Source organism: Lipophrys pholis, assembly GCF_963383615.2.
Source record: "Lipophrys pholis genome assembly, chromosome: 21".
Taxonomy (NCBI): domain Eukaryota; kingdom Metazoa; phylum Chordata; class Actinopteri; order Blenniiformes; family Blenniidae; genus Lipophrys; species Lipophrys pholis.
Genome location: NC_137649.1, coordinates 11,260,481 through 11,392,930, shown reverse-complemented (window position 1 = coordinate 11,392,930; position 132,450 = coordinate 11,260,481). Strand labels below are relative to the sequence as shown.

General features: G+C 41.0%; 10 protein-coding genes across 19 annotated transcripts in view; 6 read left to right on the top strand and 4 right to left on the bottom strand.

Annotated features, from left to right (window-relative positions):
* Positions 1-10,837: 10,837 nt before the first annotated feature.
* Positions 10,838-28,193, bottom strand: scara3 (scavenger receptor class A, member 3). The gene is made up of 12 exons (XM_080491009.1): positions 27,581-28,193; positions 19,434-19,469; positions 18,013-18,057; positions 17,378-17,497; positions 15,569-15,649; positions 14,583-14,701; positions 14,257-14,501; positions 13,318-13,537; positions 12,696-12,784; positions 12,383-12,575; positions 12,072-12,249; positions 10,838-11,971 (listed from the first exon to the last, which is right to left on the bottom strand). Exons 1-12 carry the CDS (start codon positions 27,585-27,587, stop codon positions 11,478-11,480), a joined length of 1,827 nt encoding a protein of 608 aa, XP_080347135.1. The 5' UTR covers positions 27,588-28,193; the 3' UTR covers positions 10,838-11,477.
* Positions 28,194-35,878: 7,685 nt separating this feature from the next.
* Positions 35,879-45,139, top strand: clu (clusterin). Of its 4 annotated transcripts, none has more exons than XM_080490344.1 (10): positions 35,879-36,029; positions 39,907-40,065; positions 40,761-40,909; positions 41,175-41,345; positions 41,457-41,627; positions 41,711-41,909; positions 42,186-42,326; positions 42,464-42,684; positions 43,337-43,509; positions 43,693-45,139. In XM_080490344.1, the coding sequence occupies exons 2-10, from the start codon at positions 39,951-39,953 to the stop codon at positions 43,703-43,705; spliced, it is 1,353 nt and encodes a 450-aa protein (XP_080346470.1). In that variant the 5' UTR covers positions 35,879-36,029; positions 39,907-39,950; the 3' UTR covers positions 43,706-45,139. The 4 variants fall into 4 exon arrangements, with proteins under 4 accessions (XP_080346470.1, XP_080346471.1, XP_080346472.1 ...); XM_080490345.1 differs by having other exon boundaries at positions 36,002-36,145; XM_080490346.1 differs by lacking the exon at positions 35,879-36,029 and adding an exon at positions 39,262-39,492.
* A 1,263-nt stretch (positions 45,140-46,402) lies between these two features.
* Positions 46,403-64,980, bottom strand: reps1 (RALBP1 associated Eps domain containing 1). Of its 2 annotated transcripts, XM_080490342.1 has the most exons (19): positions 64,267-64,980; positions 61,748-61,871; positions 58,912-59,141; positions 58,072-58,234; positions 56,886-57,016; positions 54,757-54,919; positions 54,610-54,673; positions 54,036-54,190; positions 52,808-52,929; positions 52,314-52,394; positions 50,931-51,018; positions 50,602-50,703; positions 49,750-49,810; positions 49,394-49,592; positions 49,123-49,311; positions 48,939-49,028; positions 48,306-48,463; positions 48,122-48,227; positions 46,403-47,936 (listed from the first exon to the last, which is right to left on the bottom strand). In XM_080490342.1, exons 1-19 carry the CDS (start codon positions 64,417-64,419, stop codon positions 47,868-47,870), a joined length of 2,448 nt encoding a protein of 815 aa, XP_080346468.1. In that variant the 5' UTR covers positions 64,420-64,980; the 3' UTR covers positions 46,403-47,867. The 2 variants fall into 2 exon arrangements, with proteins under 2 accessions (XP_080346468.1, XP_080346469.1); XM_080490343.1 differs by lacking the exon at positions 52,314-52,394.
* Positions 64,981-67,096: 2,116 nt separating this feature from the next.
* On the top strand, positions 67,097-71,944 carry abracl (ABRA C-terminal like). The gene is made up of 3 exons (XM_080490341.1): positions 67,097-67,191; positions 68,096-68,161; positions 69,058-71,944. Exons 2-3 carry the CDS (start codon positions 68,101-68,103, stop codon positions 69,240-69,242), a joined length of 246 nt encoding a protein of 81 aa, XP_080346467.1. The 5' UTR covers positions 67,097-67,191; positions 68,096-68,100; the 3' UTR covers positions 69,243-71,944.
* Positions 71,945-73,276: 1,332 nt separating this feature from the next.
* heca (hdc homolog, cell cycle regulator) lies at positions 73,277-80,929 on the top strand. Of its 5 annotated transcripts, none has more exons than XM_080491372.1 (5): positions 73,277-73,370; positions 76,231-77,311; positions 77,847-78,013; positions 79,471-79,625; positions 80,428-80,928. In XM_080491372.1, exons 2-5 carry the CDS (start codon positions 76,344-76,346, stop codon positions 80,590-80,592), a joined length of 1,455 nt encoding a protein of 484 aa, XP_080347498.1. In that variant the 5' UTR covers positions 73,277-73,370; positions 76,231-76,343; the 3' UTR covers positions 80,593-80,928. The 5 variants fall into 5 exon arrangements, 4 of the variants coding, with proteins under 4 accessions (XP_080347498.1, XP_080347499.1, XP_080347497.1 ...); XM_080491373.1 differs by having other exon boundaries at positions 79,513-79,625; positions 80,428-80,926; XR_013936459.1 differs by having other exon boundaries at positions 73,299-73,733; positions 79,471-79,809.
* mtif3 (mitochondrial translational initiation factor 3) lies at positions 80,918-84,763 on the bottom strand. Its single transcript, XM_080491375.1, has 4 exons — positions 84,695-84,763; positions 83,645-84,101; positions 82,951-83,102; positions 80,918-82,110 (listed from the first exon to the last, which is right to left on the bottom strand). Exons 2-4 carry the CDS (start codon positions 84,096-84,098, stop codon positions 81,874-81,876), a joined length of 843 nt encoding a protein of 280 aa, XP_080347501.1. The 5' UTR covers positions 84,099-84,101; positions 84,695-84,763; the 3' UTR covers positions 80,918-81,873.
* Positions 84,764-85,729: 966 nt separating this feature from the next.
* On the bottom strand, positions 85,730-87,892 carry knstrn (kinetochore localized astrin (SPAG5) binding protein). Of its 2 annotated transcripts, XM_080491477.1 has the most exons (9): positions 87,806-87,892; positions 87,446-87,493; positions 87,239-87,362; positions 86,969-86,998; positions 86,780-86,876; positions 86,543-86,657; positions 86,347-86,408; positions 86,060-86,134; positions 85,730-85,965 (listed from the first exon to the last, which is right to left on the bottom strand). In XM_080491477.1, exons 2-9 carry the CDS (start codon positions 87,465-87,467, stop codon positions 85,837-85,839), a joined length of 654 nt encoding a protein of 217 aa, XP_080347603.1. In that variant the 5' UTR covers positions 87,468-87,493; positions 87,806-87,892; the 3' UTR covers positions 85,730-85,836. The 2 variants fall into 2 exon arrangements, with proteins under 2 accessions (XP_080347603.1, XP_080347604.1); XM_080491478.1 differs by having other exon boundaries at positions 87,446-87,868.
* Positions 87,893-88,131: 239 nt separating this feature from the next.
* Positions 88,132-89,928, top strand: LOC308126583 (uncharacterized protein; the record flags this gene model as incomplete). Its single annotated transcript, XM_080491084.1, has 8 exons — positions 88,132-88,252; positions 88,878-88,909; positions 89,088-89,124; positions 89,209-89,268; positions 89,382-89,464; positions 89,565-89,620; positions 89,706-89,727; positions 89,856-89,928. Exons 2-8 carry the CDS (start codon positions 88,884-88,886, stop codon positions 89,926-89,928), a joined length of 357 nt encoding a protein of 118 aa, XP_080347210.1. The 5' UTR covers positions 88,132-88,252; positions 88,878-88,883.
* A 56-nt stretch (positions 89,929-89,984) lies between these two features.
* knl1 (kinetochore scaffold 1) lies at positions 89,985-101,256 on the top strand (the record flags this gene model as incomplete). Its single annotated transcript, XM_080491083.1, has 22 exons — positions 89,985-90,035; positions 90,300-90,993; positions 91,447-91,481; positions 91,632-92,232; positions 93,154-93,206; positions 93,366-95,894; positions 96,012-96,138; positions 96,214-96,272; positions 96,366-96,464; positions 96,554-96,669; positions 97,122-97,212; positions 97,348-97,464; positions 97,547-97,634; positions 97,762-97,824; positions 97,903-97,942; positions 98,089-98,193; positions 98,292-98,392; positions 99,104-99,169; positions 99,380-99,489; positions 99,583-99,704; positions 99,828-99,953; positions 100,711-101,256. The coding sequence occupies 22 exons, from the start codon at positions 89,985-89,987 to the stop codon at positions 100,805-100,807; spliced, it is 5,490 nt and encodes a 1,829-aa protein (XP_080347209.1). The 3' UTR covers positions 100,808-101,256.
* A 13,138-nt stretch (positions 101,257-114,394) lies between these two features.
* nudt14 (nudix (nucleoside diphosphate linked moiety X)-type motif 14) overlaps positions 114,395-132,450 on the top strand; it is a 20,226-nt gene continuing 2,170 nt past the window's right edge. Inside the window, exons 1-4 of the mRNA XM_080491202.1 lie at positions 114,395-114,552; positions 125,241-125,284; positions 130,688-130,752; positions 131,323-131,620. Coding sequence (XP_080347328.1) covers positions 114,472-114,552; positions 125,241-125,284; positions 130,688-130,752; positions 131,323-131,620 — 488 coding nt within the window. The 5' untranslated portion in view covers positions 114,395-114,471. The remainder of the gene's footprint in view (positions 114,553-125,240; positions 125,285-130,687; positions 130,753-131,322; positions 131,621-132,450) is intronic.

Sequence of the window (132,450 nt, the reverse complement as noted above, 5' to 3'; positions counted from 1 at the left end):
ACGTGATGTTATGCTGGGAACTTGAGGTCATTTGTTTTTTGAGCATGTTGATTCCTGTTGTTCAAGATTGTTGTATGTTTTTACGTGCTTATTTACTGTATGAGTGGCTGAGATCATCAAACCCCCCACCTACTTCACTTGTTGTCAAGTTAGAGCATCATTAAAGGAGAGCACAGGGAGTTTCTGTCATGGTAGTACACACTTTCACGATACGTCCTGTCCTTTTACAAATTATATGCATGCCTGAGTTCAAATGTGTTGCAAGGCAAATGCCTGAAAAAGGACAAACAAGCCTTAATGGTCAATTAAAGCCTTCCTCTGTCGGGTGGGCGCCAAAAACTATGGCCAGCCTTCACTTAGGCCATTGTGGTGCATCAGTTACAATAGAGGAACTGTCAGGAGTTTAAATTCTGGCTTCTCTGGTTTAAGCAGATCCTCTGGATCAATTACAGGAACTTAATATCCAAAAGGTTTCCAGAAAGTAATGGGGACCAGCTAAGTCGGCTGAGACACTGGTCTGACGGAGAATAAATTCTTGCGAAGCCTGACTGTTAATGTTGGGACAATGAGAAGAGAAGAAGGAAGAAGTGGCGTGAGACGCTGCTGAGATAAAATATCATATGAAGAAGAAGGCATGTTATTTCTCCATTAAATTGGGGAGCAGATTCTCGGTGGAAATTCATCTAGAATAGAGGGGGGGGAAATGGCGTTTAGAGGCTTTATGCACTTAAGAATGTGGGCGACAAACACAACTACCCTGAACATCGTTTACAAAATATCAGCTATCATTCTTTCTGAGGGAAATCTCACATGTTTATTTCTGTGTTTACATGAGTGCTTGCTTGAGAATTGTTGTGTAGGCTGTCAGCTACATGTGTGTTCATGTTTGTGTGCTTCAGGCGAGGACATTATAAACATCCCCCAATTATCTCTGATTGCCAGAGGGACCCCCAGACTCTCACAAACCCACACCAGCTCAGCAGCGTGGCTGGTTTAACCATGATCTGCTCCCTGTGGAAATGATTATCTGTATTTGTTTGTCTGAATGAGATTGTTTGCGTCAAATTTCATCCAAAGTCTAAGGAAATTAAACACACAACATGTACACCGTGCAGTACACAGTTAGTAGACATGGCATACTGTACACCCACAAGTTGATATATTTCTCACAAAATGCAGCGTGCTGTTTTAGAAAGATCACACAATAACTTTAAAACTGCATACTGGATTTGTAGTATATTTTTAAGTCCTCATCAAGTGATTTTTTTGGTAACTTCCACATTTCATTTAAAATACCAATATTGTGGAAATGATATCTTAAGCTCATACGTTCTAAATTTACTCAAGATATATTTACAAAGTTCTATTTTTATTACTTTCGTATGTTTTTAACCCCAGGTGGTGTCAATTCAGCGCATTGTGAGGCGATGACAGTTATAAAACACTGGCCTGGAAGTTTCCAGCTCCAAGAATATAATTTTAAATATCGGGAGTGTATGAGACCACAACAGATTGAATTCAGATTTGATTCATTGAGCATTTGGCCGCCTGATAAACTACCTGGTCAGGACACGGTGCCAAAATGTGTATCGTCTAATAAATGCTGGTGGAACTCTTTACATCTTTTGCATTTGTCTTTATTGTTATATCTTTTCACAAACCTGTGCAGATTGATATTTATAAAGCGGTTGGCGCCCGGCTCTTATGTTTGACACCCCAGTCTAAACCACGGCAGCCCATGGCTCGCCCTTTGACATGTTAAGGTAAAATGACACTCCTTCCAATCTGAGAAGTAAAGCGAACAACCATGGGAAGGTAATAAATCAAAAACCAAAGTAGATCCAGAGCGTAACTAATGGAACTGGACACAGACGGCTGTTGATGATTACTGAAATCATTTGTTGCTTTTCAAATCCTAACTTTGAATATAATATGTAGGTACAAAAGGTGGCAGTATATTATCTTTACAAGGTTAAAACAAACTCTGAGGTTCTTAAAAACAACCGGTTACATTAATATAAGCGGAAATATTTCAGTCACATGAATCCAGTTTCCCTGTCTTCCCCAACATGAGGACAGAAAACAGCAGGCACGTGACTGTTTACTGTGTTTGCAATAGTGCGGCGAGATGTACGATAACACAGGTACCACAGAAGGGAGATTATCTAAATTTGTACGGGCCGACCTCCCTCCTTTCATTGAGCTGTCAGGCTAAATCAGCGAGGTCGAGTCTGACCTGAAATTAAACAGAGAGGAAAGAACAGAGAGCAGACTGCAGAGTGAAGTATTTGAAAACAGCAGTTTCCATTCGGAGCAGCTGGATTTCTGTTATTCTAAACACAGGGAGGGAAATGAAGAGAGGACTTTATATTGCAGCTCCTCCCAAAAAACACTGCATGAAGGTTAACCGTGGGTCTGACTGCTTGCCGGCACAGGGTCATGAGCTGGGCTTCGCTTTTAAAGAAACACGGCATGTTTTAGGTAGGAAGCACCCTTCATGAATCCCCTGCCAGGGTGCAGGAGCCTTTTTTCTTTTTCTTCATTACAGAGATAATACACAGATAAATCTTGAGATGTAGAAATAATACCCATATAGATCATCCTATAGACAATGATACTCAAATACATCCTCTCGTAAAGCACGAAAACATCCCTCACCAGCCCCTGTGATCTGAAATATGGAGCAGATGTGAGAGACTGGCTGTTGATTTGAGCTCCGAACAAAGAGATGTTTTTGTTGTGTGTCCTGAAACGCTGCATGAGCAAGTCACGCACTATTGTGGTGCCTATAATATCACCCTGATCTTATACCAGAAATGATTCCGATATTTAATATGTTTAAGGTTTTTAAAAGCTGCTCTGTCTCTTTATGCATTTATGACAGCATTAATGTGGCGGGTTTGGAAAAAAAGTTTCCCTTAGAATACGGGAATAGTGAATATTAGTTGTTGTTTCTTTTGTTTGTACTTACTTGAAAGGTTTATCCAAGTGAAAAGGTCAGACATTTCTTGATTTTCAAAGAAAATTCTTGTGATGAACTATTTTGACCACAAACAAGACAAATATATTTAGGGGAATTTGAGATTTTGCTGTGGAAACATCCTTTAAAAGATTCCTTTTATAAGAGCCAGCTGCTTGACTTTTAGCTAAAACAAGAAATAAAAAACCCAAAAATGTAATCTCCTTTTAGGATTCTTACAATGGCGGTGACCCGTTATTTGTTTCACATATACCTGGACATGGAACGTTTGTTTCTGTTGATATTTGCCTTCTGATTGATTTATAGGCACAGTGGCTGGAGGCCACAAGACAAAAACAACATGGGATGTGAGGGGGTTACAACCAGGGTTACACCAGCTGCGTAGACATTATTTGAACTACTAAGAAGATGTCATGTTCACCTGTCGAGTTGTATTAAGGGGACGCTACTTCCGTTCTTCCGTCACTCTTCTTCCCACGATTATATCCAGTGACATTACTTGAAAACAAAAACCTTTAAGACACATAAAGTGAAGTGGTATGATGACATGAAGTGGGACTGTCTCTACTCAAATATACACAAAAGGAAATCCCAGAAGAGTAAATCTGTGCCAAACTCTTTTGGGCTGTTCACAGATTGGAAACCATTAAAAGTTATTTGTGGTCTAAACAAGATACGTCTGTTGATTGCAAAGTTGAAAACTTTCACTATAGTGACCAATTTGGTGGTTTTTAGAGGTTGGGAATCCGTCGCAGCTCATCCAGCAGCTGTCAGCCATTTGGTACAGCCATTTGAAGTCAATTCAGCAAGCAAGAGTGAGTGAAAGAGGAGAAACAAATCCACCAACCCACAACAAGACCACCATGTTCCTGGTCCGCTGCAGTGATGGAATCCAGGAGCTTCAGCCCGGGCCCTCAGACTGGCAGCCAGACAAAACTCAAGAGCAAAAAAAAAAAGGTAAAAAAAAAAGAAATCACATTAGGTTCCAAAGTAATTAATTGTCCTGCCTCATAGTGAAAACATCCCCAGTTCAGGTTTGCGGGGCCTTTTTGTGCAGTTTGCATGTTCTCCCTGTACATGGCTTCTTACAACAAAAAAAAAACATGCATTTGATTTGAATTACCTCAATCTAAAATTTCAGTCTTTAAAAAAATCTGTGCTAGTGATGGAGACCATGTGTTAACTGAAAGCAGCCACATCCAAGGAAAGGAAAGTACCATAATCTATCTTTATTCTCATTTATAGAGTTGTTAATCCACAACTGGATGTGAGTTCTTTAAAAAAACAAACATTTTATGTTGTTGGTTTAGAAGAAATAAATGCAAAGTCAAAACAGCCATTGTTCGGTCTTGATGTGCAGCTATTTTCTTTCTTCCTTTTTTTGTTCTTAAGGTATTTTTGGTATTCAATTATCAGTCAAAACAGTTGGATAAAGTTCTGCTTTACAGCTCTGTTGAATTATTCAGTTTGATTTGTCAGCATGTGAGAAAAAGCTATTTTATTGGAGTTAACGTAATTAAAAATAAACATTCGCATCAGTTTCTACGACAGGTTGATGTGCCAGAGAAGGACGAGCTGGATCGTTGAGCCAAAAATAAATTCAAAGGAAAACAAATCAAATGTTCCTTCGGACTCAAATGCAGACTAATCTTCCTCATTTGGGTCCAGCTTCTCTCCGATCTCCAAACACATGGTTGTAATAACACAAAACCTCATCGTTCCTCCACTGCCTTACAGAGTAAACAAACATGTAATACTTTAGTTTAGTTTCTGGGTGACTTATCGAAATCACACGACTCCGGAGCGTCTGCAGGAAGCTGGTTTCTGCAGGAGAGTTGCAGCGGTTTAGAAGCTGAGCAAGTGCACCAGATGAAGTCGAGTGAGTTTGTATTTTCAGTTTCTAGTGAGTTTCTAGTGGTGGTGGTTTTGCTTTTCCATCTCTCCATCATGTCATCTTTCATTCAGCCTGTGTGTTAAGGCAAGAGTAGATTTAACTGAGCCAGACCAATTTCAAACATGCTCTTCGATCCCAATATTTAGAAGAAAATCTCTTCGGGTCAGGCGGTGACTTCAGCCTGGCTGTAGCTGTGAATGAGCTGCATGTGATGTATCCTGCCTTTTGCCCAATGTGTGTTCAGACTTGGATTGTTATAGAAAATGGGAGAATTATTCAAACATTTTGAAAATGCATTAATAAAAAGTACAATAAAGGATCAAGACAAAACAGTGGGCCACACTGAGAAGATTTCCACATTGTCCAGGCTTGTCCGTCAGTTTTCTGGTAATCCGGAGTGGAGGAAACGTCTCTATTGGATAGAAGAAGCCCGATCTACTGCTGCATTCTTTTTTCTTTTTCTTTTTTCCATTCCTTATTTCATCATAAGTCAAATGAAATGGGTTCATTCACTTGCAGGCCCGTGGTGCACACTGAAGCAGGTGTGATCGTCGTCCTCTCACTCTAACCCAGAACTTGAGTTACCTGAGCCAGAGCAAAAGGCCAAGTGTGTTTTCACAGCTGCTCACCAAATGAACAGTTCAGGGGCCCGTCAAGTCTGCCGTTAGCTCACGTCTCAAACTCTGTGTGTGTGTGTGTGTGTGTGTGTGTGTGTGTGTGTGTGTGTGTGTGTGTGTGTGTGTGTGTGTGTGTGTGTGTGTGTGTGTGTGTGTGTGTGTGTGTGTGTGTGTGTGTGTGTGTGTGTGTGTGTGTGTGTGTGTGTGTGTGTGTGTGTGTGTGTGTGTGTGTTACGTAATGTCTCTCTCTGTACCAACCACCCACTCCTGGCAGACTGAACGTCAAAAAGACTGAAATTACCCAATCCGATGAGAAACTGTGACAGAAGTCTCAAACTGAGTCTGTGCAGCTTTTTCTCATATATATTGTCTCGTATTACAACTTCAAAGCGTGAGATGGTGGTGTGATCGACTTTAATGATGTATTATTTCATATCTCTACACAACGATTAATAAATGAAATGTGTGGATCATGAACAATAAAAAAAACGGTATTTTAAGGAGAAACAAAGCTGGAATAAATCTGTTTATGCTACAAATGTAAATTTTCAAGTACCAGCTTGAGCCTTCATCGTTCTTGAGAAGGTAGCATGACCGACATCTGTAAGGCTGATTGTCAAATAAATGTAAATCAGTCGGTGCAACTTTTAGATTTTAGTTCAACAAGCTTCTGAGTTGCTTTGGTATGAATGTAAATGGTTAATGCCCTCTTTATCTGTGTTAACATTACGTGGTTCTGGAGCCTATCTTTGTCAACACAGTGAGGAACAGAGAGAACATGCAAACCTGCAACATGCAAAGGCTCTATTGGCTCGCAGATTTAGACCAAGAATGCAATATTCATTAATTCCTTAAACGTTGTCAAGCTAACTGCATTACAACATAGGGAATAATTAAATGCGTGCATTCTGATCAGATAAAGTTAATTCAGAGCTATCCAATTAGCGCTTTATGCTAAATTAATACCTCCAGTTTTTGATATCTGTTAAATACTCAAGTACAATTTGTCCATCTGGTTAAAGAGGATTATTTTTACAGCTCTAACTTAAAGTTTCCCATCACTGCTCTACATGGCTGTTCCATCAGAAATCTCTTCTTTGAACTCATCTCCATCTGCACTCGGGCATTGTTCAGACATGTGTTTGGACCGAAAAGAGACATTTTGACTTAATTTCGGTTGGAAAGTCTTGCCCCACCCTGTTTTTTACGGCATTGTTAACTGAAGTGAGCATGGAGAGTTTTCAAAGTGTATTTCTTAATATCTTCCTTCATCAAGATTCATATAATATGTTGGCCACCGTGTCTAAAGGCAATGTCCAACTTGTCCAACTGGCTACACCCAAAAGCGATGGATGATGAAAAGTTACAGAAATAATCATCTAAAGAGGAGAGTGAGTGAAGCTTGGATGTGTCCTGTTTTATGTCTCCACAGCCGGCTGGCTGCATTAAGAGGCTGTAAAGGTTTGGATTCCTGGTTTTCTGACAAACATTTATGTGCACATGAGGAAAAAGTCAGGAAATCACTAAAGTCAGTATGATCATCTACTGGAAACCACAAATGTCAAGATTCGATGCCAATCCACTGAGTGAAAGCTGAGATGTTTCACAAAGTAAGTGAATAATTCCAGTCAGCGGTTCGACTGAATCACTCTGGACTGTCAACTATCTGAATGGACATCCACCTGCAAATCAAATCTAAGTAATAGTCTAATATGCTGCACGTTTATTTCTGAGTTACAGGAAGTCAGCGCTCTAGTGACATCACTCACTTATGTCACAAAGAGGCATTACTTCACATCCTGAGTCAGCAGAAAGCCTTCATCCTGTGGGCGCCTCAGGCAGCAAAGCATTACTCCATCGCAGCGGTTCAACCTCCAATCACAGCCAATCAGAGCCTCAACGTTCATGTGAAGAGAAACGGAGAGGTGCCACATCCCCACATTGATGACTTCATCACAAGCGTGTAAATCATAATAAATATTGGACGCGTCAGCCAAATGTGAGACAACCATGCATATAGGAGTGAAATTCATTTGACTGTAAATTCAGACTTTGCAGATTTTCTTTTTTTTTTTAAAAACCACATCTGGCCATAAGATTTGTGATGGCTTGAGTGGAGCACAGAGTAAAACCTCAAGGATTTCCATGTTTAAACTTCGCTGTGGCAGCTTCGGGTTGTTAAAGGTTTTTCAAACCACCCGGTGTAGATTCAAGGATGAGCTGCTTGCCTCCACCAGCCGCAGAGCTTTTCCTGTGACGGAATCGACTTGTGATCTTCCAAATGAGACGCTTGTCATAAGAATAAGTATAAAAATAATAATTATGCACCTACAAACCCGTTTCCACTGATCTCTGACACCTTTAGAGTTCCAGAATATATTTTGCATACGGTGCATTGAGCAAACCAGAATTAACAAACAGCAGTTGAAACAGACCCACTTCTCCCATTTTACTCAAGTAAACCACAGTGTGATTGTGACTGCAGCTGAAATATGAAGCGCTGCCTGTTTCTGTAACTAATGACAAGGTGTGGATGGTGCTGAGAGAGGAAAGACTGCACTGTAAAATGAGAACAGATGTTTTGTGAATGAATGTAACCGTATACGGTCAAGGTAAAGTATTTAAAGCAGCACCAATTAATGTGAAACACTCAAAAAACAAAAGTTGCCACACTCGGCTCCAGCATCATACAAGCCTGGATTAATAATGTCATATCAAAGAACTCCAGCAATGACCTCCTCACTTCCTAGACATTCACAGACAGTTGGACTTATCCCAGGTCGCAGCAAATGAAAGTACTTGCATAATGTTGAAAGTTCTCTCAATTGTCTTTGATATTTTATTAAAAGATCTGAAAGCATTTGGAGTTGTTAGTTATATAAACGTTATTATCCACCCATCTCATTGGTCTGGCCCATTGGAGATCAAACTGAGCTGTATGCCCTCCTGACCTGAAATGAATTTGACACCGCTGCCCGACACCGATCCCTCAGCTCAGCAACCTTACTGGTGATTTATGCCTCCACATGTGGCAATGGTTTGGAGGTGTCTGCTGGAGGTCTCCTTCACCACAGGACTGTTTTTTAAGAATGCAGAAAAATGGTTTGAGTTAGTTTGCGAGACTGGTTCCACAGGAATGACTCTGGATCTAGATTTATTTTATTTTATTTATTATTTTTTTTTTTTTAATGCTTCATAGATCAGATGAGACAGCAGGTTTCTTTTTTCGCTTTTGGTTTCAGAGATGAAAACAGCAAGTGATTCAGAGCAACTGTACCAGCGCTCACAACTAACGGGAATGAGGGATCTTAGTGGATTCTTGACGGAAGTTTTTGTTGGAGATCAGGTTCCTTTAACATCCCGCATGGCCTGTCGTGTTCCAACACCGAGAGGGTGTTGCCAAAAAAAAAAAGGGCAATGCTGTGAAAATAGCTTTCAGCAGGGGATCGTGGCAGTCTTCTGTCCGCACCCTGTTTCCAATACCCAAGTTCAAAATTGTTGGTGAATCACAGTTGCATTAAAGTCTTTGTTCTGAAAAGAGGATGAGGAATTATGTTGATGAGCCATCGTGTAAAAAGTCATACTCTCAATTTTACAATCACCTCCTGAACCTGAATTATGGACCAAAATTCTAGTTAGTTATGTACACAAGTGAGAATGTAGATCATAACATAGTATACTTGTATATTAAATCAACCCAATTTGATGGGACGTGCGGACATGTGTTTCATATTTAATGACTCAACCGTTCCCTTACCATGACCTTTCTTTCTAAGTGAAACGACAGCGCTGAGCTTTGAAGGTACAGCAGGGTACCGACAAGACAGAGACTTTTCAAAAAAAAAAGTATTTATTGAAGTTCGATGCAAGCCAGTCGCATGTCATCACAACAACCACATGTACAAAAAGTGTATGTTTTTGCTGTAAAACCTCTCCGCTCAGATATAAAATGATTATTTGTGTATCGTATCATTGAACCCCCCCCCCCCCCCCCCCCCCCACCCCCTCTCTCACTCACTCTCTCGTTTTCACTGTCATCACAGTTGTCCATTGTCAAAACAAACATAAACTCAAACTTTGGGATCCTTTTCATTGTCTTACATGACTGTCTCACAATATTGTTGTTGTCCAACTTTTAGTCTTTCATCTCCCAATGAATTTGTTCCTAACTGAAAGACGTGGTTAATTTGTTTCCTTCCACACGACATATGAGAAGACTTTCAATAGTTGATTTATTCAGCATGTGTACAGTTGTGCAGGATATTGTTAGCTTCGCTTAAGCATGAGGACTGGAGATTAGAGACACAAGCGGGCCTGAATGTCTCAAAAATGAATTTAGAACAATCGGATTTCTTTTACATCTTTAATAGTCTTAATTTTTTAAGCGTTTCAGCATCCAGAATGAACTGATGTGTATTTAAATTTGTAGTTTTTTATGTTTTTCAAGACGTTTTTCAAGTGTTGTTTCCCAGGTAAGACAGCACATAACAACAATTTAAAATTATAAACAGCTGAATTGACCTTTTATTCCACATATGAACCTCAGATATGTATCGATAATTGAAAGGCGCACAATTCCAGTCTTGCTAGGCTTTGCCAACCGATACAACTCGCTCCAACATTCAGTCAGTGGGTGAAGGCCCCTGTGGTTTCATATTTTCCCCAAAACAGTTGATCATTTTCATCCGTTCCTTCTAAGATCAGCAAGATAACAAAAGATGCAAATGTTTCACACAAACACTGCGAATCAAAATTCAACTCGACAACAAATCCTTCAGATTTACATCTTCAAACAAAGACCACTGACCCGGCAAGTCTTCAGAGTACCTGCTCTGAAATGCTCCAAAATACTGAACTGGGTTCAATTGTCACACTTTAAGAACCACTAAAGTGCCACCCATTGGGAAAAAAATATGTGATACCTAAAGTAATCAAATAGATATTTTCTGTGTCATAAAGTAACACAAGGGAATATAACTTTTGAGAAATGTGGAGGGGAAACGCCCCCCCCCCCCCCCCCCCCCCCCCCCATTTCAGTCCAAATCTGTGGTTTACAGCCACCTTATTAATTATACCCTAAGTTGTTTTGCTGGTTTGACAAAAAACCTCAAACACATTCTTTGCTTCCATTACATTCAATGAGCCAACTTCTCTGTTTTCGTTTCATATTTTAAAGGAAAAACTAGAGATCAAGAGAATGAATGAAAATCACCACAAAGATAAAATCCAAAAGCCGACAAAAAAAAACCCCTCAAATTACAGCCAATGCTCTGTTGCTCTAGATGAACTCTAATACATAACTGTACCGAAAGGTATTCATACAACTTTGTACCATCTTGTTTGTAGTTTATTTTGTCATCCCTACTGTCAAAAGTATAGTTTTTTTTGTTTTTTTTTTGGTGTTGTTGTATTTAAAATCCTGGTACAATATTGTACAATTAACCTTCATAAAGTTACAAAGTTTGCATGAACTAAAGCTTTAGCAAATCGGTCAAAGTGCAGAATTCACAGACCAAGTATACGACTATCATAAGAAATATTCTAGTAGCCTATTTATTTTCAGTAAGTCTTAAAGTTTCCCCAACCTTGACATTATACACAGTACTATGTAAACCTGTAAACCATTTGTCCTTTTCTGGTAGTTTCAAAGTACGTGAGACAATTGTGCTTGTACCTTATTCTTCAGACAAATATAATATTGTGTATATATGTGACTGTCCCATTCCTCTGTGTATACTTCGATTGTTTTTTACAGTCTGTTCCTGGGGTGCAGTTTGTCAGGCCTTTGGTTTGCTGCTGAAGATTTTCTTCCTTACGTCCCAGTCTTGAACTTGATTTTCTGTTTTTGTTTGTAAAAATCTTTTCATTACTTTCCACAGACCTATCGTATGCTAAACGTGGATGATTACTCCAGATGAAACGTCTCAGTTCATAGGTGACTTTTCTGTTTCTTTGAGGAGTCAACTCAGACTCAGTTTGTTTCGGCCTACTGTCTCTTTGATCCAGCTGCAGGCGTCACAGTTCGCTGCTGGGACGTGTTGCTGTGGTCGTGGACGTACGGCAAGCCTGGCGGTCCTGGGGTTCCGGGTGGACCTGGTGGACCTGCTGGCCCAGGTTTTCCTTTTGGACCTGGCTGACCGATGATGCCTGGTAGTCCTGCCTGCCCTTGGATCCCCACTGGCCCATTGGGTCCTGGAGCGCCATCACTGCCAGGGAACCCCCTGTCACCTTTGGGGCCCCTGTCACCCTTGTTGCCTGGTGGACCAATGGCTCCTTTGGCTCCTTTGATTCCTGCTGCTCCCTTACCACCACCAAGGCCTATTTCACCTTGGACTCCTTTTGGGCCCACAGAACCCTTTTCTCCCAAAGCTCCCCGGGTTCCTGTGGGGCCTCGGTCACCTTTGCTGCCAGTCAGCCCCATGGGTCCCTTAGAGCCAGTGTCACCACGATTCCCTTTTGGCCCCGGTAATCCAGGAGCACCTGTGGATATTTTCAGATGAAGTCACAAATACAGGAGGAAAATGTCGTTTTTTATGTTGTTGCTTTTGCTCAAACACATGAAATCATCTTCCAACCGCACCTTTTACGATAGTGAAGTTTTTTATGAGCCGCGTATGATGAATATCCACTAGCTTCAACTCCTCCGTCACCATTGACAAGTTCCTGACGTCAACATCCAGCCGGACATTCATCAACATGTTCTGCTGCCTCAGTGTGTCGGCCAAGTGGATGAGTAACAAAACTGTGCTGTTTATGTTCTGCAAACAAGACGGGAGAACATGGAGGATAGAAAATTAATGTAATGGCACTACCATCCAACCGATGTTCTAATATCAAAGATGTGAATACTGTATGCGTGTGTGTAAATCATGTCGTGTGCGTTTCACATACTTGTAGATCTTCGGTGTGTTTCCCCAGGCGACTCTGACAGGATGAGCTCTCGATGTTTATGTACTTGTACATGCTCTGCACATGGCTGACAGTGGCATCGATGCTGGAGGAGACTGTTTCAATTTCCTGCTCGATAGAGTTCAAACGTCCCTCTAAAGCAGAGAAGCGCTCGCCGGTCCGGTTCTCGTAGTACCTGAGGACAAGCGTGGTCGTGTTTCAGGATCGGTGTGTACTATATACACAGTGCCCTTGTTCTCACAAGCTTACCAGGATAATCAATGTGTGTGTTCGTGCATGCGTGCGTGCGCGTTACCTGGAGTGGTAGTGGAGGTCGTGCATGTTTTCTTCGTGTTCGTCCATGAAACCCGTCACATTGTCAAGCTGCATCTGCAGATTCATTACCTGCACAAAAGTTCACAAATAATACTTCCCTCAGATTATCAGGCTGTAGTAGTACACTACAGAAACCTCAGTGGTGATCTATTTAATTAGAGCTGCGCCAGACAATTATTTACATAATTAAGTATTCAGTTTTACAACTCGTCAAGTTCCTTCTTTTTTTTTTTTTTAAGTAAAAAATGTGTGACTTTAAAAGTGTCAGAAATTATTTTTAAGCCATCCTTCCAGTTAAATGAATGTGTTGAATTGAGCAGTTTAATCCCAAACTATTTAAGTCATTGTTAGTAAATATCATAAAGTGAAAATATTTAAAAGTTATCATTTAAAAAGTGTCCGAATCATTGTTGATTCATTTTATTACAACGTATTGTTACAGCAGAATAACACAGGCACATGCTCTTTTATTGAGACAAAGATGGTGCTGTTGTGTAAAATACACTGATTGCCCGACCTGAGTCTCTTTTTAGTGATTTGAACATTCACAGCTCTTCTCTTTCTAATTATGCTTTTTTTTTTTTTTAAACTCACACACCAACCTGCTGAGTCAGGTCATAGTACACCTCATTGGACATGGCGATTCTCTGGTGATCTGCGGCAACGTTGTTTTGAAGTTGACGCAGTATTTGCATGGCGTTGCTGGTGTTGGTCTTCATAGAGGTCAGCACTCGACTGTAGTTCTGCCAGTCGCTGGTCAGCTTCTGGAGCACCAGAGTTTCCTCGTCTGCTTTTCTCTGCAGGGCGTCAATCCACATGGTACTGTGGAAGTCGAGCAAGCAGAGAAGACATGTGACAAGCAGTGGGAAACTATGGAAGTCAGCCCAGTACGCTCTGTGTAGCAAATGTGCTTTTGTATTACACTGACTGACTTTAAGAATCAGCACAAGTTGAAATATCCTGCGACCCAGAAAATATATCCAATAACATTGCAGGAAAACTACTGTACTCTGTCTGCTACTTTAACGCCACCATAAGGTCCATATATTTGGTAAGTGGCATATTAGCAATGTTAATATGAGCTTGTTCATACAGTAACATGAGTAGAGCGTGTTAGTGTGAATGAACATAGTTTTAAAAGTGTTGCTCTTCGTAGTCAATGCGGATTTCTTTCCTTTGTAATCAGTAGTAATCGCTCCAGGAAAATGACAGTGTGGAAAAAAAACAACAAGTGAAAAACTCATCATCATCATCAGTATTGTGAAAGAGCATCAACTCTGGGTTTTAGTCAAAAAATAAAAATGCTTGGATGATAATACAGTAGTTTGTCCCTGTCAAGAATGTAGCTGTGATGAAGACTCTGGTTTTGTTCGCTGCCAAGAGTTCATTCAGCTCCAGTCAGGAACAGATACTGTGGAGTGCCAAAGAAATTCTAATCATATAGTTCATATGAAGATGGCTCATCTTGTTATGAAGCAAAACGTGTTTGTTTTTTTTCTTGTCACAGTTATCTGGGTTTATATTCTACGTTATCAGTTTACCTGAGTCCCACTGTTGTGTTGACTTGTTGTGCCGTAGCTTTAACATCGTACTGATCCTCCGTTAGCGTTTTCATCTTCTCCTCCGTTTCCTCAATCACTTCCTTCCAGCCCTCCACCCGATCCAGGTATCTCTCCAAGGACTGGTTGAGAAGTTTAATGGACATAAGCTGGTTTTGAATATCACGTGTTAGTCGACTGCCGGTGCTCCTCAGAGTGGTCTGTGTCTGAGTGGCCTGATCCAGGATCTGAAAGAGGACCAAGGATTCAAAGAGTTACTTTCCCCAATTTTGTATTACATGTTGGTCGTTTCCTGAAGTCTGCTGTACCTGCTCCTGTCCCAGGATCATTCTCTGTATATCCTCAAACTCTTTCTTCAGCTTGTTGATCTCCTGACTGTAAAAAATCACATCCAGGCAGCCGGAACAATTCGATGTGGACCTGAGATCTGAAACATGGACACAGAAAGGGAGATGACTGGAGAGGAAGACCGTGATATTTTAGGCTCCTTTTGTGAATTAAAGAAACTATTTTGAGACTTGTCAATTTGACCAGGCCATTGGGCTATTACTATGTTTTTCTATTTAGCCTATATAGAATACTTGAACATTTACATTTTTATGCGAGTCAACATTTCCCCCTTTCAATTGTTTCTATGGTCATTTTCAGTCTTATCTCTAACAGTGCTTATCTGTTACTCAAAGATGAACCATAACTTTTATCAAGTTTTCACCAACAATGGCTTCTGAATGCGACTCTATGTGAGCTCTGAGGTGATATGCTGGCCCGCTCATTCATGAATATAGAACAGATGCTGTGCGTGGGACCTCGCATCGCACTGGGACTCATTTTATGGATAAATGTGCATCAGAGAGCATTTTGCACATCACATGATGTTGCTTGCTCGCGAGGCATGCACATGAGAGTTAACAAGGCGAGAAAGGATGTCCATCATCTACTGCAGACGTTGTTGAAGGACTGTTGACCAAAGGGGGCCTCATAACTTTAGTCCCTGCTGATATGAGACAGTAAATCTAAAGGTTGGACAGAGAAACAGTGAGCAGACACACATTGTTAAACTTTCTAAGGCAGATGTAGTCATTGATTTCTGTAAGAACAACTAACTCCTTTTACATCACCACATATCGTGCAGACTGTAGGTACTATCAGGATATTCGATATCCTCCAAAACAGTAAGAATACTATTAATATTCATGATGGGGAAAGTTAATATTCACAACACATGGTTCTGAAATGTCTTGAAATATATATGAAAGTTTTGATTGATAAGTTTCGCCATAGATCATTCGTTCACCTTCCATTGTTTGCTGGGCCTTGGTGATCTTCTTCTGGTAGATGGATTCTTCCTCTGACAGGTTGTCCACCTTCCTGAACACTGAAGACACAAAGTCAAGAAATCGTTTTCAAGAGTCGAACAACTGATTGCTATTATTCTTTAATTTACATGTCAGTGAAAGTCCAGGCCCATTGTACCCAGCTGCAACCTGTCACCAGTTCATTACGGGGGGGAAATGGAGAATTAAACCATTAAATTTATAATCCTCAGAGAGTTTGAAAAAAAAAAAAGAGAATGAAACATAAGACCGCTGAGTGGATAAAGAAACGATTAACATCAGCAGTGCCTTGGTGTTAACAGGAAATGGAAACATTTACAGGAGTAAAAAAAAGGAAGTTGTAATTTAAGTCCCAACAACAAACATGTAAAGTTTTCATTACCTAACAAACATTACTAAAACACTGAGGAGTGATGGTTTAGCCAGCTGGAAAGGTCCTGCTCCTGCTTCCTTAACATATTTCCCAAGAGAGCCACAACTATTTAGAGTGTGTGAGGCTTTGTGTGTACAAGTTTACATTTGTAGGAGTGCAGCCCTGTGCGATGTGTATTTTCAGACTTTTTCAGCGTCCAACAGTCTGACTTGTGGGATTAATGGAGGCTCGCTCCGTTTGGTATTTACATGTATGAATGTTTCCACATGTGCTCCGCACATACCACCTGCTCTACTGTATTAGCTGTTCGGACGGTGATGCTGAAAGTGACCCATGGCTTCCAAAGCAATGAAAGAAAATGCAGAACGTGTGCACACAAAAACACTTTGGATCCCCAAACAATCATTCTCTCTCCAATAATGCAAATGCTTCAGTGCACATTTGTTGCTTAAAAGACTTTTGCTGATTATTGCATTTGTTATAAAACAGATGTTTGGCAGTGAGTGGAAAATTGAGGGAATGTTTTTATTTCTTCTGCACACGAACAGTTGAGAGTTGCAGCCAAGTTCAATATTTTTCTGTTGATACCCCAAGGCTTTTAGTGCCTTGCTGTTGTACAGCTGTGCTGGGAGCTGACACAATCATTTAAGCGCTGTCTCTGGTGGTGAAGCATTATAAAAGAGCAGCTTATGCCTAAATCCTAATCCAAGATGATTGAGAAAATTTGAAATTGCAGGTTTCCTCCAGGAAAACAGACAAATAAAATGAATTAAAAAAAATATATTGACCCTTAGAAACAAACAAATACAGCATTTGATGATGCCAGAGGACAAACCAGGTATCGGAAGCACATGCGAAGATATTTAAATGAATTACCATGCAAAGTTTTGCTGCACGCACAAAACAAAACTGGACTGTATTACTTTATGTACCTGGACACAGGATTGTGTGTGTTGTGGGATTTGACATCACTCTACCAGGCCTCCCTCCCTCCTCTGAGATCCCTGAACAGTAGTTAAAGATGAGGATTTATGGCTTCCAGCCATAATAAAAAGTGATGTTGATGTAAAAGGCATCTGTCGGTGGCGTGCAGCTGTCAGGTGAAACATGACATGCAGGCGACCGCATTCATTTGATCTGTGGCAGTTGAATGAGCTGTGCTTTATTAGTGCAAATTAAAGGTAGGTAGAAAAGTGTGGCCTGCTCTCGGGACATTCCTGCATCCTGCTTTTTCTAATGTACATGTCAGCAGTAATTACTGCAACTAATACCACGACTGAATACATCCGACCTTGTTGCGAGGCATCGCCGAGTGAGCCGATATAATCTACAGCGGTTTTGTTATGTTTTCCCTCCAGGCAGATGAGTAGAAACCAAAATTCAAATCTGAGCTCACCAAGAGACGCCAGCACTGCCACGGTAATGATGAGTAACACAACAAATGCGTAGAGGACTTTGACAGCGAGCTGGAGAGATTGGCTCTGCTGGCACCTCACACAGCCACCTCGAGTCCGGCCTGGAGTCGAAACAGGATGAAAACACACAGGAGAATAAATGAGAAGCCAAGAAGGAGAAAGAAATGGAAAAAATCTGATTCATTTTGGATATGAAAGCAGCCAGCAGTCGGAGTTGGTGAAAGTATTCACATTTTAAGTAGACAAATCCAAAAAGGTTTTTATAAAAGTAAAATTAATTAACCAAAGTGGAAGTTCTGAAATATTGTCAGGGACAGAAGTAAAAATGCATTTTAACTTATATGTAATTAGCAATGATAAAGATCATGATGATTCACATTGTACTAGTTTTGAATCAAAGCTGACTTGGACGTTATATAAAACACTGTCAATTCCATTCAGAATTATTGTTTTAACAGAACAAGAAAGTCTACGTAGTCAGCTGTAATTGTTGTAACTTGACCACTCGGCAAACCTGCAATATACATATAAAGGTCAGCCAATGAAATGTCTTCACCTACATATACTGCATAAAAAGCAAAGAGTACAACACATAATGAAGATGTTACACTCTCACCTCTAAACGAAGGCATTTCTTCCTCCTCTCCAGTGAAGTCCTCTTCTAAAAAACAAAGAAGGTAGAAACACATTTTACAATCTTAATCAGTTCATTTAGTGCTTTTCTGCATTAACCGAATTTGAAGAACAAGACATTTTAAAGTGATTCAAACCAATAAAAGCAAATAAACAAATTCAGAATAAGAACTCCTGGAATAAATTTGAAAAAGTGATTGAAAACAAAATTATTGTACTTTTTGTGATTGTTGACAGAATTTGAAGTGTATTTGTGATTGTATGTGCATAAATAACTTATTGTTATTACATACTTTTTCCCTATTGATATTAGAGTTTACCAGGGAGACTTAATAAGAAATGAAAGCAGCTAATCTGCATTTTTTTAACAAGAAGAATAATCAATCTATGACTCATAATTGAACATCCTCAAAAGCGTGCATGATGCTACATTTATGTCGTATAGCAGGGTTGCGTTGCAGTGTTGAATCATGCTCCAGCAGGGTCACGTTTCTTTATAGTTTAAACATCTTGTAATGAATTTCCTGTGGTTCTTTACACTCAGTGATTGTTTTGGTTGTCACTCTGTTCAGTTGAGCTGCATGTAGGTCAAATCATGTCAATCAATACAGTTATTTTTCACAAGTTTCTTATCAATAGAGGTGATGTGAATATTTTCAGTGAAAATATCAAAGTACAGAAATAAAACTGTTTGCTTTATGGTCTCAGTGGCATTTTGATGTGTTGTGACAGAAGGAAAATCTGTGTACTTTCTTAATACAGCCACCTAGAAAATATGGTGTATGTGTGATGGAGTGATGATGGCCTTTGACTAGATTTATTTGGAATTAAGTTAAATTAAATAAACAATGAAACAAGGTGTGTGTGTTATCTATTGCACTGCACCTGTGCAAGGGTGATGTGCTTTGAAAAACATGACATATGTATATTTTTACAACCACATATGTATATAGCCTGGGTATGATTTTTAAAAAATCTACATCTGCTTTGTGCTGTGTAGACTGTTATTAAAAACAATCTGATTTGGGCAGAAACATCAAATTTGTGCCTCTTTTACCTGCAGTACAATCGTAGCTTTTGTGTGCATTTGTGTGAACTAGAATTTTTCTCTACATCTCATGGGGAAATCCTGACTTGGACTTTGGTGTGAACATGTTTAACAAGTCAAAAATGCATCCGAAATAGTGATGCCAATGCAGTTTTAATGCAACATAAAGCTCGTTGGTTGTTCCTCTAAGACTTGCTACGGTGACTTCTCATGAGAAAAATCAAGCTGGAGACTGGTCACGATCAAAACCTTCCCAGTCAGTTCTTGTGGGGCGAATGGGCCTGACAGTCATGGATAATGAACTGGTTGACGTGCATGGCTCTGAGCCCGGCTCAGCAGAACAACATGATCATTACCTTTGAAGAGCTGGTTCTCGTATCCACCATAGTTTTCTGCCAAGGAGAAAGAAAGAGACACAAAGCAGACTTTAAAAAAAAAAAAAAATGGAAATTCAATTCTCTTGGAGGCAGTAACAAGTTTTATTACTCATATCATTAATCACACAAACCAGCCGCCAGTGTGTTGAAGTATAAAGCTGTAATCTCACTCTGTTTTCCTCTGCACACTGAAGAGAAATCAGCCCCACAACGGTGCAAAAAAGTGTGTTTTTTTGCACCGATCCTGGTGGGAGGGGAGTGTGTGTGTGTGTGTTTGTGTGTGTGCGTACGTGTGTGTAAGAGTCTGAGGAGGTTTTCATCACACAATGGAAAAGGCAGAATATTACCAGAGGGTTTAATAAACCAAACAAATCCAGTTGATTTTACAGTCCCACAATACGTTCAACACTGTTTTCATAGCTGCACGTAATCCGACTTTATGCAACACGTCATTTACTGTACGACATTCAACTCCACACCTGAGGCATGGAGGGCGTGGGACTGGGTGTTTAGGAAACACTCAGACGAACCACAGGAGAGACTGTTTATGGAGGAAAAGAGCTGGAAAACAGATCCCAATCGGAAAAAATAGGCTTTGACGTGTTGCTGAGTTGTGCAGGGGAGAAGCTCGGACTGCTTGCCGTGGCCTGAGCCGCTCTTTAAGTAAACAGCGTCAGACCGGGACTCCTGCAGAGCTTTAATAATCTATGCAGCCGTGCTGAAAACATTTTTTTTTTTTTCCACTCTGCACCTGAAAGCGTTTGACTTTACTGTGATGCCTCTGAGGCAGACTATACTCAGTTGCTGTGTAAGCTTAGTTGGTTTGTAAAGATTTAATTGCTTTCTTGTTATTTTTAGCAAGCACATTGAGGCTTGTATGCTGATGAACACATTGAATGAAGAGGATTTCATACATCAATTAAGAAAGTGGTATTACACTGTTAACCTGTGTGCCTTTTTATTCATTACCTGTTTTGTTTTTTTACTAATAATAAATATACAGTCAAACATGTAGTTATATGTTCACATGAATAACTTACTGGTGAACTTCACACAAGACAGTACAGGTATAAGTAAAACAATGCAGAAAATAAGCAATAAAAAGGTACTTTTCATTGAAGAACTTAAATCCTTTGTCTTTTCAAGGTCTTTCTAACAGCTTGTGGTAAGGTAGAAAAACCCTGGATACAGGGATTTTAAAAAAGCCCCACCACTGTGGTTTTTGTCTGTCTTATGAAACAATAGTACGTTCAAAACAAATAATTCCCCCGTGACACTTTAAAACACTTTAGGGCAGAAACAATGGTAAAATGCTGTGTTTATTTAGCCAGCAAACTAGATTACACTGAAGTATGGCTGATATTGTGTGCTGTGTTTTTTCATTCTTGTTGTTTATCTCCCTTTCTGTTAAACTCTGCGAGTGAATTCTGACATTTTTCCAACAGCGAAGATGTTTTGAAAAAGATGTTTATTTCCAAAAGTCTATCAAACTACCAGCAAATCTACAATCGCTCAAGTTCCCATGAGGTCGTCTCTCATGAAAAAACAGTTGTGAAGATGTAGCGCTGCCGACTAACTGATAAACCTTCAGCTGAAATAATCCCAGGGGGAAATTCTGTTTCTCCACTCTGCTGCTCACATACACAGACTGCATGTGTTTATGGAGAGGATTTATTTTTTTTTCCTTAAGAGCAGCAAAGTATGAACTTTCCACAGACACCTCTGTGGCTGACACATAATGAGTGTTTGTGGCTAAAAACGGGTTTTTAAGGGAGTGTTTCTTTCAGTAATATAGCTGGAGAGGAATCTGAAAATGCAGAACTTACTGGACGAGCGGCTAAAAGTTAATGAGCAGGTGTACAAAAGGTGCTTTCTTATGAAATTCCCTCTGAACAGGCTCTTTTTTTTTTTTACCTTTAAAGTTCAATCCTCATCTCTCTCTTGGTTTGTTTCATTTCATTTTTCAAGTCAACACAAAGCTATTGGAGTGTGTCTGCCATTAAAATGTTTGCATTCTTCGTGGTGAGACACATCATCGCTTCAAGTTGAAGGAAAAGTCCTTTGAAAACCACAAAAAAAAATGGCTGCCAGGGGAATCAAACCAACAGCTGTTTCTCACAATGACCACAGAAGGTTTAGAAATCAGGATCTTCGTACATTTCCCTTTTTTTTTTGGTAGCCAAAACAGACTTTCAAAATGACAATCTTTTACACGTAGCTCCTGCGCATGTGGCATCAAATGAATAGTTCACCTCAAATAGCTGGATTACAGATGCAATCAGCGAACATGAATGCTGGTTCAGGTAAAACCAAATATAGGAATGAAATCATTGGATATATTTAAGAAACAATGTCAGCGAGGTGACGTTTTGATAGCACTCTTGCAAACGCCGCAGTGAGGTAAATGTTTACGTGAGTCGGCAGGTCTGAGCAGACGGAAGACACTGGGGCTGACCTACAGATGGAGGGAGGAGGGGGAAGGCAGAAGAAGGGGGTTTAGGAGAACGTAGGAGAGATAAAGTGGCATGAAAGCACTGAATACTTTGCTAAAGAAAATTCGGAGAAAAAAAAAAGGTTATTGTTTCTGTCTGTCTTGACTCAGTGAAGGACTGGCGATCGGTCATGGGGTCCCCTGGCTTTTCTCTTTACAGTTTAATACCGGAAGTAGTTATTTAATATTTAGCTGTCAATGTTATGCTGAGTTCTGCATAAGAAGAGATCTCAGAAACAAGAGGAACAAACAGGATATCATAAACTGTGATTTCTTTTTTTAATCATACCAGGAGATAACAGAACAACTACAGGTGCAATACATTGTTGTCAACAAGATGTTCAATGATTTTTAAATGCCAAATCCAATTGTAATCGATGGACACAAACATCAGTGGCTTTGTGTCTTCTGTGAAGTACCGGTATGTTTGTTTACCTCTGCATGTGTATTATCTTTTTAGAGCAGCGGATGTAGTCGTAACTTGTTCTGCTGATCCTGAATTGCCAAAACTGTAAATCTTTAAAATATTTATGTTTCTGATGTTTAATCTTAAATGATAAGCAGTGACAATAGTAAGATGTGTGCATGCCAACATCGGTTAAGGGAGAGTTTCGAGCTGAAGGTCAAAATCTTGTGTCGTTCCCATCGTGGTTTCTTGGGATTTCTTGGGAAGACTATGACTTCTTGTTATTTTCTGGCCTCTTGTAGTATAGAAATGGTCAAACTGAAATATTTCAACTGCACATTAGTTATTATTGAATGTTAAAATTCAAAAATCAGAATCCACCCTCAAATATCTACCAACTTCTCACTTATGTTTCACTCTGCTGTGCTTCCCTCCTTCGTTTCTCTCTTCCCATGTTTTCACCCTCAGTGGAAAATGCCCTCATGTCTCATTTGTGGGGAAGTGGACCTTTCCAACACACACAGGGCAGACTTGAGCCCATCAGACGGTAGCACAACACGACCTTGCCAGGTTACACCTTTGCAGCCTGGCAAAACACTGAAACTCCTATAAAATAAATCTGGTAAAACCGAGCGGATTCAAAATGTGCTGAGAATCACAACGAACGTAATTGGAGTGAAATTCTGGTGAAGCGAGGAAGTCCCCTTCGATTTGAATTAAACCCAAAACATCTGCATCGACCATTTAGATAACAAACTTTGCTTTCCTGTAACTGGGCGGAATCTGATTATTCACAACCACCCCTGAAGCTCATGATCCAACTGGTTTGGATTTTCGACGGACTGTTTGTGCCTCTAAACAAACTGCAGCAAGGGACAGAAACATCTTCAGGGTTTCAAACAAGCGAAGTGAGATACAGCTGGGAATAAAAAGGCTGGAAAAACACACAAAGTATAGTTGTTGACTGTTTCAGAGTTTCTTATTTTACCGCTCTTAGTCTCTCTCCATTTATTCTGTATATAATTTGGCCCCAAGGGGATCTGGAGCGGAGAAAAGTAACAAAAGGTGCTTTGGACAGGTCAACAGACTGCCACAGTTAAAATTCAGAGGGACAGCCAATGGGTCAATGATGAATTAGTTATCCATGAATCCAAACAAATGTGGACTGAGAGACAAAATTTGCGGAAAATCCACACATAAAACTCGTAACAGCAGCTCAGAGGAGTAGTGGTTAGTGTGTGTGAGTGTCTGTCTCTTTGTTGTTGACCCCCTGAGGAGCTGATAACCGCTGGTTCCATCGTGAAGCTGGATCTGGATCAGCAAACTGAACTGTTATCGAAGAACAAAATGGGATTCTCCCTTTTATCGCACATGCAGTGGCTTGCAAAAGTTTTCATAGCCCTTGAACTTCCCCACATTTTGTCACGTTACAACCACAAATGCAAATGTGTCTTATTGGGATTTCATGTGATAGAACAACGCAATGTACACAGATAAGAATTCCCTCTGAATACCGACAATATAAGAATCTTTAGCAAGCATGACTGAGCACTCATTATTCTGTATATTACTTTATGTGTAATCCAGATGGTGGGCAAAGGCCGACCACAGCACCTATGAAAATATGAATGCGAGCAGCAGGTTAAAACAGCACACACAGGACATGAGGCGGTCACGTTACAGGCCGTGACAGAGCACCTCGCCCAACATTTAGGATTAATTTCTAGACCAGGACGTTTTGTGCAATAACAAGGGGGGGAATTATCATTATCGTAGAAGCCAAACTCAAATATCTGCAGAAAAATTCAAATATCAGGGCATTCCTCCTCCCCCGCCTCGTTCCCCCCCCCCCCCCCCCCCCCCCCCCCCCCCCCCTTCATGTGTGGACATTTGCAAACGCAGCTCCAGGCTTGTACTTGTGTCAGCACCGCTTTGTGTTTGTGGTTCTTCTGCTGCTGCTCCTCTCAAAAAGGGTTCTGGACTTTCCAACAACCCCCTCCCCACCCTCTCCCTCCTGTGGACGTTACTTTTGCCTGGGAATTGTGCAAAACGCCATTTGTGGTGGGGAAACCAGCCCTGAACGTCCTCTGACCTCACCACATCAGTCGCTCCGCGATGTGACCCACCGTGCAAATCGCCACCCCGCTCCCCATAAAAAACATATAGATTCAGCATGTCATGCCCATTTGATGTTCTGTTCCCTTTGTTGCTTCCTTTATGTTTCTTCAACCAGAAAATTCCCCTCGAGAGCTTCGGCAGATGCCAGCATTAAATGAGACCAAAAAGAAGGAGGCTGGCTCGGCCCCAGATCAGAGTGGGGGTCTTGACCACAACTTGTAAAGCCAGATGAGTCCCTTTCCAAAGCTGCGCTGACATCTCAGCCTCTTAGGTGCCCTGTGACTGGAATGTGTGGTCTCACAAAACTATAAACGCCTGATATATGTTGCTGTAGCCTGTGAAGCAGGCCTTATAGACCAGCCATTACTCTTTTATTGTGGCCCAGCAGTGAAACAGGAGATTCCGAGGCACAATCCCAATAAAAAAGATCATGTTTTCTCAAAACAAAGCTGTTGTGGACAGCAAGGCACAGGGACAAGCTGCTCGCCTGAAATGTCTGTAGGCTACAGATAAAGACATCTTCAAAACCAAGTAAAAACAAGTTCCACTTTATTCGGGATGCCAGAATATTCCTAAAAAATGGTTGCAGCACCACATGCGAATGCAATGTGAAATGTATCCGACTGTGCTAAATTATAATTTACTTGACCGAAACACATAAAATTGTCATGTGTAGTGGTGGTTGACTTTCACTAAGAATGTTGTCCACCATGATAGCAACACGGCCAACTGAACTAAACTGTTCAAACTAGTATTGTCTTACATGTTGATCAACAAAATAAGTCTTTATATCGTGTCAGGTAGTAGAAAAACAGGAATGAATGTAGGTAGGCTGAAGCTAATCTGGTATGAAGTTATAAACCTTACCTGACCAAAACAGCTCATTCGCAAAACGGATGCTATACACACATATCAACAATTAAACAATTAAATCAGCATTTCCCTTTGAGATGGTAGACTCGGATAAAGTAAAATAAAGCCACACAGAAACTGAACCCAATCTATAGCAACATCCAAATACTTTGAGCCATAAAACCCAATTTCTTTGTTGAAACATTGATAGATTTTTTTAAAAATTGGGTTTTTGGTTGACAACATCTGCTGGAAAGTGGAAGCATGAATGATTTCCTTGGTGGTTCTGACTGGTTTACACTGTGTCAAAGATATTCTGGTGCTGGTGAAGCTGATGAACCAGGAACCTTAGGAATTGGCATCGGCAGGACATGGCACCAAAACACAGACAAATGCTGATGTACCCAGTTGTTTATGTGCTTTGTTTGTTTGTTTGCTCATACTGTGCCATCTCTTTGAAGACAGAGCATTCTGCTGTTACAGCTATTGAAATCAGATTACAAGTATTGACAGCTTGCTGGTGAAGATGTTTGATTCAGTTGAGTTTTATTTCATAAAGAAAACACTAAGTGAGGACATGCATAAGCCTGAGGGGAACTTGTTTATCTTGTCTTTAGCCTAAGAATAGCATTTCTGACACTTGTATATAGACTTCAGACTCATAAAAACATTAAACTGGCTTTTCTTTCGGAATATTATTTATTTAACTCTCATTATCAAGAATCCAGTTGAAACGTTTTAGTTTAGGGAACAATAAGGGGGGAAAAAATCACTGCATTTGTGTTGCAGTGTTCCAAATTAATGTTGAAAAACTGATTAAAAACTAAGAGATGTTTCATTTTTAACTCATAACAGTATCAACTTATTAATTGAAGATCAAATTGCTGCATATTTAATGTTACTCGTGTTATTGCAGAAAGAAGAAACACGCCGGCAAAGACACTGATGCTCGGAATGAGGTAATTACCAAGCGGACTGGTGTAAATCCTGAAGCTTCCACAGCCGCGGGGCATAGGAAACAAGTAAGTCTGCCCCTCTCTGTCCTCCTCTCAGTCTTTCCTTTCTCTCTGCCAGCCTTACACCTGTCTCCGCTCTCCCTCCCATCGACCTCACCCCCCCTGTCTCTCCCCTCCTCTCCGGCCTTGTTAGGAATGTATGAGGCAGCATGTTTTGTTCTGGTTGGGTGCGGCTGGAAACCACATGAACAGCCCTCCTGTACCTTTTGGCTGCGAGGAGTACTGTATATGTTCTCAGAGTTAATTCGCTGTGTCGTCTCGTGGCTCATGTGCAACTCCTTCTGCTCGAGGATCGGCGCACTGCTGGAGAGCCTGGGTTTTAGGGCAAGCTCTGCTCAGGAGCAAACCTCAATTTCTCTTCATTTGTTATGGAGGGTTAGTCAAATGTCCACTTTTTGATTATACACTTAATAATGTATTCTAAAAAAAAAAAAATACATAAAAACTATGGATGTTTCTGCTTGCTCTGAAATAAATCGGCTTCTGCAAAGCTCATTAAATTCATAAGGCACCAAGTGATTTTAAAAGGGATGGAAGGATTTTTTTTTTTCAATCTTATAATAAAGTGCTCTAAATCCACCCTGCTTCAGATACCTGCTCACACTTACAGTCAGCCATTTCTGATGTCTTTGCAAGCGTTCAACCCGCCGGAGAGTTCATCCAACAACCTCTCATTCCGGCTCTGTTATCCCACTTTTTCCACCATATCCTCCCATCTCTGCCAGCTTTTCACTTCTCATCCTGGAAGTCTGGGAACCGTGTAAGAGCCCCTACCCTCTACAAAGCCGCTGGCATATCTCCTTTCATGCCATGTTGTGAAAACGCTCAGATTCAACCCTCATGTTTTCATTCGCCCTCTGTTATGAGGGACATTACAGTCAATCTGTGGCCGAGTGGCGCGGAGGTTCAAGAACATTTCATGTTTTGCGGAATAGGGCACGGGCTAATAGGAGATTTAAAGCTGACTGATCAAAGTTTCATGTCCAACAACAACAAACCCGCTCTCACTCTCCGGACCCACACTGCCAAGCTGCAGAGCTGATGAGAAGCATATGTGATCAGTGGTGCCATGTGCAGGTGCCTACTGCAACCATGACCAAAAAAAACTGCTCATTTCTCTATATTTTCAACAATTTCAGCCTGGAAATTACATTCAAATGTTTCTTAGGGTTTTTTTGTTACATTTTTTTTTTTTTTTTGTATGATAAGAGATGACTATAATAGATGTGCAATGTTTTCTTACCTTTCATGATTTCTGATTCCTGAAACCTTTATGTGGAAACAATCCTGTGTCCAGTTTGCTGATGCTCCGTCCAGTGACGGTGGCGACGTTGCAGCTGTTTTCCCCCCCACAAAGTAACAGGAGATGCAATCAGCAGTTCACTTTTGCAAGTGCTGGCTGGCTCATTCATGCAACATGTTCCAATGTCCAAAGCAAGTTCAAAAGTGGTCCCTTATTTCCACAAAGAGGGAAAATGAAATCTCTACAGCCAATGGCTAAAACAAACCGTCTGACTTGTTATCATATCCAAAGGAAATTGGTCACATCTCCTTAAAAGTGTGTGTCTCCCTGCAGCTCCCATGCATCATCCCTCTTCCATCTACAGCCTGAGACAGCTGAACCTTCTCAGACAGAAACCATGTGCAAATTTGAGAGAGGGAGGGAAAGAGGGAGGGAGGGAGAAAGAGAAAAAAACCAGAGGGAGAAAGAGCGAGAGAGGGAAAGATATAGGAGGGGGAACAAAGAAAGTGGAAAACGAAGGCGGGAGGGACTGGAAAAGGGACAGGGTGAAAAAGGGAAGGGGGAGATAGAGAGGCAGGGAGGGTCCATGTGTTTTGTTGAAACTCAGTTTTGTGGCCGGGGCTAATTGCTAACAAATGTTTGAACACTGTGGCGGGAGCACCTTGAATATCTGTGGACAGGAAAACACACACACACACACACACACACACACACACACACACACACACACACACACACACACACACACACACACACACACACACACACACACACACACACACACACCAAAGCTATAATCCCTACCTGGCACCAGTTTGCTTGGCCCCCACTGTCCTCTACTACCAGTGTCTTAGACAAACAGCAGGTGTTATTCTCGCACTGACACACACACACACACACACACACACACACACACACACACACACACACACACACACACACACACACACACACACACACACACACACACACACACACACACACACACACACACATCCGGCCATCCAGCTGACGAGGCAGCTCCACGGTGTCTGGCACCTTTGAATTTCAGCTCCTTTATTCCCTCCACTGCATTCCTCTGCAACACTTAACTACAAGTATACGCTAAACATTGATTTATTACATACCAGTTACTGTGGTTCAAAAGAGCAGTGGTGAAAAGGCTGATATTTAAACTAAAAAACAAACTTAAAAAAAAAAAATACTCGAACATAAGTAACACTTTCATATGCACTCATATGCATGTCGTATAAGAAACATTTAGTTCATTCGGTGTGTGTTCTGAATTTTATTGGGCCGAATCAAACAAGTTATCTGTAGTTTGAGATTGTTATCTTTTTGTTTTTTCCTGGATCATTTAGGGAGTTTTTGCTTGCCACTTTCATTCATGAGTGAAGTTAAATTCAAGCTTCACTAAATATCCGTTACAGCAACAAGAGTAGCTTCAAAGTCAACAAATCAACACAAACTGTTTTCCCACGTTTTCAGCCGGTAACACAAGAGGGACATTCTTTGCGGTCATTACTACCCTTATCAGAATGTTACCAGATTGCTTTGGACTGCTTTATCTCAACTGTAATCAAAGTATAGGAGGATTTTACCAGATTTTATTTTTCTACTTTGCTCCACTGAAATGGTGGGAGACAGTCATTTGGTTTGAAGAAATTATGGGTCTGTGAGGCAAGTTAATGGCCAAAGTCTTTCAATCGGTCTTTAATCACTAAGCCATCAGCTTCCCATTACAACAAGAAGTTCATTTATCACATTCCGGCACACTCTTACTCACACACCTACACAGAGACACAATTTCCTCTAAATTGATGCCAGAATCATGTGACTGTTTGAAGTTCTCCCGCGGTCGTTCAGCACCGGCATCGGTGATTGGACGACAAACAGACAACAACATATTTAGCTGAGTCACTCCGCATCTGGCTGGTAGACCGATGTCTACGGCGTCAACGCCGAGCAACACAAACAAAACTTATCTCCGGCCCAAAGCGTTCCGGCTGCACACGTCCCACTTGTTTGTCTGCCTCCATGGAGTATTTTGTACATCCGCATTGCCACAGTCACACTGGAACACATGGGACGGCACTGCCAGTGGTTTATCTCACGTCAGGTGTAATCTTTAGTCCAGACTATATAGGTATTATAGGTATTAGAGGTTAATGAAATCTAGAAATCAGGGAATTTTAGATACTTTCAGTTGAGCAAACATGCAGGAACACCTTGGCAACAACAACGTTTCCACCAATAGCAAATAATCGAGGACCGAGCCAAGTTGCATTCATCCATCCATAAACACTTCACCGAGAACCGTGGATCTCATCCCAACTGATGTGTTTTTAACCTGTGTGCAATCTGCTAACAGGCTTGGTTTACACCATCAGCTATTCAAGACTTCAGGGTTTTGTTGTTTGTACTAATGAGCCCTAACTTTGTCCCTTTACTATGAGATGAGACTTTACAAATGATTTACATACAAAAGGCTTAAAGGGTTATTTTTGATCGTACCAAGAAAACTGGAAAATAAATAAAAACACTAAAGTTGACAACATGAAACAGATGCGCCGCTAATTTTTTTATTTTATGTTCTTAATTCCATCCACTCAACACTAAAAATGATCAAATCTTCAAAGAAATGTCTTTGTACAGCACCTGTTTAAGTTTAGAAGTCAGTGTGACTTCAGTCTGTGACACAAAGTATGTAAATCCAGCTGTAGATGCAGATCACATTCATTCCAAATCCCGAGAGCCTTCTTTCACTTGTCACATCGCCTCCAATCATCCACCTCCATCAATGTCCGAAACTGTGGAAAGTTACTGCTTCGCCGCCGTTTTGTCATGTGCAGCAGGTTTCCTGCACGTAGCGCGTCCAGCGAAAGTCAAAATGTTTGCGCCGTGAGAAATCATCACATTTTTTAGACCAGCTGTTTGACATCAACAACTTGGAGCAAATAACAAATAAAAGTGGAAGAACTCTTGGTAGGACAAACCTCATCTGTTCATTTGGATTTAGCATCCAGTTCAAAACAATAAAAAGCAAACATACTTTTTTTTTTTTTTTCAGATTCAATGACTAATGCTGCATACATACAATGATGAATACAACTTAAACATATATAAACAATATATAATTACTTGGTCAGATTTGGATTTTTTAGCAGATTCAACTCCCCTGCTCATCCTACAAATGCACAGTCTATTTCCAACAGTATACAAGGTTAATAGTTAAGAAGCATTATCACAGTCTACCAGTTACACATTTACTTACTTTCTGAGCGTTTATATGATGAATCAATGTATTTAACTGCATAAGAGTCTGTGTTCCACGTTTCTTAAGACTCGCCCTGACGTTTCTTCTCAGTTTGTTATCCAGATGAGGATATTGCGCAATCTGCCTCAATTTGTTTGCCATGTTTAAAATAGCACACATGTGTTCACCAGAAGTGTTTATTTCTTTGGCTTTTTCTTTTTTCTTTTTTTTGGGGGGCAGCGAGGTTTGACTCAAAGAAAAAGGAGTTAAAACTATGAAGAAAACCAAAAAACAGAAACCTATAGGTATATCTACATCACATATTAATTTAGAACATTTATTCTCGGATAAATCACTCAAAACCCAAGCGTGAACATGAACATTGATTTAACCTACACAATAAAAGACAGGGCTAAACAAGCGTTGCTTTCTACTAAAGATACACTAAACAAACATGAATATCTACCGAGTGCAAGAAAATCACCGTTTCCTGTCGACTTTCTATTCAGATCTATTCGCCCTGGGCGAGTCATCATAGTGAAACCGCAGAGAGACCGACAGTAACGCACGCTCACATTTACACTGGACGGTGGGAGGAAACCACAGTTCCTGGATAAAGATTGCCTGGGGAGAAGATGGGAATTTCACACTGGAAGACCTTTACTCTAGTTGGATTTGATGGCATTTATTCCCCTTGGCCTGAAGGTTGGAGTAAACAACCAGCAGGGGGAAACAACAGGAAGTGAATCCTTTGCATCAACTCAAACGCTGATCACTTAATGAATTTTTGCGTGAGGAGCTTTAGTCCCGGCAAGTAGATCTTCTCCTTCCTCATCACCTGCTTGTTCTCAGGTGTTGCTGTCAGGATCTTTGTTACTCTGAATCAATCTGTGTCTGTTTTGTTTTTTTAAATAACATACATGTGGTGTGCAAAAGTGTTTGTCTGAAGGTTTCTGTTGCGGCAAAATGACAGAGAGCAGAAAGTGAGTGTTGCTCCTCATCACACAGTCGTGATTTCGATAACGTCGCACTTCCCTGTGAATGAATAGAAAGACTGTTTAATCAGCTCAATGGGCCATGAAACCAAAAGCTAAGCCGCTGCCACATGGCTGGAGTCTGACACACGAAGGCAGAATATTGAGGATATTTTCTATAAGGTCTCCGATATCATTCCAACACAGATGTTCTGGCCATTATTCTTGATTTCATTCGATCCATTTAAGACGCCGTATCTGGACTGAATCTAAGGCCATGTGGTGGATGATCGTCTCTTCAGCTGCTCCTTCTTTACAAGGGTCACCACAGCAAGTCACCGCAACTTGCACAGCCACTGCGATCATTTACAAGAGTACGAATCTCAGTCAACCTTATTCATGGTCAAGATTTAACCCAGCAGACCATAAGTTACTCCAATAAAAGAATATATGTGTATGAATATAAAGGTATAGTCACATCTTCTGAAATGTCTCGGATTGGCATTGAATTAGTTTCCAATAGAAAATGCAAGTAAAATGTCACATATGATCACTTTAAAACATCACAATGAGATAATGTTTCCTAAACCTGGTTGTGTATGTTTGAGATGTATTCCTGAACACATCGGATGTCGCATGATGAGGCTTCTGCAGAGCTCAGTGAGGATTCGTTGAATTAAACCAGGATTGCTGGAGCACAGAAACCTAAAACGTGCAAAAGGAAGGCTGGACAGAAACTGAAATTTTAAGCTTGGAGTTTCTGCCACCTAGTGCCTGATCTGGCTTTTACACCGACAGACGAGTTAGTCACCAAACAAGAATGCCCACCCATAGTGGACATCCAGACTGAGATCTGTATACTTGTTGTATCCAGCTTGACTCCGGGGAGGGGGGCTGGAGTATTCACACGGGCACAGAGGGGAGAATATGTAAACTTCTCAAGCAACTCCAACTTCTTTCTTTGAGGCTTCAGGGCTCTCAAATCATATTTGAAGAACACAACATTTTAGTATCTGTTGCTTGAATACTGGGATTTGTATTGGGCTTGCTTTAACTAACCATACAGGACTGTGTAATAAACAATAACATAGTAAAATTGAAGGATTACATTTTGTGTTCTTGTACTTTTTGAAACGGTCACGACGCAGTTTGTTCTGGATTCCCCGGGCAGACAGCTGTCAGGTAGCTCATCATGCAAACATGCAAAATATCACAAAGTGCACTAGCCCCTGGTAGGGGTCATCCCACAAATGCACGCCCCTTACAGTTGTGCCACCATTCAAAATAGAAATAGACAAGCTTTTCAATAGTGTAAGAGTTACTCTGCAGAATCTCAGGTCATCTAAGTCCCATGTCCTGTCCCCCCCCCCCCCCCCCCCCCCCCCTGGTGGGCTCATGAGGATGAGCACCACGCTGCTCCACCACTCTAATAACCAAAACATTTATCTTCATTTTGCGTCACTCAAATAAGCATTTCTATTCCTTTCTTGTAAATGATCATGTTATAAATGAGTAGATGTGTTTGTATTCCATTCAAGTCTATTCTATTTACATAGTGCCAATAACAATAAAGCCATCTCAAGGCAGCTTTAACAGAGGGAAACCAAAATACTCCACAAAAAAGTCCCTTTTTAAGTATATAATAGCTGATGGCTGAAAGCTCTGCCTCCCATTCTGCTTTTATAAAATCTAGGAATCCACAGTAAACCAGCACTCTGAGATTGAAGTGTTCTTATGGGGAGATCTGGGACGAACAGCTTTTTTAGATACGATGAAGCCTGGTTGTTAAAAGCTTTCCAGAGTAAAAGAAGCATTTGAAATTCAGTTCTAGATTTAACAGGAAGCCAAAGAAGAGATGCTAAAATTGGAGCGATGCGATCTCTACTGTTAGATTCTGCCTGTACAGTCGCTGCAGCGTTCCGAATCAACTGGAAATGATTTAAACTGTTATTTGGACACCGTGAGAAGAGGGAATTGCAACGATCCAGTCTAGAAGTAGAATATATATACAGATATATAGTATTTATGTGCAAGAAACCACTTTGTAAGGCTCGACAGCAGGAACGTCAGGTTTTGATCAGATATAATAAAATACTCAGGTGATACTTTAAGTCCTGCAGATCTCGCCTCTGCGGGGACACGACTGCAGCTGACACACAACAAAACAATCTGCTCGTGTGCTTGTGAATAACTGGTGACACAGTCCCCACACACTGTTTATACGGATTATAAGAACGATCATATTTAAGAATACTAAACAGTAAAACGCTTCATTATTAAGAGTTTGTTATTAATGGGGTGTGAATTTGTGTGAAATGTCTCATGTTTGAAGCCTCATTTCTTTTCTTTTTTTTTTTGCTTCTCTTTCTCGTGGTTCAAATTCCTGAAAGCTTTCTCACACTTACGGTAAACTGGCGCACGCTGGCTCTCTGTCAAAACAGAGCAATGCTCAGTGACCTCTGGGCCGCGGGGACACGACTCAGCATTGTGTCGCTCAGAAAGCATCGGCTCGATTTGTCTTAGAACAACAGCACCTTTTTATTTCCTTCAGCTGTTGCGCCTCGGTTCTGCAGAAACCTTTTATTTAGCTCACGAGGCACGACAACTGAGGGAAGTCGCTGCTCAGTGAATTGAGAACTGAGCGTTGATTTTTTTTTTTTTTTTTTTTTTTTTATCACACTAAAGTTTTCATCTTATCAGGAATTCCCGCACTCTGGTGTTTCTGGAAAAAAAAGAACAATGTTTCTTTATCCCAGCGGACGGTTTCATCAGCGATGTCGGGAAACAAACAGGCTATTAGAGCGTTTAGTTGTCCCTGGTGTTTAGTTTGGAGGCTTGTTGACGCTGGCCTGGACTTTTCTTTAACATTATTGTTAACATGTGGGATTTTATTTGCAGAACAAGTTAGATATAAAAAAAGATATGTGCAGTGAAATTAACCTCTGTTTCTGAAAAAACAGACTATCGCAGATAAGTGCAAACTAAAATGAACAAAATTAAAGCACCCGAACCACAACTGGATTTATGAATAATGATTTAATACTTATTTAAACTTTGATATGAGTGCCAAACGTTGCATGAATGAAAAATACCTTTTGATGACACCTCAGGGCAATTTTGGGGTCAACATTTAATCTCACGTGCAAAAAAATGAAGTAAATGTAACAAATGTTAAACTATTTAATCTTCCTAGAATCCTGTTAAATCACAAATAAATCAGATATGGAACGGATCCGTATAAACTAGAAAGCATGTCCGGCCTAATATTAATGTTGACGATAGAAAAGTCATCTGCATCTTACGAGTAAGAAGAAATTATATAGCCAATTGCAGAAAGAAAAACACTTGACTAACTAAAACATGTGTTTCCACTGCATGAAAGTGTTATTTTGGAAAGATGCGGTTGAGTGAAACACAGGTTAGAAAAGGGACTGGGATGATGAGTCACGGTGAGGATGAATCAAGTGTTTGTCTCTTCGCTCCTCTGCTCAGCAGCGACGCCAGAACGTTACTTCACTTCTGGAAAAGTCCTCAGGCCTCCACGTGGTCAAGCCAGGAGGAGTTAAACATGACCTAAACCGGGAAATGAGTCTTTGTTTCAAAATAAAAGCGAAGCGCAATAACAGAAACGGCAAAAAAAAATTCAATAATAATAATTTTGAATCATGGCTTTTCATTTAGTGAATAAAATAGAATAGAATAAAATAGAATAGCTTTGTTGTCACTATATGTCTATATTGTCACATGCATATCAGAAAAAAACACGCTTCCTCTGTGTAATGACATTCTTTCTCTGCTGCCCACAGAGAATGCCAGCAATACAATAACAGAAAGAAAACAGTGCAACTGGTAAAAACTATGTACATATTTAAGAAAAGATAGATCAAAAAATTTGAAAAGAAATGTCTATAGTTATAAATAACACGATAAGACACAGCATGGAAGTGTGCAATCAATTGTGTGTCAATTCATTCATACTTCTTTCGAATTCTTTCAGATTGAATCTCCCCAGTTGTCAAGGTTTTTTAATTTTTATTATTATTTTGAAGTCTATTACAGGATGCTACTGCTCATTCTCCTGCAGCTTTGTGGCTGTGTTTGCAGCAGCAGCCGCAGCCTGTCCAGTGAATCACATGTCTGCCCTGGCCCCGTTATCCAGAGGATAAAAAGCAGGGGCAGAGAGGCAGCAGCCGCTTCAGACGCTCTGCAGCTTCACAAGGTGAGTCTTCACCTGGGTGATGGGATGCTTAGTGATGCTCAATATCTCCATGTTCACGAGGTGACTTGTTTAGTTTTAGTTGCAAGGAGCATCACTCAGGACTTCTTTGATTACAGGTCTGTTCGTTTTTTTTTCTCCATGTTGTTTTCCATGATGCTAAATTGCTGACTTGATGGAGGACTAGAGGTGACTCCTGTTTGTGTGGCTCGCCAATGGCTGTGACTTCAGTTCCTGCATCAAAACAACAGGATTAATGTGAATTTTCATGGTTTGATGCACTTTCTTTTTCCTCCCTTTTAATACAGATTGAACTCACAGGCGTGCGCATAGATGATTTGATATTTCTAATGCTCAGAATTGTGCATGTAGGTTGGTGTCTATATATTAGAAGTACTTCATTTTCAGTTCAGACTGCCCTGATTTCTCTGTGACCGTTCCAGTAATACTGTACTTCCTCTGGGTGCAGGCATCCCCCAAACACTTAAAATACATCTTGAAATGAGGCCACATGCCACTGCTGTCCCACCTGCAGCAAATGAAGTCAAGATCATCCAAATGAATTCATCTCTTTCCTTCTTTTGTTTTTTTTGTCAGCTACAAATGTGTTATTATAAAAACTAAATTAAAAAATCAACCTTTTGCTGGGCAATCTATTTAAATTTGGCTGCAGGTAATTGACAAACTACACCAGAAACAGGAAAGATTAAAACAATTTTTTTAAAAATCTTCAATGGTACGACAAGAAATAGGAGAATTTACCTTCATGGGTTTTCATACAAAGTACGATTTGAAAATATGTGCAGTATTTGATATGGGAGCTAAACAGAGCAACACAATGAAGTGATGTCACAGTTTTCCATCTAGTATCTTCTATAGATAAAATCAAAGTTGCAGGTAATAATCATATTCATGATTTTCATTAATTCACCCCTGAAAATGAAGACGGCAGAATAATATTGTGGTATTTCACTGAACTGGACTCGGGTGCAGCAGAGTTTAATAATAAAAATAAAAAAAACAACAACACACAAACAACGATCAAACTATTGTAATTTATCTCAAACAAAATATTCTTTAAAAATAAATAAAAATAATCCTTTGTGATTGTATGCGGGAGCTCGCGGTCGCACAGTGAGCTGATGGCGTCGTCATGAACCCCGATTGGTGTTTCACAGCTGAACCTTCTGGAAGGCCCTGGCAAGGCAACATCTGGAATCGGAGGATTGTTGCTGTTTGACTTGCGTAACCGGGTTCCCTGCAGCTGCGACTCGGCAAATAACACAGTTTGCTCTCCGGCCTTGTAAAGTTCTCCGTATTTGTCTGGTTTGCCCTCTCTGCTTTCCTGTCCTGGGTCTTTCTTTGTGGTTCCTCCCCGTATTCACTCTTGCTCAGCCTCTCCTCTTTGCTGGTTTGTATTTGGTGGAGGTAATGGAGTCCTGTTTAGAAACCTCCTAAGTCCTGGCACGCCGTAATTAAAAGTGAGAGCTTAATTATGTGAATAATGACCTTGTGGGTTTTTTTTTTTTTGTGGCTTATGGGTTAAACATTGAACATATTATTACTGTGACGTTCTGCTGATGGTTACCTTATCACCACTTGACCAGATACAATCTGCTTCCTTTGACAAATCTGTAGATTTGGACAAATACTCCTTAAATAAGATGGTTTAGTGCAAAATGAAAATGTTTGTAGGCTTTTTGTCATCGCTTCGTTTCCTTGTTTATTAAAACTGTGAGCGTAGATCTGAGGGTTGTTTGTATTAAACAGCCCGTTGGAAATGTTTCCTCCTGGAATATATTCTCAGGTTTAAGATGAACGACTGAAGCAAAAATAATGTTTATCTACAATATAATAAAGCATTGAGAAATCAAATATTCCCCAAAACCACAAACAGTGTAAACCTTTTGAACAGCTTTATTGCTGTTACTCCCACAACATGCCACGTACGCTGTACTTTGCCCGTTTCCATAGAAACTGGAGGTGACGGTGGGCGAGTGGAACAAAGAAAATACTTCTCCTCAGTTAAAATAGTTTTACGTGCAAACTTTCGACAGCTTTGTGTGAAAAGCTCTGCGCCGCTTGCACTGCAGCCTCGTCCACATACGTTTCATCTTACATGGTTTTGTGGTCAACCCAATGCCACGTGACCCAGTTATTCTGTTATTTTGTTTTAGTGAATTTGAAGTAGGTACAAACTTCATCCTCGCTAACTTTCAGTAAAAAAAGTCATATTATTATGAATGCATGCTAAACATTGACCAGATCATTACATCAGGTTCACAGAAAGACGATTTGTTTCCCCAAATAACTGTTGAAATAACAGATAACAAGAAAACCTATCTTCACTTCACTACACCACTGAGCCCTGCTGTCCAACAATATATATATTACTGTGACTAAAACTTACAAGACACATAAATCATATGACAACGTGGGGGATTGTTTCATTAATCCTGTTTGGGGAATTATGTGCGTTTAATCCATCTTATTCATTGTTGATTAGCTACGACAGTGGCAGTGCCTGAGGAGAGTCTTAATCATGAGTCTACTTCAAATTCTAAAATTATTTAAGTTTTAATCTGAAAAAATTCCTATTTCCAGATTGAAAAAAAATGTTTGAACCTCAGTTTACTGTTAAATAATCAAATACACTTCCTGCTATGGTTTGATATCGCGTTAAACTCGTCTTCTATTTCACACACAAAAGCATCACGTTGATTCCAGTTGTGACATGACTTCACTGGACTTGAATGTGTGGCTGCAGTTGCATAATTCAATGTTAACCGAACTCGTGGGATGACAAAAGACGGGATTTGACAGGCTGGGATTAGATGAGACTTGAGGAATGAGTACAAGCTAGGATGAGATCAAACCAGACGAGAACTTGGTTTTCAAACTGCACAAAATAGCCCAAAAAAAAAGGGTTGGGATGTGATGGGACGAAATAAAACACGGGACGACAACAGATGGGACAAGATGAGACGAGAATGGGAACAAGGGCTGGAATAGAACGGAACAACACAACAAATATGAGAGATTAACCGGCAACAGACCAGATTAAAGACAACACACAAAGCTTTCCAGCATCATGCTAAAATATGACCTGAGACAAGGAGGACAGAGCGAGAGGACGCCCGAAAGGAGAGTCAGTGACCATGAACAAACACCAGCCACAACCCTGAACACGAACATGGTGAGAACCTAAGATCCAGAACTGTGAAATAGTGCTGCCAGTGAACTGCTGCTTTCAGCCGCATACTTTGAGGAGAAGGAACGGATTAAAGCCAACTGCAGAACGAATCAGCAGAGATTAGACCCGCTCAAACCGAGGGAGTTATTTCGTCTGGGAGAAGCTGCACCAAGGGAGGAGGCGGTCGGTCCATCTGTCCAACGCATTTCTCTGCTCAACCATGATCTGTGGGGGAGAGAGAGAGAGAGAGAGAGAGAGAGAGAGAGAGAGAAGGTATGAGGCGACAGTCCCCTTCTGTCATTGTTAAATAAACGGGCAGCTGACCAAGCGCATCAGGAGGACAGAAAAAAGAGGGTCAACAGAGAAAGAGCCTGCTGTCTGGTTTCTATCATGTTTCTCAAAGGCACAGAGACGCAGAGGTCAAGCCGGGCACAACGTCCTCGCTGTCATGATCGAAACCAGAGACAAAGAGGAAGCGCTCCTCATCAGGAATGACTTTGAATTATTAATACATATCGATTGGTGGGCCTATTTTCATATTTTTGCTGTGGCAGACTGAAACCTACTGAACCATTTTTCTGCTGCGTAGCGCTGTTGAGTGGTTTCTCCGCGGCGCCTGTCGCCCTCTGGTGGACGCAGAGAGTCAGTACAACAACATTACAGTTCACGTGTTCGTGTCTGTTCCAGGTCCTTCTCATCATAGCCTGCTGGCCCCGTGAGAGGCAGAGAGGATGTTAATGATGATGATGATGATGAAGAAGAAGGGGTCCAAGTCTCTGGCCGTGGTGGCTCTTCTTCTGGCTTCAGCCAGCTGCATCCTGCCGCCTTCAAAAGAAGATCTTAACGGTGAGTTCAGGTAGTCAAACAGGATAGAAGAGTGAGTTCAAAGCTCTCAGTATTAATAATCAGGTAAAACATAATTGACTGCCCTACCGTGGGGGCAGATATTGTTGCAAATCTAATGTGGATTTTAGCAAGTTTTCTTCTCATTTATTTTAGGAAAACTTGAAATGTCCATGTATTTTGGTTGAGCTGACCCGTTGTATCAGCCTGCATTGTGATGACTCACTGAGAAAGTAATGATCAAATCAAAAATAATACATGACTACTTTTAATTTGCTTGTGGCAGCATCATGTTTATATTGTAGATAGTTCATGCTCGTGTTCATAGTTTGACCAATCGCCTCTGTGTTGAAAAATTGGAGTTCTTAACATTGTAATCATCATTATCTTATAAAAAGCCCAGTTAATGACTTTATCTCTAGTAAAGCTTACCCTAACAATATCAACACAGTGGAGAGGTTTTCTTTAATAATTGCTCGGGGGCCAATTAAAAAGGCATCACAGGCCACATCTGGCCCTCTTGATTTTGAGAATTATCTAAAAACAATCTTGAATATTAAGAAATGATATCAAGGATCCAACTTTGCCCGAGTCTGTAACCACTTTTATATATTTATATGCTAAAGTCAGTGTGCCACTGGTAACAGCAAAACAATTCTAAGATAAGGTTTTTTTGTTGTTGTTGTTGTTTTTTCCAGAGATTTCTATCCAGGGGGAGAAGTATCTGGACAAGCAGATTGAAAACGCCATCAACGGTGTGAAGGAGATGAAAACTGTGATGGAGAAATCCTCGGAGGACCACCAGCAGTTTTTGGATGCTCTGCAGAAAACCAAGCTGCAGAAAGAGGTACACATGCTCTTGGTTTGTTCTTCAGGATTTTTAAAGGCAACAGTTTTTTTTTGTTTGTTTGTTTATTAACTTGAAAAACATTTAATTAGCTTGAGAGTAACTTAACTCAGGTGTTTCCTTTCTCAGTGGTTTTTGAAATCTTAAAATAGAAACCGACAGGGCAAATCTAACGGCCCTAAAGTATATTCCCGGTCGTTTTTCTTCTTTTTTTTTTGCACCACGTAATTCAAACCAAAGCAAAGTTGTCCTCCTCTGGATGCAGGAGGCCATGCGCACCGCTCAGGAGATGGAGGCCAAGCTGGAGCAGGAGGAGGAGGTGTGCAACGAGACCACCAGGGCTCTGTGGGAGGAGTGCAAGCCCTGTCTGAAGAAGACCTGCGTCAAGTACTACTCCCGAACCTGCAGCAGCGGCTCCGGCCTGGTGGGACGACAGGTCAGCCGCTGAGGTCTCAGTAGTGGACGGTTGCAGATCTGCTGACCGCGTCCATCCACGTCCATCCAGATTCCTTTCTTTGGTAATACAATGCGTGCCTCTCGTCTGCAGCTAGAGGAGGTGTTGAACCGAACGTCTCCGTTCTCCATTTTCATCAACGGGCAGAAAATTGACACTCTGATGCAGGAAGAGCAGCGTCAGAATAAAGAGTTCAAGGACCTGGAGGAAAGATACACGGAGATGGAGGGCGGCGTGGACAGCATCTTCTCAGACAGCATGAAGGTAGAGTCCACCGGCCTCCACCCGTTCATTCATCCGATTTGAGTGTGAAGGTGCGTCAAACTCTGTGTCTGTTTGTTTCTCAGGTGGCCGATCATGTTCACTACAACCCTCCCATGTTTTACATCCCAAACTTCCTCTCGCCGTACATTCGTCGGGCCAGAAGCATCCGCTCTCTTTTCCGCGAGCCTTTCCATAACTTCCACAACCTGTTCTCCCCGATGATGAGCAGGAACTTCTTCAGCTCCATGATGGAGCTCGACCACGACTCTCCTCCTAATGAAGGTGAGAGCTCCCGTCTCCTCGCCCAAAACCCCCCCCAGTTCAGACTCGTGAGGTGCTGGATCCAATCCCAGCTGACCACAGGCGAAGGAAGAGAGCAGGTCGCTGGACATCACAGCTCATTTCATTCTATTTGCTCGTTTTTAGTCCGTTTCTGGAGGATTTGACGGAAATGAGGCCGCGAGAAAAAACAAACAAACAAAACAAGCATGATTTGATTTGGAGCATGCACGTAGGCTCAGGGTGAAGATGGAACATTGGTTGTGTTTGTGCACACAGATGGCAGCATGAACGAGGACGTGGTCATCACCCGGCCTTTCGGGGACGGGAGCATGACCTGCAGGGAGATCCGCCGGAACTCCGCCGGCTGCCTCAAGTTCCGCGACGAGTGTCAGAAGTGCAAAGAAATTGAGCATGTTGGTGAGATGAATCACCTCGCAAAATGTTTGTTCTTCTGCTGAAGAGCGTCGGCGCCTCCATCCTATCCTGCACATCAACCACCTAAAAAAAGCTTCCACAAACTGATTGAGTCTGACGGACTTGTTTCTTCCTCACAGACTGCTCCGGGAAGAAACCTCTGGAAGGCCCCGAGAAGGAGCAGCTGGAAGAGGCTCTGGCCATGGCCGAGCGCTTCACGCAGCAGTACAGCTCTCTGCTGAGGAGGTTCGAGGAGCAGATGTTCAACACCTCCTCCGTCCTCGACCTCTTCAACAGGCAGTTCGGTTGGGTGTCGTCCCTGGCGAACAACACCAAGGACGGCATCTTCCGCGTTGAGACGGTACGCGTGTGCGAGGATGTCACAGCGCCCGTTGGTTTCTACTGCACGCCCTTATTAAAGACTGCTTGGATTGGAGGAAACAAAAAGTCCAATGACTCGAAGCATCAGCTGCTTTTTCACTCGATTTAACTGTAATGCAAAGAGAAGGTTAAAATACAAGTTAGAAAAATAACACTATGGCAATTTGTCTGTAAACGAATGGAAATAAAAAGCAGGAAAAGTTATTACATTTATTAGTGCAGATCAGAATAATTGAATATTAATACAAATTGTGGATGGACTTATGCCCATAATTCATTCTCTTCCGTACAATTATCCACTTAAAGAAAATATGCAGAATAATCCTCAAAAAACACTAATACTAATTATTTTAATCTGTGATTTGTTACTTCTAGTCGAGTCCTTTATTCATCACACAACAATTATACATCATATAATGTGCAGTGAAATGTTTTAGGTTTTATGTTCCGCACCGAAACAACAGTTTTTATGGAATGGAAGAATGAAAACAAAAATCCATAGTAGAATTTTAATTCACGACAGGAGTTATGAAACCTAAACGTCAAAGACTTCATCAGAAATGATTCAGTTGCTTCAGCCGAAACCTCCAGACGGACCAGGCGACCTTAAATCGCTCCTCCACGTTCTGCAGGTGGTCTGCAAGGACTCCGAGGAGAAGAAGCCCACAGACACCAACGTGTTGGTGCAGCTCTTCGACACTCCGCCCATGAACGTCACGGTGCCGGGCGACATCCCCTGGACCGACCCCAAGTTCTCCGAGGTGGTGGCTCAGGAGGCTCTGGACCGATACAAGGAGACCAGTGTGTGAGTTACACAGGGGACCGGGTAAACGTGACACAGGAAGTTGATGCCGAAATGTGAATACGTTTGGCGACACGGTGTCAGAGTGTGCGACGCACTTCGTGAAACAGAAAAGCCAAGTCAAATAATTGTATTTTCCTTATTTCTCATCTTTTGATATCCTTCTCTGTCTGTTATTTTCCTCAGCGTGGTGAAATAAAGTGGCAGACCTGCAGCGGGGAAGTTCTGGATTCATCAAAAACACACACCCCCCCCCCCCACGTGAAACAAACTCATTGTTCCTCTTTTAGGTCCTGCTTAACGCAAAATGACAGTTTAACCTCAGAGATTTGTATTGTTACCTTAGTCCTGCTGTAAGATGTCCAGTAGATGTCTGTAGAGCCTCCAACATAAGGCCAAAATATCTAGAAGTGGCCCGAGCAAGAAGCCGCCATAATTCATGCTTATGTTTTACATTTTGTAGTTTGGGAACTTGGCATGTTGTTCTCTGCTTTTGGCTGCACTAACACATCAGACCCAGTAACTTCTGCAAAGGTTTTTTTAAAAGTCCAATTTCCTGCAAAGATGTCGAAGAAACTTTAGGATGCATTTGGAGTAATGCCGTGACTTTAAACGACCCCACACTCCCTTCTACAAATCTCAGATCACGAGCATCCGAGTTGGTTTGAAGTGTTTCGAGTTTGCTGGAGTTAAAAATCACTGATCAACAGCGAAGAAATGCGTTGAATGTCCATGACAGCTTGTAGCAGCAGCCGAGCAGTGAAACAATGTGTATAGAGTCAATAAAAATATGCTCAAAATCTCACCGCCATCTGTTATTCTGAAGGAGGGGCCGACACAAGAGATGAATGGCTCCAATAATCTACGATGAACTCCGCTCGTGCACGAGACGACTGATTATGTACCTCACAGAATAAAGAGTAAAATTTATACTATTGCATTTTAAAGTTTCTTCCAGTTTTACTGATCTGTCTTCTCCAAGACACCAAGGATTTAATCAAATTTAGCCAAATACCAATCATCACATCTTTTTACCGTATATAAAATCTCAGGAGTAATATTTACATTTATGAGAACAATAACCGAGTTAAACGACCAAATGTGAGGTGGAATATAGGACAGTCCATGTCGCTTTGTTGTATAATATAATTATTGAAATACTGCAATTGTAAAGTAGTTGCTTCCGTAGCGTAATACTTTAGGAGTGTTAACATAAACATCTCCAATAAAGCGAGACTATCCCTGGTTTGCATGCGTGTGTGAGTGTTCACCCCGTGAGTCGGTCCATGACCCCCCAACAGAATATAGAAGATGGACGGACGCATTGTCACATAAATGAAGGAGAACAGTGTTTAAAATATTGTGCCGTTTTTTATTTTTGTGTAAAAATCACACAGCTGCTAGTTGACTCTGCAGAGATACAGTACATCCATGCAGTTAAACATCTAGGATCCCACAGCCAAGAGAGAAGGAATTAAATAGAATATTCTTTCGCTGTTAGTCAGCAATTAATGCAAATTTACATATGAGTCCAAAAAGTGTGTATCATATACAATATACAACACAGATCTGGGAGCGAATAGCATTCAAAATCCCATCAACAGGCTTCATTATTAAAGACTGATTGCTCTTGCCTGCCTGGATTGCCTTTTGGGTCAGGGGACGAGGAGAGGGGGCGCTGTTGTGCTCGCAAACGTAAATCAATCCCACTTGAAGGTGTTTAATAGGGTTTTAAATGGTATTAGTTCCAAGTCTGGAAACAGTAAAACACGCACGCACGCACGCACACAGACAAACATACACACAGAGTACATCGTCGTCCTCAACAGCAGAAAAGAAAGAAGGCAGGCCTTGATACGACAAGGACGAGAGGTCAGTCAGCCGCAGTGGAAACCTGAACGCCGGCGAAGGGGAGTAAGGCTTAAGAAGAAGACTGACGCTTCACCGACACAAAAAGGGGACACAACTTTACAAAATAATAAAAAAAAACAAAAAACATGAATGGATCACAAACATTACAGCTTCGGGGTAAGACGAAGAAAATAAAAACTTGAGTGGTTCAGTTGTTTTTCTACTTAAAGCGTCTGTGTTGAATCCAAGTGAAAACACAGGAGGAACATGCATGTTTAAAGTGAGAAAACAGACAAAAGTTTAAAACAAAAAACAAAAGGTAATGGAGGGAGAAGGTGGAGTTAAAAGTGCAGTTGGGTCATTCAGGTCTCCTGTATTTGTCGACTGCTCTCATGTAAGCTTCATCTACACCCAAAGCTGCAGAGTTCAGGTGAAAATACCCCGAATTTAAAACCAAAAACAAAAGAAAAAAACACTGATCCGGAGTCCACGTCCCTCTGGAGCGTGGGGCGGGGGGGGGGGGGGGATACGGGGACCGCACACACTGCTCATCAGTACCAACAAAAGGCATCACAAACGTACAGTAGTGGGTGTTTTTGGAAGATCTACGATACAAAGACCAGGGTGTACTGTTCACACAGTTGCTACTATCATAGTACAGCTAAGTATAGTTGGTCTGTGAGGATGTATCGCCCGTACTTGCATAGTGCCGACTGTCCGATTTGACAAAAGAAAATCAACACAAACTCCACCCGTCACTTTGGACCTGTGCACACTGTCTGCTGCAGAGAAGCCGCGGGGGGGGGGGGACTAAAATCTTCTCAAAATCAGCAATTCTTCATGAGCACCGCCGCCTCCTGCAGTCAAGCAGCTGGAACGCTTTTCCAACCCTTCAAAGTTGAGTGTCGTAACACTTCTCCGTACAGTAAAGATCGGACAAAGAACCACAGAGCTCCAAGGTTAGAAAAGACAAGCTGAGCCACAGAAAAAAAAAACCTGCAGGAAGGGAGAGGGGGTTGCTTCTTCTTCTTCTTTTTTTTTTTTTCCCTTCTTCAAACGGCCCGAGTCGAGGTGAGGGAGCAGAGTGATGAGTTCAGTCATTTGGCATAAAGTTCAACCAGTCAGTCACATGATCAACCCTCCAACACTGTAACATGAAGAGGAAACACACTAACGTCATTCAAACACAAGCGGAGGTTTGTAGGGGCAGTAATGAGGCGGCGGCACGCTGGATTCATGAGACCAGTCCAGTCAAATAAAACCTTCACCGTGACCATTTAGCCATAAATGGCTTTTTCTCACACACACACACCCACACACACACTATGCTCAACAAACTACACCAAACTCCATTCACAAGAAAAGCCACTTTCATAGACGAGGTCAACTAATTATTATTTGCTCTGCATATCTTCAAGAACACCATTTTAACACATCCTGTTTATTCATTTTAAGTACTTGTTATAAGGATGGCAAGAGATTGTGGGAGTAACTTTATTTCTTAATATGGCTCCTAAAAACAGAAAGTTCTGGTTTAGTGTGGACAGATCACTAAAGTAAGGCTTAACACATTACCAAGTACAATTTAGAAGTATTAGAAAAGTGTATTTTCTCCCTCTTGTATTAGCCATGCTTGCTGTTATGTCACTTTTGCACGTTAGGTGGCAGTAGTGAGTCGCAGTAGTAATGCTCACCATCGTGTTTGTTAATCAACCTGACAGTTTTTTATTGGACTGAGGACAGACTGGATAGATGGAATTAAACTGGCCCGGCTGGAGCGAGAGTTTTATTTCTAAGCTCATTTTCTGAGTTTTTAATTTGAAAAAATATCCTACTGTTCCTCGAAGCGAGGCCAATTCTCTAGACATGCTTGAAATGAACACAGACCTAATTTCACCCTTAGAAAGACGTGAAAAAACCAATGAAGAACTTCCTTCTTAAATCTACCTTTTTTTTTTTCAAGGCGAGTTTGGTGCAGCCAAGCCAAACCAAACACATGAATACAAGCCTGCAGGGCACACAGTCTCACGCACACACGCAGTCTCACACACACACACACACAGTCTCACACACACACCTTCAGCCATTCTGAGAGTAAAGTAATTAGACACTAGCAGTTTGTCTTCAGATCAAACCCAGAGTTGGAGCGTCTGGTTTGTCGCTCCGAACCGTCTGTTTGCGGTTGCTCTCATCTTAGACTCTCTTTATAAAAAAGAAAAGAAAAAAAAATTGGAAAAGTGCCAGTTTGTAAAATCCCCTCACGTCGTCTCCTCCTCCCGTTGGTAAGACTGTGCTCTCGGGTCCGTCCGGTTCATGAGCGATCGGTGTGTGATTGAGCATGACAGTTTTAACAGAACGCTCTGCCGAGAAAGCCGCCATGTTGGAAGGAAGAAATAAGGAGCCGGGGTGGGTGTGTGTGGGGGGGGGGGGGGGGGGGGGGGGGGGGTTGCCATCAAGGGCCAAAGCCTTGTTTCCGATGAACTACAGCCGAGATTTGCTCGGCACGTTGGTTAAAGGTGAGAGAAAGGTCTGAGCTGCTCCAACTGGACTTCTAGTGATATTCTCTCCTCCAGCAGGTCCTGAAGAGCAAACAGAGGACAGAAGATATGAAGGAGGAGTCTCATTTTCACACTTTTAAAAACTGTTTCAGTCATCACTGTATGACATTTAGGTCATGTCCGTGTTTGGAGCCTCTTTCATTTGAAGTTTGTGATTTTCCCTTTTATACTTTTCTACAATATTTAAGTAAAAATGTCCTTCGTACCTTCAGTTGTTGCTGCAGTTCACTGTTCAGTCGCGCCAGAACTGTGTTGGTCTCTTTGTTTCTTCTGATTGAAGCTTGAATCGCCTTTTTGTCCTTTCCGACTGACCTGCAAACGCAGAAAGTGTTGAAACATGAATCCGTCGGCAAACTCTTGAGTTTTTTTCTCTATCAACAAGTCTCCTACCTGGGGATGGAGGGCTGAGTGGCCAAGACCGCAGCGATGACGTTTGATTTTTGTGGGCCGTGCTGCTCGTCCTCCGGTCGAAGTTCGTCTTCGGACTTCAACCTTCGGCGTACAGGTTTAGGAGGAGGCGCCAGAGGACCTGAGGAGCCGCCCTTGACCTGAGAAAACGGAAAAACATTTCCGTTGACCTTATTATCACCGAGTTCTCAAGTTGTATCAGCTTTTACATGCCTCTAAAATGGTTGTTATTCCAAGTATCGTATTGGTCTGAATGTAAAATGGAGGCAGCTTAGAACCTGGGTGCTTTAAAACAATGTAATCAGGGGCAGTTTGCTGTTGGACACTTTCGCACTATTGGACATTCCTGCTGAAGGCTTTATATATAACTAAGTCACCTAGAAATCTTGAGTGTGTATGAGTCTGTCTTTGCTTGCATTTAAACATGCCTGAATGATTCCACACTGTTCAATCTGTTTTTAACAACTTTGTTCAAGAAATTTAATTCATTTCTCAATAAAAACTCAATTTGGTCACAAAATCTATTCCTGGATAAGACAAATGAAAATGACCCCTTGGACTTTTCCACATTTTTTGTGACATCACAACCAGAAATGTCCTGCAAATTTGACCGACCGAGCTGGCTGTAGCTGAAGGTCTCTCGTCTACTTGGCCATCACTCTTCACTGTTCTTAAAGGGCCGGCGCCCTCTGATGGCTTTTCCACCTGCACATTGGAAAAACACAAGAAAACGTAATATATCTGGAACTCTCAATCTTAAACTTAAATGAAAGGATGTCGTGTGAAGGTAACGGCCGACCTGTCCCGCCTCGTTGTGTTTGTCGACCTCCGGCAGGCTGGATGGCTGCTCGGGGGCCGCGAAGGCCTGAAACTGACTGAAGTCGGCAAAGTTGGGCTGCTGAGGGATCTGTTGTGGGGAGGTGGTGGCGATAACACCTCCTGGTGCACTGTCAGCCTCCACTCTATGCCCAGTGAGTGGCACGGAGGTCTAGGGAGAGGAAGAGGAGGAGGAGTCAGGGGAAGGCTCGTCTAGACGCACATTGCAGATGGAGTATGTTTCCTTTACAGACCTGTGTGGGTAGCGGTCGAGGAGGCACAGCAGGAGGGTAAGCGACTGCGGAAGGTTGCTGCTGCCCCGTGGCGGCCGTGGCAGCGAAGGTACGGTTCATGTCCAGTGACGAGGAGCGAGAGTGGGACGGGTGTGGTCGGGGTGGAGGGGGAGGCGGGGCCACCACCTCCAGGGCCCCAGGAGACGTACCCGACTGAGACCTGGACACAAACCTTTATGAATACAAGACCAAGTTTCCAACAGACAAGCTTTCCACATGACCTCCGACCTGCCGACTGGAGCAGACTAGTTTAACTGTGCGAGATTGAAACGCATAGTTTGATGCATCAGCGTGAGGAAAGTAAGAAAAGAACTGACCTTTGCCGAGTGATTGGCTCCTGGTCTGAGGTGAAGGAGTCTGAACTGCTGTAACCGTCACCTTCACAGATTAAAAAATAAAATAAAAAAAAGGCCACATTAAAGCTCAAACCACTGCAGCTTCCAACAAAAACTAATTGACAAAGACATATTGTATAGGCTGAGAAGAATAAGCACTTTACTCGAGGGCAAAATCATCCCATATAAGAAAGTTCCTTATGTATTAGCAAGTTTGACAAGAAGGTGAAAACCAGTTCATCTTTGATCAGAGGTGCTGCTGTGCCAAGAGGATTTTCCACCCGCTTCCATCAGATATTTATTTTGTTGTTCTTTTTAGGTCTTACAATGTTTTCTCAATTTCTTCAGTAGTTCTCACACTTTTGACTTAGTGGTTTTTTAAGCTTCATCTTAGGATGAAATCTTTCTGGCATCGGGCATGACACACTCTGAAACTTCAAAAGTCCCTGAACTATTATAGGTGACTGGTTTTAGTACGTTGAATAGATTTCATGATCTAAATATCCAATAACGGTTTATTGAGATAATTGTGATGATCGTACCCGACAGGTTTCATCTGCTGGAGAAACGCAGTCATTGGAAAAACATGTTTCAGTCATTATCCTTTTTCTTTTTGAGTATTTTCTTTTACACACAAACAAGTGTAAAAGACAGAAATAAAAAAAGATGTACATGCATGACGACATCAGAGTATTGAGAAGTTGAGGTGTTACTCCAATTCCTCACCATGATATAGTTGCCGATCACTTAATCTGATAACTCCAGAAATCAGATAATCTTAAGATGTAAACAGGCTCAATAACAGTCGATATCTTCATATCATCGTTCACTCACCCACAGTGTTGGCAGCAACAAACTTCATGGAGGCGGGCAATTTGGTTTCTTCGGGCAATTCCGGTGGTTTCACCAGCAGAGGACTGGTTGGGTGGTTGTGATCTAAAGTTTTGAGGAATAAAATGTTACAGTCGCTCATAAAGATCAGACACAAAACCCTTATTCTGTCCAACAATATGCAAGCTGTCTTCTTGCTTTCACAATATGATTTATGAAGACAGATGTTCGGGGGCCCTCCTCCTGCAGCACAATAACGCCATAACACCACCAGTCGTCTAATTGTGAGGGAGCGTTTAAACGTTCGGGCTTGAAGCCAGATCGCGTCTCACCACTGCCAGTCCTCTTCAGCTCCATCTCCTGCATGTGGATCTTACTGGGTGTCATCCGGATGGGAACAGGATGGACGATGGCTGTGTCCTGGAGAACAAAGAGTCATAGAGGGTCAGACAGACAGAAGAAAGGACTTGCACTCAAGTGTTTAAAATCAGTTTACTTGAACATGGGAATAGAGCTCCAAAGAAAGAGGTTGTTTTTTTCATATTTTGCTTTAGAGGCAACCTGCAGTTAACATGTTGCAGTTGGTGTCTATTTAACTCATTATTGCACTTTTTTTTGTTGTTTTTTGTTGGAGAACTTGCTGTTTATTATTGCTGATATTACTTTGGTCACTCGTTCTGAAAATCCAAAGTGAAACAGGAAAGTCTGTTACAGATACCCAAAACTACATTGGAAATCGAGGACCAAATCACAGAATCAGACTCGCCTCATAACTTTCCCTCTTTTATATTTGTGTTGAAAATCTTAAAAAGTCTTGCTAACATCCTTTTTTTGATTTTCACTACAAGCAGACTCTTCAGATATTTCAACAGATTACAATCAGCTTTGAGTGACTGAGATACTCGTAGCTGAAAATCAACGGCTCTTAATCAAATAAATTAACACATAGAAGAGAGTTGGGTCATGGCAATTTTGTGGGAAAAACAAAACGTAAAAAAAACCAGCAAAAACTAAAAGGAGCCTAAAAAGTATCTCCTTTAAACAGAATACAAATTTTAAAACTTTGACATTTGAGTCCTTCTTGTGTCAGTAACAGATTAACCTGAGGATAAATCCCTCCCAAACCGCCCCGACAAATCAGATAAAAAAAAAACATGTTTTGGACGTTAATATCTTGTTAAATAACAGTGTCAAAGGTTTACCCAGTCCTAATCTCAGTTAAAAAGTTGGTTTCAAAAGGTTGTATGTTATTTCTCAATGGTTTCTGGCCACATCTACTGAGCAACTGGAATGAATCCCAAAGGATACGCACGCCAACAAAAACATGAACATTTGTAGTCCATGTTGCACTTGCAACTTGGCTACTTGTGCAGGGCCAATATTTACTGAAAGATAACATACATTCTGCCTAAAATTCTGCCCACAAGCGACACTAACAGCTCAACAGTGCGTTGCGATATTGAACGAAAATTGAAGTGTTCACAGCACTAACAAAACGTGCCATAGACTGGTGGATGTCACTGTAGAAATAAAAAGATGATGCCCAATAGAGCTAAGCCAGCCAAATCACAACTCACACTGCTGCTGCAGTGAACTTGAAGAGAATATCATGCACAGAGAGAGTGACAGGGGGAGAGACAGACAGAGAGAGATCCAGAGAGGGTTAATGTCTGTCCATTAATGGTGAAACCATGCATACTACGTGATTGACTTACAGGGTCAGCTGGTGCAATGTTAGAGTCAAATTGGGTCAGAGTTTGTGAGCTGGAGGAGCGCTCGCTAAACGTCTCCCACTGCTGCAGGAGACAGACAGACAGTGAGAAAAAACATGTCAGTCAGCCAGTGCAGTGACATCACACATTTACATCATCAGAATGAGCGCCTGCAGCGATGCAACACCACATCATCAGTAAGGCGTGAAAACCAAAAAAACTAAAGAAAAGACATAGGCAACTCATCGCAGAACCACAGGCTCCCGTCGCAGCGCCAGGGAGGGCGAGAAGAGGTGTTGAATTAGCAGTAATTATGTTTGATGATGAAGATGAAGAAGTGGCAATCAAAACAAAATGGCTGGATGAAGCAGGGGCAATTTTGCCTAAATCAACTCAGAGCAATTAAGATGACTCAAATGCAAATGCGGCGACAGCAAACAGAGCTGAAAGTATGCTTGAACACATCATGTGATTGTGTATCGAATGTATGTTGGAACCTCGCTGCTCTGGTTCATCTCCGGCCAGGCCTGGTTTAGCGACGGCATGGAGGGAGACTTGTTGGGGGTGACCTCCACCGGTGACGTCGAGTATCCAACATCCGCCGCCTGCTCAGGGACTTCTGAAAAAGGAAAAACAACACACAGGTTACAAACACATACAGGAACTCCACAAGGCAAATATCTATGGTATACACCCAAAAAAAACTATTTGTATTAAACTTTAGGGAGCGTTTCTTGATTAAATGTTCATGATTCATCCTGCTGAAGGTATTCCTGTGTCGTCTTTCCCATGAACACAAAACAAAATGGTATCACTGCTGGGAAACACCTGACGAGTATTTTAGATCTATATAGGATCCTCTAATCAAAGAATCGTCATCCATACTGGTCAGATTATAAGAGAGGCTTTGCTCCCATGCTTCAGAAACAGGAGGAACATTCTGGGAGTAATCCACAGACACGTGACTGAGCCAGTCAAACAGGCTGGATGTGAGCCGTGACTTGAGAATTCTACCAAGGTAAGGACAAGTCAGCGACAGATGCTGGATGTTGTCACTGTTCAGAAGCTTTAAAATGCTGCAACTCAAGTGCTTTTGATAGCAGCAAGGATGATGCACTATGAGAGGCAGAACCGGAGCATGACAGTGATGATTGCTGGGGCGAGGCAGGAGATTTCAATGAGGAACAAACCGAGGAGACTGGAAAATGCATATAAAACTGGGTGTAACCAGGAAACGCAAGAAGTTTAGCAAAATGCAAGATTGTGTTGTTTTTAATGTGATAAATAAAATGGAGTGGGGGGGGGGGGGGGGGGGGTATAAAGTGGCTAAGAAAGGGATGTGGGGGTATAATGCAAATATATTGTGACTGATGATTGAAGATATGATATATCCTATATATTGTTATTTATCAATAACTATTCTTAGAATTAGATGATTATATTGTGATGAATTTTTCAAAAGAATCATTTATTGCTCCTTTTTATTAGGGTATAATCTGGACTGCATGCAGCACGTGCCTGCTGATTATACAAAATGGGTCATGATCAAAGTGCAGCAGAATATGAAGCAGTGTAATGGAAAGTGCAGTCCAGCCTAAATCAATTAACCAGCACCAAGAGGCAGGTTTTCCACGCCGCAGCTCTGCTACCTTGCGGGTTTAATGAGGTCTGATGTTGGGAAAAGGAGAGCTGCAGTGCAGACAGAGAGAGCATGACTCGCCGTACCTGCTGAATCATCCAGGTCAATCAGCTTTGGCATCAGGCTCTCGGGCAGCTTCTCTGGGAGGTCGTAGCCGTTCTTCCTGGCTACGACCAGATGAAAGGCAGCGCAGAACTCATCCAGGGTTAGAGCTCCGTCTTTATCGAAGTCCGACAGCTCCCTTCAAACACACACGAAACACAGTCACAAACCGAATCCTCCCCAGAGAGATTATAGTGGAGAGGAAGCATCAGAACGTACAAATGCAGATTTTCTCTTAATAGACACGACAGACTCTCGCCTGTTTTAAAAACCAGCTCAACCAGTTTCAGTATGAAGAAGATATTAATGACACAATGATTAGATGTGTTGCTAAATTTGTCGTGCATAGAAGTCAACTAGAAATATAGCAATTAATCAAATAAGCTTTACTTTCACTCTCTGTCAGGTTGAATTAACCACAATCCTGCTCGAACAAACAAATAACATAAATACAAACAACCTAATAGCATGACTCACTGATATAAATGACCTCTAATCCGATTGCGTTGTCAGACAAACACAGCAGGGAATCTAATCAACAAGGTGACGACGACTCACCAAATATGTGACAACTCTAAAATTGGTAGCTTTGATTTGGTGAAGAACTCTTTTGCTGCTGAACCTGGAATTAGATTGAAGATAGTTAACATTTCTCCCAAAAGCAGCTCATCATGTTTCTGTGCATTTTTTGTCGCGTTTCTTTACCGGGTATGAAGCCCGTGAGGTCCGGCTGGATGGTTTTGAACTGGTTGATGTAATACTGTCTCTGCTCGTCTGTGATCTTCCACGGGTCGTCGTAGGTGCTGGACTGTCGCTGGATCTCGTTGTTTGTCGCAGCTGAGGCCACGGTACGTATTGTTGTGCTTTCCTGTGCAACACCACAGAGGGAATTTCATAGTGATTAACAGTGTAGAAGAAGGAGATGGTAGAAAGGAAGGTACTGTTAAAATAATAGAAAGAGATAAAGAGGTCCCTGGTGGGTTAGGGTTGGGTTCAGGTACTATGTGGAGTTTGCGTGTTTTCCCCTTTGCATGTGCGGGCTTTTTCCAACATATTCTGGTTTCCTTCCAAAGTCCATAAACGTACATTTCAGGTTAACTGGCGGCTACAAATTGCTTGTAAGTGTGAATGTGTGTATTTGATTGTCTGTCCTTCTCCGTGTTTGCCATATACCACGTACTGACTGTAGAGGCCGTACCATTAATTCATCCATAGTCAGCTGGGATCAGCTTTGGCATGCTGGACGGAGGGATCAAGTTAAAATAAAACTGAACTGAAAGTGTAAACTGTGAAACCTAAAAAAAAATGTTTTGTTTTACTTTGAAAGCATCAAATTCTGAGAAATTTCAAAAACCATAATCCACCACAATGATGGGAGCTTTTTAAAAATGTAGTTAACGTGCTCCTAGTTCATTCACAATGACAATAACCCAATAATCAGCCTAAAAATAAGCATGGATTCCTTCCTAAAATTAGGCACTGGGTGGAGACGCCTTTGCCTGAGCAATGTCACATAAGCTGCTCAAATTTCAGTGGAGCTCGGCTGGCAGACAAAGCACTGATATAAAATGTCAGCTCATGCTTGAGACGCGATTGTGGTACATGTGATATCGTAGGTTTTGTGTTGCCAGTGTCTTGTGGCGCCTTTTCATCTGATGAAAACCCTTCGTGACGACTACTATTGAGACTACCTGCTGCAATATCGAATATAGCTGCTTTCGTAAGTTTCCTATCTGCATATAAACTACTCACTGAACTGAGGGTTGACGTGTGAGCTCCAAAAACATATCAACATTGTATTTATTGCCATTTTAAAAACAGAATAAACTGTGATTGTCTGAAGGTGAAGGACAAAGATTGAGACTTTTGTATTATTCTGTATTTTTCTTGGGTAGACTTTGTATCTCAAAGTCTACCCAAGGATGGCCACTGTCAGTCAGCTGGGGCTATAAATGCAATTAGCAATAAATGGAGAACATTTCAGTTATGTACTGGTGTGCATCGTCAAGTTTAAGGTGCATTTAAATGTAGTAACTCTTGTTCAATATAATCAATTGAAATATACTAAAAAAGCACAGTTAATTTATCAACATCTGCTATGTGCAAAGTCAGCCACTCAAATCAAACTAAAAACAGCTATAACTCATCTTTATTTCACCAATATTTAACTACATACAATAAAGAATCCAAATGAACTGCTAAATCAAAAAAAGTTGACTCAAAACTTATTATGGAAAAGCAATTATTAATAATAGGCAATTAAATAACAAGTTTGAAATATAAGCTGTACATTTCAAAATTCAAGTTAAAATAATAAATAAAATGTTTGCTCATCTGAACAGGCTGAACCAGCTTCACCATAAATCTGATCATCCTTGAACTCAACGAATCTCTGTCTCACTAACTCACACTTATAGCTGCTTTTCCCTCCGATCTTACTGTGGGTTAGCCGTTAGAGCGGGTTGTCTCCCCAATGTAAGGTTGCAGTTTCAATCCCTCATCCTGCTCTGTTCATATGTCAAATTGTCCTTGAGCAAGATTCTGAACGGCAAATTAGTCACAATGGAGGTTGATTGCTTTAAACGGCAGCCATCACCATTGGTGTGCGATCGTGTGTGTTAATGTGTGAACCTGCCGAGCAGCGTAAAACGTTTTGACTGCTGGAGCAGTGAAAACAATAAATCATATAAGCGAAGACCTTTCAACTCCTTTGTATTTTCTCTCACTTTGCAGGTTTTCTCCTGAAAATGTATAACTTGAGACCAAATTTGAAGCGTAAAGTAAAATGTATGGTTTGCAAGCCCAGTAAAATGTGAGGGTGATGTTTTTCCTACCTGGACTGACGAGGGGTGCATTGTTGGAAGCGTGCTGGATGGCGGCGTGTCCGCCGTAAAACTGACCCAACTCTCCTGACCAGGAGGCGGCGGCGAGTGAGACGACCACATGCCGTCACCAGTCCCTGCTCCTGAAATGGACAACAGCATTTTATCATCCCAACGTTGCACGTTGAATAAGAAAGCTTGTCATTTGCTATCTCTCGCTCTTTTTTTTTTTAAATAATAACCTTACGAGAAGCAGGCACTGAACCTCCACTAATAAATAACGGACACTTTCCTCTGCAAACACCATTTACATTATGTGTAAACACCAGTAACTAACAGAAAGGCCAACAGTTATCACTGAAGTCAGACAATTTCGAAACTCATTACTTATTTGTCTCACGCAGCTTCTGTTGTCAACATTAGTGACGACTGAGAGCGAGTTCTTTAACACAAGGATATTGTTCCAGAAATTGATTCCACCCTCTCATAACATGGCAGTATGCCGTTACTTCCTTCTGACTTCAAATCAAGCTTCCTCTTTTGTACCATTAATAAACTTAATAAGCGTTGCACCTTTAATACAAGAAATGCAACACAAAGTGCTTCACAATCAATACGTCTAAAAGACAGCTCCAAAAAAGACAGATTATTATGCAAGTCCATCAAGAACTGGACTTTAGAAGTAAATATATGAGCTCAATTCTAATTAAAGCCACACAATCAAACACACTCTCTGATATTGAAAGTTCATCTATTCACAAGCTGAAAAAGTGCTAATCACAACAGGATTTCTACAACAAATAGTTTACACTCGTGTTCATGTATACCTGTACAAAGACAATATTTTACTAAACAGCTAAACTGAGCTCCGGTGGCACGTAAACTTACTGAGCGATAAAGAAATAAAATATATACAGTGAAAATAATAAAAGATTACTCTCAGTGCTTCAAGATTAGTAAAAACATCAATTAATTTCAATCAATAGAGATTAAATTGAAGAAATGTTGAGAAACAGTTTTAACACACCTTATTGATGAATTTTCTAAGTAATAACACCTAACATCTATCAAACACCTTAAGAAGAACACAAACGCCTCAATTTGTCGACTTAACGAGTGACTTCCGATTTGTTTGCTTCAACTAAACAAAAGAATGAGTGAAAAGACAATGTGGAAAAAAACAAAAACACCCTGTAACCTGTTTGTTGCTCTCTGAACTGAGTCCACACAGCTCCGGTCGCAGCCACCACTGGCTGCCGGTCCACGTTTCCTCCGCTGTGTTGCCGCTTGTGTTTCCTCCACGAGTGAGGGGATGTGGGAGGGGACTGGTGAGGGGAGACTACTGGAGACGTTGGTTCAGGCTGTTGAGCACATGTGGAAACATGGATATTGTAAGAAAACTTAACTGCACTAAGCAGCAGCTGTTTTTTGTTTTTTTTGCCCTATTGTGAATTCCTGGTGTGTGTGGCGTTAACAAACTTCAAGGTCTTGCACTTAAACACACTACAACTGAACCCAGTCAAGGCCGATGAAAGCTACTTGAAAAGCTTTTCATCTGCATCGCGGTGGATGGATATGGTAAGATGTCAAAGCGATGCGTGACGGAGCGTTTCAACGCAGATGTGAAGAGATATGAGTGGAGGAAGACATCTATTTACCTCAAAGGAGAAAAAATGCACTCGCAGTAAGTAATTTGAGCTTCAAGTAATCACACATGCACAGGAAAAACACTGCAGCTTATCTCTGGTGACTGCTTCTTTCAGCTGTTGACTGTGTGTGTGTGTGTGTGTGTGTGTGTGTGTGTGTGTGTGTCCCAATGTCACCCAATAAAGTCTGTTTGTTTTCTCTAAGCTTCCATTATCTTTATTTTTCATTTGTGTCTTTTGCAAATCATCTAATTGCTCTGGAAAAAAAAAAAAGGTCAAATAAACAGTGATGTGATCCTTTGTCATGAGAATTTGAGCATGGAATAGAAACTAAACGATAAAGAGTCTCTGAGAAAGAGCTGCATTTACAAGGCGACAGTAAAGTTTCAGACCTGTGGTTCTATGCTGGGTGCCAGAGGCTGGATGACCTCATGGGCCGGCAGCGAGGTGGAGGTGGGAGGCCCTTTCTTGTTCTGGTGACCCCTGGCAGGTGGCCGGGGTATTACTGCAGCACCGGGGGCAGGATACAAACCCCCACTGTCCGCATCCTGGTAGAGTGCCGCATGCCTCGCCTCCGCCTCGTTCTTCCCCACCACGAACCGAGGCAGCGGCAGGTCCTTAACTGGGGAGAGACGATTTAAAAACAGAAAAAACAAGGTGAGATAAACAAACAGTATTTATCAACTTGGAGTGAAACTACCGGATTAGAGGTGCTTTTATAAAAAATTATTAATGCTTAACTCTAGGTAAACAAGAAGGTGAACATTAGATAAAACTGAAAATAATAAAATTATATAAAATGTTGTTTTGTTTGCATGAGAGGGACAGCAGCATGGGAGAAAAACGATCTGCCTCAAAAAGAAACAAAACTCATCTAATGACCGACAGTATAGTCGAGGACAAAACCTCGGGGATCTGTTGATCCACTCATCACAATGAGTCCAGCACACTGGTCCTGCAGCAGCATCGGCTCCTCATCACGTACCGCTCAAAAACGAAACCCCGGCTGCTAAATATAACTTCTCACCAATAAAACCACTCTCCTTCCTCCGTTTACCGGACTGACCACACTAAAGTAACTCCGGGATCAACTTCTCCCAACTTCCATACCCCGGACTCCCTCAACAAACAACGGAAGATTGTTTGTTTTTTTAAATAGACAATTTATTTGCCTTATATGCTTCACAATTTTTTTTTCTGTTCTGACATTTCCCTCTGTCACATGCAAATTCCTGACAGACTGATTACTGGCTGATGACCGAATGCATCCATGCGTGTAACTGTACACACTGGGAAACTGCAAATGAATTGCCCCTTGTGGGATAAATAGAGGTGTCTGAATGTGGTGCAATTGAATGACTCTCTGCATCAAGTGGCATCAGTCACTCGACAGAAACAAACTTAAGCATCTCTAAGACAACAATATAAAGCTTATATTTGTCATATAAGAGAAAAACAAGCTACAGTTTTATAATATGTTAAGATGGGTTGAGAGAAACTAATGAACATGTTTGTACACTTTTTGAAAATTCAAAGAGCGATCAATCGCAGCTCCAAAACATGAATGTAATGTATTTATACAGGGAGCAAACAGCTAATTTCCCAATATCGGGAAAATACTTTGTCTCATTTTAGTAATAAACCATCAAGGTCAATCTATCTCCTGGAATAACATCACATCCAGTAATGTGGCACAGCTGATATGACTTGACACTTGATTGCATTTCTTGGCGCCAACTCAATGCATCAGCTCAGAAGGTATTACATTTCACACAAGGCAAATTTCAAACCCTCCCGAAGCTAATAAAATGCATTCTGCTCATTTTGCTAAGAGGAAGTGGCGCCTGTACTTCCTCATTTTGGTATCCAATTATGAAATCCTTTCATTGTGTGGCAATATTTCAAGTCAAGCAAGAAACTTTGTGCTCCGAGTGATTGTAACGTCTCCCCTCTGTGGTTTTAGTGAGACGTCAGACCAGAAACCAACAACGGAAAAAACACACAATGTAGCAGAAAAGGGCTTCTGGGCCTCAAATGCTGAATGTTTATTTATGATAATAGATAACCAGATGGAACAGGTTATATCGTCACAAACATCCACAAGCATTTATGGTGGCTGTGGCTTTGTTGGTAGAGCGGATTGACTTCTAATCCCTTTGTCGATGTTCTAGACACTGAAGTCCAAGTTGCACTCAATATGAGAACTTTAGATGGCACCAATCACCACTGCGTGAGTGAGTGAGTGAGTGAGTGAGTGAGTGAGTGAGTGAGTGAGTGAGTGAGTGAGTGAGTGAGTGAGTGAGTGAGTGAGTGAGTGAGTGAGTGAGTGAGTGAGTGAGTGAGTGAGTGAGTGGAACATATAACATATAATCTGTTACTGCTGCTCAAGAGGTAAAATGTGATTTAAGTATAGTCCATGTAACATAAGGCCAATACTGGTTCACATAGGCTTCACTGTGCAGACTGAGCTCTCACTCCTCCAAAAACATATTAAAAAGCCACTCAACAACTCTTATTTCACTTATTAACAGGCCTGATTTCTTCCAAGTTAGCAGACAACTGCTGCGCCACAAGATTTCAACACGTCTTTATTATAAATAAAAAAAAAAAAAAAGGAATCTGCCAGGAACATAGAAAGAGAACATCATGATTATGTTAAAATCTAGTATGAAGCTTGTACTAAAACAAATAAATGTTTCTCTCATCTAATATTAAATGTTATGAGCTCATTTAAATGTTCCACACCAGAGCAATCAACTCATTCTTAAGTTACAGACTGTGCTTGTTTTAGTTTTATACATTGGGTTTATTGCTTGCTACACCATGTGCCACGGATTTCATAAACGTGGGTTCAAGAGTATGTTTGACTCCACGATGTCGCTTTCCACTGAATCAGAGTTCTTTAAAACATTAGAGAACCCTATCCTGTATGTCATCTACGTACACTACCGGTTCCCTCAGGAAGTAAATAAACAAAGCCAACCAGGAAAAGAGCAGTTATTCTTTGTGTGTAGGGGGAAATTCAGATGTCCTCTAGGATCAAGTTCAGTTTTCATGCTGATCTCTTCATTTGCAGTCTAGATAACCCCCAAGTAAGAAGGGAAACACGCAACATGCCCCAGAACCTGAATATTGACATTATACCGATCCTGGAGCAGCAGAAAGGCGCACAAAGGAGGAAGAGGAAACGAAAAGTGTGCCTGTACGAGGAATAAATCCTGAACTCACCCGAGTTGAGGCTTTCCACCCTCAGCGGCAGCCCGGACTGGGCAATGGCAATGAGCTTCAAGGCGATGTAGAACTGGCTCCTTCCGAAGTGACCTAGCCGAGTGGCTCCACATAACTCTGTGATCTAAACCCACACAAGGACAAGGACCAACCGTCAACAACAATGCACTGTGTTTGTTCAAAGGAATATGCATGATCCTCGCAGTCCATACATGCAAAATATACAGTTTGTTTTAAACGGGTCAAACATTTTACATGTTGTATTTTGGTTCACGGAGGAGTGATACATCTAAAAAGAGGCTATTATTGAAAAATCTGCTATTTTACCCAGTGTGTGTCACTGCAAGTAATGTGCCTCTGCAATAAAAATTCTGATTACCACATCCTGAACCCATGCATGCACAGGGTGAAGATGCAAACTCCACAAAGAAGTAGGAACCTTCTTGTTATGAGGCATGAGATCAACTATTACTTGTTTGGTCATGGAATTGCACACATCATAAGTAGTTGTGTGGGGAAATAATACCAGTGCAGCTTAGATTCAAAACATTAGGACAAGTCTTCAAGTGCGAGCTCTTCAGTGCCGTGTACGCCACAATACCAGCAGCATGCCACAGCCGACTGATCCCTTTCTTGCTGACGAAGAACTTAGTCTGAGCGTGTGTGGATACAAAACACCCGTCACTTTTCTCAGCCTGTTACAACATGACACTGTCGCGACATGCGGCTCACAACAGAGCTCAGTGTGGATTTTTAAAACAGGGGGGTTGGGGGGGATACAATGCTGCCTAATTCTTCCACCACACTGCTCCCCTTGTTGACCTTGAAAAGGATGCTGACTCACAAACTGAAAATATTGGCCTGCTGAAAGACCCCGAGTCACAAGAATGGGCCGCTTGCAGTTCAGCTGGATACTCATGACTCGCAGTGACGAGACAGAGCGAGGACACTCAAGATGGGATTAGCCGTGGTGTAATCATGTCGCCAATATTACAATGACTCAAATGCAGTTTGCTGTTAGCTATATGTGTAATCTGGCAGTGCACCTGCTTGCAGCAGCCTCTCCCAGCCTGCTTGTTTTGGAAATATTTGTAAATGTAACAGAGTCTGCAGGCTTCCCATGTGCATGGTGTGTGGCTTCAAAGTACACTCCAAATATCAACACAGGTCCTTTAGTGTGGTGGGAATCACAGATGTAAACCTGCTGCTGCTGTGAGAGAACGTTGCAAAATTCTGTGTGAGAAATTGAAAGTATCAGAATTGGAGCTTGCCTTCTAGACCAAATTGTTTCTTTGCTGTGTACGTTTACTGTACTGCAGGTTCTCGCCTCAAACTGTCCAGATGAAGAGCTCCGTCGGGATCACACCAACCAAATGCATCATCCTCTGAACCCAAGGTTGGTTGTTCAGTCCCCCATCGCACCCTGTCCAATGTTAAAGCCCACTTAGGCAAAATGCCGAACTCCATTATAACCAGTCAATCTCCTCGCGTGGCAGTTGTCGCCATTAGTGTGTGGATGTGTGTGAGATCCAGTGTTAAAAGCTTTGAGACTGTTGAATTAGTGACGAGGCACTATATAAGAGAAACCCATTTATCATTCCATGGCCACGAGAAAATGTTCCTGTATTTATCACATGTAAACACATTTTCTTCTGTATTTAACCTAGTCGGCTGTCACTGTGTAGCACACAGGGAGCTTTCAGGGGTTCAGGTCTCACAGTAGTAGCAATCAAAGTTTAGAAATGCAGCGGCTTAGGAAAGTGATTAATAAACACTTCTTACAAAAAGCTTATGTGACTCTTGCCATGGTTGTCAAGACTCTTCAGGTCATTGTCGTTATTTCACAGAAGACGTGACATCACTGCCTTCTAAAAACAACAACTATATAGTGCTCATAATATGAATATTGTTAGTTTTATTAAATTCAGCTTTCACTCACAGACATGACACTAGTCCATTACACTTCAACACAGCTAATAAAAAATGTACCCATGTGGGGTATCATGATCAGGGAGCTATGTCATGGCCCCACTGAATCTTGTGACAAGTTTTCTAAGTCACATTAAACAGGAGACAGTGTGACTCTGCGTTTCCGCCGGACTAAGAGGCAGATGTTGGAGAGACGACAGGAAACAGTGGAAAGTAATGCGAAGCACAGGACTGATGAGCACAGTGTCATGTTATGTTCAAGCATCCGTGCACAAAAAAAAAAATAAAAAAGATCACTTTGCATGTCTGACACGCCGGGCGTTCCAATATGTTAGAGATGCGAGTTAAATGTCCGTTTCACAGCCGTGACCAACTCTGCGAGTGGGCTGAGGCTAACATTAGCCAGAAGAAGGTGTGTCTGTCTACAGCCGCTGCGCAGGCTGCTAACCAGCCAGGCTAACCGTGGCTGGTCCTGCCGTGACAGGACGGCTCTCTGACAGCCACTCAACTTTGTCAACGACCCAGTCGTCGTGGAGCCCCTTCCCGAGTCCCCAAGCTCGACCCACGGCGCTGGCTCGTCGCTAGCTTACCTGCAGGACAACTTCGCTGGGTAACTGGGCCGCCCGGAAAAGGTCAAGAACTCTCCCGTTGGAAGCCACTTTTTTGGTGTTGTCCGTGTCGCAGTAGACGAACAAATCCGAGTAGTACTTCTGCTCCACGTCGCTCAGCGTTAGACTTTCCATCGTCGTACCCGACTGAGCCCGAAAACGGGACTAGTTGACTGTTGGTTAGCCCCTTGGCCAATGGCTGGGGCAGGATCCAAAATATGGGCGAGACTTCAGGATCCCAACTCGGCTAGCGTCAGCGGCTAGCTAACGGTAATAATGTCGACTTGTTGTCTCACTCCCTGTGATGAAGCTCCGCGGACACGGCGTGCTGACAAACGGCACCAAGCCCGGCCCCGAGACTCAAACGCGGAGCGCCTCGCCGCAGTTGAGCACTTAGTTAACTTGTTGGGCCAGCAGAGCAGCGGGCTAGCGGCTACCTTGAATCAAAGTCAGCGGCTCTATCGTTTGGCTAACGAGCGAGTCGCAAAGTACGTCCGTCTCCTCGACCCCCACATCCAGCGCCCGAACCGCCCGTCGCAGCACTTCTTCTCCCTCCAATCCCTCGGGGGACACGGTTTCTCTGTGCGCCTGGGCACGAATTCCCCAGCGGGGCCGCTAGAAGTAAAGTTTCGGGGTCTTTGGGCTGCTTCCTCTGGTAATCATAGCCGCCATTCCTGTCGTCAGAGTCACCAGCTCACTTCCGGTCCGGCGCTTCACGGTAAAATACAGCTGTGGTTGCACTGAAACTACCCTACCTTTCTACCTCATCTCACCGCTTTATCCAGCTCAGCTGGAGCAGAGAATAAGCTGAGGCAGGGTGATTTCTAGACCGACACACTCACATTCACATCAACGGTTAGTTTAGAGTCACCAGTCCACTTCCTGCCCGGTCCTTCAAAGTAAGACACAGCTCTGTTCAGACTGACACTACCCTATTCTATAAGTTTAAACTCCCACCTCCCAAAGGTCAAATGGTAACCTTAAAACTGAAAAACTGTCTCTAAAAAATAGGATCGGAGGTGGTGTCAGTGACTTTTTATTGAAAGAACATTTTATACTAAAAGCTTTGCCATACATCAAGAGTCCATATCCTCCCATTCTTACCTCTCATTTCACTGCTTTAGAAAGGTCAGGTGGAGCTGATCCACGCAGGGGCAGGGTGCACTCTGGGCAGATCTCCAGGTCATCACTGGACACACTCACATTCACATCCATGGAACATTAAAAGCCACCACTTGAGCTCAAATGCCTGGTTTCTGTACCTGGGGAAACCAGAGTATCCAAGGAAACCCCATGCATACACAGAGAGAACTTAAAAACTCCACACAGAAAGATCCCACACGTGCTAACTGGTGAGAGTGCTGGGATGGTGATTACAAGTCCTGGTTAACATATTTAAGGGTACAATTTGTGATATGACATTAGGTGGATGTGGGTGTAGATATTATCATAGATTACTTTTGCACTTTCAGTTCTTTCTGTTCATCCATCCATCTTCTATGCTGCTTTATCTTGTTCAGGGTTGCAGGGTTCTGGAGCTGATCACATGTCTAACTATGGACAAGGGCAAGTTACACCCTGGACAGGTCACCAGTCCATCACAGGAGAAACACAGAGAAACACACTCACATTCACACCTAGGGGCAATTTAGGGTCAGCAATTAACTTTAAGTGCATGTTTCTGGACTGTGGGAGGAAAATGGAGTGCCTGAAGGAAATGCAAGCACATGAGAGAACATGCAAACGTTACACAGAAAGTATCAGCCTGTATTCAACCCATGACATTCTCACTGTGAGGTGAAAGCGCTAAACACTGCTCCATTGTGCAGCTGTTGTGTTTTATAAGTGAAATCAACAGGAACTCATCAGCCATGGAATGCCATCAAAACATGAAAGACAGAAAGTTTGTGAACTGTTTTCATGAAGTTAAAGAACTACGTCAAAACTATCATATGTGTCAGTATTTTTTTATTGAAAGAAAATGGGAAGAAGCATTCATTCAACCACATACATATTTGTTGATAAAATGAGAACGTGTAATATAGATATTTGCACATAGCATTTGTTTCACTTTGCCACTCTACAAACCATATGTTATTTTTAATGCAAAATCACATAAAACACCATTAATGACATAAAGGAATGTAATATCCATCCACTTTTATACTGCTTTATCCAACAATGTGGGAGGAAACCTGTCCTACAATCAGAGTTAAACAGCATTTAAATGAATTTACAAGAGTTGTGATTTTTATGAAGATCATTTTCGAATTAGAACTTAAACATCTAAATTGAGTAATGAAGATTTAAAAACTAGGATTTGAAATGAGCAAACTAGAGTTGGTTCTTTTAGTCAGTAATTTTTCTTTCATCCAGTCACTTCAATGAAGTCAAGAATAAAAATGATACAAATGTCCATTTCTAACAATGTTTATAGGAAATTGCTTACTACGATCAAGTGGATATGTGAGCCTCTCGCCGGAGGCGCACAGAAACACTTCTCCAATGCCTTATATGTCCCTATATGGGGCAGATCTCCCTGAGCAGAAGCATCATGTCACCATGAAGTCAGATGAGCTCTGATGCCGCATTCAAATGTTGCAGGAAAACTTCCATCTGGGTGGAAATGCTCGAGATCCTAAAACACTTGCATCTTCACCTCGAGTGTGTTGAATTCATATAATGTTGCAGTTTAGAACACACTATGTCTCATTCCCGATTCTATAAAAACAGACCACTTTAATTAATTTAATTAGTAATTGTTTTGTGAATTTCTGTGCCACTCCCCGGGTAAAAGAACAATTTCCGAGCCGTCCCTGAACTGAACAAGTTTCACCACCGGTGCGGATTGATTAGAAAGTCTCACGTCCGCTCGTTGCAAAGCTAAAAAGATCCCAAAATAACCAGGTAAGGATGTATGTTTTAATATCGAATTGAAGCTGTTTTGTGTAGACTTTGACTCGACCGTTTGCCCTCATAAATCAAGTAAATCCGGCGGTTTGAACAACTCTTCTCAGCGGATCGTCCGTGCCAGGAGGCTAACGTTACCGGCGAGCTCACATCTGCAGCTCAAAAGATTGTTTCCTGCAACAACCAAAAGCCCCCAAAGTACCCCCGAGCTGGCGATATAATCCCCCACCAAATGATGACTGCACGTTATTTTAATTATTATATTATAAGATGGATGTGTGCTCGGAAGCTAGTTAGCTGCTGGTGCTAATCTGTACTTCCGCATTGATGACGGTCCGCCCAGCTCGTGATGGAGCATGTCAGAGACTGTATTTTATTTTGATAAATTTATAAATTGACTATTAAGTGCGTGTTGCATGACTTAGAAGTGAGAAATATATCTATTTGTCTGAGGCATTGGGTGTCTGGTTTGATAATAGACGTCCTCTAGAAATGTTCTCCAAAAGAGAAGTTTATGCGTGCGAACTATAAATCAAATTTCTTTTACAAATTCCAGAAATCAAGGTCATAAAACGCACACCTCATTGTTACCACAACTTCTTAGTTATCTGTTTTGTGACTGTCAACCACTTTTTCTTTTGAGGTGTAAGCAAAATAAGAATTGTAGAAGTTAGCAGATATAGTCTCTCGCCCTACAAAGGGTTGAAATATATGCTGAAATAAGAAAATATACATTCTTTTTTTTAATATTGCATTGCTTCCTAAAATGCATTATATCTGAAAATGCCAACAAAATCGTCCCTATTGTTACAACACATAAGAAATTGAACGAATAAAGAAAACATATTTTTATTGTCTTCTTGCAATGATGTTTGAATCTTGATTGTGTTTTGCCTTTCAGTAACAATGAATGTCGAACATGAGGTCAAGCTGCTAGTGGAGGAGATTCAGCGACTCGGCACTAAAAGTGAGTCCAGGCTTTGATTTTTTGGTGTTTCACTTTCCACATTCATCCATCTCGCATCACATTATGAACACCGACCGGTGAAGTGAAAAACACTGCTTGTATATGTTAGTGGGTGGACAGGCATAAGGATTGAGTGAGTTTGATACGGTTGATATAGTGATGATTGGGTTGGAGTATCTCCAAAAAATGCCAGCTGCAGCTCTTGCGGCGAGTTCCTGGTCTTGCTGTTTATGATCTTTCCAAGCATAATGGCAGGATGCACTATGGGAAGACGGCAAGCTGACTCAGCAAATGTTCTGCTGGTATATCTTTGTTCTTGTGATGTGTACCACCTGTTTGCACGGGGGTGGTTTAGAAAGGATGTCAGAGACACATCAACCACTTTGAGGTGCTGATCTGCCTTCCAAGTCCCCAAGATTAAACGGGTTTGGTCTCTGGAGGCCCAGACTCGCAGGACTTGAGGAACCTGCTGTTCACACAGTCTTGAAAGCGTTTGAATCGCTCTGTGTGTTTCACCTCTCAGTGAAGTTATGTAAATAGAATTGCTTCAGGCTCGCTGTAAAGCAAAGAGCATGGTTAGAGTTTTAAAAGTGTTATCAGATATTTCATATTAAAGAAATACGTGTGGGGTGGGGCTCACCCTCCCACACTTTAAAACCCCAGCTCAAACATTTGTAATAATTTTGTCAGTAGTCTTTTATTTAAGGAAACTGAAATGTTATCATCTCTTCACACTCAAAGGCCTCAGTCATCTAGTTGTGATTAATTTAGCTCATAAATGAAGAAATCTCTTAGCGAATTTATTCATCACCTACTTTATTAAAAAATACAACAAAATAAAAATGCTATGTACCAGTAACATTTACATAAATGTTGCTCTTATCCTCATTTTCCAGATACCGATGGTCAAACCACTGTGAAGTTCGGGGTCTTGTTCAATGATGACCGCTGCGCCAATATCTTCGAGGCACTGGTGGGAACCCTGAAAGCAGCCAAGAGGAAGAAGTTGATCAGCTTCCAGGGCGAGCTGCTTCTGCAGGGCGTCCACGACAACGTTGACATCACTCTGCTGCAGGAATGAGAGGCGACGCTCGCGCCCGACGCTGTCCGTAGATCTCACGGAGTCCTCCTGGAAACCAGAGCTTCTGCACACAAGGCCGTCAACGCCCAGCGTCTGTTCCCAGTTTTCCTTCATTTACAAGGCTCAGCATTGGAACCGAAATGCAATAACTATATTAGACCTTTACCCGCACAATCGCTCTGCATATCGGCATGTAATCTGTTAATCCTGTTTCTCATTCCAAACCATATTTTCATGGGTTTCAGTTTCACATTACGTCTGGAAGTGGTGTTGCTTTCCTCCTCAGGTGCTTTTATCCACCACAGGCATCATTTCGCTTCTCATAATAGGACTTTAAACGCAGAAATCAGGAATGTAAGGTTTTGTACAACACATTAAACTGCACGTTTGTTTAATTTTGGTCGAAATTTCCGTCGATCTCAAGATGCCTCTCTGTACAGCTTGACTGTCGGGAGTAAATAACACAGAGCACAAGATGTTATTTCAACTGAAGCTCTTCATGTTGTACTTCGCAAAACCCTCCATTAAGACTCAGAACAGGCAGTTTGACTCAAGATCTCTTTGCTTGAGTGTCATTCTGCATAGAATTCCTGTGCAGCTGTGCGGGGAAGGGCAATGTGTGTACACCAACAGCATCACCAAACAGATCCGTTTATTGTTTACACAGACCATTCCTACTACCTCCTGTGGACTTTTTAATAAGAATACTGCTTTTGGAAATCTAATGACAAGCCCTTTTCAAAGAAACTCTTGACTACAATTACAAACCAAGTGCATTTTGCAGTTTTTCTACTCATCGCAAAGTGCTTGAGTACTTTTTATTCCATTTAGTTATATGTAGTCATGATTGTCTTTCATGAACAAACTCCAAAAATTGCCTTTTCATAAGAGATACTTGATGGCGAATGTATTCCTTGTGCAATTTTAAATTTTTTTTTATTAGTGTCTAATTACAGGGTGATTGATGCCAAATGTGGAAAGTATGAATTTGTAAAAACGCTCAGGACCAAATCAGCACAACCAAAATATGTCTAATTGTCCTGTTGCTATAATTAGTTGAAAAAAATGTGCATTTACAGTTTTAGTATATTTTAAATGCCTGCTTATTATGTTCTGTAGGTTCAAGGAAACTTGGTGATCAGGCAAAACCACTGATATCACAACCCATCACGTATCTCGTCTTTTGGGTGTTTTAATTATGTCAGAATATTTTTGAGAAGCACTTTCAGCTGTATATGGTGCCCCAAAGTTGTTGGAACGAATCTATGAACATAAGTACTGGCATGAATAGCTATTTTAAAAAAAAACTTGCGGTTAGATCAGTAGAATTGATCAAAGTGCAATTAAATGGCACTTTTTATTCAGGTTAGCAACAGTCAGAGTGCCACACAAGGCGATTGACAGACTGATGAGACAAAGTCTTTTAAAAACTTGAAAAGAGGATTTAAAATGTACAGTGAGCTTGTTTATGTGAGAAAGTGAGAGAGAAGTGGAGACAAATGAAATGATTGAATACAAATATTCCATTGATGTATATACAAGAAACAATTATGTACAAGCACAGATAAAGCAACATTTGAAATATTAGGATAAAATGTTAATGTGACAAAAGACCATAGTAATGTATGACTAGTTAATTTACGAATTTCTTAAATTAGCTTTGTGCGGCTTTGTGCAGAGTCCTTAAGCTACAATATACAGTGTGGAGAGTAAATGAGTAAATTGTAGATTTGTTGCGCATTCAAACAAAACGAATAATCAGTCCCGTGCCTGGCTCCATTCTGTTTTCATTACTAAAGATGTCTTTGAGAGAAATACAAATCTCAAAGTCATGACCGAAAAATATACATTATAAAGGAAATCCCAGTTAAGTGGAAGATCTCTTTAGTGCAATTGATTTGAATCACTCTGGAATCTCCATACCAAGTCTTTGCACCATTTGGTTAAGAAAACCTCATCTTTTTTCCACCAGATGGACTAATGCTTTCTCTTTTTTTTTTTTTTTCCATCCCGAATGTAACATCACCTACTGTGCTGATTTGCATAATATCAACATGTGCATAATTTAATTATTTTCTATATTCCTCATTGAGTTGGACCTTGTGTGGTGTTATCGCCCACACATTCTGAGGCCTTGTGGAAATAAGCCTGGTCTGCAGCTTTTCAAAAGACTGTTGCATTCACTGCTGTTGTATCAACCCCGCTAACGTGTTCACATTCAGGTGTTGGTTGTTTAAGTTTGACTTGAATTATTTTTTATTTTTTTAATTTCCAATTCAGCATCAGTGGTGTGAATGAATCAAACCGTCAATGAATATAAGAGAACCAGATGAGTTGGATGGAGTTTACACCTGGCCACGTGGCATGTAATGATGGTTATTTAGTTAAAAGTAGAACGGACTGCGGACGGATCATGCTGCTTGCATCACTGTCGTGAATATCCTGCTGTAGCTCTGGAGTGACTTTCCAAACACAAATGTACGATCTCAACATGACATCCGGCGAGACGAAAGGAGACCAATGACGAGAGCGATGCCAATACCTCAAGCCACTTTGTGAACTAGTGGGGCGTCTGCCTGATTTGTTCAAGTGCATACTTACTGTCTTTTGTATTGGCAATAACACATTCCTCAAAGACAAGAAGTTTTTGTTGCTGTAGACTTCACTCTGAGAATTAAAATATTTACACTTGAAGCCTTGAACCTGTTTGGATGAGTGATTTTGTTATAATTCCTCAAAGCAATAATGACTATCTGTTGATATCTGGCACAATACCTCACACCTACCACCTACTGATACTCGCCAACCAATCGGAGTGCAGTGGAATATGACTTGAGGATCAATTAGACTTTTGCATCCAGTATTACCATCTCCATCATTTTCTTATTGGTATCCACGCTATACACACATGACCTCATTGTCCTTGCATATCAATGCATGACAGCTGGTGTCACCATATGTCCATAAATCTCACTTTTGATTTAGTGGAGGTTTGTGCAGTGAAACATGGGATGTCACACAAAATATTCAATAAATCAGAAATTTCTGTAGGTACTAGCTCAACAGAATGGAAATGAAGGTGTGTGTATGCACTTTCTTTCCATTTTTTGGCCTTAAAATCTCTTCCACCCCTCAACCTGAAAACAAATTTCACTCATTGTGCAATATGCAAGAGGTATTGAGTTATAAGTATTGAACTTATAAGACTTCTAAATCATACATGTAGAAGCCATCAATGGCTGCACTGTGGAGCAGTGGTTTGCGCTCTTGCCTCACAACAACAAGGTCTGGGTGCAAATACTGGTCGGGCCTTTATGTGGAGTTTGCACATGCTCTCTGTGTGTGCACGTTACCTCTGGGCACTCAGATTTCTTCCCACGGTCCAAAAACATGAATGTGAGATTTGATTACCCTAAATTCCCCCTAAGTATGAATGTGAATGTGTGGTTGTCTGTCTCTGTGTTTGCTCTGTGATGGACTGTTGACGTGTCCAGGGTGCATCCTGTCCTTTCCCATAGTTAGTGGGGATTGTCTCCTCCTTCACCTCACGTCTCTAGGACAGATGCATGGATGCAGAAACCATCAGAGTTGTAATGAACTGCCCCCCCCCCCCCCCCCCCCCCCCCCCGAATTTCACCTCTTCAACTTTATTTGCCAGATGAGGTAATCGTCCGCTCCAAACATGAACAATTTAAATCAGAGGTGTCCAAGGTACAGCCCAGTTGCCCTTGGTTATTATCAAGCATCACTTACCTCCATCATACCCATCCGCCCTACTAAACGCTTTAAAAACCACACTTTCACACATCCAGCCATTATGAAAATGTATACTGTATATGTACTGTATTTAATATCATGATATATGAATAAACTAAAATGAAATGAATGTGAATGTTGGTCTAGCTTTTTGTACGTTTTCATACACCAGATGAAGCGCGTGCGAGTGGGAGGGGGAAAGTTGATGAAGGGGTCAAGTATCAGAAATATCCGAGCTTTCCCACGGACTTGAACGCAGCACAAGGCTGACAAGCAGTGCCGAAGGGGGCGGGGTCTCGTGACGTCAGGGGGTGGAAGAAAACAGCAGAGCAGGAATCAAAACAAGAGACGGACACGCCTTCGCTCTTAAAGGTTATAGCTGCTTATTTCTCTTTACCTGCCGCACGAAACGCAGCCCGCCGTCTAGGCAGAGACCGGAGGCAGCCACACACTGAGAGAAAAGCACCGCAAAATGATAACAAAAGCCCCCATCCAAGAGTCCAGCTGCAGAAATGGAGTCCACAGAAATGTCAGACAGCGCTGACAGGAGCCGTTGATAGAGGTCGAAAATAACACTGACATCCGAATCCAGTAAAATGCCCAACCAGAAGAGCAACAAGGGAAAGAAAAGCAAACGCACTAACAGTAGCGGAGATGAGCAGGAAAATGGAGCCTGTGCGGCTGCAACAGGAGGCGCGGCCGCGGCGGCTGCACCCAGAAGCGAGCGCTCGAGTGGTAAGACAGCAAACCAACGCAGATGGAGTAGTGAAGTTTGAGGATGCTGCCTTCCTTGCAAAGGGAAGCCGTTTATCTTGACTGTGCAACCATGACAGAAATGCATGCAATGCACTCTGCAAACCTCAAGACCTCACCACCTTCTTCTCTCCTACAAACCCACGCCAAACTTCGATCAGAAGCAAATATTGGCAATCATAGCGTGCAATGGTGGATCATGACATATGTTTTAAGGCCTAGTGTAAATCATGAGATTTTTGCATGCATGTGAAGCAGCGAGGGGCTTTAACTCTCCTGTACTGTAATCTCTTTTTGTCGATAGTTTTTTTTGTTTTGGTGCACGGAGATTGTTGAACAGCCGGTAAACCAGTTAAATTATTATCAGTGTAGGTAAGCCGAAGTTGACAACCGCGGCTGCTGTTTGATAAACGGGATTCAATCACGCTTATGTACGTTTTATTTGTAAGTGTTTAGAAAATCCTTCTTAAATTGACACATTTATGAATAAAGTTTGGGGTCCTGGAATCCTCTCGGGACGTTGAAAAAAAAAAAACGGATCACGCCTCCGTAAGTGAATAAAAATAAACTACCAGAAGTATCCATAAAAGGTGCTGTAGGCAGCATGTCGTGTTTCTTCTGGTCTTCAGGTCTTCGTTAATGATCCACTGCGGATAGCTCCGACGTGCAGGCCTCAGCTGCCGTTTCCTGACGCGCACCTTGTCCACTCGGTTGTTTTGGCTTTGGCCTTCCTCCTCCTCGAGAGTAATACTGACACCTCGCCGCTTGTGTGCGCACTCAAGTTCAACTTCATCCCATGAACAGACTTAAATAACAGGAACACTCATCTGGCCGGGCTGCATGGCTTCCAAACCTGACAAAACGTGGCCTGAAACTAACTCTGATTGAGGACAATCCACTTCTTAATTATTTCTGACTAATCTACGAGTTATATTTAGGAACAACAGAATCCCAGTTATTAATGAGTAATGCTCAGTTCACAGTCTGAAAATTCATAATCGTCCTAATGCAAGTCACCTACACATTTTAATCAATTTCAAGCAAAAATTTAAGAAAATTCAATGGTTACTGATTCTCAAATGTGATCGTTTGACTGAATTATAGTACTTCTATTTTGAAAAAAGATTATTGAAATCAACACCGTATGAGTGATACAGATAGGTTTGTAAATATGTATGTTATTTTGATTTTCTATAACATTATGAAGAAATGAAATGACAGTTGATAAACTGTTGCAGAGCTGTTTCATCTATTGCATCAGAATTATGTCATTGTTTTCTTTTTCTTTAAGGTAAATAGTAAAGTATTATATAGTTTGACGTATTTGCCAAACTTTTATCAGTTGTCTCTATACTGACAAAATGCATGATGGGGGGGGGGTTCCCCTCTACCTTGTCTTGAGTTACAAAGAAAAAGAGAGAGACGAAAGTGCTGACAGTGTACCGGAAAAAGGAAAAAGGAAACACACACACACACACACACACACACACACAGCATTATTATTATGAGCTACTCTTCGGCCAGGCCGTGTGTGTCCACAGTTACTTGAGTCACATCCAGACTTGACAATTGGCAGGACATGAATAGAGCTGCTCACAGGCTTGGATGGCCTACTTGATTTCATAAATAGATGCTACGAGGACACTGAAATCATTCTTTTAACATTTTCACCTCATCTGTCGTTATGGAGTTTGTGAGGGAGGAACTTGTTTTACAAGCACAGTTGTCCCTTTCAAGCAGTGCTGCCTAAAGATTCTTTATACAATGAAGCTTGAAATAGGAAGGTATTCTTCGCATTGGTTGATCTGCAGAAACTTCATTGTATCTTTTCGGGCTTTTGGTAATTAAGAAGAAGACTAATGATGTTAATAAAGTTTTAAAATACGACAAACAGAAATCCCATACGACACAGATACTCTGTTTAAATAAAAACGTAAAAGTTAATTAAAACTCATTTATGAAGCTGCAATGACCAGCAGAGTCCCAACTGCTCAAACATACTCTAATTGAGCTTTTCTTCATTTAATCCTATTTAAATTTAAATGTTTGGATATCTGATTGGATTTTTTACCACATGAAGTCATCAGAAGCCAACCTGGACTATTTCTTGGACTATTCCAATGTTATTTGTGGGAATAATAGCAGCAGCCCTATTGCTTTTGTTGCAAAGATTGTTTTGAAATGACTATTGATTAATGCATTTCATTAGTACTGAATGGGTTGAGAACGATTGAATAATTATTTTAAAAGCAAACACTTTCTCTGAAACTCGTTTAAGGCAATGTGGAATGAAAGTGTTGCCTTTACGTCCATGTTTACGGAATAAAATGATCTAAAGCCTTCAGTTGTGACTTTTGGAACTAGAATGGACACTGAATAACTGCTGATTTAAAATTATTCAAACTTAACTTGTGTTTGGTATGTAGTTTTTTTATTTTGAAGCTGTGAAACAGCACAGACTCACTCTCTGTCCTTTCAGATGTCCAGTGTGCCACCCCTCTCGGCTGCAGCCTGGGCTGTGCCATCGACCTGGAGAAGGACGACTACCAGCGGGTGCTCTGCAACAACGAGCTCTGCCCCTACGGCAACTGGATGCATCTGCAGTGTTTCTACGAGTGGGAGAGCTCCATCCTCGTCCAGTTCAACTGCATCGGCCGCGCTCGGTCCTGGAACGAGAAGCAGTGCCGGCAGAACATGTGGACCAAGAAGGGCTACGACCTGGCCTTCAGGTTCTGCTCCTGCCGCTGTGGCCAGGGTCACCTGAAGAAGGACACCGATTGGTATCAGGTGAAGCGCATGCAAGACGATCGCAAGAAGAAGCCATCAGAGAGGAGCGCGGGCCGGCTCGGGGCCGGTGCAGGGGCTGCGGGGTCCGCAGAGGGGTTCTTCGAGGAGCCCAAGAAAAGCAAATTACCAGGAGCAGCAGCTGCCGCAGCAGCAACAGGAGGTAAACTGGCTCACAGGGCTTCGAGTCAGGAGTTACCTCGCAGACAATCAATGGATCGACAGAACTCTACAGAAAGAGGAGCGGCAGGAGGACACCCATCAGGGGGGCTCTTTCCCCTGGGGCCCCCGCAGAAATCTCCATGTGATTCCCCAGGACAGTCTCCTCCTTCCAGGTTCACCTTCTCCCCCACTGCCGCCCTCAGCGCAGCAGCAGCAGCAGCAGCAGGAGGAGGAGCAGCTCTGCGGGGCTCCCGTCAGCTGGGCGAGTTCCTCAAATCAGCCGTCCACATGGACCCGCAGAGGAAACACCTGCTGCTCGGGGGAGCGCTCCCTCGGGGCGGAGGCTGCTCCTTGGGAGCCTCCGGTGGCTCGGGGGGTGGTCCTCACCTCGACCCCGGGTCTGTCCTCCCGCTACAGCTGTCCTTCGCCCTTCCACTTCACCACCGCCTCACCTCCAGCAGCCTGGGTGACGGTGCCCACACTCACCCAGTGCAGTTCCTGAGGAGGCTGGACCTCTCAGAGCTCCTCACTCACATCCCTCGCCACAAACTCAACACCTACCACGTCCGCATGGAGGATGACGCCCAAGCAGGCCAGGGGGAAGAGCTGCGCAGGTAAGGAGTCTGGGAAATGCCGTTGTCGTAATGTGTTGAAACATACTGTCACAATAAAAGTAATCTTCAGAATACTGTCTATCTTGGCATTATTGTAACGTCATGATAGGGTTGCATGATTTGGTCAAATCTCCATAATCGACATGTACATAAAGCAAATTTTAGAATTTTTAGCTTCAGTTCCTGCTTCAACCAGAGACTGCCTCTGCTGGTGATGCTGCAGCATGATGGTTTGTGTAGGAGTGATTTGAAAACAAATACAAAGCCAATGCCAGTCAGCACTGTGACTCATCAGTGTATTTGTAATAATTTTTTTAATGACAATTAAAGTCTCCCACAGAGGGGAATAAACAAAATATATTTTAAGTTTGACTGCTCATACAACACATCAAATAAGTGTTGTTTTTTGTGTGTTTTTCTGAGTTTGAAAAGAAAACGTGCCTCCACTTCTTCCATACCTGAGAGGATCATGTCGTCTAAATCCGCCTCGACCTTTCTTGACAGTGTTTTTTAATCCGTCTTTGCTGTTGTGTAGGTTCATCCTGTCCGCTCTCAGCGCGAGCCAGAGAAATGTGGTGAACTGTGCACTGTGCCACCGGGCGCTGCCTGTGTTCGAACAGTTTCCACTGGTGGACGGGACGCTCTTCCTCAGCCCCTCACGCCATGATGAGATTGAATACGATGTCCCCTGTCACCTTCAAGGTCAGACCGGATTCACTGAACAACCCTACTTTAAACATGTAGTATTTACAGGGTTTACAAACATGCGATTATACAAGTATATTTCTTTCTTTACCTGCAAACTAGTAAAAGTCCACAAACAAGTTTGACAAAAAGGAGAAACAGAAGGTTGGGAAACATGTGGAAATGAAATAAACCTCCACCAGAGTCGTTCAGTCGATATTGTGATGCTTTTTTATTGTATCATTTTTAGTTGTATAAATCAAGTGTAACAAACTCATTTCAGGTCAGGGGCCATGTCCAAAGTCTAGGCCTCATCCTCAGTCATATGTTATTTTATCTTTCAGTTACAATCAGAATAATCAAATACAAACATTTGATTCCTCTCCTTAAACTTAATTGTTTATCCGTGTTTGTTATGAAAAAGGCACAACACATTTGCTCTGAAACGACATGTGGCTTGCTTGTAACGTAAGTGTCGGTGTTTTAGGAGTTCAAATCAGATATGAAGAAACATTTATGTTTCATATAATGTAACGAAACACTCTCTGTCATGCTCACATTATTAAATCTGGCTGTCATTAAAACAGCTTGGACATCATTGGGGACATTTATTTACATTTTAAAGCAAGATATTTGTGTGCGTAAAGCAGAAACAGAACCCACGTCATCTGATCAAATCTTTTAAGTCAATTGTTTGAGGATTGTTTTGGAAAATCAATCCTATTTTACCACAAATACCGGAATCATTCATAGAATTTTCTAAACAAGTTGTTGATCATTTTTGCACGTTTTTTTTTTTTTTAAACTGATATCCAAATGAGTGCCAGTGGTAGGGTTAAGACACAAATATTCATCTCGTAGCCTGTGAAACAATTCCTAAACATGTTTTGTTGTTTGAATGTGCATCCACTTGCCGTTTAAAGAGTTTAAACCACGTCGGCTTTCCCCTCCGCAAAGAAGAAGCGAGCCGTGCGTAGGCCTGGTCCACACTGTGCACACAGACATGAAAGGTTTTCTTCTGGCTCCTGCGCAGACCAACACGAATGTGAATTAGCGCCGCAGCAGCTTGAAGCCGCTTTGATCTGCCGGCCTACAAGCCTTGATATGCATGTCCTTGATATGAATCACTATGAAAGGATTATTTATTCACTTTATTTCTCCCTTTCAGTTTTAGTTGAATAGAAATGCAGCTGAACGAGTGTTTGAAAGGTGTCACGCAGATGCCAAATAGGGTTCGAATCGGCGAGTTTTGTTGCCTTTGTGCTCGCCGTTGGACATTTTAATTAGGATTTTTAGCATCTCATTAGTTGTGATTAGTAGTCATTATGAATTTAAACGCTACTCCAGCACATATCCTACATGGAGTCATTCAAAACTTTACGTTGCCTTCAGCGTTGAGTAAATACTATTTTCTCCTTCGGCCTTTTTCAGAAAATATGTGTAATTGCGAAATGTCCTCATTTGTCATCTAACAGGTCGGTTAATGCACCTCTATGCCATCTGTGTGGATTGTCTAGAGGGCGTCCACAAGATCGTCTGCATCAAGTGCAAGTCACGCTGGGACGGGAGCTGGCACCAGCTGGGCACCATGTACACTTACGATATACTGGCCGCTTCACCGTGCTGCCAGGTAGGACCGCTGAGCGCTGAAGAGAGCAACAAGCACGGCCCTGGATCACAGAAAAGAGAACAGTAACTTGACATGCCAGAGAGAGAAAAGAGGACACGTAATCGCCACACGTGAAGAAAACTTTCAACACAAAACATCAAGTGCTGTGGACGATGCACGCGCTGCTTAGGCTGTCATGAGACAAGTTAGTTTCACCCCACCGATGACGTGTTGTTGCAATAGTAAAATAGCAAAATGAAGCAAAGCAGTCGCTTCACTTAATTTTTCAATTGTAGTTATTTCTTGGGCCAAAGATCACAACTTGACGCTACTGTTACATGACGAAACATGGGAATGTTCCCATTTACTTTAGTCTTCTTGATGGATATTTAAAAAAAAAAAAAAAAAAAACTGAATTTCCGTAAAAACTATAACATAAAAATAAACCTGCCACTGTAGTTGTCTTCAGATCAATGGATCAATTTCCAACTCAACGATGTCATGACCCGCATGACTGAACAAATATTGAAAGCACTTGAATGTTGAAAATTGAACTAAGATATGATACAATTTCTGTCATTTCCCCGTCATAACCTGCATCTCTGCAGCCTTCTGCATGCATGTTTTCACACGCTCACTTTCTAAATAAAGTAGCTCAAAGCGAGCTTTCGCTGCAGCAGCATCGTCATCGTTTAGTTCCGAGTCTTAATCTTGTTGCATTGTGACACGCGGCGGACACACTCAAAACTATGTGCTGGATAGAAACCCTCTTGTGGGCTGCAGGTTTGACACCCCTGATCTCACCCGTGTTCTGTGTCCTCAGGCTCGTCTCAACTGTAAACACTGCGGGAAGCCAGTGGTGGATGTTCGAGTCGGGATGCAGTATTTCTCCGAGTACAGCAACGTCCAGCAGTGTCCTCACTGTGGAAACCTGGATTACCACTTTGTTAAACCCTTCTCCTCCTACAAAGTACTCGAGGCTTATTGACAAATGTTGTTCATGCATGCTAGTTAAGCTGCTTTTGTTCCAATTTTCTTTTTATAACACAATCTAGGAAAGATTTTATTTTTTTGGGCCTTAAGGTGGTTTTGTTTTTAAGTTCTCTTTTTGATTTTTAATTATTATTGTATAGAACACATATGACTCAATTCAAAGAGAAATAAGTTTCACAACAGGATCTCTGCCATTAAGAGGAAGGCGTCGATAAAGTGTGGAACCGACATCTCAAACACATTTATCTGTGACAAGTGAATGTATCTGTATGCCAAATTCGCTTTTATTTTTTACCAAAAACGATCTTAAATAAAGCAGAGAAAGACACACACCCGCGTTGGCTTGCTATGTTCTTCACTTCTGTTCACAGGGGGCAAGTACATTATTCAGGTATCTATTGTTTTTCTTTTCTTTTTCTCACAACTTTTTAATTTTGCTCGCTACATTTTGAACACATATCTATTTTCTCCACCTTAACTGATTAAAAGTAGCTCGTTGTGTCTTTTAAACTCCACCGATGATGGGTTGCAGTAACATTTATCCATATTGAATCTACAGAAGTCACTCATTTTAACAGGGACAAAGTCAATCCAGATGTTTGCCAATTTATTTTCTTTCAAATTAGAAAATAATCTTGTATCTAACTATGATAAAAGTTGTTTCATTTGTTAAATGATTAAACTGCTGGATCCATGCTGACACACTATTACATCAACAATAGTAATGTTTGCACATATAAATCCGTCAAGACCATAAATACGGTTTGCCTAAACATTTAACTATTTGAATTACAGAACATGTACTTTACTAATCAAGTAAAAAAAAAAAAAAAAATCTGTACTTTTACTTCTAGACTTTTTTTTTCTGTTCTGTATTTGTACTTAAGTAAAGAATCCAAATACATTTTCCACCTCTGAATATAATGGACCATTTTACAAGAGAACTATATTTTGATTATATTCACACATACATGTAAAACACTTATGTGATCTTAAAACTTTAGCAGGTTGAAGAACCTTTATCATTTGCATATAGGCGGGATAAACAACCACAAACACAGTTGCTGTGTTTTTGTTTTTTTAATCCATGTTTTTTTTGTTAGTTTTTCCTAAATCAGAGTCTCAGATGCAGAGTTACCATGCCCTCTCTGGTCCTTTGTGTGACAGATTGTTCATCACCTCCGTTTACACATCACTTAAAATACAGTCTGATTCCGGCACCAGACCGGGACATTTAGGCACTCCACACCAATAATAAATAATAATTCCCACCACATCACGGCTGTGATGTCTCTTCTGTTGTGTCTGCGCTGGTAACAGAGGACGTCTTGCTCTGAGAGGCACTGGAGGTCGCAGACAGAGACTTTGCAGCCTTGTTCATTTGCAACAGTTCTTTCGCTGAAGGCGGGCGGAGGACGCACATGGCTGCCCGACCGTCACGTATGGCCTGAGGTTTGGAGACAAATCCCACCATCACATCCATTTGCTCCAACATTTGCTCCAGGGCCGTGATCTGTGGATAGAAAATGTTGTTGCAGAGTTGTCCTTGACAGTGCTTTTAATGGCAACATTTGTCGACAGAACTTAGTTGACATTTGAAGAACGAAAATGTAACTAAACTTTATCGTTTTTTAACTAAACTTTACTGATACCAAAAAGGGTAGACTAACAAAGTGTAAAATAACATGTCAAAAAACTTTGCTTCTGCTTTGATTGACCATTTCTCCAATTTTAATGCATAAATACACTTTTATTTATGTGTTAAACATGCGTACCTATCACCTTTCACCTGAATTGACTTCTAATACTCACAGATGTCATGCAAATAGTAAGAATAAAATTCTTCTTACAGTACTTTCATTACTTTAAAAAAAAAACGCTTGAGTAAAAATAACGCAGAGAGAATGTGCACAAATGCTGTCTCATAATAATAAATGAACTTGGAAAAAAAGGTTCAACAATTTTTTAATATACACAAAAGACTATTGATGTTGTAATGCATGTAATAGATAAATACCCCAGTTCTAAATAATAATACTTTTTTTAAAAATCTGTAAAATTGTGTCAGTATTCAAATTGTAAAAAACTGCTGCATGTAATTACAATTCATCTAATGCTTCAATTAGTTTGATCTATTTTATAAAACAAATAAATAAACAACAGAATTTCCACATTAGAATTTAGAAAAAACAAGCAAACAAGGAATATTATGTTAAATATTTATATTTGGCATGGATTCAAAGATAAAGAAAAAGAAAAAAACCAATAAAAAAGAAAACTGCCAATAACTTTTGGAATGATTCTGACATGGTGCGTCTTAATTTTCAATTTTCATTTTTGTGCTTTTTCTCACCGGGCTGATATTCGATTCCCCGTTTGCAGACCGCAGAGTAATCTTGACATGATTTTTCTTCTCCAGCCAGCTCTCCGCCTGTTTCAGCTTGGTGGCGACGTCATGAGATGCGATGCCCGCCGAAAAGGTGAGCTCCTTCACCTGCACCTGAGCTGTGGAAAGGAAATATTCTGAGACATAAGTATGAACGGAAGAAATGACTTCGGCTGCAGCGTAACAAGGCAAAGCCGCCGAAAAGACATGATAGTTTCTAAAGTTGTGTTTTTGGTGACACCTGGAAATCACAGTATCGGACACAAAAACTACTTCTTATATTGCGCTGAACATTTATCTAATCAAAAAGGAAACATTAGTCGTCTATGCATAGTCTCAATCATCTAATTAGGGAGAATCTCACGGTAAATTGAATTATCAGACTCCAGTTGTCTTGTTCACCTGATTCAATTTGATTTGAGACCAGAGACTCTGTCTAGGATCTTATTTACAGTTTTTAAACAAAAAACAACCTGCAACCCCAGAGCAAACAGTCTAGTTCTAAAGTGTCTTAAACTTCACAGTTTGATGGGAGTTTCAAGTGTTTTAAAGGATAATGAAAAGTATTAGTTTACCAATGCTTATATTCCAAACCTGTCTGACTAAAAAAAAGAAAAAAGAAAAAAAAAGGTGCTTTAAGCTGCCTGGATTTCAAACTTACCCATTTTTTTCTGTCTCTCTCTCTGTTTCAGCTGCTCCTCATGGATCTGTTTGCCGCTCATCAGCTGGTAGACTGGAGGGTCTTTCTTTCCATGAAGTAGCACCAGTTTCAGATCATTTTCATCCATAATTCTGACCACTTCTGCACGGTGCAATGTGCCCAGGTCCTCCCCATTCTCACTTATCACCTGGATGTGACGGTGAGGGATCTTACGGCCCACGCTGCTGATTGGGACATTAGTTCGAAGGGCCGGCTTTTTTTTCTTTGGATCGGGTGTTTGTTCTGCATCAGATACATCTGTGGAGAAAGGAGACCATCTCCAGGAGGCAGCGGCGATGCTATGTCTTTCACTGCATATTCCAACTCTTGATGCTGGTGTCCTGTAAACAAGACTGCCCCTACACGTGCTTCTCACTGCTTGGCTCAGCATCCACCTCACACATCCTGCAGACATATCCTAGACAAAATGAAAGGAAAGACAGAAGTATTTTAAGTTCATTTAGAAATCATATGCAGTCAGTGAGTGTACAGTCCACCTTTATTAATAGTCATCTTCAAAGTTGGTAAGATTATACAATTTTAGACCAGCTTCCATTGAAAATTGACCATTGAGTTTGCTTTACGCGTTTCTTACTGACCAAAACTAAATACACAATCCATATCAGCAGGATCCACAATGACAATCAGTATATTGCTATTAGTACTTCAGTATCCATTCAGTCCTTTATTTACAGACAAGTCATTACAACCCGATGAGAAAGGCCAACATCTAGATTCCTCATAAAGTACGCTGAGTCATGTAATGTTTTCAATGCACGAAGCAGTTTGAATGTGACTGAAATAGATAAAAAAAAAAAAAAGACCCTAACGGGATCCGAGTCTGCAGCTGCTGCTGTGGACAAGTTGTCCTCCACATGTTCTCCAACTACAACACTAAAATAGAAGCGGGTTACAAACATTTCCGCGGACAGAAGAGGTTAATGTGAAGATGATGGCTGATTTTCACTGAAAAACTCTTCTGATTGTCTGCTGTTGTGCTTGTTTACTCACTGTAGATCAATGTCGGGCTGCAGGGTGACTGTAGAGTCTTCTTCCGCCTTCTTCTTCTTCTTCGAGTATGGTGCGTCATTGACCAGACTCTACTGCCACCCTCTGGCGAGAATCGCCCGGTAGTCTAATAAGTCAAGCTTTTTACCAAACTAAAATGTTGGGCTCTCCAATTATTACCAGCCTCAACATCCACCCAATGAGCTATTGACAGTTTACCTCAAATATGAGGATTAAATTAGTAACCATACTAATTATAGTTTAGTAATCCCCTTGGGAGAATTCCCTCTTTTCACCCAGCATAGGATGCAGAGGTGTAGCCAACTTACAAGGGCTCCCGGGAGTTGATGGAGGTCAAGGGCTTTGCTCAGGGATCCACCGTGGTGTCACGTCAGCTGTGGGATTCAAACTTGCAAACTCTAAAACTTAAATCTGCTTTTTTAAACTCCAAGCTAACCACTCCGTTCTGAAAGGTTTTAACAAATGCATCCATTTTCTTCCCTGTATTACTTGAGAGTGCACTCACAGTGGCATCCAGTGACGTTCCCAGGTCTGTAGTTTTTCCCTCCTATTTTAGCAACTTTTGATTTGTTCCTTATGGACTGTGGTGGCTTTGAAGTTTGGAAGTTCTCAGGTTTGAATCTCAGTTGACCGGTTAGCAATGTGGGGAACTGAGCAACATCCTTGACCCCCAAATGCTCCTCAGGTACTGCTCACGATGGCTGCCCACTGCTCCTTATGGGTGGGTTAATGCAGAGAACAAATGATAAGAGTACATCGGGTTTGTGTGACGGATAAAACACTATTCCAAGTACAAGTTTTACAAAAGCATTCCTGCAACAATTAGTAGGAACATAGACTTGTCATTAAAAAAAAACAGTATTAAGTTTTGATCACTAACCTTGTGTTAAAATCATAGCTGTAGAGCAAATACATGACTTGTGAATTTTCTAAAGCGCTAAGAAAATTATCTTCATCTCTACACTTACAGCATGTTCATGCAAGCACTATTTGAAATACCAAAAAGATTCAAGGATTCGAGGGAGAAAAGAAATCGTTTATTCAGCTTCAGTCACAGTAAAACACGTTTTAGCATCAATATGTACAAAGTTTTATTAGTTTAATGTTGAGGAGTATTGAACACATTACATGAGGAGAGCTTCTGCTTCTTTTAAAGCTTCATTTATTTCTGCTGCCTGCTGGGAAAAGTTCTCCCTCTCTTGCATCATGTGCTCTCGAGCGTTTGTGAGGTCCGTCATCGTTGTCTGGATTACCTAAAAGTTTGCGTGATAACATTAAATGTCAACGCCAACTCAAAATAAAACGACAGAATCACTGGTAAGAAAAGTGAGACACATTTTGACTCACCTCTAGCTGAGCACGTTGCTGTGATGCAATCTCTCCAAAGGCCTTTAACTCATTTAGCAGTTCTTTAGAGACATTCTGGAATATAGAAAATATAGATCTCTATCAGTAGAATGTAAATTGTGCTGCTATACATCAGGTGTTTGTGTATTTTTTCCCCACTTGTGTATTTTTGTGAGATTAACCAATTAATGTGCGCATGTTTTAAGTATATATATTTTTTATATTTAAGCCTTTAGTTAACCGTGTGACTGTGAAAGAGCTGGATGAGAAAAATATAAAGCAAGTACCATGACATCTTGTTGTTGATCTTGTGTTTGTCTTGCAGCTTCTCCAACCTTTTCTCCTAATACTACAAATTAAGAGACAGATCTGTTGTTACCAAGCGATATGACATTTAAAAAAAAACGACAAAAAGAAGAAGAAGAAACCCAAACAAAAACACAAGCGAATTCATTTCTAAAATAGTCTTGAATTCATCGTCACCTGGGTCTACTTGGGCAGCAACCAGGAGCACGTGGCAGTCTGTAAGGTTTTTCTTAACGTCCTTGTTCTCCTTTTCGAGCTCACTGAATTGTAGCCCCAACTCATCTACTCTTTGCTGTAAAACAAAAATGAAGAGCACAGCAAATAAACACAAGAATCCTGCACAAATGTAGCTGACAGGACATTGCATGTCGGAAAAACCCGTATTAAAATGAAGGTTTTGTGTGATTGTTTTACCTGCATTTCAGAGAGGTTGTTTTGCAGCTCCTCGTTGGCAGCCATCAAATGCTGATTTTGCTCCTTGAGCTCAGTTTGTTGCCCATACCTGGAGACTCTTTAAAAAAAGAATGAAATAACATTATGGATTAAAGATAAATAAAAGAAAACCATCAGTACTGATATGTAATATCATTTGAAATCTCTCACCCTTTGTAGACTTTTGTCGCTACATTCTTCCTAAAAAGAGAGAGAAAATGTCAAAATCAGAGCAAAGACAACAAGTAAACAAGAAAATGGGAAGCATCCAGTTATCTTCAAGAGAGAAGACAGAACATCTCTGTGACCTTGGTACTGTGAGTATTGATCAATCCCATATATTTGTTTCATTGAAATCATATTTCATGCATTCAAGCCTCAGTGGACAGATACTCAAATGGGAGAGTGACATTTTTTAGTTATTAGGTAGTTCTTTCTTACCTTGGTACATTTTCTTTTGTGTGTTTAAGGACGCCTTCTGATTTGTGGACAGCTGTTGTTGGCGCAGATGCTTTGGATTCCAGTTTATGATCAATTTTCTTCGTTTCAGCAGGTAAGTGAATACCTGGGACAAACACACGTGTAAAATACAGCTTTTCAATACATACCGATTATGAGCTACAAGAAAAAATATGCGTATCGACTCACCTTTTGGTATTCTTGAAGTCATGGCTAATTCGAGAAAATTGATGAGGTCTGTGTGATGAATACATTCTTAAATCATGAACGTGAATCATATACTTGCAGGGCAACACAGAGAGCAGAAATACGTTTAGAATATCATATATCTGAGGGACTAACCACTTTCCCCGCTTTCTTAAAAAATGTAAAAGCTCTGACAGTTTGAAGGGAATTTGGTGCGACACTCCTACCAAACAACACAACCAGGAGCAGTTTAAGACACGTTTAGTCATATTAGATTATTTCCAGCTGAAGATGGATGTTTAGCATAGCAGAAAAATACGAATTTGTATGAGCTGGTTTAATGAATCGTCTTGTTTTACCTACCTTAACAGAATTGAGTGAAATTTATCGACTGTTAAAACAGAAGCACAAGAAATTTGAAATGTCCCGCCCTCTGATATCATATCCGGTTTGGCTACGTAATTTCCTTCCCCTATAATCCTTTTTAGCTTGCTCTATATATTTACTTATTTCTGTAAAAACTATATTAACCGTTTATGAAAGTAATAGATTATTATACCGTTTGTTTTGAAGAATTTTCAGTAAGCGTTATTACACGCGAAGGACTCGAAAAAAGAAAAGTAGCACCCATGCGCATGCGCGTGAGCGGTAAAATTCAAAACTCGAGACGTACTGTTGTCGAGGATCGTTGACGTTAGCTTCCGACTATATGCTAAATATAAGCCATAGGACGGATATTTGGAGTTAGTAAAGATTTGACAAATGTATCAGTCATAAAAACGTGGAGGAATAGACCACTGCAAGTGTAAGGTATGCTCCATGTGTTTATTTACGGTGTGTTAATTTACTGTGTCGCTTGTTTTTGAATGGCAAGCTCACGAGCATGGACACAAAAGTCTACGTCTCTACGCTAACTTACTAAACTGAGGAATCAAGGCGCCAGAAATGTATTTAAAGGAATTAATGTGACAATTCAAAATACATCGTTTTTGGACGGTCTAACGACTTCTAATTTGAAGTAACAGCTTGCCTTGTAGACGCGTACACGTAGTAGTTAAATCTCAATTTGCTATTATTTCTGCACAAGCGGCCTACTCCCAACACAGATTATTTTGCCATGCTCTTGATAGATAGAAAGCCCATTTAAAATCAAACAATGTACAGCGAAAATGGAGAGCTGTTCCCCTCATAGTGTAAATGAACAAAATGTAACAAGAAAGAATAGTGCACTAAGTCCAAAGATGTGTCGCAGTAGATGTTTGAGTTGTTTGTGATGTGCGTGAATTCATGGTGGTTATATGTTTCTGGTAAACAAACTGTAGGGGATTTCATGTAATATGCTTTCTTTTTTTTAGATCAATTGCATATTTAATAACATTAAGTTCGTGCTTCACTTCTTTGATGAAATATGATTTTTTTTTTTTCATTCTCACAGGCAAAGATGGAGCCTGATCTAACTCAGAATGTGTGAGTAAAATTAGAATGTCATGTCTAACAATGTATTTGTTTCTGAATCTTTAGCTTTTTTTCTTTTACTTTATATTTGGCTGTGAATATCTATCACATTCCATTTCATGACAACCCTCCAATTACACATACTGAAGTGTACACAGAACTGACTACTGAATTATGTTTTGCATTACAGTGAGAAAAGTGGATTCTCTAGGAGACGCATATCATCGGTGACTGGCAACTATTTCACAGAATAATTGTTTTATTTCCCCAGTTAACAAATGAACTCAACTTTTATCATTTGTAATTTTCAGATTTTAAAAGCACCTCGGAAATCAGTCAGATATCCAGACCCAGAGCAACAAGAAAATGTGGTAATGTGGTCTGAATTGTTTAAATGGGGATTTTAACTTGACTGTGGCGACACTATACACGACTAGCTATTTAACTGGCTATTTAATTTACAGTTTGTTTTATTTCTGTAAAGGTGGAATGTGCCAAGCCAGGAGAGAAGAGGAATTCAAGGAGAGTCAGCTTTGCTCCGGCCAATGATGTTCTACTGTTTTCTAAGTTAGTATTCAGAGGAGGAAAAAAAACCTTAAGGTGTCATATTTAGTCGAGAATGTTTATATTTTGATTGAATCATTTCTTTTCTCGTTTTTTTTAATAGGGACGTTAAAAATACCTCCCCTGCCCGAAGTCCTTTTCAAGACTTAACAGCAACAGGTATGTGAAAGAGTCATTTGTAGGAGCATGTCACTGTTTACAATTTCAAGCTGCTTTTTAATCTTTGTTTTTTTGCATTTTACAGCAGTAGGCCCCACGCTGAACAGGTAGGTTGGCCTGAGCATTTAAGCTCCACTATTCAATTTGTATTTGTTAATTCAACAATCACCAGACGTACGTTGTTATCGGATGATTCCCCTTCATCTGAGCAGTTGTATTATTTTCCTTTCATCAGGGGCCAGGCAGGAGATAATGGAGATGGAGGTCAAAAAATAGCTGGTATGGACATTCCAGCTTTTAACTTTTAAACTGTCTCATGTCATAAATGATTGCTATTACTAATGTTAGGTCATGCATTTTAGGTATGGAAAGCCTCTTGAATGCTCCGCTACACGATCACCAACACAAGGATAAGGTGAGGTTAATCATCATTTTTTTCTATCGTTCTGTGAAAAGCTTCGTCGGTGTTGTTTCTTTTCCGGAGGTTTCACTAGATTTATTGTTTGCTGCCGCAGCAGATATGTCCTGGAGCAGGTGAAGGAATTTTCTGTAATTTTCTAGATGGATCATTTATATAATTTACACACATTTTCTACTACATTACACTATTCTAGAATTATCACAGATGTTTGAAGACGCGTTTAGAGACTTTTAACTGACAATTGTTTATCTTCACTAGGTCGTCTTTGAGACAGGGGATGACTTCGGAGAGAGAACTGTCATGTTTTCTACGCATGACGCATCTATGGATATGACACAAAGTCATACTTTCAACATTGCCACTGATGCCGATGTACTTGAAGACGGCGCCTACCAAAATAATGACATCTCCACTGTTCTGGACAAAAGAGTGATGTTCCCTGTGGATTCACTGCCCGCAGATAAAACCCACAGTCATTCTGCAACTGTGGCAGGCGCCTCAATATTGGCATTCGCCGGGAGAAAGCTGGACTTATGTGTTGAGAAGAAAAAGGTATCAGCATCAGCACAATGTCTGGATCCTGACTTTGAAAACTTCCTTGCGAGTCTCTCTGAACCGACTGGCCCCAGCGTGGACGCCGCAATCACCAGAGCGACCCCTCCACTTGGATCGTCCGCAGAGGACAAAGATAAAGAAAATCTAGTTCCAACTCCTGCACGTGCTGCGATTGGGAAGCCGGTACATAACAGCAGGAGCAGTGGGCTGTTACCGGCAGCACTCTATCCAGAAGAGAAGGCGATTGAAGCTCCGAGAGGCGATGATGATCCCTTTCAGTGGCTTTTTCCCTCTCATGACATGTACGCCCACTCCGACAGAAGAGTGTCACAGACAGAGATGATGAAGAGCAATCGGCAGCAGACCAGTAAATCCGTGGGATTATCTGACTCAAAAGGTATGAAATTTCCAATGTGGGGATTATTTCAGGTTGTAGAGTGGTGTAAGGCCAGGCCCTTTAACCTCATAGTAAGAATATGCCCTGTTGATTCTGGGCTGTTGTTTTGGGCCTTTTTCTGGGGAGTATGCATGTTCTCTCTGTGCATGTGTGGGTTTGCACTAAGTACTCCACACAATCCAACAAAAACATGCTTTTGAGGCTAATTGGTGACACTGAATCATACACGTGTGTGTGGTTTTCTGTGTCTGTCTCTGTAAAGTTGAACTGGTGCCTGTCCAGGTGTAATATCAAATGGTTGATTTGTAAGTGTGTGGTTGTGTTATTTAATGACTATTTAACTTCTATAAAGTGCAAAACTAGAGTTGGGCTTTTGGTATTCATACGTCTAGTACTTTGTTTTTGCGATTTGAAATTATAAACCTTTTTTCATTTTTGATTGTCCAATTTTAGATAAATCTTTCAAGACTGCTCACACACAACATAAGGTAAGTTTTAGAATCATTTCATATTTATCTTAAATAAGTACAATGTTTTGGGGGCATTGTCTGTTAACCGGCATAGTTTCCAATGTGTTTGAATGCTCATTGATTCAAAATAAATAGATACGTGGTTAATGAGTGTGCTTTGCTTTTCAGGTCGGTGCTGATTTCAAAGAAGAACCCAGAGAGAAAACGGTGCTGTTCACTGCAGATGAAATGTTTATGGACCTGACCCAAGCCCACACAGTGCACATTGCCTGTGGTTCAGAAGCTCCTCAGCCAATGTCTGCAAATACTTTTAATCCAGGATTTCAAAATGTTCTTCTGAGTCACTCTCAAGCAAGTGACCCTGCCAGCATCCCTCTGATACCCAGAACGACACCAACTGCTGCACCATGTTCGAATGAAGCCATCAACACAAACGGCTCACTCTCCCTGCCAAGTGCTCATGCTGACGAAGAAAACGAACCCCGAAATCAAAGCAGGAGCTTTGGAAGGTCATTAGGTGGAAGTACAAACTGTCCTAAAGATGTTGGGGTGGTTATGACAGAACCCCGAGGAAGAAGCATTTTGCGAGGGGATTTGAGCATGGATAAGACTGAAAGTCGGATGGACTCCTTCATACCAGACACAACGGCTCCTCTTCAACAGGCTTTTTCCTCGAGAGCCGCACACTCAAGCAATGGTGGTTTGAGGGATACCGGGAGGACTTCCTATCAGCAGAGCAGGGAAACAACTGGTCCACCTGACTGTAAAGGTATGGAATCAAAAAACCTTTTTAGTTTTTCCCCCTTAACTGGAGATCATAAACTCTGATGGGTAATATGAAATAAAAAAAAAGTGATGAGAAAGAAAACTCCAGAATGACCTGATTGTACAGAAATGAACAGAAAAAAATCAATGCATGTAATGGTTTTTATTAGATGAATTTAAAAAAGTTGATTGTTATAATTATGGCTGGTTTCACACAAGGATAATCCAGAAAAAATGGCTGGATAGGGAGTGCTGAAAACTGTCACGCCTTCATTTGGTTTGGTTCACTTTCCCCTTGCACTTGAGAGGGCGGATCACACATTTACACATTTACAACAGCTGCTCATCTGAAAAATTAAAAAAGCACAATGAAAAAGAGAATCAGACTCATGGATTGGCCAGAATCAAAAGCTGGAGTTAGGGTTAGTTTTGAACAACAAAAAAAGTAAGGAGCTGGTGGGTTAGTCAACACTTCATTGAGCAGTTATTACTTTACCTTCTCAGCAACTTTCTGCTCTCGGGAGCAACTACAGATTGTGTGCTTCAAGGGAAGTGAGATTCCAACTCTTCCAGTCCGAAGCTTAACGTTCTAACCTCAGGTCTACCACTGCCTAGTTGATGTACTTGTGACTAAGGGTCACTAGGGTTATTACGTCCACCAAGGACGTAATAAAATCATCCATGTATATTTGTTTATTTGTATGTTTGCCTGTACATCAAAACTATTGCGTGGATTTTGTCGAAATTCTCACCACAGACAGATACTAGGCCGTGGAAGATTCCATAAAATTTTTAGATGTGCTCCCCACACTTTTTATTTCTGAGTCCAGGTCAAGCGGATGTCAGAAGTCTCTGATTGCTCTTGTTCATCTTGTTGTCACGTGTTTTTCTTACCGTTTTTTTCTCCCCTCCTCCTCCTGTAAAGACATGGGGACCCCATATAATACTTGTTTGAAGAAGATGATGGAAATACAGCAGGTGAGTTTAGACCTTTATTGTCTTTGTTATTTCAAGTAAATTTTGGCTGCACGCTTTGTAGAAACATTCTTCCAGTTGAAAGACAATCCGATGGTATTGGGAACCTATAGTTCCCCCAAAACGTTGATTATTTCTGTAATGGCATTTTTTTTTTTCCAGGTCAAGTGTGATGCTGAATTTGACTGCAAAGAGAAAACAGTGCGGTTCACTGCCGACGACGCCTGTATGGATTTGACACAAAGTCTCACTGTCAATATTCGGAGTGTGGCACATCTGCACTCACGCCAAAACGAGAACCTCTTACCCGTTTATGGCGAGAAAGCAGTGAGATTTACCGATGATGATGCAGCTATGGACGTGACAAAAAGTCACACTGTAAATATCGCAATTGATATTGACCCAAATTCGCAAAATCTGGAGTTTCTGCCTGTATCTGGAGAAAAAACCGTCCGATTTACCGATGATGATGCAGCTATGGATGTCACAAAAAGTCACACTGTAAACATTGCCACGGTTTACAATGTGCAGTCGCACGGAAATGTGGACTTTGCCTCTACAATGGAAGAAAAACCAGTTAAGCTCACTGCTGACGATGCCGCTAAAGATGAGACGAGAAATTGGTCTGTGGACATTGCCACTGATTTCAAAAGAAAGTCAGAAATGTCAGATCATCTGCCGAACCGTGGAGAACAAACATTGAGGTTCTCTTCAGACGATGCCGCTATGGATATGACCAAAAGTCACACTGTGAACATTGCTGCAGATTACAATATGTCGCTCCAAAATGTGCACTCTGTTTCTCCAAGGGAAGAAACACCAGTTGGGCTCACTACTGACGATGCACCTAAAGGTGAGACGAGAAATCGCATTGTGGACATTGCGGAAGATTTCAAAAGAACATCAGGAGTTTCAGATCTTCTGCAGAGCAGCGGAGAAAAAACAGTGAGGTTCACTGCAGACGATGCAGCTATGGATGTGACCAAAAGTCACACTGTGAACATTGCAACCGTTTCCAATATGCAGTGGCATCAAAATGTGGACTTTGTCTCTACAAGGGAAGAAAAACCAGTAAGGCTGACTACAGATGATGCAGCTAAAGATGAGCCAAGACATCGCATTGTGGACATCGACACTGATTCCAAAAGAACATCGCAAAGTGAGGATAATCTGCCGAACAGTGGGGAGAAAACAGTGAGGTTCACTGCAGACGATGCAGCTATGGATGTGACCAAAAGTCACACTGTAAACATTGCCACTAGTTTCCAACCACAGCTGCCAAACGTAGACCCTCCGGCGTTTGAAGAGAAGACGGTGAGATTTTCTGCGGATGACGCCGGCATGGATCTGACCCAGTGCCTCACAGTAAATATTGCCAGTAACTCGTCTTCAGACTCGCGTCCACTGCACCAAAATGCTTTACCCGTCCTCCAAAACTTGGATATCCCTAGCGCCGTTAAAAGGGGAGAAAGTGACATTCATAAAGAGAGATCAGTGTGCCTTTCAGAGGGAGAATTGTTGAAAGCAGAGGCCACTGATAAAAAAAGCACTTATACGCGAGGCTCCCTGTTCCAACCTCAGATGAAGAAACCTGACGTAAACGCTGAACTTGAAGCCGCTTTGGCTTCTGGTGTGATGGAAAAATCCGTAAATGGAATCTTGCCGGACTGCGCTGATATCAGTTCAAACATGGATTTGACTGAAGCTCAAACAGGCCACATTATGGAACAGACTTCTACAAATCAAATCCTTCAATGCGTTTCTTTGACACAAAACCAAGATTTTGAACATTCAATGGCAGTTAAAACATCACCAGTAAGGAGTGAAGCGCCGATTCCATCCTGCCTTGGCAATGTGGCAATCACTAGTCTGCCAGGTTCTCCCGACTCGAGTGAAAAAGAATCTTTCAGAGAGTCTGAACCGAGTCGCAGATCTTGTCCTGTAACCCAGAACGTGGGCGGTTCCCCGAGTGCAGTGGACCAAGATGCCGACATGGTCAACTCAAGGAAGTCTAGACGGATAAGTTTAGCCGATCTCACGTCAAAAGTGCGCCGCCTGAGCCACATGATCAATGCAGCTCCTGATCCTGTCGCCACAGAAAGCTGCACAATGCCTTGGTCCTCACTGGAACATGACTGGGAAAAGAATTCAGAAGAAAAACTCACATCTGCCCCCGTGGAGCCAGAACTCAAAAGAGTACAGACTGAAGATGTTTCACAGGATCAATGTCTCACAACAACGGAACAAGTCTCGCCTCCTATAGCGACTCCCTTCAACTTGAAGACCAAACAGCTTATGTCAAGACTTTCAGTCGGGGGCTTTAAGCCAAAACTACCCCAAAGAAGCAAACCTGAGGATTCAACCAAGGGGAAATTGGCAATGACTGTCCTCGGATGTCCTTCTGCCAATGCTCCCAATCACTTGCGCAACTTTGACAATGACGTGAGCGATATTTTCGACGAAGAGCTGGGAAGCTACGAAGACACGTCGGAAATACTGGACGTGCACGGCCACGTCGAGAAAATCCCCGAACAAGAAAGTGCTTTTGGAGAGTTTGATTTCAGGACAATGGACATGTTTGACGAGGACTTTATTGGTCCAGTCCACAGACAAAAGAGGCATTTGCCAGAGGATGAAAATATCATTGACAATGAGAAGAGAATGAAAACCTCCACCGATGCTGCTGAGATGGTACGTCACGTTTTGGTGGTTATATCAAATTTCCTGTCCTTTTAGTATGTCAGTCACACCATTAAATACATTCTACTTTTTGCTTTTCTCTTTGTTATTTTATATGTAATGTTCCAGGTATCACTCTCTGATGTAGTAGACAGCGACAGTAATGTTACCACAGCTCCGACTACGACACAGACCATAGAATCGTCCATCTCCAGTCACACGGCCAGCATGAGATGTGAAGCTACGTTTGAGTCAAGTAAGTTGTCATGGTTTTAGATGGTCCGGTCCCTTTCAGATCTGCATTTAACCTGTTTATTATTCCTGTTTCCAGCTTATAAACAAAGCTTTTATGAGTCTCAACTTGAAGACCATGCCAGTGAAATGCAGATGGTTTGTTGATTTTGAGTCGATCTTTTAATGCTTACTTAAAAATAAGAATTTTACCTGACTAGTTTTTCACCGCCCGCAATATTTTCACCACAGAAACTTGAGGATGGCACCATTACGGTTATGGAGTTCTTCAAGATCATCAACATCGACTTTGTCATCCATAATCCCCGGCAAAGTGTCCGTCCTGGCAGGGTAAGTTCATTCTTATTCTTAGTAAGTGAGAGAAGCGTGTTTAAAAAAAATTAAATGAAGGGTTTTGTTTTTGTTTTTTCTTAATGCAGCTTTTGTCAGAAACTGAATTCACAGCGATTGACTTGTTGAAGAATAGACACATCAGTCGTCCTAAACAGATGGTCTATGAGACGGATGTCCTCGACCTCACCCATAAGGTGGATAGGTACGTAATGATTCAGGTTCCATTTTCTTAAAATCAAATATATACACACACACACACACACACACACACACACACACACACACACACACACACACACACACACACACACACACACATCATGTATCCACAACATCTGGTACATCCAGAATTTGATGACACTTCCACACTTTATTTTGTAATGTAGTTTTTCATGAGATCAGCTTGATTTCTAGAGTTTACATGGTTCTTTTAAACCTGAAAACTCACATACCAGTATTTGTTTGGGACATAGGTCACTGACATTTAGCTTGTGCCCAACTGGAGTTTTGCTGTGGCACCAGTTTATCTGTGCAAAGTGCTTTATAAATCAACTACATCACACCTGGTCACAGCGACCGGTCCGCTTCGGAAACGCTGCAAATTGCAAACGTACTTTTTTGAAAGAGAAAATCAAATCTCGTGTCTCCTTTTAGGTTGAAGGTGCGAATGGAGGATCTCGACAAACCTTTGAAGGCCGTTAACAACCTGTTGTGGGAGGAAATTAGACATTTTTCAGAGAAAGAGGTGCTTCACCTTTTTTTTTTTTGCTTTGCATTTTTTGTCATGTTATTTGGAAATGTTGCATACAGCTCCAATTTTCACTGGACGTTTGCTTTGCATTTGGATCGAGCACAAACACGTTCTCATTTGAATTCGCAGCTAAAATCATTTGGTGTGAAACTGAAGGAGAGAAATAACTTCTTCAGGAAAACAAGCAAAGCTCAGTCCCACGAGATGAAGGAAGTCCTGTACACCAAGCTCGTTCAGGCTCATCTGGTAAGAACATTCACAGAAGGTTGATGCATTAAATGTGGGAATCGTAGTTATTGACAACAGTTTTGTTGTTGTTTTTTTTTAGGAGGAGCAGGAAAAATTGAAAGAAACAATTGAGAAAGCCGATGACATGCTGAAAAGTCTCGACGACTGCATTCATCAATTACAAACAGGTTCGACAACAACAAGTACATTTGGGTTGTGATTGATTGTCTTTTATGCAAATTAACTAATTTAAGTAAAATGTCAGACAACTGGAGCAACAAGTTTCATCCTGAATCTTTTTTTTTCCTTAATAAGAACTTGTTGGAGTTGAGGAAAACGGCTTTGATGGCAAACCAGGCATGAAATCACTGCAGGACGGTAAGAATGAGACACGTTTCTCATCGTGTTTAGTCAAATTGATAAAAATTGTTTATTAACTTTTTATTTTTTTTGCAGGAATAACAAAAGCAACTGAAACTTTGGATGATAATGAAAGGCAAGGAGTTTTTTTTGTTGTTGTTTTTTTAAATTTGTAACTTTTTCCATCAAATGTAGAGCGGATTTCTCCTTTCTGTTTCACTATGTCCTCTATCGACTGCTAAACTGCTCAATGGTTCTAAATGTCGACTTTGTTTGTCACAGACAAAAATCTGAACTGGAGTTGCAGAAGAAGCAGAACTCGGGTAAACTGAAGCGGTTAAATGCTGAGATGCAGAACCTGGAGAGCCACATGGACGTGCTGGAGATGTCAGTCGCCGTTTTCCTTGCTTTTTTTTAACGTCTTGAGATCAATTCTGTGCTCGGAAATGTTGAACTGATCATCTCTCGCCCTTCCTTCACCTCAGACTGAATGAATGGAAGTTGAAAGAGAGCGGGCGCGACTGCACGCTCTACACGTTCCTCCACGAGACCATGACGTTACGGCTGACGTATGAAAAGTCTGACGGTAAGCTTTTAATCTTCAATAACATTTTTTTTAATTCCCTTTTTAAATGAGCCCCTACTCGCTCGCTCCAGCCTTTAAAAGATTCTAGAAAGTCGTTTGTGAGACTTTGAGCTGTACAGTCTCTACTAATGGATTATTAAGTGCCAAATGGCTTGATTTAAGACCAAATAAATAAATTACTCGTTATCTTGTGTTTGCCTAATTTGTAATAAAACTAATATTGAAGCACTTCTTATTATCTTATTGAATTTGACGGGATTTCAGTTGGACAAACAGGCTAATAAAGACAAATCTCTACAAGTAATTCCTTTTAAGCTGTTAAAATGGTTCAAGCGTGCCACTGCTGCCGAACCCATTCTTATATATTTGCAAAGCATCAATAACTATATAAACAGGAGAGAAATCATTATGAAGTGGTTGTGGAGGTTTTTGTAACCGGATGCTGTAATATTCACTCATCAAAAGACGAAATGCTCGAAAGTTGTTAGTGAATGTAGAAATGACTTTTAATTGAGTTTACATTTTCTTGCACATTAAAGTCGACGAGACAAACCGCCTGATTGGATCTTCAGATTCTGGGTCACTTTAAAACCCGGTTCTCTGATTTCTGGAGCCGGTTTTTTGTTTTTTTGTTTTTGTTTTTGTAACCCGTTTCACTCAGGATGACCCTAATAACAGTAATCTGCTTCCTTCCTTTTCTTTCTTTTGAAGGAAACCCAGCAGACAATGAATCTGCACGTAAAACAAAAGAAATCCGCTTCAACTTTGAACTGGACGGTGAGCGCACAAACGGTTAAAGTTTCATGTCACGACTTTCATCCACTGGTGAAGTTCTTGTTTTCTCCCAGTTTTTTTTTCCCCCCCTGTTAAAAGATTATTCGTTAAGTCCCCCCGATGGACATTTAAAGGGAGATTTCTGCTTGCGACCGCTGTCTGTTGGCCCGTATTAGTCCAGATGTGCAAACAGCCTTGTGATTCTCTGACCAGATGAGAAGTCGCGGTGCCACGCCCGCCTCGCTCACAAGCTGCTCTCTCAGTTCACGGGGGGAGAATCGGCCTGGGCGGAGAAGTTCCCAACAAGTGGACACGTTCCAAAGGCAAGTGTGGTTGTCGTCTCACCGAGAGCTGGACGTGTGCTGACATTTACTCCCCCCGAGCGCTGAAGCGAAGTGTCTCGTTTACGGTTTCAGCTGCTCCGCGACGTGGGCCTGGTGGTGAGCCGCTGCCGTCTGCTGGGAGAAGAGTGTCGGAGGTTGAAGCTATGGGGAAGTCTTCCGTTCGATATTGTCCACATCAGCTGCGACGACACCCGGTCCGAAACATTTCCAATATTTCTCCCCCCTTTGTTACTTTAAAACAATTTGTGATTAAGAGCCGTCGTTTAACATTTGATAAGAAACTTAAATGAATTGTTCACCCAATGTCCTCCTTCCAGAATCTGCATCGTCTTCAGCAGCCTCAAGACATTTTCCAAGTTTCAAGTTGTCTTTGCCGTCAGTCTGATCAACCGCCTCTGTGTCCTTAAAGTGGAGAGCTTCAGAAACATCATCGGTGGGACAACGTAAGTCGGATTCAGACATGACGTAACCACAAATAAATAAATAAAAAGAAATTCTAAATTGCCGTGACTTGCTGTTGGTCAAAAGGACCGGCAGCAATAGATTTAAGATGGATTGATGATTAAGACATTCAGGACAAACACGGGACCTTTTTTACTCTTGAATCTTTTCATTAACTTCAGTCCTGCTCACGACTCTGATATCAATAATTAAACAGGATTTTAATTGTTCAAATGGTGTTTCCTTCACAATGTTTTTTTTTTTTCTTTCCAGCCTTTATTTTTACACAAAACAGATGTTTGTTGTTGTTTTTTCTTTCTTTTCCGGTGGAGTAAAAAAAATCAATCATGGATCTGTCAGAGATTAGCCAAAATATCAATTTTCATGCGTTTTAATCCAAACATTATTTTTTTTTAATTGACTGCCCTCTTAAACTCGTCTAATCTTATTTAAAGATGTATTGGATTCTGTATTGTTAGTTTCATTTGTGAGAATAATAGCTCAAATTTAATTTTTTTTTTTTTTACTTTGTAATACAGATTAACATTTGTTATACAGGGAATAAGTGATAATCTATTAGAATAAATATTTGAATCACAATATTTGTCGAAACGGTGACATTCTGACCAAGAAGTGAACCGCGTGCATTAACACAACCAGAACGATGGAAATGTCCCAAGTGACGCTCGTGGGCAGCAAAAATACTTTTATACAACCAATGATTAATATTAATCGTTTCTGGATGAAATGTCTTTGCAGAATGGAGCAGATTGAGGAGATTGTGGCTTCCTTCACTCCGGGCCAGAACCTCCTGACCAGGATCGTCAAAAAGATCCACCAGACTCTGCTCTGTTAGGACCGGCAAGATTTCACACGTTGATGGCCAAACTCTTGTACATTATAAATGTTGTATAGTGCGTGTTAAGGCGATAAAATGAATTGCAACGATTTTCAGCTTTCTCTTTTCACACCCAAACAGTGAAATACATCTTATCCAGCCAAAAAGCCACCAACCAATCATTCATTCATTCCTTCATTCATCCAAGAAGTTAAATTATACTCTCTTAAAGATTGGTACTTATTTGAAATATTAAAGGTTGTTTTATTTGTTCCTGTTCAGTTTCACCAACGGCTTCCAGGATGTATATATAACATTGAACTGACATGTTTTTGTAGCTTTGTGCAGTAATCGACACGTGCAAATATCTCAACATTTGCATTATTAACTGAAATGTCTTTTTTTTTGTAAGTTGTAATGTATAATTAGAAGGCAATGGGCTTTAAAATAAATATTTGTTTTGCATTAAATGGCCGTTTTGTGCATTTTGTGACGCTGAAAATGTCTTCAATGCACATTTTTAAACTAGACATGTGATTTCTATATGATGGTAAAAAAAAAAAAAACATTGTGAAAAGATTTTACCATGCAGTGGAAGCTTTATGGATAAACGTCAATATTTCCTGTCCTCTTGTATCAAACCAGTATATTAGTTGTATGCATATAAGCTTTTTTTTTTTTTTTTTTTTTTTTTTTAAATGCTCTCACTTATATCCTGATTGACAATTGCCACTTTCTTGTTAACCTGGTGACTACAACATGGTTTTCTCTCATAATTTTCACGTTAAATTGGGTGAAATTCCAGAGCGGTCCAACAGTACGGGAAAATCCTCTTTAACTTCTCTGTGACACAAGATTGAGAAACCTACTGAAACTTTATGATGTACTTGGCTGCCAACTGTAAATATGGATATATGTAAGAATGGAGGACAGCTGACGCAGACAATTATGTGTACACACTTTGCTTTTGCCAATTCAGAGCATCCTTGATCCAAAAATACATGAACTGGCTTGAATTACGCACTATGCATAGGAAGCCTTGCTGTAGGCCGGTCATCCCCTGGGGGGCGCCAGAGAGCTTCAAAAGGCGGACAGGAGAAATCAGGGGATCCAGTTAATGCTTTTTCCCCCAACGGGAATCTTTTGTTTTTTGATGACGAATGATCATAATAACTAATAAGTGGAAAACATTGTGAATACTTATTTTTCCAAAACGCATGTCCTAAAAAAAAAATTTCTTTGGTTAAATACATGTTTTTATTTGGTGATGCTAAATTGCCCATAGCAGTGAATGCAGCATGTTTGTAGGACAAAACGGTGGATGAAGGCTGGAATATGTTATATTTGAAATAGACACTGTTATAAAATAAGATTTAGCGCAAAACCTCCCACACATAGTGCGCTCCTGAAGTGACAGTTTGCGTCAAGAAAGTCGTATTTAGGGAACATTAATGTTAATCATAAATGTATATTCATAAAATTCCAGTAAGATATTTGTGCATTTATGTAGAGTAGATTCTACTCTCAATGTGTGATATTGGTCTATTTTACCCTTTCCATCATATCTACATCTGTCTATAAATGGTATACAGGAGGGTTTGTTAGAATGAGTAAACCAGAAAAGGTTTGAAATGCTCCTCAACAACACCCTAAAGTTAAAATGCTCAGTTGCAAAATCCTTTAATCGGTACACAGTCAGAATCACCATTACACTGTATGTTAAAAAAAAAAAAAAAGAAATGTCAGTTGTACAAATGAGACGACATTAGACTGAGCCATGAAAGTTCAGTCTGAGCTTGCATGATGCTCAGCACCTTCGCCTGTCTGCTTGACTCGCTCCACTCCCAGTCTGGGCTTAGTTATGTGGAGTTTGCATGTTCTCTCTGTGTGAAGGCGTTCTCCGGGTTTTCTGTGTTTGTTGATGGAAGAAGAGGGATGGATGGATCTGCAGTGTGTGCTGCTACTCTTGCTGTACTGAAGTGAAGCTTAAGAGGGTGCTGTGGCTCTGTACCATAATGTAAAGTACTAATCAGGTGGCCCAGAGTCCTTCCAGTATGTATGAGTGTTTGTTCTACACCTCACGCTGCAGCTCTGTCGTTCATCCGCAAGAATTTGCTCCTTGTCCTCAAGATATTAGACTGAATGCAGTTTATGAAGACAGAAGAGTCTATACCATCAACATAGTGAAATTCAAAATTTCCACTGTGACTAAAGAGCAGGCGGTCCTCTCTATAAAACAAGACAAAATGAACATTTTACAGGCTGCAAAAACAAACGGAGGATGCGAACATTGTCATGATCTCGCTGCTGCCGCTCGGGTCAACACAGCCAGAACGTGACTGACATGGACAGTGTCCGGAGTTCATCTGAAAGGTCAGTCGGCCAGAGACGAGCCCCGAGAGGAGGGTGGGGGTGGGGGGTGGGCACCGACTGCCCGCTCCTTTAGCCCTCAAAGGTCAAAGTGGACTTTCCAAACCGTCACCCTCGAGTGAGCCATCAGGGGAGACTGGTTCCTCCCTTCCTCCTCCCGGAACAACGGCTGCTGTCAAACCAAATAGAGGACGGCAGCGTTTGGGTCTCCTGACTCCCTCGGGGTCAACGTAATTTGATTTGAATCGATCAGTGGAAGGATTTTCATTATTCAAGTGATTTATTCATTAGATTGTGCAACACTGGAAAAAAATAAGATTCCAGCTGTGCGTGATAAAGAGATAATTTATCTATCTTTCTATCTATCTATCTATCTATCTATCTATCTATCTATCCATCTATCTATCTATCTATCTATCTATCCATCCATCCATCCATCCATCCATCCATCCATCCATCCATCCATCCATCCATCTATCCATCTATCTATCTATCTATCTATCTATCTATCTATCTATCTATCTATCTATCTATCTATCTATCTATCTATCTATCTATCTATCTATCCTTTGTATGGAAAAGTGTGTAGACAAAAACTGTGTTAGAATGCAATAATTCCCATCTATATACATAATATATAAGTCACTAAACCTAAGTTCAATAAAAATATATATATATTGTAAATGCCAGCCTCTCTGGCTGGTGTAAAAGTGCTGGAATTGGAAAGAAACAAATCTTAATAAACAAAAAAAAAGAAAAGACAGTATTGTGCAATGTACGTTAAAAATGTCCTACAACCTTATCTCTTACAGACAACAACAAAAGAAAAAGCAAATAAAGCACCTCGGTAACCAGAACTCATGTTATATAATCAATTCTAAAAGCTCCCATTAAGATTTCAGGAACGATCCCTCCGCATGTATAACAGGAGAAGTGTTTATTTTGTCAAGATTCATTGATGAATATAAATTTAAAAAAAAGAAAAATATCTTTATGTTATGCAGATCTAAGTAGTAAATGGTGTGCTCTTGTATATATATATAAAAAAGGGATGTTAGTGTTTGTAACAAGCTCTTTCTTCAGTATGGTAATCACTCATCACCAACAGGCTTAATGGAGAATTTTCTCCTCAGCAATTATCTCCTTCTGCTCTGTAGTGTCGGTGTTTAACCAATAGAAAATGCAGCGTGAATTAGAGATTACTATTGTGGTGAAGCCAATTGAAAAGCTGACTGATGATTAAAGGGCCTGATAGAGAAATTTACACATCAGTGGTCTCCGCTATGTTAATTACACCGTGCAGACTGGATTGGAAAGAGAGGAGCCGAACAAACCCAGAAACAAAAGGGAAACAATCAAACTGCATTTAAGGTTGTTGTTTTTTTTTTAAATTTTGTATATGCTTCAGTGGTGTAAGAATTTATCTTTGCTCTGATGGAGCACATTTTTCTTTATTGTGATTCAGATGAAATTAGGTGGCAACACATTGTCACGGCTGTGAAGCCCTAATTCTGTAAAGTGGAACATTTGGCCTCGGACGACCTGCTTCAAATCTGTTTATCCTCTGATCCAGCAGCAGTATTTCAGCTTAGTAACCTCGTCAGTGTCCTCCACTGACACCGGGAGGAAGGCAGGTTTGAGGTAACACAATTGGTTTTGGATGATGGAAAACTGCACTGGGGCTTTCCATGTATTTTACCTCAATTGCAGCCATCTGCCAGACGCACCACACCACAGCGTCCTTACACTCAGAGACAATTGAGTGGACATGTTTCTTATGCCATAGGTATTTATAGTTCTAGTTGTGGGCACAAAATTAGCGATACGATGTATTATCATATGCATTTTACAAATACACACGATTCAGTGGACCAGTCTTCTATCAGCTTATTATCATTTTATTGCTGCCAGTTGCATATTATTCATTGTTGTGAAGAACTAATAAAAGTAATGCATGACTGTAACACCACTAATTTAGTAACCCGGTAACTAATCACCATGGAGATATCAGAAGGGTAAGGTATACATTTCTTGTGTTCTTGTTATTTCTCACTTGTTTGGATATGGTTTGCATCATCCAAAGCTGTTATCCTCAGCAAACTTGTTACTATTTCACTAAAATCCTATTATTTTTGGAGGAGAAACACCTCATTCATCCTGAAATAACCCCACCCTCCTCTCAGCAACCTGAAAACTCAATCAGTGATTTAAGTTGAACTTACTAGATATCTAGAAATATCCAAATATCAACAAATATTACTCTCGATATCTGAAATGACCCTGCCAGCACTATCTCAGATGCAGCACTCAATTATTTTAGTTCTACTTATATTCTTGTGCTGTGTCCACTCAGGTTTCAATATATTTAAAAAATGATTCCTGATAAAAAAATTATTCCTAATAAAAACATATATTTTGATATGTTTCTGGTCCACGCAATGCTGACAGAGCATTTTTAATGAAAACAAAACAACCTTCAAATGAAACTGCTCATCTCAATTCCATGGGATGCAAAACACAAATCAAACAAGCTCTGGAAGAAAACAAATACGATATACAGCGAAAATAGCTTTACAACCTAAATGAAATGAATCTTGATAAACACCTTTAATGAAGTTGACATACACAGCGCATTACTTTGAAAGCCATTGTAACTAATAATGAGCCAAAATGATGGTGAACTGTGAAAAATATTGAAATCATCCATTAACATTTGAAATAGTCTCATATTCCAACATCATTTTAAATCAAACACAACAGGCTACGTTATCACGCTGCTCATCACAGCATGGAGGTTTGGCTCATATGCCCTGTCACCTGGTACGAGAATATCAAAGAGGAGTTTGCATGTTCTCAATCTGGACAGTCTTGTTCCCCCCGAGTCTGAAAATATAATTTGAAGTTACACGATGTGGACAGGTGTCCCTGTCTGTCTCTGTGTTTGCTATGTGATGGCCCGGTGCTCTGTTCGGGATGATCTGTTCTTTGGCTTCAGCTCTAATCAGCTGGGATCGGCTCAAACCCAGAGCGACCCCTAAGATGGAGCACGGTCAGTGACACCCCCCCCCCTTTGTACATTATTTTTGGTTTCTCCCATTGTTTTGCATGCATACACAGTTTAATTTGAGCGCACTCAATGTTAAATCTGTGACATTTTTTAGTTTCACACTCTGTGACATTAAGAAATGCCACATTGTGATCGCTCATGCAGGGGGATAGTTAGTGGGATGTTTAGAAAAACTCATAAAGTTTTTAATAGTTTTGGTAATTAAGGTGTTTTAATCATATCCAATGGAACAAAACTTTAGCATGCCACAGTCCAAAAACACTAGTTTGGCTGATTGGTGACTCTGAATTGTTTGTGGGTGTGAATGCGAGTGTGTTTACCTGTTCTGTGTTTGCGCTGTGATATAAGAAAGAAGAAAGCATACTTTAGTAATCCCCTTTTTGGAAATGACTTCTCTGTCTTTCAACCCATCCTATTCATAGTTTAGTTTTATCTGACTCTTCTATTTTTGAATTTGAAATCAGTCAAATGGCAAGCAGGGGATTTCCACCAGGACACACACACACACACACACACACACACACACACACACACACACACACACACACACACACACACACACACACACACACACACACACACACACACACACACACACACACACACACACACACACACACACACACACACAATCTTGATGAAATGCTCCTGCTTTGTGAAACCATTGGGCACAGATGTGCAGGGAGGAGGGCAGGGGTTTCACAATACAACAATTCCACACTCCTGACACATTCATTTCACTCCATTGTTCACGCCAGCCGTGGACCTATAGATGAAAACATACAGAACATTCAAAGATTCAAACAATTCCCCACACAAGAATCCCGTTTCAGGCCAAACAATTCACAGTGTTAATTGAATTGTGGCCACTTCAAACAATACGGATTACATCAGCGTGTGTATTTGTACTGTGCATTAAATGTTTCACTTAACCAGCTTTGAGAAATCTACGGCTTTCTGCTTGTTGCATGGCTTTTTTCAGTATTTATGACTTTGTGTGTAAAACAGGAGACGTTTCCAAAACAGGTCAACATTTGTGCCACCCTCATGCTCATGCCACGTCCATCATCCAACTTCCCACTTACAGCCATCCTGCGCTCCTTGCCCCAGGCCGTCTATAGAGCTGAGGGTCTATTGTTTGGGGGGGGGTATTGAAGGGCATCTTAATCAGTGTTTCCAGGCAGGTAATTAGCTCTGATGGCATGTGCTCCCATGGTGACACGAATGACAGGGACACAGCCACGTCCTGCCCCTCACCCCAATCGCCAACACACAAATAAAGACGACGTGACCCACCGAGTTGCCACATTCTCTGGTCATTCTTGGTAAAAGACAATAGGTCTGGCTTGTTAAAATAGGCTCCCTCTCAGCAGGGGGACAGAGGAGCAGCAGCAGCTGTCCCATAGTATCAAGCTTCAATAGTCCAAGCAGGAACAAGAACCATCCAGTCCAATGGGGTTTTTTTCTTTTTTTTTTTAACCTCTGTGGGTGTAGAGTAGTGAGTAGGGAAGAAAAATTACCATAAACATTCTTCTTAATTATTGTGCTGTAATGAGAGAAAAGAGGATATAAAACTCTATGTTAAATTATGTAGCAAATTAGATACATATATATTTGGTAACTTTTAATCCTTTGTAAAAAAAAATAAAAATACACCAAACAAATTGTAATATCTATTGATTTTCTATACTGCTTTACCTGACCTGAGGTCATGGGACGCTGGATCTGATCCCAGCTATCAATGACTGAAGGCAGATTACACCATGGACAGGTCAAAAGTCCATCAGAGGGCAAACACAGAAATAGACAAACACACATTAAGACTTAAAGACAATTTAGGTTCACTAATTATTTCCCAGGTATGGCTTCTGGAACCATACTCTAAGCGTAAACTGGAAGAACGTGAAACTCCACACAGAAAAGCCCAGCTCGGATTCATTCTCACGGCCTCCTTGGTTTGAGATAAGACAGCTAATCACTACACTGTGCATACTACTGATAAAAGAGTGCATCAACAAACTGGTTGTAAAGCTCCATAATAGGCGTAGAGATGGACACACTGGAGCAGGTGGCTGTGAAGAGGATGCTTTCCAACCCGAACCCTATACTGAAGAACACGTCACACCTTTTCCATGCACTGATTCAACGTTGTGAGCAAGAGGCTTGTTGTTCTGAGGTGTTGAACTGAGTACAGCAGGAAGTATTTCCTGTCCAGGGCCATTGGAGTGTACAGTGCTGACAGTTAATAGGGATCATGCCATAATTCCACTTAGAAACAAATTCATTACAGTAGGGTGCTGCTGAGATAAATATTTTTTAACTATCTATTTTGCAGTCTTTTAGGTATAGAATAGAAAAGAATAGAATAGAATACTTTATTAACCCCAGAGGGAAATTTATGTATTTTGTAAATGTTAGTCATTAAATATATTTGAGGACTTTTTATATATTCTTTATATTTTAGAAATGCACTTAGTGTTTTTTTTCTTAGAGATATTCAGTAAATGAAGGTGGGGCGGATTAGGAAGAAGCTGAAAGCCTGCAGAACTTCAGAAGATATGTGTAGAATGACTTAATGAGACGAATCTTTGTTTTGTATTGTGGAGGTGGTCCATCTGTTATAGCGGTCCATGACCTTTCTGCAGCTGCAGCTTTTTATGTATCACAAATTTGGTGGGGGATCTTCCATCTAACAACAATAAACCAACAGTTGATTATGATTCTTTATACAAATAAAAGTTATTTCATAAATTAAGAAATGGATCACAGACTAAAGGTCTGTTACATACAGTATGTCAGAACTACACTTTTTTACTAATCTTTGTTTACTTCCTTTAGGTGGTTAAATATGTTATGTGGCTCCGGACAAATCTGATTGAGGTGGAAGGGAACAAAACTTACACTTTTTGTTGTAAATGTCACAGACTCTAAGTATTCAATATGATTTAACTGAAGTCTCTTTGACATCATATGAATGGATTTACAATTCTGGGATAGAATATTGATGACCACACAGAAATCCTGCCCGTGTTTCATGGACGCAGAGAGGCAACAAACAAACACAACAATAATAGATTTTCCCCAAAATACAGATGGCTGACAGAGCAGGCGTGTCATCACAATGGACTTGAGAACCAGGCTTTCAAGAGCAGGAGGAAGGACATTTCCCCTTAAGAAGCAGGAATTCAATGGAGACTGGACCTGACTATTTAAGGTCCGCCTGGCGCCACGTGTTGGTTACAGGTAACTGTTACATCAGAGGCCGTATTCAACAAACTCCTTAAAACCATAAATAGAAATGCACGGAAATTACTTTTTGTTCATTACACACTGAATCATCATAAATCCAGATTGATTTTCTTTGTCCTTTCCTCCACAAATGGGCTTTTTTTTTTTTTTTTCTTTAAATGGACTTTTACCAATTTTCTGGTCAAAAAATAGTAAAACTATTTTATAACTGATAATAATTTATAACAAAGATTAATAAATTGTAATTGTATTTGAAAGTTAATCCAAACAGTTTATCAGTTCGTACTATTCTCAAAGAACCTGGAGAAATCTAAAGGGTCCAACAAACAAAAAGTCTCTGGAGGCTCGTTTTAGTTTGCATTTAACTGAAATTGACTGTTTTTGTTGCATCAACGAAAACCCTCCAAATTCAATAAGGGTTGTCACCAATAGAAACAAACAAAACATTAAATGGACCAGACAATAGTGAGACACTTGACCACAGAGCCCCTATTTAAGGATGACATCTATGAGAAATGTGAAGTGCCTTAACATGAACCACAAACAATAAGTCTAGTAGTAACACAATATATTTTCACTGCATTATTCCACAGATTACTCCCAATATGCCAAGTCAGGAAAACACACAAGGAGATGTCCTTTAAAAAGTTTCTTTTGAACATTATTTCTGCACATTTCAAAACTTTAAACACATTAAATTAACTGAATAAATATCTTTTTTAAGGCTTAACAGAATCATGTATTTCCTTTTGACACAAGTTTTGCATAGACTGCATCTGCTGCTCCTCGATACACCGACGATGACATAATGAGCAGAAAAAGCTGCGGCTTTTGCAAATAAAAGTAGTGACAGGCAATTGAGCAAAACATGAAAAACGATGAAAAAGCTTTCTGATCGAACCTCACAAAATGATCATATAGAACAAAGTCAACTAAAGGAATATTCACACAATGCACAATAATGATCATTTGAGCTGATTTAAATTAAAAGTCTTTTTAATTGTGTCAGAAACGTAATGCCTGGTCAGTGACTGCTGGTCATGTCACCCTCACATCTTTCTGTCCACACCACGGACTCTTCACACACCTCAACCACACAAAGTGCACATTTCTGTGCAGCCTTATCAAGTGCCCTTTTGACATGTGGCGCTATTTTGAAATCTCAACTAGCATGGGAGGATTTAGGAGCGTCTCCTGGACAGGGCCGGTGGCGGCTGAAGGTCCAGACTGCTGGATAGGTGGATAGCGGCCATCTTGACCCACGCCTTATTCTCGCTAACAGAGGCCCAGCAGCCACCTTGGCTAAGTGCATTCCCAGAAGCCCTGGCCCAAATCCCTGCTTGACCCTTACTGATAAACTAGGCTATGGATAGACCACGGAACGGTTTTTACCTTTAAAAATTGGTCAACGACAACCACTTAATTGTGCCAATATTTATTTGTAAACCTCAACCGAATGCTATCCATCTGGTGGATCTGGGTCCATCTATAGTAGGGGTTGTGATTATTTACAGAGAGCAAGGAGAGAAAATAAATAATATTCTATAAACAGGTTTGAGAAGCAAATACTTCCTTTGACTCTCTATGTCTATAAATATCAAATGGTATAACCACAAAATCACATATTTACAAACTGAAAATGAAAAAATAAATAAAAAATCTAATTATTATATTAACGCAGAGTTTTCTTTGGTTAAGTAGGTAAAGGATTTGGTATTTAAACAAATTCACATACAGATTTTGTAAAAGAAAAAGAAAAGAAAAAAGTATGCATTGACTACATTTTAATCGACGTAAAACCAACTTGTAAAGCATTTTTGTTTACCCATCATCTTAATTTGGAATCTCCCCATTAATAAGTCAATATAAATATAATTGAAGGTGATTCACTATTGTTATTTCTTTGCGTCTATTCCTCTGCAAAAGGGAACTTTATTCACACACACACACACACGCACACGCACACGCGCACGCGCACGCGCGCACGCACACGCACACACACACGCACACACACACACAAAGCATTTCGTTAACAAGTTACCACTGAGCCCGATTATCATAAAGGATTGTGAATATGTTACTAGACTCCAACGGGAACGCATGTTGTTGTCTTGCATAGATGTGCCAAGCTGTGGTAAAGTTATCTATTTGATTGAGTAGAAGTGAAAACTACTGAGTGGGGTGCACTATAAGACAGACTGGAAGTTCGGCTTAGAGGCTTCATGAGGCTCCAGGTTTGTCATCTCACAAAGTCCAGGGAAGTCTGCCCTGTATCAGGCGCCTGCAGGCAGTTATTGGTCGTGACTGCTCGGGCCCTACACCCACATGTTCTTGGAAGGATGGGATTAACACGTTATGGGTGCCCCAGGATCTGTCCGAGGAGCTGATAAGACACTTGGAAGAATCTCTGTAGGGTGAGGTTAAGCTGAGGCCTCAGAGAGGCTGCAGCATTGAGTGGGAGCTTTTAAGTTGAAATGATTTCAATTGAATTTTCAAGCATTCAACGTTTTGACAACTTCCTGAATAGTGAGTATTTAGTCACAGACGACATTTTATCCAGGTGGAGTGATCTGGCCTTGTTTAGCAGTGTGTAAATACCATACAACAATGACATGAGCCATTACAACACATTTATTCTGTGGTAGAAAACATTAAAAGCCATTAAAATATATGAGTAAGTAAAACAGGAAATCAAAACCCCTGAACAAACTGGCTTCACTCTATTTGATGGTGAATATCCCGAACATTCAAGAGCCACAGTCCATTCCTCACATTTTTGATAGAATACAAATCTGTAGATGTTTATTAAAGTTTTGCTTTTCCAGGCCATGATCTGATTTCATTTGGATTTCTGAGTATAGCAGCAAACTGGAAGAGGGTGACTCCTTTTCCATGCTTTAACTCAGCAGTGCCTCCCATCTTATCGTGCCCTGCAGCTTGGCCGGATTGGGCAATATAAATTGAACTTGCCCAGCGAAAAGACGCCGGTTCCTCTTTTGGTTCTGCACATTGTTTCGTCTAGGGCCCATATTTATTTAGATGTAAATCAGTTTGCAAAAGTGTTACGTCCTGTCCTTGTGTAGTGGGCGGTGGACTCAGGGCTCATTTGTTGGAGGAAGTCAGCCCCATCGAGATTGGAGCTCTGCAGATTGTTTTCCATTATAAGGCTGTTATTGATGTGAGAGGGTGACATCATGTGGCCTCACCCTTCAAGGCAACTCCGGTGAGAAACAGCTCCCACACCCGTCTCTCATTCATTACTCAGCACAGTGAGGAGGGTGGGATTTCTTCATGTTTCACCTACCAAGAAACTGTATGAGCAGTTTGACTCTGCTCCCTCAAGGGTCACGCCAGACCATTCTTCCAGTAGAGTGCGGGAAGGCTGCAGCTTACACACAATAAGTAAATAGAAATACACAATCACACACATGCACACACACACCAGGCCAGCAGGAGTTTATGAATAATACAGTACTCATCTGGGACTGTTAGTAATAGTCATGTCAACTCTGTTTGACCTGTGATTGCTGGCTTCCCTTGAACTAATCACAGCACAGCGGAAACAACAAAGCACAATGATGGGAGACTACATCATCCTTCTGGGTTTTTTCTTGGCTCTGGAAGTGGGGTACTTTTTCTGTATGATGTGCTAAGTATAGAACTTCTCCGAGAGGAGGGACACAGTGTGTCGTATTTGACTTTAAGTCATGTTTGACATGTCCTTGGCCCAGCCTCAGAGGTGAACTATAGCTGCTGCTGTTGGTGCAGTTACACCGAATGAAACACATCAGTAATCTGTTTTATATAATGAGATGAACTTCTAAATATGTAATACTGTAGTGTTTGCTCTTTGACTCTAGTGTAGATGTGACAGGTTGAAAAGTCTTATTAAGTTATACAGCTTAGAAAATGCCTCATCTTATGTGATTTTTTCAAATGCAAGCATGAAGTATTTTGATAATAATGAAGGCCAGAATCACCAAAACAGTACCTCTATATCTACGTATGTCAAACACAGCAGGTTTTGAGAAACTTTTGAGAAACTCTATGACTCAGCCCATCCTGATAATAAAAAGAAAGCATCTTACTGAGACTGTGCTTGACATGAACTGTGTTGGATCAATGACCTTAAATGTTACTATTCAACATGGCACATCAATATCAGGTGCATGTAAACAGACTTAAACATGTTTTAGTGTGTCTCAGTTTGTTATGTAAAGTTATGTTTTTTGCATATTGTGAAGGCGATTCTCTGATAAAAGTCATGGTCAAGAGCATAAGAACTAGGCTAACATTGTTGGGGACACAGGGGACCATGTCTAGTCCTAACAGTACTGCTGACAATCAAGGCCATCCACAACCTCGCTCCTCCATACCTCACTGACTTCCTCCACATCTACTCACCCAGCCACACTGTCTGACCTGCCTCCTCTCTCAGCCTCACTGTCCCTCTGGCCCGCACAACCAGCATGGGTTCCAGACCCTTTAGCCACTTGGCCAGCCCTAACTCTGAAACTCCCTAACATTCTAGTCATCCACAGGCATATTCATATCCTGAAATTCTCCCATCGATAACATGTATTATTATTATTATTATTATTATTATTATTATTATTATTATTATTATTAATATTAATATTAATATTAATATTAATATTAATATTATTGTTATTATTGTTATTATTATTATTATTATCATTATTATTATTATTATTATAATACAAAATAAAGGGACATGTCACCAGCTCATTAGGATTATTATATTTTTTATTCCCAATACACAAATATACTTGTAACATCATATTGAACTTTATCCAGTATTATGCAGTATATTAGATTATTTGGTTTATTTCCCTTTGTCTCATTGACATGCTTGAATCAGAGCATCCTCGCAGTCGGTCCCATGTCCTCTCCGGGCTGCCGTAGACATTCCTTCACTGTCAGTGTGCGGTGACAAACATCGGCGAGCCCTCAAATCAACCTCCAAGTGTCCGCTATGGAAGAGATTAATAACATTGAGGTGGTTCCGTGCACAGAGTCCGACTATCTGAAGCCGTTCAGGGTCCACTACAACCAGGTGAGTGGTTTGTGAGAGGAGGCTGGAGGATGCTGGAGGCTAGCCCAACCCCCCACCCCCCCCCATTCATTTTGCGGCTAGCAGGCTAGCACAACATGAAGGCTGAGCTGACCTTAAACACAAACCGTGGCAGCAGCAACCTGCACCGTTTTACCACCTTTGAGAAAAGCCTGTAGTGATTAGGGTCTCTTCGCTCACTTCGTTTTAACAGTCCCCCCCGCCCCCCCCCCCCCCGTATTGTAGGTGAACCTGGGGCAGCTAAAGCTAACTCTGAGCTAACATGCTAACGATAGCCTGCTGCAGAGCATCACGTTCATGATGACAGCACATGTTTTGTGTTACTGTCAGGAGGTGGAGGTGACGAGGCTCCCCGCAGAAATATGACAACACGCGCTGTTTCCGTGTGGACCGTGAGCGCAGGTGATACTTGTTGATCTTGACTGGTTAGTTGGGAAAGGTCGGAGGTCCTCACAGTTCACGTTTCCTCTGTTTTAAAAGAGTCATGTCGTGTGTTCAAAGTTCAGGTCTTTAGCGAAGCACTGTATTACAGAAACAAATCCAAATACCCTGTGTGACCTGCAGTCAGCTGTCTTCTTATTGAAACTTGATCTTTTTGATCTGCACTTAAATACTGCTATTATTCAAAACGTGATTCAAAAGTCTTCCAGTGTACTCGCGTGATATATTGACAAAAGAATGCTGCATTTTCTTGTCAGTGTTCATGTTAGCAGCATTGTGCTTCTATCTTTAAAAATACACTAGCTCATCATACATTACCTTCCACATTTGCAACTGTTTGTTTCTGTAAATGCTGCTTGTCAGTTATTCATCAATGGGGAAGAATTTAGTAAGTGTTGCTCCAACCATTAATGGGTGACTGTATCGTATGTTATGCCTCGTGAGCGACCTGCCAAAATCATCAGTATTGATCCAGAATTTAAAAGTTAAGATTCCAAAGTTTATACATGTTAGTCAGAATAGGATTGTATTGCTTATGGATCAAGCTGTCAGTTACTTTTAACACACAGCGTATCAGTTTATAGCCGGTTAACAAAAAAGGATCATTGTAAATGAATTATGTCCTGGTGAATACATTTATCGACACCATCCATCTACACATTTCCATTTTTAGCTTCTTATTCAGGTCATTGTGATAAATAGGGCGGGCAGAGTGGATCAACAGTGACTGAAATCTCATTTGAAGTGTAAATGCTGTCAGTCCCCTATTAGTCTTAGCATTGTTTTACATATATATGTATATATATATATATATAGACATATATATGGCAGTAAAATTATAACCCTAAAACCTCACTAAAGATTAGATTTAGTTGCTTTGTTTGTTTGATTTTTATGAATACACTACAATAATAGCCCGTCGACTGGAATAAAAGAAAGTGTGATAACTGTGTCCTGATGGTCCCCAGCAAAGTGAGAGATGCTTCCTTACCAAAACACAGGCAGCAGTCCAGGATGAATTTATTTTTAGAATTCAAAATATTTGTGCAGAGTCTTTGTTGCTGAGCTTTAGAGGTGGATTCTGTAAAAGCTGGATGACGACTGTAGTGCAAAAGAGTTGGTGCAGCTCAACACACAAAATCAGCTGAGTTACTCACACTGCAGATCAGGGTTTTTAATAGTTTTCTCCATGATACTATCCCCGAACTGCTTCCTCCATTTCCCTTCACTCAGTATCATTATCCTGAATGAAATCAATTAAAGCCTCAAAGACTTTGTCAACTTTTTGAGTTCCATCGAGATCTTATGGCTGGTATTTGCACACACTGGGATTGAGATTGCGAAAACCAACACACAGAAAGAAACATGTACATGTAAATGCTGCACCAAAAGGCCTGAAATCAAACTGTGATATCCAAGATAACTGCTCAATCATTGTACATAGAGAATCCATGGCAATCACGATTTTCTATACCTGGGGCGTATGCAATGACTCTGGAGTTTCTCCTATCGAGGTAACTTCGGTGATTAACCCTGGGTTTTTCCGTACTGTGATGCTCATTCACTTTTTACTGGGTTAAATCACTCCGGCAACTTTCTCTGAATTAGACATTCGATATAGACTCCGGAGCAGGTTATGTTCTGGATAAGATCACAATGAGCGTAACGGCTCTGCCTTTGACCAATCAGATCTCTTGGAAAAGGACCTGCCCAATTTTTAGATGGTCCTGATTGGTGTGTTGGTTCAGAACTGAGCGGAGAGGAGAGAATATTTAGAGTGATTATTTTGACATAATAAAATAAATCCTCGTCACTGTGGCTTTAAAGGATGTTTTTGTTCTTGTTCTTGACTTGTTCCCAAGTCTGTTTAGCTCCACGAGAGTTGATCTGTAATAATGAGGTTAATAAAAATGGTCACACATGACAAAACTGCAGAATCATGAATTATTAGAGACCACATCTAGTCGTGCTGTCACGGCGAGGAAATAACATTCCAACACAAAACACACTCACAGGGGGGAAACTTAGCCTCAAAACAACTCGATGGAAAATCTAAACTAAAAGAAGAGCGGTAAGGAATTTCTGCCCGACACCTTACTGCCATTATAAAGTACAATTGAGTGATCACAGTGCCTTGCCCGCTTATATTCTCTGAAAAATTAATATTGCATGATGTCACAAAGTCATGTAATGGTCTGGCTTTGGCTGCGGCAACAGTGTTGCTTTTAGCCTGGTGCATGTCTGGCTAAGTTAACCCAGGAAACCGAGAGATATCCTGGGTATGTTTATCAAGGGTCGTAGTATCAGCCCCAGACGTTCTGCGCTCCAGTTCCCTGGGAAATTTAAGCCTTTTTCAGTGTTGTAAAGTAATGAAAGCCCCGCCCCCTTCAAGATAGTGATGGAGGGTAAAGTTGAGGCATCTTGATGGACTCGGATTCCATGTTCAACATGATGTAACACATTGTCACATAAAACTAATTTTTTAAAATGTTTTTCACCATTTCAATGACCTCTCCATAACAGTGTTTGGGACTGTCGCCCATGCTTGTTGACGTCCTGCTCTGATTGTGATCAAATTCATTGTAATGTTTTAGTATATACTGAAAAGTACTAGCACAGGAGTAGTTTTACAAGACATTTCCATACTGACTTTTGATTTGCAATGTTGTGATCAACCTCTCCTTTTTTTTCTTAAAGAAAGTGACTTGATTTCAAATAAGTTGGCTTTTGAGAGTTCCAGTGATGATGCTTGCTTTGCACCAACTGTGATTGTGCATTCAGTGTTGGAGTATTAAATAGTTTCTAATTTTCTCCTGCAGTGAGTATAGTATAAGTATAGGGGATCCATTGTAGTGTTGCTTTCATTGTAGTTCATTGTAACTCAAGTAGCATTGCACTCATGTGGAGGGGAACTCAGTTAGGAGGTAGTCCCATTTGGGTTTTACACCTGTGTCAGCAGAGGGGGGAGGTTAAGCTTGTCATGAAGATGGTAGAACAGCTAAACACAGCAGATGGACAACAAAAGAGTCGAATGTGGACTCTCTCTCTCCCTCTCTCCTGCCTGGTCCTGTTCTGCCTTTTATCCTTGTCATCTCTCCTTTGCAGCTTAGCCGGGGCTGTGCCGGGGACCTCTCACAAAGGCTTTCCAATCAGTCTGAGGGAGCATCTCTTCCAAAAGCCCTTTAATGTCCATTGGTACATCTGCAGCTCAGCCACTCCTCCCTGACTGAAATCTACTTACTCCCAGATAATGTCATGTGCAAGAAGCTGTCTGCATCATTAGTGTTTATTAGTGTTTTGTCCCGTCTCTCGGGCCTCTTCTCCAAAGCAGGTGATTGTCCCTCGTTGACTCTGGGAAACCCCTCTTATCTTAGTTGCCTCGCGCTGATGTTGAATCACAAGTTGCTACTCCAAGTGGGGTAATTACCTTCCATTTATTTATTATAATGATTTGAATTATTCATCTAGGATTATTTACTCTACATAGCCTTCAGTAAGTGGCCCCTCACTCCTTCAATGAATATGAGATCTGCAATGATCTTGAAGTTCTGATTTACTCGCATGAATGGTTATTTATGGGCTTGAGCCTGTTTCACAGCAATTAAGTGGCTGCCAAGATTTGAATGGGTATGTTTACGTGAAGTAGGTGGTAAGAAGATCGTTTGAGTCTAATCTAGAGCGTGATAGTGCTTCACTTTGATTAGTCATCTACTGTCAGTGGGACTGCATCAATATTGACAAAAATCTATTGCTTGAATGGTTAACTTGAATTATGGATAGCAAACGGTGATTGAAGGAAAAATAGAATATGAGTTATAAAGATCCTCAATATGTTGTTCTGTTTTGTGGGAATAATCATATTGTATTAAGATGATGATGTTAACTCCACATAGAAAGATGCAGCCTGAACTCAAACTAGGAATATTCCCTTTGTGAAGCAGAAGTTTCAACCACTACATCATCACGTGGCTCTTCCATCCATCCATTTAAAATTATGCTAAAGGTTAGTGTTACAAATGCTGAGGACGCTGTCAGGCAAAACTAACTAAACAAAGTATTCTTGGACTCTTTAGGTAGAATAACCATAATAATAAGGATGATGGTGTCGACTTGTGAAAAGTATCCGGGATGCCCCGTTTTTCCAAAGTTCAAAACGCCTAAAATATTTAATTTGATCAACGAAACCATAGTTGACAATATTAATATGTCAAAGGTCATTTAGGATTTGATTGACAATTAAACATCTTTGCGCAATTGATTGGTTTTATTAGTCTTGATTGGGCCTAGTGAAAAATGATCCCCAGGGGAAAGGGGCATTGGAGACCCCCAGGTTCTGGTAAACACTTAGCATTTGGATCCCAATAGAAATCTTAATGTCTATTTGTCTGCTCTCTTTTACATGAGCTACACCTGGCTGCCTTTTCATGCTGGATATCATATCAGGGATTCAAACCCAGAGCCCACAAAATCCCTGATGTTTCCAACCACCATGGAACAACAACTTAACATGAAAGAAATGACAAATATGACACAGACTTAAAGCAGAAATGCAAGTATTGATAAAACAGCTAACAACAGAAAAACAAAGGAATATTCAATTAAAGACATTAAAATTCTTACAAGAAGAAAATATTGGCTATATATTAAAAATAAAAGCAGGGTGTTCCTAACTGTACCATATGTGAAGTGCATATGTTTGAAATAGGTTATTCACTTGCACTGCTTGTAGCAAACCCCTTTATTGAATAGATTAAGTGCTTTAATGGCGTGCCTGCTATCAAAGAGTACGTATATCTAAAATTGAAGAGACCCTGACATGTGTTGTATGTGGATTTTGCTCGAGGACACAATCACTCGACGTGTACTTAAAGAGTGCATCCTTGAGACAGCGCCCGGCCCGCTCAGCCAGGCTCTTTCACTGCTGCACATTGTGTATTTTCACTACTGGTGGACAGTGAACTCACGCAGGTGCAGGTGCTTTGATTATTGTCATTTGTGAAACACTGGTGACCATGAGTTCACTGGTTTTAATGTGATTGTGATAGCTCTGGTGCCTTTGTTATGGCTGGTGAGATGAGAGCTAAAAGTAAAACCAGGAGAGAGAGAGAGAGAGAAAAAAAAACTGGAGAGCTCATGTTGAGATTCAATGAGTGCTATTGTATTTGAGGATGGTAGTTGATTTTTTTTTTTTCCTCTCCCCCTGCTGCAGCTGCCAGCTTTATAGTGTAGTCAGCGCAGGAGGTGTGTGTAATGGTTATTAGACTTTAAGCACCCTAAAAGATCAAGACCATACATCCCTCTATACAATAGCCATTCACGCAGGAGCCCGTCAATTCTGATGCCTAAAGCCAGAGGGACCACATTAATTTCAAGGTCCTGCGTCGCCTGCCTCTGCTTCCCTTCCTCTTTCTCTCTGTCTGCTTCTCTCTCTCTCTCTCCCCATGGGCTAATCTCTCGGTCGTAATCCATGTCGGCCATGATTCTCCATCTCCCTTGGGCCATTCAAGCTCCCCCCCCCCCCCTCTTCTCAGCAAGTGGCCCGAGTAATGAGGGGAACCCCGCCATCTGTGTGAGCAGTGACAGGATACTAGTGTGTGTGTGTGTGTGAACACGTTCACACTAAGTGGTTCTACCTCGTACAGTGTGTGGTTTTTGGAAGAGAAGCACGTCTTTTTTTTTTTCTGTAGTGTTACAAACATCAACGACTGCCAAACTGGTGGTGAATGGCTGTGAAGACACGAGCCTCTAAACAAGATGGTCGCTACTTTGCGTTGTAGTTTCAAAATCTTTTCACGGACACTATGGATTACAGTAGGATTTACTTTCTTTAATTCTTAGTTTGATTCTCAGATTGCTCCTAAGTCTTTCTTCAAATGTTTCTCACTGTCATAATTTTGAGGAGAGATATCACCGTGCAAAAGATCCAATTCGGAGTCAAAAATGTGCGTTTTCTCTCCTTCTTGGCAAGGCGCTGTAGCTTATTGTTAGAGCCAATTATCCTCAATCTGAAATGTATCTTTTATGCTCACTTTTCTCTATTTTTCAGGTTTGCTCACTATAAACAAACGCGCTAGTGCCAATTACATTGTCCCCACTCAGCTGATATCGGTTTTAAAGTAAATCACCTATTCATATCTACATCAGCATTTTTGCCCATATGAATTGCAGTGCTTGTCACTGAATTCCTCTGGAAACAAGTTTGCGTATATCAGTTTTGGTTGACCAAAACATTGATGCAATTTTAAAAGCTATGGGATTTACAATGGAAAAAATATAGTTAAATCAGTGCGATCCGTAGTGCGTTACTTTTTGAATCACAATAACTGTGATTGGATTCAATTTATTTTATCCTGAGCTTAATTTACTCCTGATTTAGACATTGCTGTCTTAAGTCAAACTGACCAATATATACAGAACATAATAATTAGTTAATGCAACTGATGCTTGATCAATGTGTATAAATCTGTTATCCAGTAATCTGTTATCACAGATTTCTTTGAAACTTCTTTCTCCTAAGATTGTGGCTAAACTTAAGGATCAGTTTGAGGGATTTTTATTTGATGTAACTGGAAAGCAGTTTTCAGTTTTTCACTGTCTATTGTGTGGTTTGACGGCCAACTGGTGATTGACGATTTTACTATTCGAAACTTGGCTTTCATGGCCACGATGCAGTTTGTTCTTGGCACTTGTTTTTTCTAAATATTTCTTTTTCCAAGTACATGCTACCACTTGGCCACGTTATTTGATAATTTGGTGGCGTGTCTGTGTGTGTCTGAGCTTATGCAGATGACGCACAAGTTTACATGCTGTCAAAAATTGGAGTGTCAAGAATTCTACGATGCGCTTCAAAGCCTTTAAATGCTGGATGTTATAGATTTTCAAAAAGTTCAGTGGTCGTCCTCTTGTTCAATCTCCAAACTGCCACGTGTTTTCTCACTTCGAAGCTTGCTTCCTTCAGCTGAGAATAACATAAATTAGGTCATTTATCATTTTTAGAATTGCACAAAAGTTCTGTTTCCTTTTAGACGACTGTTGTTACACTGCAAAGTCTGGTGCAGACTTCAGTAACCTGTGCAAGCATCCCCTCATTTTACCTGTGCAGGGTTCAGTGACAGGAAAGATGATCTCCCCCATGTATTATTCAGTAAGCACTCTTTACGAAGCAGAAAGCCACGTGAACTGCATGCCTGTCTCTGTCACGACAAATGATTTATCACACACACGCATTCACACTGGTTTTGCTTTCACCAAGGAAAAGTGAAAAAGCATGCTGCTGGCTTGGCCTCACGTAGGAATGATGGCGTGTAAGACAGATACACACTTTGCTGACAGGAAGAGGGTTTTTTTTGTGAGTAATTAACAGCAGAACAGTGTCGGCACTGGAGCCAGAGCAGGTTGCATATAATAATGTTGGTAGAACTTTGTAGTGCTACATCTTCTCTTCTCAGTTTTATTGTCAGGATTTCATTTTGAAAGCTGCCCTTTCAAAACATTATTTTTCCATTGATCTAATTGCTGATCTATTTTCAATTCTTTCGGAGAAGTTTTACAAAAAACGTGATCTGATACTCTGAATTATGGGAGAAGTTTATTGTCCCAATAGAGACAGTGGATCTAGTGAATGATGCAATATTTCATTATGTGATGCAGGTGATTTTCAGTTCGTCGGATTACTCGATGGCAGCTGTATTGTACATTTAAACAAGTGGCTATCTTTTTTTTTAAATTCATGGAACAATAAGGCAAATGCATCAAAAGCACGTTTCATATAATGAGGAATTTTCTTGCACGGTGGTAAACGACGTGCTCCAAGTGAAAATGCAAAAAGGTTTACGGTAATTTCAAATGATTGGACAAATTATTCTACGAGGGAAACACAAATGAGAAGAGATTTTACTTTAGCTTGATGCAGTACATGACGATTATAGTGTAGGAGCGTCACCACTGAATGTACACAAGTGTTTCATGCTCTCATTTCACCCCACAACAAGATAGTTAATGTTGCATGAACAGCATTACGCTGGCTTGGCTTCACATTAACGCCGTTGGACCATGACCTCTTTGGTCACTTGACCGTTTTTCATCCATTTGTTAAATGAGTTTGAGGACGGTTCTGTCTCTTCATCGTCTGATTGCTTAAACGAGTAGAACAGAAAACACAAGATCGGCTATAAATATCTAAATAGTGTGCTTACTCAACTGAGTGACAAAAATTCTATATTCTGAAGAAATCATGAAAGAAAAAATACTTTTGGTGAGGATTAGCTGCTATTTTCATTTCCATCACTGTGCTTTTAAACTTTTTTTTTTTCCTTTCAGTGGGACAAAAACCTATAGTTTTAAAGACTCACTATTAGAAATTATTGGTGCATTGCCTTATATTTCTCACACTCTGATATAATTTCACTAAATATTGAATGAAGCACCCTTTGCAAAGAAACGCAGACATCCTTGATCAATTCTGAATAAACTTGCTTGTACGTGTTTATTTCTTTCTGAGAGGAATTTTTAAATTACACATTTAAGTATCATTGTGTTTATTTCAATTAGTGCAATTGGCTTGCTATGCGACCCCCTCCCTGTTCTTGGGAGGTACCGAAACTGTACCAGAGCACGCACACACACACACACGCGCACACACACACAAACACACACCTATTGAAGTTGTCACCTCCATGTTTAAAAGAGCTCGTGGGTGGAGAGGAGGTGTAGCCGAAATTTGAATCAAGGCCATATTTCCTCAGGCATTGAAAATGTAGGCCAACTTTACCATATCTATACAGCAGTATGGAGAGAGGAATATATGCCAAGCTGATGTCAGTAATTTGCACATAGGTTAGTTTGCAGTTGAATATTTAAGAAATAGGTTTTGCAGCTTGTTTCCTATTTTCTTGGCATGTCTGGAGAGGTCAGTTTATCTATCACTGCATGGGTCATTTTTATGAGATGGGGAACTTCAAACCTTGCAACCCAAAAGGTGGTGATCGTGCACTAAAAGGCATCTACTGATTAAACATCAAATGAGAAAAATCTCCTGAAGAAGATCTGTAAAGAATGGTTTGATTAGCATTGCTGTAGGACTGCACAAGACAAGCGCAATCAAAGTGAGTACTGTGTATTGTAAGGCTGGGTATTACCAAAAACTTGGTGATATGATGTCACAGTTTCAATATATTATGTCTGGATACTGTATAATGCAATATGGCAAACAAAGCTATTTTCTTAAAAAAGCGTTGCTATGCAATGAGAACAGTGAGATCAGTCTTTGAATTGCAGTCGTCTTCATTGCAAAGTAGTGTAAATGGACCAAAAATCCCGTTGCCTGATTTTCTCAGAAAAAACTCATGTCGCGTTTGCACCAACGCTGCCGGCATTCACACATCAGTGGATGGTCGGTATTTGGCAATTAATTTAGTCAATATGAATTGAAGCTATGAATTATTGAGATTTAATTGAACTGGGTGTCCTGGTCTGTACTTGCTTTAGTTCGTTTAGCATCCATGTAAACAAACCAGACTATCAGGATGGCAACTCCGTTCTCCCTTTATGCTCTCTGCAAGATGTTCAATCACTAACCCCACAGTGAGCCATTTTGAAGTCCTCTGAAGGCCGTGGTCTTTTCTCTATTCCTTTTTTATGAAGGTCATACACCAACTTGGCAGTTTGATTCTAATTATGCTGCAGGAAATTCTCTAAAGGAGTATTCAGTTGGACATCCTGTTGATGTGACCACAGGGCATTAAAACGCAACAGCCTGTGTTGTTGATTTGTGGAACTGGAGGACGTGTTTGAGTTGTTATTATTCAGGAATCCCTCGCCGCTACTGCAAGTTACAAAAGCTAAAGCTGGGGTGTTTCAAAGGAGTGGAACCACAAAAGTATGAAAAAAATAATGAACTTCACATAAAATAAACTGCTTGCAATACTTTATGGACTTTTTTTTAATGGGTTTTTGTTTTGTTTTGTTTTGCTCCTGCACTTGTTTTGTTGGGTGTGGCTTACAAGCTGATGTTCAAATTATTTGCTGTGTAGCAGTTCTCCTCTTTGCAGCAACCAAGTTAAATTAATTGGGGGGTGATTTGATATCCTTCCATGCAAGTAACACAAGATAAAAGCAGAAAGAAGGGATAGTTGTGGTAATGCAAACTAGAGGTTCATGTTATGGAATTGCCATAAAAAAAAGTTAAGATTTCTTTTGTGTATTAATGCTGTCTATTTTGTCCTTTACAGAATGGCACAAAGAAATCCTGGGACTTCATGCGAACCCATGACAGGTAAAAAGTTGTTGACTTACTGCTGTTAGATACAAGTAGTTCCTTACGAGGCACACATAAAGAAAGAGATGCTAAAGCTTGCCGTTTAACTAATTACCCGGCAAAATGACGCCACACAATAAAGATGAGGCTTAAACATCAGTATGGTGTGAAACAGGGTCGTCTTTGGCTGCTTCACATAATAAAGCTCTGCAAACACCCACATCCTCACATCAGGAAACACTCGTCTGTCTAAAATGCTCATAAATGAAGCATCCTGTAAATCCTTTGTAGCTGAAAGGGGCCAGAAGTCCGGATGAGTCTGGTCATCTGGTATTTTTGGTCAATGACAATGTGTCTAAAGCTTTTCTAGTGTTTTCTCGTTGAAAGGGACACCGATTTCTAACTACTACTTCTGTGTGTAGATTAAGAATCCAAATGAACTTAACGAAAAGAGCCCTGTCCTAACATTGCTAGCAAAAGGTTTCCATACAAACCTTTAAGAATTATACACATACAGCAGACGGTCCTTAAAATATAATTTTGTGTTGGAATATTTACTTTTTTCCCAAAAAACCCATACAGATACAAACAGGGCTTAAGATTTTGAGTTTCTTTTCTGCCAATCCAGACCTGAACATCCATCTATCCATCTTTTAATACTTTGAACTCAGGGTTGTGAGGGCTGTAGCCGATCTCGGCTGGCTGTGGGTGAAGGCAGGGTGCACCCTGGACACGTCGCCCGTCCATCACAAGCACAGCCACAATCACACCTATGGTTGGTTCCACTGGGGAAAGGACCCAAAGTACACAGAGAAAATCCATTGACTTTACTTTCATTGTATCTCACTTCAAATATGACTAAAATGAAGCTTCCACAATCAATCAAACCAATAATTTATACATATCTTTCTAAAGTATGTGGATGGGGCAGCCAGCTGCTCATGTCTGATCTAGTTTTTCCTTAGTCCAAGAAGAAAAATGGCAGATTTAATAATGAGCTGGATCTCCTGGAAAAGACAAATTACTAATACTCTGACACAAATTTAATGAGCTCAATTGTGGAGGAATTTAACACTACTGTGACTCATTACTGCCACCCAAAGCAACAAATGGTATTGCTGAACCTACTGCACATAAGGATAGTTTATATTCATTATATTTCAGGATGGCCAGTCAACACAGGCCTTTTCTCAGTGAGAACTAGAGCCCTGTTACTCTGCATGGACGTAGCTGTAAATGTCTGCGCTTCACGGGGGGCAACTGTAAGAAGACTATCACACATTCGTGTCAAAGCCCTAGTTCCTCCCATCTGAGTAATGCCCTGGGGTAAATGTCAGGTTGTTTGAGCCTTCTTTCCTCCTCTACTGACCCTCGTGAAAAATAGTACCACTGAGAGAAAAGCAGTAAACCTCAAATCCTGTATTTCCGAAAGAAGACATCCCATGGGAACGTGTAGCTCTTCTCCAGGTGGAAATTCTGCCAAGATGTTATTCCTTCCTTGGCGTGTGCTGAATGGACCCTGGGTTGTTTTGCATTTTTGTGCAAGTGTGCGTAACATTTTCTTCTCAGCAGGAGTCAAGCTGGTCGTCCATTACTTGGTACCAGTTTAGAAGATCTTGGGTACAAATGTGAATCGCAGATTTGATCAAAGGCAGATTGTTGATGATATGCGGTCAGGTATTCCATTCAGTGAGCGGTTCACCAACAGTTTTTACAATTTTTCTGAAATTCTTGCAAAGGTCAGTCTCTTGTGAGCTTCAAAATCCTAACTTCAAGGAGAATTAGACTACTTTAAATAGTTCCTGCTTTCCGATGTTTTGTTGGTCAAGTTTCAACACAGAAAATATTGGTTTAGTTATCCCGCAAGAATATCATTGTGTTAAGTCTCGACTGAGTGTGTGGGGCCCGGCCATCTGGTTTAGAGGCCGGCCTATATGATCGTGCAACTTGCTAAGATGTACCATGCCAGTGCCTCGTGAGGGATCCCAGCATATTCACTCGTGTTCTTGGGTCTTTTTCTTGTTAGGTAAATCCAAAACAACTTAGATGTTAAATCCCTGCGTTTCACCTTCAGGTAGTCAAATGCTCCACTGGGACAACGACTGAATTCCCCACTTGAAAAGGAGATTCCACTTGGAGGTCTTGACCTTCTCCCAAACAGCCTAACATGCTCCATTAACGACTGCTTATCTGAACAACGCTCCTACTCTGTTCAAGAGGCTAACCTGCAGTCTCTTGGCACCTTCAATGTCTGCAGAGCAATCAAAACACAGAAACTACCTACAAACTACTAAAACACATGTTGACTGAATATGTGATCGCCACATAGTTTATGTGATGGTTAGTTTTCCACACATGTGGTGATGAGTGTTTGCACTCTGGTGCTTGTTTATCACAGGCACTGGTTTTTAATGACGAGGAGAATCAAAGTTTAGCAGACAGTGAAGGAACTGAAGGATGAAAAGAGACAAATGAACAAACTGTATTTTATGCTGCACTCGTGGAAACCACTAATAGAGATGGACTTTTTTAGTTTGGTCCAGTGTTATGACCTCAGAGCATTATATAGCACTTAACTCAGTTTCTCCTTATGGGACCAGGGCCTGTTTAGGATGTATTGACAGCACAAGCTTGATACCAGTCGTCACCTTGGTCGTGCCCTTTGCACAGCTGCCATAACCCAGTTATCCTGCTGCTCAGTCAGAAGCCCCGCCGAGAAAGCGTAACCAACTCATGAAAAGTCCTGAGCGCCCGTTTAGCTCAGTTCTTGGTTTAACCGAAGCAGGAGAATAGCTGGAGTGGTGTGTAACAACACCGCAAGACCCAGACCTCTCTGCCACCAGGGACGACTCCCATGCCTGAGGCTCGTGTGTCCCACTTTTCATCTCGAGCTTCCATATTATCTTTTCCACACTTGGCTTCTACAGCTGAAATATTACCCTGACAAGATTTTCTTTTTCACACACATCATTGCTGGTTTTTATTGCCCTAATTTTGATAGCTACTCCTCCTCAGATTAACGGAGGAGATCGTATAAGTGAGAAACACCGACATGTTTGAGTGAGAATTGAAGCTTTTTTTGGGGGGGGGGGGGTATTTAGAAATAGGCCTGTGTAAATCCTGTAATTTTCCAAAAAGGAAAATGAAATGAGTGATGGAGAAGAGAACAGCTTCAATAAGGCACATTTAGGGATTCAGATATAAAGCCTCCTAAAAAAAATCGGAGACTTTTTAATTAACACGGAAACAGTTCACTTTTAAAAAATGAAACCATTGTTTTATTACAACTTGGGTTTTATCGTCATAGCACTGCAGTTAATTATTGAGAACACAGTAATTCTAAACAAATGAATAAATCCAAACAAGCGTCAACAGTTTCTCTATGTCGTCGTTGCTATTATATGCTGTCAAACCAGATAATTTGTGAAAGAATTAAAATGTGTGCTGATTTTTTAAATCGAGCAAATTACGTTGAACGAGTTTGTTTGAATGACTTTCCACTTGTTCTATTTCCCTTAAGGGAATCACGTCTCTATCACCCTTGACTCTAGGACACCACTGCCCAAACCAACTGCATTATAATCTGCATTAACTTTGATCAACTTCATTCAAAGTTTGGGGGAAAGATGAAACTTGACTTTTATTGATATCACTAATTGCGACACATAAGTCAAAGCCGTTATGACTCAAATAAAAAAGTTCAATCAACAAATCTTTTTGAAGTCTGAGATCCCTCCTCCTCTACCACACAAGTCACAATGCAATAATAAAGATGTTGGCGAAAATATAATTAATCAATTTGTCCGTGACTTGATTATTGTTAGAACTTGCTCCATGGCAGAATATGTGACCTGATGTTGCAGACATGTGACGGTGCCAGCATTTCAGATCTACTGCATGTTATGTGGGAAAAGCTTGCAGTTACGGAGTGTGACCGAACACTCTAAATCTATTTCCTGGTTGATATTTGATTTTAAAGAATGCTATCCGATTTCTATTAATTTTGACCTGATTTTGCAACTCCACAAGTACTTTGCATGCAGGACAAAACGATTCAGCTGGCATCATCATGTCTTTGAAATCTGTAGACTCACATATGTTTGAAAAGGGGAAAAAAAAACAAAACAACTTGAGGTTTCATCAGGATCAAGAGCTGCAGCTAGACTTTGTAACAGCAATCTCCTTGTTCCTTTTTACCATGGGAAAGACAGGGCAGGGCTTCCTGCCGCCTCAGACGCATCCGCTTTCCCAACACAGAGCCGGGGCCTCCAGTCTCCACAGCAGTGACACACACACACACACACACACACACACACACACACACACACACACACACACACACACACACACACACACACACACACACACACACACACACACAGACGGTGACCCACCTGTGCATATACAGTTTAATGGGTGCCAGCGGCAAAGCATATCACGCTGACCTTCCTCCTTTATCTCCATATCCGGCTCGTTTGGAGTCGTCGTGAATATCTACAATAATGTGACCCTCTTGGTTTCGGAAATTGTTCATTTAGGCAGAGTGTTTTATTTTTTGTTATTTTTGCATCCTTTTTATTTTTAGTCCTTTGCAAGAGGAAATGTCAAATACAAAGACACTCGGCGACGCTGTATTGTTATTGGGTGAGTTAGCAGTGCAATCTGTGCAGTCATCCTAAAATGGTTCTTCCGTTTCTATTCAATGCATTTTTAAATGGCGGTATTCAAACTGTCAGTCTTTCCTCACAAAATGTTGAAAATACAATAGTCCAAAAGCGCTGCATTTTTCAAAATGTGTACAGATAGTGGATACACATACATACATTTGACGTTTTAAAGATTTTTATTTTAATACGCAAACTCACATTTGAGATCCAGTCGATACCAATAACTAAACGTATGATCTGCACTGTTTCTAGAACAGGTTGAAAGTTATAACTTGAAATAATCAACAAATTGAGTTTGCATCTGACATAACTTACAGCTGTTTATGGGAGGATCACAAGACAAACAGATGACAATGAATTTGAATTTTATTAATGAATTTACTGATGACAAAAAGCAAGGGAAGGGCCTTAACTAAAAGTGCCTCCCTTTAGAAAAGAGTGAGAACTCACGGAAAGTACCAACAAACAAATAGCTCAAAGAGGTGATTTCTACGATACCCCTCCTTCATCTGTGATCACCTGGGATCAGTTCCAGCCCCCCGATGATCCTAAATCAGATAAGTGGGATAGAAGATGGATGGATGGATGGAGATTAAACCTTTTTCTTTTCTTTCTTTTTTTTTGTTTGTTTGATAATTCATTAATACATTAAAAAAAAAAAAAAACCTGTGCAGCTTTCATGAAGGTTCAGCTAAGCAGAATGTTTGGACATGAAATGTATCCCGTGTTGACATTTCCCTCCTTCTCTCCTCAGTGTATCTGTGCTGATCTTCAACACCACCTCACACTGTTTTGTTCTTGTCAAGCAGTTCCGTCCAGGTTCGTTCACATTTTCCAGTCTCGCCACTGAGCAGCGGAGCAGTACTGCTTTTACACAGTTTAACACGTTTTCCTCTTGTCACCAGCGTCGATCTAGATTGTTGTACTTCCTCTGGGCACTTTCTCTGCAAGAACAGTACATCACAGGTCCTGTTTGTTCAACTGGATCTTAGCAACAATGCAGACTCATAAATAGACTGTAAGAGGCCCCATTACAAAGCAGCCTAACCTCCTTTGTTAAAAGTCGCCAGGGACTGTCCCACATCGCAGTGTGCTAAATTCAAGGAAGTCTGGGCATTGATATCTTTTTTCCCTGCCTTTACTTATTGCCATTGTCAAAGGACGTCTTTTATCAGAAAGAAATCAGTTTGTCAACGGCTACAGTGAGATTTGATTTTAAATATAAATATATTTTTACCAATAACATTACTGTTTAGCACTATATTCATTGTTGGTTTAGTAGTTGTTTGGTGTAGTAACAAAGGAGAAATTGCTAAGAATTACTTACACTTGCGATCTGCTCTGCTCACCCAGGCTCATAATCATTTTTCTTGTTTTTTGCACGGCTAGCTGTATACATGTGCGAGTGGGAAAAGGCGAAGACGCAGCCGCCCCAGTCGGCGGCGAAAACTGAGGAGGGCGCTGCCGAAGCTGCAGCTCCCGAGCCTCAGGAGGGCCAGACGTCGGCCTCGGAGGGGGACAACTCTTCCCAGTGGCCCCCGGCGTCAGCGGGCATCACCTACGAGCTCTGCGCCGGCCTAGTGGACAAACCCGACCTCTCCCTCGAGGAGATTGCCAGGCAGGAGGTGCTGGAGGAGTGTGGCTATGACATACCAGCTTCCAAGCTGAAGAGGATTACTTCCTACAGGTCAGTAGCTCCTCGCACTGTGTGTATTGTAATTACCTGTCAAATAGTTTTTATTTGAAGGTTAAAGTTTGCAGCCCTGCCTTTCATCACTGAGCCTGATCACGACACTGTTTTCCATTATCTTCTGTAAATCTGCTTAATCACTCCCACTGGATTTCTTGTCCCTTAACAATTAAGGGACACAACTCCTACTGTCCTATTTTGTATAATTTCCATTTATAATTTCTGAACTTCTATGAAATACTCTCACGCAGAAATAACCTACATTTGAAATGTTTTTTTTTAAATCGTTGACTGAAAGTTATAAAATCAAGCTCTCACATGATAAAATCTTTTATTCTGCTTTTATATTAAGATGAAGAGTGAAATCTTTCAGTCGATTTGCTAATGAAGTCGGAGCGTTATGCAGGATGGATTTTGCATATAAATTTGAAAGGAGGTGGTACATAAAAATAAATAAAGCATGATTTAAAAAACTGAAGTTATGTAAAAACACAATCTAGTGCATTTATTATCTTGAAGAATAGTTTAATTTCTACATCTGCCGAGGAGCATTTATGACAATGGCTGACATCATATTATGTTCCTTTTAGTACGACCGAGGCCTTATGGTAAATGCAAACAGACTATATGATGTGATATTTGCTATTTCAGATCAAAAAACAGGTCTGGAAATGTCAGTACTCCAGATGAGGTACTTTCTAATTGTTAACTGCTAATCAGGCTTTACTTATCAAGTCCATTTCAGCAGTCTCAATGTACTCTCATGCACACACATTTGCACGATGGCTGCCATGCACATTGCTGAGACACCACAGGGAGCAGGGACA

What these genes read in the sequence shown, in the direction of transcription:
- scara3 (XM_080491009.1), bottom strand. An exon ending in GGCAGTGCTGGCGTCTCTTG is followed by an intron (nt 15,650 to 17,377) that starts GTGAGCTCAGAT and finishes TTGTGTCTTCAG; the next exon opens with TGTTCAGGAAGGTGGACAAC. An exon ending in GACCTCCACTACCACTCCAG is followed by an intron (nt 12,576 to 12,695) that starts GTAACGCGCACG and finishes GCTTGTCCTCAG; the next exon opens with GTACTACGAGAACCGGACCG.
- clu (XM_080490344.1), top strand. Translation starts at nt 39,951, where the DNA reads ATGTTAATGATGATGATGATGATGAAGAAGAAGGGGTCCAAGTCTCTG. An exon ending in TTCAAAAGAAGATCTTAACG is followed by an intron (nt 40,066 to 40,760) that starts GTGAGTTCAGGT and finishes TGTTTTTTCCAG; the next exon opens with AGATTTCTATCCAGGGGGAG. An exon ending in AAACCAAGCTGCAGAAAGAG is followed by an intron (nt 40,910 to 41,174) that starts GTACACATGCTC and finishes CTCTGGATGCAG; the next exon opens with GAGGCCATGCGCACCGCTCA.
- reps1 (XM_080490342.1), bottom strand. Translation starts at nt 64,419, where the DNA reads ATGGAAAGTCTAACGCTGAGCGACGTGGAGCAGAAGTACTACTCGGAT. An exon ending in CTCGACCGCTACCCACACAG is followed by an intron (nt 49,312 to 49,393) that starts GTCTGTAAAGGA and finishes TCCTCTCCCTAG; the next exon opens with ACCTCCGTGCCACTCACTGG. An exon ending in CTTCAGCTACAGCCAGCTCG is followed by an intron (nt 48,464 to 48,938) that starts GTCGGTCAAATT and finishes CCGTTTTCTCAG; the next exon opens with GTCAAGGGCGGCTCCTCAGG.
- abracl (XM_080490341.1), top strand. Translation starts at nt 68,101, where the DNA reads ATGAATGTCGAACATGAGGTCAAGCTGCTAGTGGAGGAGATTCAGCGA. An exon ending in TCAGCGACTCGGCACTAAAA is followed by an intron (nt 68,162 to 69,057) that starts GTGAGTCCAGGC and finishes CTCATTTTCCAG; the next exon opens with ATACCGATGGTCAAACCACT.
- heca (XM_080491370.1), top strand. Translation starts at nt 73,595, where the DNA reads ATGCCCAACCAGAAGAGCAACAAGGGAAAGAAAAGCAAACGCACTAAC. An exon ending in CAGAAGCGAGCGCTCGAGTG is followed by an intron (nt 73,734 to 76,230) that starts GTAAGACAGCAA and finishes CTGTCCTTTCAG; the next exon opens with ATGTCCAGTGTGCCACCCCT. An exon ending in CCGCTTCACCGTGCTGCCAG is followed by an intron (nt 79,626 to 80,427) that starts GTAGGACCGCTG and finishes CTGTGTCCTCAG; the next exon opens with GCTCGTCTCAACTGTAAACA.
- mtif3 (XM_080491375.1), bottom strand. Translation starts at nt 84,098, where the DNA reads ATGTCTGCAGGATGTGTGAGGTGGATGCTGAGCCAAGCAGTGAGAAGC. An exon ending in AGAGAGACAGAAAAAAATGG is followed by an intron (nt 83,103 to 83,644) that starts GTAAGTTTGAAA and finishes TCCTTTCCACAG; the next exon opens with CTCAGGTGCAGGTGAAGGAG. An exon ending in GGGAATCGAATATCAGCCCG is followed by an intron (nt 82,111 to 82,950) that starts GTGAGAAAAAGC and finishes TTCTATCCACAG; the next exon opens with ATCACGGCCCTGGAGCAAAT.
- knstrn (XM_080491477.1), bottom strand. Translation starts at nt 87,467, where the DNA reads ATGACTTCAAGAATACCAAAAG. An exon ending in GACTTCAAGAATACCAAAAG is followed by an intron (nt 87,363 to 87,445) that starts GTGAGTCGATAC and finishes TGTTTGTCCCAG; the next exon opens with GTATTCACTTACCTGCTGAA. An exon ending in ATCAACAACAAGATGTCATG is followed by an intron (nt 86,135 to 86,346) that starts GTACTTGCTTTA and finishes TCTATATTCCAG; the next exon opens with AATGTCTCTAAAGAACTGCT.